At 42.6% G+C, this 128,221-nt stretch overlaps 4 protein-coding genes across 10 annotated transcripts; 1 reads left to right on the top strand and 3 right to left on the bottom strand.

The window, feature by feature from the left end:
• Positions 1 to 15,445: 15,445 nt before the first annotated feature.
• On the bottom strand, positions 15,446 to 28,005 carry LOC119646600 (peroxisomal membrane protein 11C). 2 transcript variants are annotated; one of them, XM_038047094.1, is made up of 5 exons: positions 27,686 to 28,005; positions 16,804 to 16,986; positions 16,554 to 16,735; positions 15,992 to 16,057; positions 15,446 to 15,926 (listed from the first exon to the last, which is right to left on the bottom strand). In XM_038047094.1, the coding sequence occupies exons 1-5, from the start codon at positions 27,965 to 27,967 to the stop codon at positions 15,719 to 15,721; spliced, it is 921 nt and encodes a 306-aa protein (XP_037903022.1). In that variant the 5' UTR covers positions 27,968 to 28,005; the 3' UTR covers positions 15,446 to 15,718. The 2 variants fall into 2 exon arrangements, with proteins under 2 accessions (XP_037903022.1, XP_037903023.1); XM_038047095.1 differs by lacking the exon at positions 15,992 to 16,057.
• A 6,229-nt stretch (positions 28,006 to 34,234) lies between these two features.
• Positions 34,235 to 45,663, bottom strand: LOC119647061 (TAF5-like RNA polymerase II p300/CBP-associated factor-associated factor 65 kDa subunit 5L). Its single transcript, XM_038047818.1, has 8 exons — positions 45,360 to 45,663; positions 45,108 to 45,274; positions 35,800 to 36,558; positions 35,442 to 35,732; positions 35,234 to 35,386; positions 34,997 to 35,144; positions 34,507 to 34,850; positions 34,235 to 34,447 (listed from the first exon to the last, which is right to left on the bottom strand). Exons 1-8 carry the CDS (start codon positions 45,480 to 45,482, stop codon positions 34,318 to 34,320), a joined length of 2,115 nt encoding a protein of 704 aa, XP_037903746.1. The 5' UTR covers positions 45,483 to 45,663; the 3' UTR covers positions 34,235 to 34,317.
• Positions 45,664 to 51,628: 5,965 nt separating this feature from the next.
• Positions 51,629 to 70,365, bottom strand: LOC119647801 (transcription elongation factor B polypeptide 3). Its single transcript, XM_038049017.1, has 7 exons — positions 69,829 to 70,365; positions 59,670 to 61,127; positions 59,390 to 59,607; positions 59,227 to 59,321; positions 52,720 to 52,919; positions 52,145 to 52,436; positions 51,629 to 52,083 (listed from the first exon to the last, which is right to left on the bottom strand). Exons 1-7 carry the CDS (start codon positions 69,898 to 69,900, stop codon positions 52,007 to 52,009), a joined length of 2,412 nt encoding a protein of 803 aa, XP_037904945.1. The 5' UTR covers positions 69,901 to 70,365; the 3' UTR covers positions 51,629 to 52,006.
• Positions 70,366 to 70,523: 158 nt separating this feature from the next.
• Positions 70,524 to 120,344, top strand: LOC119647806 (myb-like protein Q). 6 transcript variants are annotated; one of them, XM_038049034.1, is made up of 6 exons: positions 70,524 to 70,738; positions 70,805 to 70,937; positions 71,008 to 71,037; positions 71,104 to 71,381; positions 71,514 to 71,662; positions 110,519 to 110,678. In XM_038049034.1, exons 2-6 carry the CDS (start codon positions 70,824 to 70,826, stop codon positions 110,668 to 110,670), a joined length of 723 nt encoding a protein of 240 aa, XP_037904962.1. In that variant the 5' UTR covers positions 70,524 to 70,738; positions 70,805 to 70,823; the 3' UTR covers positions 110,671 to 110,678. The 6 variants fall into 6 exon arrangements, with proteins under 6 accessions (XP_037904962.1, XP_037904970.1, XP_037904995.1 ...); XM_038049042.1 differs by lacking the exon at positions 110,519 to 110,678 and adding an exon at positions 120,190 to 120,344 and having other exon boundaries at positions 70,525 to 70,738; XM_038049067.1 differs by lacking the exon at positions 110,519 to 110,678 and adding an exon at positions 103,797 to 104,048 and having other exon boundaries at positions 70,525 to 70,738.
• Positions 120,345 to 128,221: the final 7,877 nt, after the last annotated feature.

Here is a 128,221-nt window from a genome sequence, read left to right as displayed (position 1 = left end):
CACAAATTGCCGTGAATGAGGCATAATTGAAGGCACCTTCGATGTCCATAAATGCGCCTAAGGCGTATTCATTTTCGGACATCGCCTTTTCAATTTTTGCCGTAAGTTAATGTTTCATGTTCTGGTAGGCGTGTTGCCTATGGGAATGTGTGCATCCCTTATGAACCGATATACTAGTCTTTCTCGTCCTTTTAGCAAAAAGGACGTTAGGCTGATCGGTCGAAAGTTTTTTGCGTCTGTGTATGTGGTTTTTCCTGGTTTGAGAATGAACAACACCTTCACATTCCGCCATTTAATTGGAATATAAGCGTGTGCTAGGCTTGCACGATATATATTCCGAATGTGTAGACCCAGGGCATCCATTCCTTCTATTACTAGCGCAGGGATGATGCTATCCGGACCTGCATGGAACGAGTTAAATGCCCATTTGACTTACTCCAGTGATACTACTTTGCATGCCAGATTCCAGTCTCTCGGTTGAGGGCTGTATGCACCTGTTGGCCCGGAGATTAGATTTTGGATGCTGCCTGGGAAGTGTACTTCAAGCAAATGATTGGCCGTTTTTTCATCACTTTCTGTGTACTTCCCATTCTGTAAACGTAAATAACCCAGTTTCTGGCTACGTTCTTTGACCAGAATCCGCTTCAGCTTTGAGGTTGCCTCAAGAGAGTTAATCTCTTCGCAAAAGCGTCTCCAAGATGATCGTTTAGCCAATCTTATGCTCTTCTTTAGAACCTCTTTATAGCGATTCCAGCTAGTGCTTGATTCACCCTTCAGAGCACGATTAAGGAGCATCCTTGACATTCTCCTCTGTTTTGCCAAATCCGAGTTCCACCATGGTGTTTTTACCTTTCTTTGGTATCTTGAGTGGACAGCTTCAATCGATACTTGACGAATTGCTTTTTGCATGATCAAAATTATCATGTTGTTGATCTGTGTGATAAGCTCTGCTGAATTTTATTAATTTTATTTATTTTTAAAATAAAATAAAATAATTTTTATTAATTAAAATTATATTTTAAATAGTGTAACTAACCCGACTTTGTTTTTAAATTTTTAAATATATAAATTGCTTCAGATTCATTTCATTTTGACTATTATTATGTCTGGGAATGTCTCTTTGCATCTTTATTGTTTCTAAAGCATTCAACTTAACTAGACACTTTACGTATAAAACAGCGATTACTAACATTTTTGCTGTACAAAGGAGAAAATCTGCATTTTAAGGACTGTATACGAACTAACAAAGAAGACAATACACACATTTATATTTTTACATGAATATTTTATATTTTACATATATTTTGTGAATTTATTCACACACATATACATTAAACACATTAAATTTGTGCTGAGAACACGAATTTTATGTCCGTTTGAAAATAAAACCAAGTTATGAAGTGATGATTTCAGTTTCAAAGGACGAATTGGAAAAAGAAAAATATTTAGTTCCGTTTGAAAGCACTGCAAGAAAATTATTGAAACATATTCATTTAACGACGCGTTTTTTGTTGTTTACCCTATCAAGTTTTGCTAAATGTAATTTAAACTGTTTTTCAATCAATTGGAAATAGTGTTTTAGGATAATATGCTAAGTAAAATGTGGAGCCGATTAATCCGCGAATCAAAGTTTACTTTTGAAGTCTGTGGCGCCTCTGGACAAAGATGGTGGAAAGGTACCCACACTTCACCATTCCTGGTGCCATTCTAAGTTTTGAATAGAGAATAAGATGCTTCAAGCGCATTAAAGTCTACCTACATTGCAGGTAGCCGCAGGTGCCTAAAGAATCGCACAAACTTACCCAAACAAGCAAATAATAACGATTTAGCCCACCTCCTTTTGCATTGATCCTGATTGGAATCCTAGTTTCATTCATATCTCCATGTACTGAAACCAAGCGAGCTTAATCACAATATACTTTCAGAGCTATATATTTATGTATGTGTAGAATTCCCCCCACGGGGGGAGCAAAGCCTAGCATTTTTAGTGTATTTGTAAAGCGAATAAAAGGACATGAACTCCTTACAATCCCTAGATAGCCTTTGCTGGAAAGTACAAATATTTTTGCATGATAGTAATATGAAAAGCAATTTATAGTTTTCCCAATTCAAGATCCCTTTGCCCTTTTATCTCTGGTAATTTCGTAATTTTAAATTTAATCCTCTACCAAGAATAATCTCAGCATAGTCGGCTAATGAAACAATGCGTGCTAAACTTCTTGCAAGCCAATAAACGTGCAAGTTATCACCTTTTTTCGCAGATCATTTAAGCAGAATATGTAATGCAGTGTTTTGAAACTGTTAGACCAAAAACAAAATGAAATAATGTGACACATAACGAGTAATAAGGAGAAATAGTGTTAAATCATGTAAGGAACAAAAAAAAAATGTAATAATAAAATGTAACCACCACCAAAGATGAAAAATAAGGAAACATGAAAAGAAATTAAGTTTAGTACTGTAGCTAACACGAACAAACATTTTTACTTTATTCGAAAACAAGAAAAAAATGGAATTTTAAATGAACAAAAAAAAAATATTTTAGATATATGTAATACGTAACGTATGCCTTTTTAAGTAATAAAAAAATTGTATGGAAATATATATAGAAATTATAAAATAGCATTTAGAGGTCAAGTGTATAGGAAAATTAGCTAGAAATCTAATTTTTTAATTGAAATTTGAATGGTTCATTGAAAGGTTAATTTTTATTCTAATCAAATTTCCTTCTGCAGTAACTATTTGATAATTCGGTCCGAGGGGGATTTATCTAGAAAGTTTTTGTCATCTTATTTGTGCTTTCTCACGTTTGTCTTTAGTTTGTTTCTAATTATGACACCTTATTTGTTTTCTATCCAAAAATCAATCAAATATTCATTTCTTTCCATTAAACCAATGAATTTCTTTACTTTTATTCATTTCAATAGGAAATATACTGGCTCTGCAAATATTCATTCAATAACATTTCGACACATAGGTTGACATCATGCTGCATGGATTGCCAAAATAAACCTGGATCCTTGCTATCTAAGATATGCTTTTCCACTGCTTTCATATATCCCCGAAAATCGACTACCATTTCGGCCCGGAAAAATTACCAAATACCTGTTGACAACTTTTTATTCACGAAACTATTTTATTGACAACTAGATAACCCTGTGAACTTCGTATGATTTACATGTATTTGTACTACGCCGACTGCGGCACTCGAAGCTATCCTAAATTTACTCCCATTCACTTGGAGGTGAAACGAGAAGCAGCCAATGACTCACATAGGCTCGATACCATTGGGGCGTTGAAAGGCGGCTAATCACACGGTCATGCGTCTATCTGGAAATTCCTTGACAAACATCTGGTAGCCCTGTTGCCGACCGATCATATGGTTTCCAGATTCGGCTTTGAAAAGACATACACTGTCGTAATCACCGAAAGAGAAGAATGGTCGGCAAATGGCCATGAGTCACATTACAGACTTAATAATCTTAACCGACGGGTCAGTCATGGAGGGCGGATCGAGCGCAGGAGTATTCTCGGAGAATCCGATTATAGAACTGACCCAACCCCTCGGAAAAATGACGACCATATTCCAGGCGGAGATATATACCATTTCATTGGCGGTAGAAGAATGTCTGCGACAAAAAAGGAAGAGTCGCACCATTCGAATCTGTTCCGACAGTCGGGCGGCATTATCAGCACTAAATAGCAACGACATATTAAGTCAGTTGGTGTGTAGTTGTCAAAAGGTGCTGCTGAAACTTGGCCGACTGAACGAAACATTCCTGATGTGGGGGCCGGAGCACTCTAACATCGCCGGTAATGAGGGGGCTGATAGACTGGCTCGCCAAGGGTCTGGATCCACAATGGTGGGGCCAGAACCAGCTCTTGGAATCCGACCATCTACTGTCAAGTTGACTCTGAAGGGTGAAATTGCAAGGATTCACGCAGCCGAATGCAGAAATTTGTTGTTGTTGTTGTCCCTTAAGAAGTGGGACATGAAAACCCTAGTAGGGCTTTTAACGGGACACTGCTCCTTAAACTACCATATGGAAGAGATTGGGGTAGTGGTTTCGGCTATGTGCAGGAAATGTGAGGAGGAAGAGGAGACGGCTCTGCACTTTTTATGCAGCTGCCCGGCATCCTCAGATCTCAGACGAAGACACCTTGGCAAGGTTTTCTTCAATGAGGAATCTGTACACTCTCTGCTTCTGGAGAATTTTCTCAGATTCGCTAAAGCCTGCGAACACCGTAGACGGGAAGCCATGGAATAGGCGATTTACGGGGATAGTACAATGGGCCTAACAATGGCTTGAGTGCTCCGAGCATCGAGCACGTATGCGGAATGGTGTAAGGTACTTCTGCATGGTTTGAACCAGACTGTGCGAAAGTCCCAGGACATCAAGGAAAGTCGTGAGCGATTGAAGTACAATAACTGTAGCTGACAGTATTATGGGAACTACAACCGCCCGCTCGAGACGCCAAATTTCTTTGATTTCCCAAGCCAGCGGCTCATAGTTCACTTTCTTCTTCACGTATTTCCGTTCAATGTTGCTATCATGGTGGATAGCAGAGCGACCCGTCTTGTCAACTAACAGTACGTCAGTCTTGTTGTGCGGTATGTGGCGATCAGTTAGAACTTGCAGGTCTCAATGCATACTGTAAGCAGAACTATCAAGTACTGCCTGCGGCTCATATAGGTAAACCGGGCATGTTCCGTGATCAGCCCATGCTTGTATGCAAGGTTTGGATGGGTTCACCCTACATGCACCATAATGCCTGGTGGTGTATTTCACCCGTGCCGTAACACTGCAGTCAAAAATGAAATGATCCAACGTCTCTAACGCCGAACCACACATTCTGCACTGGTCGTTCTCCACCCGTTCTTCCATTATCACCTTTTAGGGAATGGTCAGAGCTCTCGAGGTACATCCTCGATGTTCCTATGGCCGTAGGGCTTCGCTGTCCAACATACGGACTCACGTAATCTGACAGCACTGTACACTACAGCGTGTTTAATGTGAAGGTCAACGAAGTGTAGGAGCACATTGAAGGCATCTACCGGGCAGGACTGTATAGCCTCGGTAGCACCTGCACATACGTTCATTTGGATCCTATTAAGCTTCGTTCCATTTTTCCTCATCGCTGTTACCATACAATATAATCGTACGTTAAGATGAGGTGAATCGCGGCTGTATACATCCGGAGAAATATTCTCGGCCGGAGGCCTCATTTCCTTATAAAGGTTATCTTGCGGGCATAGAAGACTGTACAGGCCTTCTTAACCCCCATTTCTTTGTTCAATTTCCAATCTAAGATACGATCCAGGATTACACCCAAACACTTTATTAGAGGAAAGTTTCAAACTTTGGACATTTAGCCGGGAGAGCCTTACCTTAGTGGTGCATAGTATCAGCTCTATTTTGGTTGGATTTCCGCCAAGTGCGCACCTTACAACTCACAGCTGCGGTAAATCTCGGCATGCCACGGTACAACTCTTTCTTGCTGCTTCTATAGCATGACTGGTATTATGCCATTTGACCCCCAGATATAGCTGTTTGTATCTCAGCAGATTTTATCGTCGGTAATGTGCATACCCTCCAAGCAAGGCTCCGACTCACAGTCCTCCTCGGTGGCGGAGATGTGCGTCTGAACCAGCAGCTCTAGAGTTCTACCAGAAGAGTTCGCTTTCCGGCGTTTTTCGAAAGCATGTTCCTTCGCCAGAATCTTAGTAAGTCTCACAGATTCGCTGGTGCTCTCAATGTTCTGACAACAGTCCAGCTAGGACCAAAAAGCGGTCCTGGCTGGCAACCTTGATGACCGACTTGCATGCTCTTCATGCAATCCTGGTATGGCTGCTGATCAGCTTTCTGGGTGTGGACAGACTTTGATTTCACCACGGTGACAATGTCTTCTTGAGGCATTTAGTTGGACACGAGATTTTCAATGTAGTTTCGAATGTCTTTTAAAGAACTCCGTCCTTTGACTCTATTTCGGCAGGATGCCAATGTTACCGAAGAAGTTGCTCTTGATAATTTACCCAAACTTCCTCCGGGCGATCCTCCTAGGGTCTATGAAAGGATTGTAGACTTCTACAGCAAGATCTAGTCTGAAAAGTATCCAACTGTGATCTGAGAAGGATCTCTGGTAAGACACTTCCCAGTTCTCCATCCTTAAAGTCGTATTGTCAGTTGGTAGAGTGATATCAAAAACTTCCTCCCAATCGTCACAGTTTTCCGTGCTGAGGAAATGGAAGGTTGCTACACAACGTTGATTTTCAAGCTCCCTCAAAGCATATGTCTTGCGATAGTGTGGGGGAGTTCGGGGATTTTGAAGACGCAAAGTCTGGACGAGTTTCTCCTTATCGATGCTGATCTTCAGCAACCATGTGTGAGCAACCAGTCTTCTGAAGATCTCATTGTATGGGATAATCTTGAGGTTTGCGCTCTTCTATTCGTCGCTGGTTTTAGTGACGCACGAACTGAGAAGGTGCCTGTAGAACTGATCCACGCATGCTAAGACATGGGACTGACACACCAGCTGAGAGAAATCAAGGCAGGGATGGATCTCCTCTGTTCCCCTTCGCGTTCAGGAGATGCTCGATAACCATCTCCGATAGCCTGGCCTTAACACGTTTGAAGACGGTGGGCTTTGCTTTCTGCTGGTTTACCAGGTTTTTGCATTCTTTGGCAATCGGTTAGTATTTAGTAAAGTTCTTTTCGTCCTGTTCGTCGGCAGTACCGGCCGCCTTATTCTTCGCAATCTTGCTCAGAATATGTGTGGCCTTCTCGTACTGGCTCCAATGGATCTCCGCTTCTTCGCTGGTTTTCGGTGGTCGAGGTTCTCACTAGCCCTTGTTTCTCGGGAGCCTTCAACATGGTTTAGGAATAGGAGTATTATGGCTGGGGCTCGTTATACCCAGTTCGATGACAGTGGTTTTCAAGTTTGCTGCGTCGCTTCCGGAAGTCTCTGTTGTTGGTTGTAGCACAGCGGTACTACGCACCGATAATACTGCGCTTGACGGCTACTACCTACCAGATGCCAGCAGCTCGCTTTCCTATGGTGCACCTTGCATGCTGTCATTAATAGCGACGACCACTTTTGTTTTGCAATTGAGGGATCCGAAATGCGCATCCATATAATGTCGTGGGCTTTGCGCATGTTGTTGTATAGACGTGCCGGTGTGGAGATAGCGCTTAGATGATGTTGTCTATTCGATTGAAGAAAGACGTACATGTGCGATGATTTTCTTTCATCATACAAATGCAAACAATGCGCCGGGAGACGAACCTCATGTATGTTTAGTTTAAATTAAAAACATTTTATTTTTATTTACATCAATATTTACAACTCTTTCTTCAAATTCCAAAATGTCAATATCATCTTTTTACTTTCAATTATTTTTCTCCTTAAATCACGGCCTACTCCGCCACGGAGAACACCGGTGCTGACAACTGTCAATCGAATTAACAACATTCGAAATAATTTTCGAATGCTGTTAACCCTGCTGCGCCACATATGTGATCTTCTTGCTTTAAATTATCCTTGCGAGAAAGCACAATTATTTTTTGTTGTCTTCCCATAGAAACGTTTATAATCTTAACTTTGTTTCAGAACCGTGCCATGATTATATTTAAAATACAGAATGAAATTGGATTGGTCTATCTCCAAGCTGTTAACGATGATGAATACGTGCATCCACTTTGATATTTATGAAGATTATCAAATGTTACTGCAAAAGGAATGTTTCATTTTTATTATTATTAACATAAACACTATAAACAATATCAAACGATTATCATTTTTCATATAAATAGAAGTTGTTCTTATATTCCTGTTACCTTTACCACAGACGCCTACAACTTGAACTTTCGTTCCACACTTAAAATGAAAAACTAAAACATTCCCGCTAAATAATAAATACTAGAAGCCAAAAGAAAACTCAAACTCAACATCTCGACCAAATACAACACTAAGCGCAACTTTTTAAATAAACAACTAAAACAAACCATATTTTATTTGAGACTATTCCCACAAACATTTTATATTTAACCAAGTGGATTCGATAAGAGAGAACTGTTGTTATGGGGGATGAACTAAAAACGCAATGGGTTTTAAAGGGAAGGAAACTGACGCAACCGTAGTTAAGATAGTCTGTAAATTTTTAATAAGAAACAACAAGAAAATCAAACCAAACACCTAAAGTAAGAAGGGTCACAGAAGAAGGATTTCCAGGGCCGATTTCGCGGTGTGTTTGCTATTACATACGAAGGAGCTGAGTATAGCGCTCAACAGAATTTAAAGCAATCCAAGGGTTTTCAGACGCATGCAATATTCCAGAATAACCGACAAATTTTATTTTCTACATAAAATTTTAATTCACTTTTTTATATGTCTTAGCCTAATGTGAACTGTGTACGTGAGCAAGGATATGAAAATATGCAATATAAATACGAAAAAAAAAATAGAAAAAAATCCCAAAAAAATAAATCTTTTTCCCGAAAAAGTTAGGAAATTATTTTGTGTATATTACGAGTAATAACTATGAATATAAACCGTTTTTTAACTCGTTTCTTTTAAACCACATCTGAATGTGACTACTGTTATGCATTGTATGCCTTTTGTTGTTGAAGAGACAACGCCTCAATAATCAAATACTCGCAACTAATCATTATTAATGTGTATGTGTTATTCCGTTATTGAATTATCAACTAGTAATGTTTATCCAGGATAAAATAGGTTTTTATTTGAAGCAAGCAAATAGCGCAGAAGGAGACGCAAGTCAACATTATACGACATCAGAACGCATAATATTATATAACGCATCAAATATCTTATTAACAATAACAAAATATAGTCAGATATATAGCAAGGAATGAATACGCCTAATATATACATGCATTCAGTTATAGTGTAAAGCAGCCAATATGTGTCAAAACCCTAAGTTTTTAGTAACATCTACGACATTATTACCAATAAAGATAAATACGACACGCGTACGATTTTATTTTCGAATCTAAGTTGAAATGAATGTGTAGCAATGCGAATAAATTCGATATTTTAATATCAATATGAAGAAAAGAACAACAACAACAACCAATAGTTATTCATATACATAATTGCATATAAACTTAAGAATTAAAACAGACACAAAAGTATTAGACAAAAAAATGAAATCTATATATTTACTGGTTATTATTGAATTTATTGGAAAAATCAGATTATAATATATATCTATATACAACACGTACATACATATATCCAAAAAAGTATTCTAAAATATATGACAATATGTGAGCCTGTACTATATACCGAATAAAAATTGCTTAGAATAAAAATATGTAATTTATATCTCTGTGGCTTGAAAGCAAGCTTTTCGGGAGTTCCTGAAGGGAGCCAAAACATTTTCGGAAACGCATAACAATACCGTCTGGTTGACGCTCTCTGCCCCATTTAAGGGACAGTGACAACCCGATATCCCGTCGTTGAATGACATGGAAGTGGTCAACAAGAGCCAAATTACCTTAACAACTTGAACATAGTGCCCACAGCGGAGCACGTTTAAATGAATGGCTCTGAAAAATAATTTCGGTAAAGTACATATTTTGAACAAGCAGTACAACGGTAGTATAAGTCCGAGCCCCAATGGGAGGATTTTTTTGGAAGAACGGTAGGTGAATGCGTTTACGCACAGAGTGTTGGACTCCCGCAACAGTACGCTGTCGGATTACCAACTAAACACCTCCCTGTCATCAGGGAACTACCTTGAAACCGTTTGACACATTACTTCGGGCTAGCCCTCACGCTTTCCCAGATTTGGGAGCCTTCAAGTCAGGAAATCCCTTTCACCAAGGGGAGGGGACGGGAGGAAGGGAGTTGCTAGTGCAGGGAACCCCTTACCTTCTGATCCCTCCGCCGGTCGAATTCAATCTTCTTGGCAATAAGAAAAGCCCGAATATAATGCGCAACCAGATTCTAGCTGCCAGCGATCTTCAGTATCTCTCTGACAATGTTATCTGGAGAGAGCTCCCCTGTGTCTGCATAAAGCCGCTGACGAAAGCCGTCCCACCACTCGCAAGAGAAAAAAGTGTGTCGTCCACCATTTCATTGCAGAACACACAATCAGGAGATCGCGCCTGCTCAATCCTGTCCAGGTAAGAGTGAAAACCTCCATGCCCGCTTAGAAGTTGAGTAAGGCAGTAATCAATCTCACCGTGCATCCGGTTCAACCAAGGGTCTAAATTGGCGATGAGCTACGCAGTCCATCTGCCCCTTAGCTCATTTTGCCAAGAGAGTTGCCACTCGGTAAGGGTGCGTTGACGTTCTTCACGGGCAACCACTTCTCTTAATTTCTCGCCCTTACGGCGATAGATAGATTTGCACTCCTTGACAAGGAGGGCAATAGGGATCACTCCCAGGATCGCCACCACGGCCGGTTCGGAGACGATGCGATAAGTAGACGCCACTCGCCAAGCTCGCCGTCTCTGCACTTGAGCAAGGCGCTTACGATGCACCTCCTTGGCAGAACCGACTGCGTTGCTCCCATAAGGAGACGTCTCCTAGTAGATATAGGGCCACCACCACATTCGCCATTAGCCGACTCAAGGCCGCGACTCCATCTGCAGCCCTGTCCACGGCTGCGTTGGTTTGCTCGAAGAAGCTCATCTCCAAATCGAGCATTAAACCAAGGTATTTAACCGCTGGTTTTGACTCTATATTCAACTCGCCGATCTATATGGGACGCAGAGTCGGGATTCTCCTTCTGGTCAAGATGCCAACTTCGGTTTTTTCCAGCACAAAGCTGAGACCGTGAGCAGTCATTCATCCGCTTACCCATCGTATCAATATGCCAAGTCTGCTTTGCGCCTGTTCAACAGTGCGCCCGCAACAAGTGCCGCAACGTCGTCTGCATAACCGACCAGGCGCGACTCTTCGGGCATATCGAGTCTCAGCAGACTATCGTAGGAAGCGTTCCAGAGGTCCGGCCATAGGATGGAACCCTGTGCTACTCCCGACGTGATTTCCATCCTCCTTTGGCCCTCCAGCGTCTCATAGAGCAGGGAGCGGTCCTTCTGATAATCCCTCAATATCCGCAAGAGATAGCTTGGCACGTGGAATGAGTTTTGTAATGTGCTTAGCATATCTATCCATCTTACGGAATTGAAGGCATTTCTGACATCAAGCGTTATGAGAAGCACTATCCGTCGAGATCAGCGGCTGTGTGCCTCGACTCGATGAACCGCACCTATGACTCCCAGAATAGCATCCACTGTGGATCTCCCTGTTCTGAACCCGAACTTGGGGATAGGTCCCCGGCAGCGCGGATCGCTTCAGCGAGTCTACTCCTGATGAGCTTCTCGAGCACTTTCCCGGTCGTGTCAAGCAAACACAGCGGTCGATATACAGACGGGAGCTCCGGCTCTTCTGTACTCTTGCTGATCAGCGTGGGTTTGGCCACTTTCCAGCGCCCTCCTTCAAGCAAGCGTTAAACGTCACAAGCAGCAATTCTGGCCGTTGGCAGAACACCAGTTTGTAAACTTCCGCCGGGATGCCATCAGGGCCTGGCGCCTTCTTGTTGCTCTTTCATTGTGAAAAGTGGGCAATCCTCGACGCTTTCCATGCTATTGACATCAACCCGTACAGGATGTCTAGGGAACAATGCCCGTACAATGCGGTCCATTTGATTGGTACTTAGTATGCAGGGCTTCCGCAGAGCCTCGATTTTCCGAGTGACAAGCTTATAGCCAAGTCCCCACGGGTCCTCGTTCACCTTGTTGACAAGGTTCTGCCAGCCGCAAACTTTGCTTTTATTTATAGCGCCGCGGAGTCTCCTTTTTGCTGATCTATACTGTGCCTTCATAGCGCATGCCTCCTCGTTGTCGTGCAAAGGTTGTGCCAAACGGCTCCCTCCGTAGGTCGGCAATTTCTGCCGTCCACCAGTACATACAAGGCTTGTCGCGCTTGAAGTAAACGCTAAAAAACGTTTTTCCAGACAAGAACACGAAGTCGAACGTCGTCCCGAACCCAGATGGCAGCGGTGCCCGGTAAGTCGAGATGCTATGAGGCCGGGTCCCTATTTCGGTATTGCTCGCTAATTAGCGCTAGATCAGCATTCACTTCCGCAGCAAACTATGCTAGCAGCTGGTGAGCGGTTGCACTCCGGTACATGTTAATTTGTAAAATGCGGATCATGCCATTCGCACCCTAGCCCTTTCCAATTCTGCCCTGATGATTGGACACCGTCCCGAGCCCGGAGTGTGTGCAACGCTCTCACTAGACGCGTCACGATCCCTGCAGGGAACGCAACTCTCGCTTTCATTGCAAGCCTTCGTTTGATGACCTACTTGGCCGCATCTCCGGCATGCTGTCCTTCTGTTCGGTCCCTTGCAAGCAGACACCTGTAGCACTTTGTGGGAACTATCCGCATTCGTACCCTGCATACTGGCCATCCAATTTTGATTCTCCCGCTGCTAAGGAGTTTCCTCGAGCATTTATAGAGATGATACCTATCCGGGCGTTGGTTACCTCTGGACATCCACGCTTTATCGCCTCCTCCACTTTGACCTTTTCTGTGAGGCAGTCAAGATCTCGGATTTCTAGAGAGCACATAGACTCTAGACTGGAAACAAGAGCCATCTCCCCCAATAACTCCTTGACCGCTTCGCAGAAGTACTCTTGCTAGTCGTCTTTGGGGCCAGTTCGACAAGAACTCTGCCACTTCTCGTTTTCCGTATGGAAGACACCTCTGCTCCGTTGTCTTCGGGTTTCATCCTGATGCGGATTTCACTAAGGACTTCCGCAAATGTCTTGCCTCCCGTCGCCCTAGTCCTTCTTTGTTTCCTTATCTTTTTTGCTCCTGGCTTTTGGTTGGCAGCCTCCTTGTCTTTGGACGACAGACGTATCTCTGGCGGCGTAGTCAGTTGTTTCCGTGTTCCCTGGAAACTACTTCAATGAAGTCTCCTTCAGGCACGTCGTTCTCTTTCCGCCTTTTCCTTAGTTCGCTTTGCAGTGGGCTATCTGCGGTCCGTTTGACGCAAGCAGCGTTCTTAGCGGGGGTGCGGCTGCTTGGAATGGAACTGTCCCGGATGCGGAGGATCGAGAGCATGTAATGGTTCACCACGCAAGGTCGGGGGTGTTTTAAAGTGGCGGAGACGCAGACGCGGCAGCAACCTCGTCATCCGAATGAAAACCAAATAGCTGAGGGGAACTCCCACGTTGTAGTATCGACAAACGCTGTATGCAAGTGGGCTGTCTTAGGCAATCAATCCGAGTCTGCACAGGAACTCATCTGAAGTGGCTTCAGCGACGAAGCCTCACCAGAGGTTATTTGGTATAATGGAAATCGAGATAGCCCTCTGAATTCCTAGGGCATTTGTTTTCGGCCCAATTAAATGCGTTTGGCCCCCTGGTGTTTCATGGGGGTTGTAATTACGTTCACACCGCGGACAAGAAACCTTGGCGAAGAGTCCAAAGGGTGTGTATATTGCCGTCTTTGGAATGTCTTCTGGAGCTACAAGGATTTGTTGGTTAAATCCAAGGTCGATAAGATGCGGCAGCTTGTGAGATGATGCGCAAAGTCGTGGATGAGTGGAATGGGATATCGGTCAGGTACAGTCTGTGCGTTTAGCCTTGTGGCGCGGCAGGATTCGCGACATTCGAAATTTATTTCGAATGTTGCGAATACGAGCGGATTGATGGCGCACTGGCGCTCTTCACGTTTTTCAGAACTCGCCACTGGAGTGGAGAGCTAGCGGTGAGAAAGTGCCGCTGGTTGGAGGCAGAGGGACCGCATGGAGAGGAACCGGTCTCTAATGTTCCAGCCGTCGGCAAGCGCACTCACGATCTCAGCAGTCTAGAATAAGTTAATTCTAAGTTTGGTTTTCGGATTCTTGTTTAAGAATAAAGAATTGTTCTGTGTATAAAAAGTGTTCTGCTGCAAATTCATTATTCACTTTCTGCAAGGTTTGTGCTAGTTCGAAACAAAGGAAATCAAGTGTTCTTAAAGCCTTCTATAATCCCCACAGGGGCGCCATTCGCCATATGGCTTAGGGGCCATATGGAGTGGGGAAGACCAACAGCTGCCCGAAGTCTGCAGATATCCTGTTGCATAAGTTGTTCGAATTCTTTCCATGCAATAGCCAGCTTCTAAGGTGGTAGGAGACGCACCTTTGAGAAGATAGGGGAACCAGTGGTGTTAATGTGGTGCTGCACATTGTGCTTCACTGGTTTAGAGAGACTACATTCGGTAGTAATCTGGCTGAATTTTTGGAGGAGTGCCCAAACACGAGAGTCAGTTATGTCCTCCAAAAGTACGGAAAGATTGTTGTTGGGGTGAGATGAGATTCGGCCTGACGAATTAAGTTTAGTAGTAGGGTCTATAAGGGACCTGTTCTGTCCACTAGCAACACATAGTGACACAAGAAGTCTGCGCCTTAAATGGGGAAGTTGACATCCGCCAGAATGAATCGCCGCGGGAACGTCCTACGCAAGCCTAGAATCACCTCCACTTGCCTGTACCTGTAGGTGTTAATACGCGAGGAATTTGCTGCCGCAAGTTTTAAAGATTGAGGGAATAGTCGGTGGTGCCGAGGTACGGGAAGAGCCGAAACCCCCGCACGAGTATCTACAAGATACCTGCACCTGCTGAGAGGGCCATAAATTGTTAGGCGACGTGGCGCTGCGTTCTGGGTGGCCGTCGCCAGAACCCCCCGCGGACCTCGTATTTTGAGGTAGGCGCGAATTTACACGGGAACGTACATCTGGTCGCTTTTTCGCCGAATCTGCGATGGTACCAACAAATGCTTCGGTCCGTAGGTTGTCCTGACGACCTGCGACCAGATTGCTCATTTCGAACAGTAGACCACGAGCGAGCTCACGACCTACCAATATCTCTATAACAGCACAGAAGAACATTGGCGCGGAACAACCTAAATTTGGTGTTATTCTTCAAGTGTGTGCATTTTTAGATTGTAGACAAAATAGTTAAGGCTAACCTTGTGCTGTTAACGCATCGGGTAATATCAAGTTTGATGTCCTGATCAGTAACAATAACAATGCCAAATCAGACAAATTGAACAACATCTTTAGTGTTCTGCCCATTAATGTAGATAGCAAAAACACGATAACCCATCAGACTGAGGTCTTCAGTTTTGTTGGGTTTTCTTCAGTCTGACTCTAGTTATTTCCTCCTCAAAATCCGGGACCAGTTGGTAGTATAGCTCAGCAGATAGTGTCAAATCAAAAAACACCGCATATTACTTCGTTTAAGCGAATCCCTTCCACTATATCCCAGTATTGCTGACTAAATTATGATGAGCACCGCCGCACAATTCTAGTAAATTTACAGGTCTTTTAGTAAATGTGCTTCGACTATTAATCTGCGTGTTATAAAACGCTTTTTGCATTAGTTGGTATGTTAAAAGTATAAAATTTCATTACGAAAAGTCAATTCCAATAGTCAACAATATATTTTCTTAACTTCATGGTGCTTACATGAATTATTGCAGTTCGTTGCGCTTAAATACCAATTGCAATTACTTTTACCATCAGATTATATTAAAATAGAATATAAATTACTTTGCACTTGACACACTCATACCATTCACATTTTGCTTTCAGTTCAAATGTTAAAATATTAAAAATAGCAAAACTCCTTCTATAAATTTATAAAAAATACAAATATCGTCAATTACAGTAGATCAGGTCATCAGGTACGATTTGAATATTAGTGTTTGGAGCGTTTCTTGATGAATTGATAAATTCCTATCGCTGCCGAGGTGGTTCCAATCAATCCCACATGCCACGTTTCTAGTCGGCCGCCCCAAAGCCACCCTTTTGGTAGCGTACTGACGGCGTGGGTGAAGTCTAAGGTTAACCGAACTATTGTAATTATTTCCATTCGCTGCCTAGCCAGAATTTTTTCGATATTTTCTCTGTTGGTGGAAGAAATTTAGGAGATAAGATCTATGACTTTGAAATTTAAGGAGCAAAGATTTACTTCGAATTGCTTGCAGAATTTAGACATGTTTTATGCTCTTGCATCATGGCAAAGTTTCGCAATGTCCTGGAAGAAGATAAATGCATAAAAATAACAAATTACATACAGAAATAGTAAATGGAATGATAGTTTGATAATTATTAGAATAAATTTTCCGATTTTGATTTAACTTTACATCTAAATATTAAAATGATAATATTTGAGGACCTAAGGGTTTAGTTCCTAGTTTAGACCTCGCTCTTCACGATCAGTTTTGTGCGGTGATCGATTAAAGGAAAGTCCACATTCAAAGCATTCTCAAACTTATCCCATAACCCGTCCTTGTTAGTTGCCTAATGTCTTTATTAATTCCAGAAAATTTAGCTCATTACAAGAGTATATATCACACGAGGACGTTCTTTTAAAAGAATACGGAAGTGGAAATAAACGCGAATCACATTCGAATGTGTACCCAATTGCCATAGCCAAAGTCAACTATTGTTAGTGAGCAAGCTTCCTTGTGATTAAAATCCAATTGCATGACGACACGCACCCGAAAATTAACCCCAACAATAGTACTCACCTCATTAAATTCAAATAAATTGACATCACCCAAAATACTGAATTTATCACGTCCCATTTGTCTGGGTCTTGGACGTTTATGAGATTATGCTCGGCAAGCCAACAAATTTTCTCTACTGGGTAATAAATATGGTCTACGATATTCGCTAGGACTCCAAGAATTGACATAGTTCGATCAGGTTCCTGTTAATAAAGGGAGAAACAAGTACAGTTGGAGGAATATTCTGTTTTATATCGATTTTTATATTTACCGACTTTCCTAAACCATATTCGAGTGAGTACTGCAACATGGGGAAATCATCTACTAGGCGAAGGGTTGCTCGAGCGCCTGATATTTTTGAACTGAATGTTCCGAATTTTTTCGCCAATTCCGGATTTTTTTTGGCTTGTAGACCAGCTACAAGTTTTGCGCTGTAACATAATGCTTTCATTACCTGAAATGAAATAAAAAAAGTGAGGAGAGGATAAATATTTTGCTTAATGGATATTTGAACGTATATAAATTTTTCGAAGCGAAAAAAGTTCCTACAGTCCTTATTCGTATTCCGTGCTTGCTGTAAAACGTTATTAAAAGGAATATAAATCTATGGGCTAGCAACCTGCAGGTTTCGAAACTTTCTTATTATCGAAACATTAGTAGCGCCTCGGATTGGGATTGACCTCACGCCTATGATCTTGAGTTATCCAAAACGGACGCAAATTGGTTTTTGAAATGCTCGTACGGTCGTGGAATGGTTACTTTCTCCAAAATTGAGCAAAAGTTCAAATGCTACAAACTGAACTATCTAGGATTAGATGTTGGGACCATGGAGAGCACTCCTTCCCTCTTGTGGCACTGTGTTATTGTACGTCGGAAAACCTGACGGAATTAAGGGCGAATCCGAAGCCGAACTAACACTTACGGCAACCGCAATAAGCAGCCTTATTTCCTTAGAACCGGTTTCGGGTAGGATACTGATTGGAAGATTCCGGCCCAAAGCAGATTTCCTGTACAGAGCAGAAGAAGACTTTTTAGGAGCAACTGATTACCACGAGATGCTTGCTAAAGGTCACCTTACGGTCGTGATGGATGATCCGATTGCTAAGGTGGACTTTGACAACACTTCGGACATGAGGGCGAGATGAAACAAAATCGCAATCGATGCCGAGTAAGTGTGGTTGACGCATTTTGCCTCACAATAGACCCCAGCACAAATTTTTAATAGGTAAGCATATAGTATATAATCATAAAATTTTAATAATTCAGAATTCCGAGTTTGGCATATTTTTTGTGCCCCAGTGACTCCACTTTTTGTCCAGATTTTCAATCACATTTGGCTTACTAGGTTGATGTGGTGCTAAAAATCATGTTGAACTGGCTCGGAGAGGCTGCGCATAGTAGCTATGTTGCGGTATTTTTGAAGAAGTGCACGAACCCGAGCGTCGGCATCGTTTTCGAAAATTATGAATGAAGTGTCCGATGGGCAGGTGGAGATCATCCCTGATAACGTAAGGTTGGTTGTGGGATCGATGAGGGACCTGTGTTGCAGATCCACAATCAAACAATAGTGGCACAGGAAGTTTGTGCCCAAGATGAGAGTGTTAACATCCACTATGATAAAACGCCACGAATACGTTCTTCAAAGTTCAAAACTCAGGCCTATCTCGAATAAACGCCGCAAATACGTTCGTAGAAATTTCAAACTCAGGTCTACCTGTCGTAGCTATAAGTGAGGATTGGCGATGAATTTGCTGCCCCAATTTCAACGCCTGAGGCGTTAATCGATGGTATTTGGATATCGGGAGAACTGAAACTTCACCGCCTGCATCAATTAAATAGTTGTGTCTGCTCAAGGGGTCGTAAACGGAAAGGCGACGTGGTGTTGTGCCGCGGGTAGCTGTCGCCAGAGCGACCGACAGTTTTTTTTTCGTTCCTAACCTTTGTAACAAAAAAACCTTGGACCTGCAAGGGCTGGTACATTTTGTGTCTTTTTTCGTGAACGTTCGTTGGTACCAGCATAGTCGGGGAACCGACCGGGGAACCGAGGTTGCTGACGATCTACTACCCGAGCGCCTATTACGAGGAGCGGGTCTCGACCTGTTTCGCGAGCTTCGTCCCGAATGGAGAGCACTAATGGTGTCAGCTAGTTTTGCTACGGTGGTTGCCAAGGCGATCACTGACTGCTGTAGTTGCGTAAGTTTATTCGGTGCGTCGGTCGACACCTCTCCAACCATGCCCCGCGAGTGCACCTTGTGGTTTTAAATTTCTTCGTCTAGCGCTGGAGGGTGCACAAATTTTTCCAACTTGCCGGTAGCTTTAGCAATTCGGTATTTAAACCATGAGTCTGGCCCAGCAGGGCAATTCATATGTTGAGGCTTATCATCAGTCGAAATCTTGTGGTAGAAAGTTGCCCAAATATCATTTCTCACATCTTCAATAGAGTTTTCCTAGCAGATGCACTAATCACACTTTCATCACGCTCACTCGTAAATTGATTACCACGAAAACTCTTTTCTTTACGACCTGCTCTCAAATTGTCTTTTTTATCCATTTTCTGAATTTTTTCTTAGCACAAATATAGATAAATAGCCGTTAACATAACTAATTTGAACGAAAGTAATACTTTCAATGCTTCTAAATATCAACAAAAACAAGTTTCAGATGTATAAATATAAAAAGAAGCGGGAATGTGCGTACTAAAAGCAACTATGCCTCTCCGATCGCCAGCTGTCTGAATCCCTCCAAAATCACGCTTACGCGCGCACTCAGGATATACGCTATAGATATATTTTTAAAGTGCGTAGACCTGAATAAACTTTTGTACTCTGTTTCTGAATGTATTTCAGTTTTGACCATCGTTGTGATAACAGTGAATAAAAAGAAAAAAAGGATGGAAAAGGGCCAAGAACGTACAGTTTTTCTGTATGAATTCAAACTCGATCATAAAGCATTGGAGGCGACCAGAAACATTAACAGCTCATTTGGAGCTGATGCGGTAAGCGAACGAACCACACCGCGGTGGTTCGAAAAATTTCGGTAAGGCGACGTAAATGTTCAAAGTGAGCCACGTGAAAATGCAGGACACACGTCAGTCTGTGAGAGAGATTGCAGAGAAACTGGGCGTACACTATTCGACAGTTTCCCGGCACTTGCGACAACTTGGAAAAGTGAAAAAGCTCGACAAATGGGTTCCATATGCCCTTACGGAGCAAAACATGGCGCTTCGAATGGAAATTTGCAGTTCTTTGCAACAGAAGTGATCCCTTTTTGCACAGAATAGTGACATGTGGTGAAAAGTGGATGTTATACGACAATCGTCGCTGATCAGCGCAATGGCTAGATGCTGATCAGCCACCGAAACATATGCCGAAACCGAGCCTCCATCCGAAGAAGGTAATGTTTGGTTTGGTGGTCTACAGCTGAAGTTATCCACTATTATTTTTTGGCACCTGGAGTAACGATAAATGCACAGAAATACTGTTTTCAACTCGAGGAAATGCACCAAAAATTTAATATTCAACGATCGAGATTAGTCAACAGAGATGGTGTGATACTCCTTCACGACAATGCATCAGGTCATCTATCCAGAATAACGGTTCAAAAGCTGAACGAATTGCAGTATGAAACTCTGCCTCATCGACCATATTCGCCGGCCCTTTCGCCAACCGACTAGCACTTTTTTAAGCATTTGGATCATTTTAGAAATGAGGAGACTATCAAAATTGCCTTCGATGAGTTTATGAACATCCGAAAATTGGACGATAATAAAGGGGAAACCCAATAGCAATTAGTCGCTGCCAACAATTGTCGGGTTTACTGATTATGAGCATTTGGGGAAGGCCAATATTCTGGATAATCATCAAACTTAACAGACTCTATTCAAAGCTTCGACTTGTGATCGTGTCTGATAAAAATTTCCATAGATTGCACTAATTTAGTAAACAAAATTTCATCATTTTTCTGATGAGTGTGAAATAGCTGCTTATCGCAGACTGGCAACTTTAATTTTTGTTTAAAACTAGCGGCGGAAGGCAAAATGTTCAACGTTGTTGATTGAACAGAGTCTCGGGTACCTAAGGAGATAAAATTTTTTGTTCATATTTAGTCCACTGCCTGGTGTTAGTCGGCCTTTGTCTGTCTATCTCTTTTATTTGAAAAGATTAATTTAAAGTTCATCTAACGTACAGTGTTGGTAAAAATGATAAGACACCCCATGTTTTCCAAGAAATCTTAAAATAATAAAACACTTCCAGGAAGCTGTGTATGCATCTCAGATAACTGGACGTAATTGCATTCTCCCGAGTAATTACCTGGGGTTTCCCTGTATAACACATCCAGTAATCAAAAAAAGTCGGATTTCAGTTAGGTAAAAAAATAAGACCCCAGTTGTTTTTATATTTTAATATTTTATGGAGCCTATTAAACAACTTCCTTATCTACTTCCTGGAAATTTGGCCCCATGCAGAAATAATAGCGTTTTTTTAATTCGTTTACGTTTTCAAATTGCTTTGATTCAGGATAAACGATTCAGGTCAGCTGCCCCCAACAATTCTTGATTATATTTAAGTCAGGAGTTCTCGCTGCAAAATCGAGGACATCAGTGTGTTGCTACTGAAAATACTGCTTAACGACCTTTGCACTATGAATCGCAGCATTATCTTGCTGAAAAATGAGTTGGATCCTTCACATGCTAGAGTGGAGAAAAATCCACATATCGGTCGGCCAGAAGTCTATTGAAGCAGGATGTCTCAGGGGCTGTCCACAGGGAAGGGTTCTCTCTCCACTGTTATGGCTCTTGGTGATGGATACCCTGCTGTGGCTCCTGGAGGACAAAAAAGTCTTCGCGCAAACATTTGCGGACGACCTGGCCGTAATAATTACCGGCAAGTTTGCGGACACAGTATGTGACCGCTTGAATGCAACTCTGCATGTAATCCACAGCTGGTGCCTCCGCAATGGACTCACGGTGAACGCTAGAAAGACTGGACTAGTTATGTTCACTAAGAACGTCAGGTGGGGCAGCTATACGCTACCCACCTTAGCAGGGGCGGAAATCCAGCTGGCACAAACAGTCAAGTACTTAGGAGTACATTTCGACTCCAAGTTAACGTGGAAGCATCATATCCAGGAACAATATCAGAAATCCTGCAGATTGCTCTGGTGCTGTAGGAATGCGATAGGTAAGACCTGGGGACTTTCACCTAAACGGATATATTGGATGTATACATCCATAATAAAACCCATTTTGATGTATGCATGCATCGTCTGGTGGCCAAGACTGAACTTTGCTAACAGCAGGAAGCTGCTAACGCAGATTAAGAGACTTGGTTGCCTAAGTATTACTGGAGCAATGAGTACTACGCCGACTGCGGCACTTGAAGCCATCCTAAATTTACCCCCCATCTACTTGGAGGTGAAACGGAAAGCAGCCAACGACGCATATAGGCTCGATACCATTGGGGCGTGGAAAGGCGGCCAATCCAACGGGCATGCGTCTATATTGAAATTCCTTGAAAAACATCCGGTAGCCCTGATGTCGACCGATCATATGGTTTCCAGATTCGTCTTTGAAAAGACATACACTGTCGTAATCACCGAAAGAAAAGAATGGTCGACAAGTGGCCATGAGTCTTTTCAGATTACAGACCTAATAATCTTCACCGACGGGTCAGTCACGGAGGATGGATCGGGTGCAGGCGTGTTCTCGGAGAATCCGATTATAGAACTGGCCCGACCCCTCGGAAAAATGACGACCATATTCCAGGCGGAGATATATGCCATTTCATTGGCAGCAGAAGAATGTCTGCGACAAAAATGGAGGGGTCGCACCATTCGAATCTGTTCCGACAGTCGGGCGGCATTATCAGCACTAGATGGCAACAACATATCAAGCCATTTGGTGTGGAGTTGTCATCAGGTGCTGCTGAAACTTGGCCGACTGAACGAAACATTTCTGATGTGGGTGCCGGGGCACTCTAACATCGCCGGTAATGAGGGGGCTGATAGACTGGCTCGCCGAGGGTCTGGATCCACAATGGTGGGCCCAGAACCAGCTCTTGGAATCCGACCATCTACTGTCAAGTCTACTCTGAAAGGTAAAATTGCAAGGATTCACGCAACCGAGTGGAGAAATTTGGACTCTTGCCGGCAAGCGAAAATCCTTGTGAAGGAGCCTAGGGCCACTAGAGCGGCATTTTTGTTGTCCCTTAAGAAGTGGGACATGAAAACCCTAGTAGGGCTTTTGACGGGACACTGCCCCTTAAACTACCATATGGAAAAGATTGGGGTAGTGGTTCCGGCTGTGTGCAGCCAATGTGAGGAGGAGGAGGAAACTGCCCTGCACTTTTTATGCAGCTGCCCGGCATCCTCAGATCTCAGACGAAGACACCTTGGGAAGGTTTTCTTCAATGAAGAATCTGCACACTCTCTGCCTCTTGAGAATGTTCTCAGATTCGCTAAAACCTGCGAACAGCGTAGGCGGGAGGCCGTTGAATAGGCAACTTACGGGGATAGTACAATGGGCCTAATAATGGCCTGAGTGCTCGGAGCTGTGGCTCCCCCCATTTAACTAAACTAAACTAAACTGCTGAAAAATGAACGGCTGATCCGCGATTGCTCCCAAATTATCGCTTAAGGGGGTCATCCCGTGTGTCGGATTCGCGGAATCGAATTTTTTTTGGCATCAATTATATCCAGATATAGTGTAGGGCAAAGTGATTTTTTGGTATTCGGAGCCGTTCGGAAATTATAGGGTTAAACACGTGATAAGTCACACGCCAGATTTATGTCGATCGCTGTAATAAAGCTCGCATTTATCGATCCGAACGACGTTGGAATGACTTCGCTAAAACGAGGTTTTATGACTAAAAAGCGCATTCTACCTTTTAAATGCGTTTTTATCGAAACTGCATCTTGAAAATCGGCTGCCACCATAGCCCAAAATCTATCCAACGAAATTCTTTGAAATTTTCAAGACAAAACATATTTCTACGGTCCGTAAACTAGGATAATTGCGATTCGTACAGTATTTTTTTTTATTCATTGAAGAAGCCGTGAAAAAACACCAAAATTCAGAAAAAAAAGTTTAACAAGGCACCAAAAATTTAGTTTTAAATTTTTTTTAATAATCCTAGTTTGCGAACTGTAGTTAAGTCTGTACGTTAAAATGCCGTTTACTTTTTTCCTTTAAGATGATCACAGCGCCCTCTAGCGTGGTAGCAGAAATACACCTTTTTTTTGGAGATGGGTATATAAATTGTCCTGTATTCCAATAACCAGCTATGCGATCGGGGTGGAAAAATTACTATGCACACTCAAGATATTATTAAATTTATGGCGGGCCTACCAGAGATGGAGCAGTGCAGAGTGCTTATTGGGGGATACGAACCCATGCGCACAAAGGATAGCTTAAACCTCACCAAAAAGAACCTCCGAATCATAGTGGGAATTCTCACTGGTCATTGTCGGCTAAACTATCACTTAGGGAAGCTAGGGATATCTACGGACACTGCCTGCAGGTTTTATGAGGAGTATAATGAAACCTCTATACACGTCCTGGGACAGTGTCCGGCACTTGTGCAAAGTAGGTCGAGGCATCTGGGAGAACACTTAATACCAGATGCAAAGCTGAAAGATCTGGAAGTAGGGAACATACTAAAGTTCCTAACGGTTATAGGGCTGCTTGAGATACTATGATCAATATGTACACCATAACCAGTAAAAGGAGCACAATAGTTCTTCAAGGACGCGGTGCGACTTTCCCTTAACCGAATAATAATAATAATGGTGAAAAATTCGTATTTGTATCTTTATCCAGTTCTTCACAAAAAAATTCTTAAAAGAGCCAAAAAAAGCAGCCTTCACACGGGATGACCTCCTTAATTTCTCACATAGCATTTGCACATACGGAGAGCTGTCTATTTTCCCACTCTAAAAACCGAATATTTGACCGCCCATTGTATCCAATAGCAGTCCAAACGATTACACTTCCGCCACCAAACTGTCGTTTACTTAACACTCTCTCTTCCTTCCTTAAATCATGGCAATAGCTGAAACCGTCAGGTCCGTCAAGGTTAAATTTTTTCTCGTCAGTAAAAATGACATGGCGCCATTTTTTCTTCCAACGGAAGTGATTTTCTGCAAAGGCCATTCTAGCCAATTTGTGCTTTTCTGTGAGACGCGGTTTTCTCTGTAATTTGCGGCGCTTAAGATACTTTGCTCGTGCGATAATGCTTCGGACATTTCTAATGACAGTGTCAACGCCTGCCTTGCCCGCGATTTGCAGTGCGGTTAGCGTAGAATTGGATGCTAATCTAATAATCCTCCGTTCAGAAGGAGAACTTACCGCTCTTGGTCGCCCTGTAGACATTTTCTTCCCATAATTTTCGGGATCCCGAATAACATTTTTTTTTTTGGGGGTAGGGTAGGTGAATACATTTGCGCACACAGTGTTGGACTCCCGATTCGGTACGTCGTCGGACTACCAACTAAACACCTCCCCATCATCAGAGAGCTAGCCTGGAACCGTTTTCACACTACTTCGGGCTAGTCCCCGAACTCCCCCGCTTTGCGGAGCCTTCAAATCAGGGAATTCCTTTCACCAACGGGAGGAGAAAGGAGGAAGGGAACTGTCAGTTCAAGGAACCCCCTGTCATCCGGTTCCTCCACCGGTCGAGTTCTATCTTCTTAGCAACAAGAAGGGTTCGAACGTAATGGGCAACACGGTTCCACCTGTCAGCAGTCCTCAGTATCTCTTCGACAAAGTTGTCCGGAAAGAGATCCCCTGTGTTTCAATAAAGCTGCTGACGAATCCCATCCCACTTTCACGATTCAGCCAGGCACCTAAATTGCCGATGAGCCGCGAAGTCCATCTGCCTCTAGTTTCATTTTGCCAAGAGAGCTGCCACTCGTCTAGAGTGTGTTGCCGTTCTTCGCGAGCTTGCGCTTGTATATGGCCTGACGCTCCCTAGCAAGAAGGGCAACGGGGATCACTCCCGCGATCACCATCACGGCCGGTTCAGAGACAGTGTGGTAGGCAGACCCCAAAACCCTTACGGACGGCACATCTGCTCCTTTACCCATTATCACGTAGTCATCATCATCAACGGCACAACAACCGGTATCCGATCTAGGCCTGCCTTAATAAGGAACTCCAAACATCCCGGTTTTGCGCCGAGATCCACCAATTCGATATCCCTAAAAGCTGTCTGGCGTTCTGGCCTACGCCAACGCTCCATCTTGGGCAGCGTCTGCCTCGTCTTCTTTTTCTACCATAGATATTGCCCTTATAGACTTTCCGGGCTGGATCATCCTCATCCATACGGATTAAGTGACCCACCCACCGTAACCTATTGAGCCGGATTTTATCCACAACCGGACGGTCATGGTATCGGTCATAGATTTCGTCATTGTGTAGGCTACGGAATCGTCCATCCTCATGTAGGGGGCCAAAAATTCTTCGGAGGATTCTTCTCTTGAACGCGGCCAAGAGTTCGCAATTCTTTTTGCTAAGAACCCAAGTCTTCGAGGAATACATGAAGATTGGCAAGATCATTGTCTTGTACAGTAAGAGCTTTGACCCTCTGAGACGTTTCGAGCGGAACAGTTTTTGTAAGCGGAAATAGGCTCTGTTGGGTGCCAACAACCGTGCGCGGATTTCATCATCGTAGCTGTTATCGGATGTGATTTTCGACCCTAGATAGGAGAAGTTGTCAACGGTCTCAAAGTTGTATTCTCCTATCTTTATTCTTCTCGTTTGACCAGTGCGGTCTGATGTTGTTGGTTGGTTAGTTTTTGGTGCTCACGTTGATTGCAGCCCCGTCATTGATGTGCAGCCCAAGATTTCGCGCCAATTACCACCTGCTCGATCTGGATGAAGGCAGTTTGTACGTCTCGAGTGGTTCTTCCCATGATGTCGATATCTCCAGCATAGGCCAGTAGTTAGGTGGACTTAAAGAGGATCGTACCTCTTGCATTTACCTCAGCATCACGGATCCCTTTCTCGTAGATCGTTGTTATCACGTATTCACTAAACAAAATCTACTAAAAATCACCTGCAAATGTTAAAAGCCAATTCTATTAATACCAAGTGTTCACATTCGAATGACCAGAGAATGATATTTCCTTGGTGTCTTATCTTTTTCACCTATCTGAAATTCGAATTTCTTCAATCACCGGATATGTTTTCGGGGAATCCCTCAGTTAATTACTCAGGAGAATGTAATTCGGCACCATTACCTCGGATATATACAAAACTTCTTGAAATTGTTTTATTATTTTAAGATTTTATGGAAAACATGGGGTGTCTTATCATTTTCACCTGCACTGTATCTCCTCTCAATACTTTATATGCAACCAGAGAAGAAGGAAGCCCCCAAGGGTAGGTATGAAATACTTTACTGACCTATGACTCTGTAACGTCCAAAGTGCACCCGGATGCTAAATAGCGCGAATCCCATCGCCGGCGGTGAAAGCTCATTCGATAAGAGTTTTTGTAATGACAAATAATTTTGTTTGTTTGCCGTGAAATTGAACCCAGTCCGCAGCTAATCAAAGAAATAAGTACAGGACTGACTACTAGCATTGCATCACTTAAAAACTAATTTAATTAAATGCCGCTAATTACAGTACAATTCAGGTCCAATTGGAGTTATTTGTTTACGAAGGCATCAATGTCGAGTCATATTGAACTATTATCTTTTTTTAGTTATGAACAATGATATCAGCTCCACACTTTTATCAGCTGCTTGTCGCAGGCGTTATCGCAATGGGGACACTCCGACCGAAGTTCGTCTGCGGTAAACGCGAAAACGTTGAATAGTCGAATGAACTTTACGAATCCGAATTCATGATTTATTTATTGCAAAAACACGCCGACAAGACAACGGCGACAACTAAATGCCGAAGGCCAGTTGGGCTGGAGTTTATTGGAGCTGGACTATGCAAATCACAATGAACTGAAACCTTGTTAAACCGGAATGCGGTTGCGGCACGGAATTGTGGCATTGAAAGAGAATTGGAATTGCATCGGGAAAAGTGAAAGTACGGAAAATTCAAATAGGACAGGTATCAGCGCAGGAACAAGGGTGTTGCGGTAGGAGGGAGCTACGGGTTCATACTATTTCTGAGAAAATACCCGATTTGTGTATTCTTACCTTATCTCTCCCCCCGTAAGTCTCCAGCATATCACACAACGTATTCAAGGGTTTGCTCATCTTAGCAGAGATTAGAACAGAATATTGCACTAAATCACTAATAATTTCAAATGACACTAACTCAACTTCACTCACGCGGATGTAATTTGTAAATTGCGGGGGTAATTGGATGTTTTGTGTATTGTTTACACGCGAATTCACATAGGAAACACCGACTTGCTCACAGTTGACACTCCACCCGCACGTCAATGAATGTTGCGAGCGAATAACGAATGTTGACATGACACGTGCGAGTTGAACATCTGATGAGAATCGGTCGCGTCAACACAAACAGTGATACCATGTGAATACGATTTTAATTTGACAGTTGGGGAATATGATTTGTGGTGAATTTGTTGTTCGGGGAAATCCCATCTGGGCACATTTAACATAAAACGCAACCCATCTGATCATTTAGTCTTGATAAGACTTGATTGTAATTTTCTTCTAGATTTTGGATAGGAATACCACTAGCAACTGGTTTCGATTCTAAGCGTTTTTCGCCGTATCTCCGATGGTACCAACAACTGCTTTGGTCCGTACGTTATCCTGTCGACCTGCTACCCGATCGCTTGGCGACCCAATACCCAGTCAACTGCTTATGGAAATGAAGCAGCTGGTTGAGGACCCGGGGGGAACGGCTCTGTTCCAATTTTTCTGGTGAGCTTACGGAGGGGACTCGTGCCATTTTAGCGTGCGTGGACCCTGGTTCGTTGGACATGTTGGCGGCAACCCCTGAAAAAATTCATAAAGTCCACACGCGGCCCATGATTGGTGACGTGTCGAGCGACGCGTTGGGTGAATTCCCGCAACTACAACATTCGTTGGCCGCATTAGCAACCACCGAAACAAAATTAGCCGACACCGTTGCTGTTCATCTAGGACGAAGTTCGCGAAACAGGTGGAGACACCGTCCAGTGTCTACCAAACGTTCGTGGAAAAAGCCACAAAATGTATCACCCCTTGCGGCTTTGCAACGAAAAATTAAACCTGCAGGTAGCCCTAGCGACAGCAATCCGAGACGACAGTTATCCCTTTACGACCCCCTGAGAGACGTAACTATTTGATTGATGCAGGCGCTGAGGTTTCGGTTCTGCATTTATCCAAGTACCATCGATTAACGCCTCAAGCTTTAAAATTGTCGGCAGCAAAATCATCGTCGATACGCTCTTATGGCTACAGGCAAGTGAACCTGAGTTTGGAACTTCGACGCACATATTGGTGGCGTTTCATTATAGCGGATCTTAGCACTTCCGGACATAGTTTCTCCGAGCCAGTAAAGCATGATGTTCAGCACCACATCAACACCATCCTTTCTCCTGTCTTCTCTAAGGTGCATCCACTACCACTACAGAAGCTTGCTGTTGAGCGGAAAAAGTTCGAAGATCTCTTCAAGCAGGGTATATGCAGATCCTCAGACAGCTGTTGGTCTTCGCCACTCCACATGGTCCCTAAACCAAACGGCGAATGGAGACCTTATGGCGACTATAGACGCCTAAACGCTCAGACTATTCCGGACCGATATCAGATACCGCTCATCCATGACTTTGCGCATTCTCGCGCTTGTAGCCGTGTTTTTCCTACCTTGGATCGAGCCAAGGCTTACCACCAAATCCCTGTAGCTCCTGAAGACAAAACAGACTCTTCGAGTTTTCCAGGATAATTTCAGAGATTCATCCACTCTGTTCTACGAAACCTAGATTTGTGTTTGGTTTACATGGATGATATTGTGGTCGCCTTTTCTTCAAAGTCTGGGCATATAACGCACCTCGACTGCATTTTTCAAATGAACTCAATTGCGAGTTTCGCGCTTCCCGAAATTGTTAGGGATCTGAGAAGGTTCTTGAGCATACTAAACGCCTACCTTTCTTGCTCAAAGCTCCCCACCATTAATCAATCTTTAACAATTGTTTGTTCAGGCCGAAAATTAAAGACTGACTAATTGAGTGGTCTACAGCGGCTGTCCAGGTATTTGAGTCAACCAAGCAACAGCTGATGGACGCCACGCTTCCGGAATTTCTTCAACAAGACACACCCCCAGCCGTTTTCGTCGATGCCAGATATCGGCATAGGTGCTGCCTTTCACCAAAAGGTGAACCAAATCGGGCAGCCGTTGACCTTCTTCTCAAAACAGTTGAATCCCGCCCGACGGAACTACAATACTTACGATCGTGGGTTATTTGCCGCGTATCTTGTCATAGAATACTTTCGCTCTTCCCTAGAGGACAGGCCGTTCACAGTGTTCACGGACTACAAGCCTCTTACATTTGCCTTAAAGGAGAAACCCGATAAAGTGTCTCCTCGTCAACTTAGGCATTTGAGGCAATTCATCTCTAACATCCAACACGTGTCTGGAAAAGACAATGTAGTTGCTGACGCTTTGTGGCGCATTGAGGAGGACAAGATCCCCCACAATCGATTTCCCGGTAATCGCGGAGGCACAGAGGAACGTTCTTCAGAGTCTGAGGAGTAATTGCAAATACAACACACTACATCAAAAAGTGACAAAACTCCGTCATGTTATTAATATAGTATGCTGGTCCGAAGCCCAGATAAAGGAGGACGATTTGAGGCAACGTACTCTGTACTATCCTCAGTAAAATAAAAATAAAATGCTGAGATCAGGGAAAGAGATAAATAGAGTATAGTAGGAGGTATTCCACTATGCTAAATCCTACCTGATCTCTTTTGGTGACAGGTCCCGCGACAGGCCGACCAAGAAAATGCATACAATGTCGTTACAAAGATGATGATCGGATTGAGTCACCCCGCTTGTGAACGGGACAAAGGCTGAAGAAAAAGAAGAAGATATCAAAAAGTGACAAATTGAAGTAAAACTATTGAAACGAAAAGTTTCCAGTTCAACTATAGATTTTATTTAAGCATAGCAGACACGTGTGTCGGACACAACATGTGTCCTTCTTCAGTGCTGGTTTTGAAATTACAAACTTTTCTTTTTAATAGTTTTACTTAAAAAGAACTATAGTAAACAAAGGAACTATTTTTATAAAACTGACAAATTGAAATTTCGAAAAACTCTCCTAGCGTTACCTGGCGAGAACGATCATCTAATGAGGAAATTTCGATCGAGCACTGAGTTATGAAGGAGATCGAAATTCTCCTTTTTTCGAAGACGCTTCCGAATAATTGCTTCCATTACCTTATTTTTTAATATTTCTTCAGGAACATTTTACACAATATTCCTTGGCTGTTATACTTTAATGTACCATTGGTTTTAATAGATCGCGAGCGAGCTCGCGTCCAGCGTCGCCCTCATCTCAGCCATACTGGCGACAACCGTAGCCATCTCGCGCCTCAACTCGCCAACTTTATCAGAAGGCTGGTAAACGGCCGCTATAGTTGGACGCGCGTGCATCTCATGTACCTTATCCACCGCAGCTGCCAGCGTCTCCAAAGAACCGGAGACACACGCGAGGACCGCATGGATGCCCTCCGGAAGACGTCCCCGCCAGAGCGACTTTAACAGATCGTCGATCTTGCTTTCGCGAAGCAATTAGCTGGGAGTTCGACCGCCCAACGTCAAACCTGCCAGCAAGTGATCCAGCTTAGCTGACTCACTTACCGACAGGCGCTTGATCAACTCAGTCTTCAATAATGTGTAGGAGGCCGATTTTACTATGTCGGCCACCAGGAGGATGGACTCCTCATCCAGGCCTACAATCGCGTAATTAAACTTTGTCGCGTCCGCCGTGATCCCGGACATCTCGAATTGCGCCTCCAGATGGACGAACCACAGTTCCGGATTCCGTGGCCAAAATGGAGAGATGCGCACAGCGAGGGCGGTCACCTGAGGGTCCGATGGGCCTGCCGCGTCTTTGTCGTCCATCGACATCATAGCAGCTAAGTTTACGATGCGAGTTTTGTCGAAGACCGAATTCTAAAAGGCCCTTGGCGCTTGATGCCCAGACCAAAATAAAGAACTCACTAAAAGAGCGGAAATCCAAAGAGTATCAATGCCATCCCTTGTGGCGGTTTTATGCTGATTATTAATTGTAACACTTATTAAATTTTATAATTAATATAAATTCTATAATTATTGTTCGCGTCGGGAATGATGGAGCACTCGCACTCAATACCTCCGATGAGAATTGTTGATGCTGTTGCTGTTGTTGGTACTGTTTATCCGCAGCAGTAGTCGCCGTTGTAGCTGAATCCGTCGTAACTTGCGATTGATTCTTAATGGCGGCTCCGGCTCCCTGCCACGACGTCGTCGAAGTCAGCATCCGCTTTTTAGAGGCTGGCGGCTCAACAGTCTGATCAATGACTTCAGCTCTTCCTGAACTCTTCCAGAAACACGAATAAAAATTGGCAGAAATGAACGCCAAAAAGACTTTCGCACGTTGGTGGCGGCTCCGTCTTCAGTTTCTCATGCCGCATCCAATATCGGAGTCACCACTTAAGTCTTGATAAGACTTGATTGTAATTTTCTTCTAGATATTAGATAGGAATATCACTAGCAACTGCTTTCGAATCTAAGCGTTGGCATTTTAAAATAAACGTGGAAACTCATAATATTATTAATATAAAGTTAATGAATAATTAGCGAGACTCTCTCAGACGAAAAACTTCACAACTTTTTATAATTCAATAATAATAATAATAATAATCGTTGGCGCAACAATCCATGTTGGATCAGGGCCTTGAAGTGTGTTAGAGCACTTCATTCAAGACCGTAACGGTACACTAGGAGGCAATGTGGTCAGCATTGCGCTCGCCCGAGATTATTACCCTGATTTGAATCAGGTACTCATTCACAGCTGAGTCGACTGGTGTCCGACGTCAAATCACGATACAAATTCCACTGCCACCAGTGATATTTGAACCGCGACCTTCCGTACGACAGCCTTGCGCTCTAACCACTCAGCTATCCGGACATTTATAATTCATTTATAATTCAATCAATTGTTTAATTCAAATCAACTTTTTAACTTCAATTATTTTTCTCGACAAATCAAGACCTACTCCGCCACGGAGAACACCGGTGGTGGCATTTGTCAATCGAATTAACAACATTCGAAATAATTTTCGAATGTTGTTAACCCTGCTGCGCCACAATCACAAAAGGGAACCTAGCTGGACAGAAATCGTTTCCAAGATCTATGAAAATGTCTGGATTTTCGGCCTCGTCGCGAACAATATGAAGCAATTGTCAAAATTGACAAGCGGAAGTACTGAAGATACTGGAAGTCTTTTGATGGCTGGAGCATAATCCGAGCTCCAAGCGTAACATAGCCATTCTGACAGCCAAAGCTTGTGGGGCAGTGCAGAAACGCACTGGACACTCTGGGCGGCACGCTCAAGGTCGCTCTCCTTTGAGTTCCCAGTCATAGGAACATAGAGAAGAAGAATGAGCGGACTGACGGATTGGCCAAGCGGAGCTCTGCTCTTAGCAGCCGGTCGGTGTCTCGATGGCGACTGTCAAGGACGGAATCTACTCGCACCTTAGCAGCCGCGAGCCCTAGATGGCGAAGGTTTACCACGTGTGCCAGGTCAACGAGGATTTGGCGCGCTTATAACAAAACTCGCGGTAGACGGGAGCAAATGCTTACAAGACTATACCGCCAGGCACGGCATACCGTACAATTCGCATTGCCGAAGTTATCGAGAGGAGAGGAAAACCCCTAGGGACTTCCTTTGCGATTGCCCAGCTCTAGCTATTATAGAATCAGGTTATGGGCACTGGACAAACCATTCTTGGAGGACCTTAGATAAATTTTTAGCTGCAGGGTGGGAGAGCTGCTTTTCTTCGTGAATGCTACGGGCTGGCTCTGAAGATCTGGGCCTTTGTCTTCTTGCTCTCATGACAGCAGTCACGCTCTTAGGAGTTTGTGGCATTAAAACGGAGCACCACAGCACTAATTGGGCTACTCGAAGCGGCTTTTTGAACCTCCGACGGCAAAAACATTCTTCGTCTTTGCCAATTTTTTGTTGAAGCTCACTTCTGAAAATTTCACTTGGTGGTGGTAACAGAAAGCTAGGTTCCTGTACTGAGGGCCTACTTTCTTCCATTCGGGTGAGTCTCTTTCTTCTTCCAACTGACACAGCGCATCTCCGACTGAATGCTTGAAAAAGTGCTTTTACGTCAAAATGCGTTCGTTTTGTTTTTTTTTTTTGATAATTTTGGGGGGCCTAAGTCCGCATCAACTTAATGCTGGACCGGACCAAATGGGGGCTCGCTTAGGGCTTGCACCCAAACTTTACAAAAATGTCAGGCGATGACGGCTTTACGGTTTCTTACCAGGGCTGAGGCAAATCGGCAGACGCTGCCTCACCTATGCCCTGGGAGCAGCTTGCTTATTGCTGGACCGGACCAAATGGCTCCTCTGCCCTGGTAAGAAACCGTAAAGCCGTCATCGCCTGACATTTTTGCGTTCGTTGTTTGACATCTTTCCATTAATCTGGGGAAGAAATCTTAAAGCTTGAGTGTTTCTCACAAGCTAATCTTTGTTATGAAACGTGGTCAGACAGACTCAAATAAAAACTTTAGAATTCAATTAGGTTTTATTATAAATTAACATTAGTTAAAATATAGAATAACTTACAGTCTTTTTACAATAACTTAAAATTATCGTTCACGTCCCACCAATCGTCGTCACATTGTCGGTGGAATGAAACAGCACTTTCACTAAACGTTTACATCCGGACATGTGCCATAAAAGCCTGGTACTAGTCGATAATGAGGACGACTGTGATGGCGCATCACTAAAAAAAAACAAACAATTAGAGGAAGAACGTATTCCTTTCCAAACAAGCAACAATACCTGGTCGTCATCTTCGAAACATCCCAAACCCGTACACTACCATCCACACAGCATGAAGCAAACTTGGTACTTGACGAGTTCCATGCCATACTTGAAACATAGGCCGAATGATCCCTCAATTCTGCCAGTTGTGAACCGCCAGCTAAGTCAAATATTCGGATTTTCGTTTCTTCGCCACCAGCAGCCAAGAGTTTTCCGTTTGGACTAAATGCAATGCAAGTTACTGGAAATCGACAATCAGCAAACACTCGTAAAACTTTTCCGTCGGTTTTCGACCAAAGTCTAACAGACATATCACAAGAACCGGTTGCTAAGTAATTGCCATTTGGATGGAAAGCGATGCACTGTGTTGATAGAAAAAGGGATTGTTTAAATGGCTGAGTTGATTAAAAGTAGATGTGAAAAAAGTAAGCAAACAAATGATGTAGCGTCAAAAGTTCAATAGCATTGTTAAGGGAATCATTTAATTTACATTGTTTCGATCTCTTACCTCAACATCTTGTGTATGCCCAACGTAGGTGATCAGAGGACACTCCCGATCGGCTGACCAAAGCCTCGCTGTAAAATCTCGAGATCCAGTTGCAACGTAATTTGGAATAGGGCTTTCGCTTACACACCAGATGGGATAGTTGTGGCCTCTAAAAGAAAAAAGAAGAAGATTGTTAGGTCAGAATTGCTTCCCTTAGTTATTCGATAACCAGACACTTTTAGAGGAATGTTATCTCACCTGTATATCGCTCCACATGAATAATTATCCGCTTTCCATGCGCGCATCGTTGAATCTTTCGATACGCTAAACAACAACGGATGATGTGAAGAGAAAACTACATCGGTAACTCCTCGGCTGTGTCCGCGAAGAGTCACTCCACCAAAATCATCGCTGAAACAATTCTTCTTAGCAAACAATTTGACAAATTTCACCTTATACAACTTACAAGGAATTGTCATCACACTTTTGATCGTAATATTCTTTCCTTCTGATTGCCTTATACGAATACGGTGCACTCCGTAATGGATTGAGATTTGAGCATTGTTCATTGTCCGAGGAACTATCATCTTCTTCCACTAACTTACTTACATTCCAATCACAAAAATTTTCTTTAGATTTTTTGTACAAACTTCTGCCCGCCGTTGTTTTTTTGTCCAATTGCCAAATTTTTATTGTCGTATTATTGAAGCCAGCTACAACGTGGCATTCTGTGTGATCCATGGAGCCACAAGCGAGGCTGCGCGAAAGAAATTGAAGAGTGTTTCCAATTACCCTGAAGAAAAGGATTGAAAGAGTCGACTCACCTTTGTGTTGGATCGCTAATTTTCATGGTCCGAATCGGCGTCTCGATTTTCTTCAGCCGATGAACTGAATGTTTTAGCTGTCTCAAATGCACGGTTGTGCCCTTTGATGATTTACTTGTCCCTTCTCCGGCGTCTTCTTGTTTTATGCTACGTTGAATGCTTACTTCTTTACTGGTCGAAGGGTCAACTCTATCTTCTACAACCTCTTGCAAATTGAACATCCCCTTTCCTTCTTCTGCCTTTATATCAACTATATCTAAGTAGATCCAAGTTTGAAAAATATTTAGGATCAGGACGTGTCCCTGTCTGCTCAAATACTGCTTAAGTATGTTAACTGCTTCTAAACTAATTTCTAGCTCATATTTCGAACTTCGAAATATTCCGATTGCTTCATTTGATTCGCATAATTCAATACGCAAACACGTTGAGAGGCTTTGAATGAGATCCCGGAAGTGATCTCGATGAGGATTTTCGGTAGATTCACTGCAGAAGAGAATTTGTGTGGTGGCGTTCGGAAATGAAGAGGATTCTTCGTGGGAATTGCTGTTAATTGAGCATCCGTTCACCTTGTTTGGGAGGGGTGCATTCAAATTTTCAACCGATGCCACGTGATGAGCGTTGTTTCGAAGAAAATTCCACGCTGGTTTCCATTCGCGCCCTTTAAGTAATTCGATGTAAAGATGGCAGATGAGAGGACCGAATAGATTGCTGAGTTCTTCCTTTATGGGTTCCTTTTGCTTTTGTACAAACTCTACAAACCTATGAAATAGTTGATATTCAAAATGTTGATAATGTCAAATGTCAAATAGGAGCAATTTTACGGATTGTAATGTTCCGCATAGGTAGCTTCAAAATTATTTCAAAAACAATTTGGACTCCTTTCAACAATGGAATCAATTGTTCCCTGCCGGACTACCAAATTTCGGGTTCATGGGCATTAAAGTCCGGATATGTTGGAGCGCAGATTACCGCGGTTGCGGATACAGACAGTGCCAACTTATTTAGTTAATTTCCATAAACCTTTCAACAATATTTCCTGAAATTTGTATTGTAAAAAATGTAACATTGAACAAGTGACAACGAATGGATTTTTCAATTTTTCGTCCCAGTTGGAAGCCAAAAACCGCTTTCGCTTCACTTGCTCTTCATCGATTTCAAGGTAGCCTTCGACAGCGTGAATAAGCAGTGCATTTGCCGTGCTCTAAGCAGGCATTCCCAAGAAATTAAAAGCTATTATCAGAGCTACATATAATGGTGCAAAATATCACGTACGGCATCGAGGTAAAATCTAACAGGAACTTGAGGTCCAAAGCGGAGTTTGCCGAGGTTGCATCTTGTCACCGATATTGTTTCTTCTTGTTGTCAGTGGCGTTCTTAATGCTGCCATGCCCGGAGGACATGGAGGAGTTCAATGGACGATATTATTTCTTCTTGTCATCAGTAGCGTTTTCAACTCTGCCTTGTCCGGAGGATGTGGAGGAGTTCAATAGACGATTATATTTTTCCTCAAACACCTCGACTACGCTGATGACATCTGCTGGCTCTAAATTTAGAAGGAAAGGACTGAAGATAAACACCAACAAAGCCAAGTTTATAAGTCTGGCGAATCATCGCATTCTTCCTATCTTCATTAATAGGCAGAATATCGAAGGCGTTGATCATGGTGGTTTCCTCCAACGTTGGCAGACGACGTTGCGGCACTTGTTGCCGGACGCACTGTTGAACAGGCGCAAAGCAGACTTGGCATATTGATGCGACGAGTAAGCGGATGGATGACTGCTCACGGTTTCAACCTTGCGCTGGAAAAAACCGAAGTAGTCATTCTGACCAGAAGGAGAGTCCCGATCCTGCGTCCCATATCGATCGGCGAGTTGACTATAGAGTCAAAACCAGCGACAAAATACCTTGGTTTAATGCTCGACTCGAAGATGAGGTTCTTCGAGCAAATCAAAGCAGCAGCGGACAGGGCTGCAGCTGGAGTCAATCAACTAGGAGACGTCTCCTCATGGCAGCAACGCAGTCCGTTCTTCTCTATGGTGCGGAGGTATGGGATGATGCCCTTGACAAGGAGTTGCATCGTAAACGCCCCGCTTAAGTGCAGAGGCGGGAAGCTTTGCGAGTGGCGTTTGCTTATCACACCGTCTCCGAACCGGCTGTGATGGTGATTGCAGGAGTGATCCCCGTTGCCCTCCTTGCCAAGGAGTGCAAAGCTATCTATCGCCGTAAGGGCGAAAACTTAAGGGAAGTGGTTGCCCGTGAAGAACGTCGACGCACCCTGAGCGAGTGGCAACTTTCTTGGCAAAATGAGCCAAAGGGCAAGTGGACTGCGCGGCTCATCGACAAATTAGCCCCATGGTTGAACAGAACGCACGGTGAGATTGATTACTTCCTTACCCAACTTCAGTCTTACCTGCACAGGAGTGGGAAGGCGCGATCTGCTGATTGTGTGTTCTGCAATGGAGTGGCGGATGACGCTGAACACACCTTTTTCTCTTGCGAAAGGTGGGACGGCCTCCGCCAGCAGCTTTATGCAGACGCAGGGGAGCTCTCTCCAGACAACATTGTCAGAAAGATGCTGAAGAGCTCTGGCAGCTGGAATCGTATTGCGCATTATGTTCGGGCTCTTCTTATTACAAAGAAGATTGAACTCGACCGGCGCAGGGATCAGGCGGTAAAGGGTTCCCTGAACTAACAACAACCCCGTTCCTCCTCTTCCCTCCCGTTGGTGAAAGGAATTCCCTGACTTGAAGGCTCCCAAAGCCGGGAGAGTGGGAGGGCTAGCCCGAAGAAATGTACATGTATATCACAGGGAGGTGTTTAGTTGGTAGTCCGGCAGCGTTGTTGCGCTGTTGCGGGAGTCCAACACTCTGCACGTAAACGCATTCACCTACCCTACTCCCAAAAAAAACGGTGGCACCGAACGGGATGTCGTCCGACGCATTACTACTCTCTTCGCTGCTACTACTTTCGCTGCTTTTTCTAAATTCTGGAAATGCATTTATCACAAATGGAATCCTCATTGTCACTCAAAGGGTCCAAACTTTCGTCAACATTCCTGCGACGTATCATCGGAGTACGCTGACCTGATATTATTACAAACGAAAGACTTGATCGTCGCACAGGCCGGTCACTCGTACGCGACTTGATCGGAAGGCGGAAGTGGTAGTGGATAGATGACACATTAAGGTAGCGGGTCAACAATTGCATTGTTGGCTACGCCATACAGTGGAATCCACTCTTCCACATTGGTCAACGAGTGGGTCGCTGCAAAGACCCTCGGGAGGTGGAGAGGTAGCTTAGCTGAAGCGCATTTCAGAGAACCGGCACCGATGGCGCGTAGGTGTGGTTGACGCGCTATACCCCACAACGGGGTAAATGACAACCATGCTATGCTATGCTTCTCCTTCACATGCCCGAGTAAGGTGTTGTCAGAGATCACCTTGGAATTCATATCACACATTACTATTCTAATTTCATGTTTGGGAAGCCTCTCGAGAACTGCGTGTAATTGCTCGTAGAAATCATCCTTCTCTACTTTATCAGGAGTCTTAATTGATGAATAGCGCTGTGCAATTGTGATGCTCCTTAACCTTGATCGTGATCTTGTAGTGGGAATCCTATCAGAAACCAGTTCAAGAGAGCGTGCCATACGGTAGCCGCCAGAAATAATCCGACATCGAATTCGCGTCCACTACTACTTAGCTTTCTAGAGAACAAAAGTGGAGGACGAGTAGAGGACGAGGAGTACTTTCTAGAATTCCACCATCTTCGCTTAGACCTAGAATGTTCACCTTATATCGTTGGAATTCTCGCTGGAGTCGGAAAAAGCGATCATTGTGGGGACCACCGATGCCGTTGCCGAGGACCATGCACATTCCTGGAACCAACAATAGTTCGTTCCCTATTCTGAAGGGCAGAGCACAGGAGAAGCGATCTCAGGTGAACAAAAAGGAATTGGGAGGATAAGATTAACCCAGATAGTTGGAGTATACAAATATTCCTCGACTAGAGGTCAACGCTATTATGCCACCGATATTAATCATTGGTACAATCCACTTGAGTCAGGGCCTTGAAGTGTGTTAGAGCACTTTATTCAAGTCCGCAACGGTACACCACAGTACACTGTAGGGGACAATGTGGTCAGCATTGCGCTCGCCCCAAATTATTACCCTGATTTGACTCACAGCTGAGTCGACTGTTATCCGACATTCAGTCACGATAGCAAGTCCCTCTTTCCCCCGTTGCTACCGATGATGGCGTAAAATAAATAAACTGAACATTTGGTTCTTTTACGAAATATAAGAAACTTGTCACTCGGAATATATAAAATATGCCAAATTTATTAAATAACACTGTTTACTTAACATCCTTCATGACTTTGGTGACAGGCCTCAGACAGGCCGACCAAGAAAACGCATACAAATACGGTGTTGGTATTGCCATCTCAGAGGGTTTCCGTGATGCCATTAAAGAAGTCGAACGATTTGATGATCGGCTGATGAAGCTCACCATTATATCAACTGATAGCACTATTCATTCCTTCACCGCATACGCACCACAGACAGGTCGACCTGATGCCGAGAAAGATGCCTTCTGGTAACTTCTCGATGAAAAGACCTGTCACGTGCCTGCTGACGACTATATTATCATTGCCGGCGACCTTAATGGTCATGTGGGTGGAAATATATATAAAATTATAGTGGGAACAGTAAAAAGCAAATGAACTATACTCTCATAAAAAGCCAACATTTTACCACTGTCACTGATTGCAAAGCCGTTCCCTATGAGACCATCGCACCTCTACATCGGCCATTGTTTGCCGTCTTGGGAATTATGCCACCGATAAAACAGCGCGACGAACGCACTGATCCTTCGCGCATTACATGGTGGCGATTTCGTGAGAAGAATGAAGAAATGCTTTCACTTAGGCGATTACCAACCCTCACGAATGTGGAACAATCGTGGAACCAAATGAAAGACACGATCCACAAAGCGGCCTCTGCAACCCTCGAGGCCACCAAGCCGGGTAAGCGGTACATTAACCGAGATACTTGACTTTTGGAACGACGAGGTTGAAATGAAGGTCCATGAAAAAAAACGCCTCTATCACAAATTTCTCGATGATGAAACACTGGCCAATTGGCAAATTTATGAGAATGCCAAACGAGAAGCAAAGAAAGTGGTCGCTGTCACCCGAGCGGACCATTACAAAAATCTTTACGATAAACTGAACACTCGGGATGGTGAAAGAGATTTGTATCGACTTGCCAAAAGCCGTAATGAACTCACACAGGATATTGAACACTTCTGTTGCGTTAATGACAAGAACGGTACTTTGCTTACCAACCGTCGAGCCGCAATGGATAGATGGCGAGAATACTTCGAGCAGATTTCAACTGAAGAATTTGCTCATCCTCCACTTCTACAATCATTGCCGATATTGGGAGCAGTTCCACCTGTCATCGCAACTCCCGTTGGGAAGTTCTGTCCCCACGTACTCGAGGAGGGTGATCAGACCCGAGTCTGCAAGGGACTCATCTGAAGTGGCTCTGCCACGAAGCCTCACCGGAGGTTATCGGGATGGCCCTCTGAGAGCATATGCTCCAGCAGAATTCCTGGAGGATGTGTTCTCGGCCCGGTTATTTGCGATTGGCCCCTAGTGGGAGTTTCATGGTGGTTGTGGTTATGCCTACATCGCGGGCAGAGCTCCTCGGAGCTCGAGCGTGGAGTTGCGCTGTACAACTCGGGTGCCGTATCCCTTAATTGCGGCAGGTGTTAGATAGGCCTCGCATCCACTGGTATGAATGCTGAGCCTGCACTCAGAATAAACCAGGACCGCTGTGCTTGCATGGCGGGGCTCTGATTATAGTCGCAAAATCAATCCGTGTCCGAAGAGGACCGTGGGATTAAGCCTTCACGGCAGGTACTCACGTTGAACCCCGAGGACTTTCGTGTCATCGCAACTGGATGCTCAGAAGTGGCGGTGAAGAAGACGGGGCGGCAACCCTGTCGGCCAAACCAAAACCAAGTGGCCGAGGAGAACCTCCATAGTGATGGCACCGGGAGACGGCCTATTGCGGTAGGCCCCCTAGTGGGAGTTTCATGGGGGTTGTGGTTATGCTCAAGCGAGAAGAGACCTTCGGGCCTCAACGTGGTTTTGCGTTTCAACACGGGTGCCGTACTCTTTAGTTCGGTAGAGATTTAGGTAGGTCTTGCATCCACCAGAATGAATGCTAAGCCATGCACTTGGTATAGACTGGTACCGTTGTTGCTTCTCACAGCGGGGATCTGATTATGGTCACAAAATCAATCCGTGTCCTAAGAAGACCGTGGGATTAAGTCTTCCAGACAGGTGCTCACGTAAAACCCTCAAGGACTCACTGTCAGTGCAACTGAAGTCGAGGAGACAATAAAACGAATGAAATCGGGGAAAGCCACAGGACCTGACGACATTGCATCTGAGCTCTGGAGAGCGAAGAGTTGAGACCCAACACTGTGGCTCAGTGAATTCTTTAATCGGGTTATTCAGGAAGGAGGAACACCATCTGACTGGCAAGAAAGTACCAGTTCCAATATGGAAAAAGAAAGTTAGTCCAGCAGAATGTTCAAATTACCGTTCGATCCGGTTACTTTCCCATCGTTGAAATAATCGTGAATAAAGCCAGATTTGTCAAAAACTGCGGAACTACTAACGCAATACACGCTGCGCGGTTACTCATGGAGAAACACCGTGAGAAACATCGCCCTCTTTTCATTGCATTTTTGGATCTGGAGAAAGCGTTTGACCGTGTGCCACACCAACTCATCTGGTGTACTCTACGACAATACTTAGTGCCAGAAGAACTCATGCGCTGGGTTCAATTGTTCTACCACGATCCGAAAAGTAAAGTCCGAAGTATGGCGGATTTATCAAAACTGCTTCGTGTCTCTGTTGGGGTTCATCAAGGAAGCGTGCTCTCACCACTCCTCTTTGTTCTTGTTATGCACACCATCACGCGAGATATCCAACGTACTGCGCCCTACATACTGCTTTACGCAGATGCTGTTTTCCTAGCATCTAATAGCAAAAATGATCCCGAGCGACTTGTTCAAAAATGGAATGATCGCCTCATGCAACACGGTCTCACATTGAATCTAAACAAAACTGAATTTTTGACGACCGATCCCCATGAAACAGGCACAATCACTGTCAGCGATAGTGATCTGCCCAGAACGATTTAAATATCTCGGGTCATCGCTATCACCGCAACTGGTCTTTTTGTGATCGACGTATCAGCGAACGTCTCAAATCTAAAATTTACCGCAATATCGTTCGTTCTGTTGCTCTCTATAGTTCTGAGTATTGGAAGATTATAAAAGACAATGAACGGCGTCTTGAGATAATGGAGACGAAGATGTTGCGTTGGGCTAGTGGTGTGACACGTTTTGATCACACCCGAAATGAGGATATCCGCTGTTATGGGGTTCCACCGATCGTAAAAAAGTTACGAGAGAGGCGTCTTCGCTGGTATGGTCACGCAATTCGTACTAAGAAGAATTCACTTGTCAAGATTGGTCTGAACATCGAAATCGATGGTAAACAAGCAAAAGCCGGCCAAAACAACGATGGCTTGATACGCTGGATGGGGATTTAAAAACCTCGAGATTGCACCCAGATGAGGCATTCGATAGAGCCAAATGCCGAAACCGATCACAACGAGCCGACCCCGCTTGTGAACGGAACAAAGGCTGAAGGAAAAGAAGAATAAAAGAAAGAATTTGTCCCGATATCTTTTTTTGCAATCAATTCCCAAAAAATAGGCACAATTTTGGCTCTCAAGTGTAGAATCTCTCCTTAAGGCCGGTCGTCTGAAACTCTGTTTTATTTAGATTCACTCGAAGGCCGTGTTACATGAAATGATCATTTCACTTTTGAAGAAGTTGCTCGAAATCAGCTTTGTTGTGAGACGCCAGGAAACATCGTCTTAGTAAGAATGGTTGATAGAGCTGAATATTTGGTTTCCCGTCTGTGAGTGTTCATGACAGCAACAATGAAGGGTCGCGAGATAGCGTTTTGTTGATGAATGCTGACAGAGACACGAGCGTTTTTGAGACACCTGCCACACTTCGAACTTTACTTTTCCGACCATAGCAGAACAATTTAATTCAGTGCGCGAATTACTCTAACATCAGGTGTTGCCGCAGAACATACCAGATGAGCTTATGTGTCACACTGTGAAACGCCTTTTCTAGATCCAGGAATGCAATGTATAGAGGGATCAATCGCGTAACATGTTTTGCGTCGGTGATTCCGTAGATCTTAACGAATTCAACTTGCTTCAGGATTATTTCAACGACATCGCCAATGCGGCCGTCAAGAATGCGTTTAAAATCTTCATGGCCCGGTATATCAACTGAATCGGGCGATAATTTACTGAAATGCCTTTTTTTATATTGGAACGGTCACGCTTTCTTCACAGTCAGATCGTAATGGTGTTCTACTATGGCCCTACCGAAGCGCTCGTGGAGGCAGAGTGTTTGCTCCCAGCTTTTTATTTTCCAGATAGGAAGCAATGTCGGCAGGTCTTGTCTCTTCCCCAACTTCTTCAATATTTAGGTGGAGTTCTTTAAAATGTCGGCAGTGCTTGTGAAAGTGGAGGATGATCAAATTCTTATGTCTAAGTCTGCTCGAAAAGTTCCCGCCATTTTTCCGTCGCGGATCGTCCGGCGGTAAGCAAGTACCGCCCTTGACATCAAGGCCACGTGAAGTGTTCGAATCATGTTTGCGGCTTTTAAGAAGTCGATACAGATCTCTGTCAACATTGGGAGCATCCTCAGGGAAAATGCTTTACAAGGCCATTCATAAAGATATCCTTACGTTAGTGGTGTTTGTTTATATTTCATAAAAAGGCAGGCAAATACCGGGCAGTGACAATTAATGATTTCGCAGGAATGGAAGGAGGGTCCTTGCATTTGACATAAAAAAATTCAGGTTCAAATGAATCTTTGAGTTGATTGCTTCTATTAGCGATTGTTGGAAGTTGTTATTCCAAAAAGGTGGTCTTTGGTCGCGCTTTACTTGACGCAGCTAGAGCTGTGATAGTTGCTCTAAAGAGGAACCAGTTTCTCAAGAATTGAATGAACTTTTTTCGAACGAGTCTCGTAGAGCCGGTTGTAATGCAATTTGGAAAACATTACCACAATAAGCCTGGAAACGCACAGTCAATATAATAAAACAAATGAAATTCACAGCGCTCAGAAGGCAACGCTACGTTCAGCCTGAGACACCGGGCGGAGATCAATCACTTCCTTAGATTATAAACACTCACTTTGTAAACTGTTGTTCCACCGTCGTGTGATTATTATTCAGGCACAGTCCATTTGAATAGAGAAACGAATTCGAGTGGGAAATATCTTCGTCGATCATCTTGTTGAATACGAATTGCTTGGGCGTCTGCGATAGACAGAAATCTGATTTTCTATACTTTTCGGTGGCCTGCAAGTGGTAAACGATTACAAAGTTTTCAAGGTTATGTGTAACGCTGACAGGTGTACACGGTCCGGCCGATTTCTTCACTTACCACATAATTCTTCTGTTTCAAATAAACGCCTAGAGCCATGCGAATCAATTCACTGCGAGAGCGCCGAACTTTGCCTAAGTTGTTTGTGTAAGATGAGTCCTTTTTCGACGACGATTCCCCCATCTTTCATGTTGTTGATGCCATTCTCATTTGACAAGCAGTTGTCAGTGCGACATTCCAATGCCAATCAATAGTGGGCTGCAAAATTATTGTATGGAAATAGCCCGTAGGGTGATTGCAAAAATTACTGTGGGAAAGCAATTGTTTGATCAAGACCGTTAGAATGGTTTTCAAATAGATATTTCCCATTTTTCAATTTCATGAAAAACCATTATTTCGGAGCCGTGATTTCGGTTTTTAATTCCATGCTCAATGTTCATTTAAAATACAAAATCAAAGTCTTTCAGCAAATTCGGATAAGCAGATTTTCTAGATTTTTCTCCGACTTCTTTGTTTGCCTTTTTCCTGAAGAGTGGATTTTCTGTTGAAATATAATTGGCGTCGAAATTCATCTGGGTTTGTGTAATTTTATTTTCAAAGAAAAAACAAACTAGAAGCCAATAATTTCCCTTGCTGTGGTTTTAGAAAGTAAATAATTTTCTCTATAAAATGCTTGTTTTATTAGTCAAAAGAACTTTATAGCTTATATTATCGTCTCAATCTTTAGTAATCTTATCCAGATCAGACATTTGATAGAGCCAAATGGCGAAATCAATCATGACGAGCCGACCCCACTTGTGAAAGGAAGAAACCCTGCTATTGTGACTTTTTAGCAACTAAGATGTTAAGGATATCATTGAATACGCCACGCCTTCATCTAAGCTGTCCTGTGAGTTGCGAGTTTAGGGAATACACTCAAAGTATGTTTTGTTCCTTACCGCCTTACGCATGTCCCATACCATTTCACGTATGTTCCATACCGTCATACACCATTTCGAGTATCAACTCCCTTCATACAATTTACATCATTCCGATTATCGACGTCCATGCACAAAAGGTACACCCCACGAATAATCTTGGAACACTATTAGCCAAATATAAACAATTGACTGTGGATAGTATATCGTGGATTATGTTAACTCTTAACGTTTCTCAAGGTGAACATTTCGATACTCTTAATGGTTCTCAATCAATCAAGCAATCCTGATGAAAGGAAATCATATTAACACTCGAAATAGAAATTTCCTTTTACTTTCGGATAAAGTAAACTAAGTTGAGAACTTGGAACCAATTAAAGTTCTCAACCCATAACACTAAATAGCCTCCGGTTGTAATTGATATTTGTTTAGATTGAGCAATTTTAAAAGCCCAAAAGTTAAATATACTAGTCGCAGTCCGGTTTCAGTTTTCCGACCGAGCGTCGCCAGTTGTCGAATCAGCTTCAGATCAAATTAAGAAGTTTAAGTGGAGTTTTGCACTCGCGAAAGTGAGTACTTCTCCTTGTTCCATAATAATTATTCCCTGCTGTCGTAAAAAGCGGCTAAAAAGGATAGAAACTGTGAGTTGAATATCTGCAAACAACCTTTACAACTCCTTGGATAAAGGCCCACTTCACGATGAAGGACTTTGCAGAGTACTCTTTCGAGGCGGTGGAAATTCGAAGAATACTGCTCTTTTTTCTGCGGCATTGTACTGGGAAGCTAAGTGGTAGCAGACGTGAATCAGGCATTGGACGGTTAGTTACGCTCCCGCAGAGTGTGCTCTTTTTAGCTGTGAGTCGGTTTCTTGTAGCGTCCTGACTGTAGATTAAATAGCATTGGAAATTTCCGATATAGTCGTGAAGGATGCTTTCTATGAGCAATTATAGGTAGTTCAGGAATAGCTTCCTCTAGTTGGATTCTGATGACACCTTGCCCAGGAATGTGATGGGAAACCATGGTTTTCGACTGACTGGCTATCAGCAGTGGATTTCAGAGTAGTTTTCTGAATGAATGTAACAAAAAGTTGCTGACATTGGCCTCGAAGTAAACCATCGTCTGACGGTTGCTTGCGTGTCAGGAACAGAGTTCTACCCTCCCAACTTCAATACAGGCCGTCTTCGCGATTTGGCTGCTATCCAATTTAGAGAAAACTTTTTTACTGGGGAGAAGATACAAAGTTTAAACAACCCATCGTAGAATTTGATGTGATCAAAAAAGGCTTTATCTCTGGAACGGATGGAGTTGTCGACCACCCCGAAAACGACATTATATGGCCAGGCTGACAAAAAACGAGAAGGTGGATCTATGAATGTAAGGAGCTGAGAGCTCTATTGGTGCCTGCGAGTGGGGATGGCCACGGCGGCCTGGAGCTCCGTTACCATGGAAAATGCAAGGTAGTGTGCGCCCTAACAAAAGGAATTCCACCATTGAAATGGGTAGGGAAGCCAGAAGTTGCACAAATAAAAACGATTTCGCCACCGTATACCGAATTATGATTCGATTCGATTTCGATGGTTCTGTGAGAGGCATGAACAGCTTCTCATCCACGACGAACTAAACAGGTGGAAAGGCCACTTCACCACGATTCTAAATTATATTAAATTGGTGCATCTGCGTAGCATGCGGGTACGAACTGCTTCTCCAAACAGAAATGTAATTATCTATGGTATAAATGCGCTCAAGTGGACTGAAGCCACCGCTTTTGGCAGTCTCTCTACAGGAATTTTCCGCTAATTCCCTGTAGTGTCTGCAGAGTTCAACGGATTAGTGAATTTTCGGAATCTGATATCTTTACCAATGAGCGAAAGAAGACGATAACCGTTAAGGTTCCGAAAAAGGGTGGTAAAAATGGAAGAGGCACTTGCGTGCTTCCTTCTGTCTAAAATCATTCTTGACCGCATCAAGGAACAAATGAAAAGTTTAATTGAAAGAGAATAGGCGGGTTTTCGATCTGAATCGTCCTGTACCAACCACATTAACATCCTTTTAATCATTGCGGAGTAGTTTGTGGAGTTTAGGTTCCAACTCCTTCTGTAACATTCCGAAGAAGCTAATAGCTATTATCAGACCGATATATGACTGCGCAAAATGTCATGTTATGCATCGAGGTAAAATTTCAGCGAAATTTAAAGTCCAAATTAGGGTCCGGCAGGGTTGCAGCTCGTCGCCGATACTTTTTCTGTCCGTTATTTATTACATGCTTCATGCTACATTGGCTCGAGGATGTGGAACAGGGGGCGGTTTAGTTGTCTATGTCATCTTTCCTCAAACACTTCGACTACGGTGGTGACGTCTGGTTGGCTCTCACCGAACCATGGGCTTTGGTCAAATGCAGAATATCGAGGGCAGTGATCTTCTTGTATATCTACAAAGCCTTGTTGCGCTAAGTTCGTCTTCGCTATTGATTTTAAACCCGGAAATGCAAATGCCTCAACACCAACGTCAAGTTGGGTTCGTTCCCAGCAAAGGCCCTCCGTGCTACTATATAAATAGCAAAGTAGTCACCCTTATTACTCGAAAGTTGCAAGTTTTCGTCAATTCATATCTGTGCCGTGTAGTCGGAATATTCTGGCCTGAGACAATAACTATTGAAAAACTTGATCAGCCAGTGCCAGATACGTGCAGACATTTTGATCAGAAGTAAAAAGCGGCGATGGGTGGGTCACTTATTAAGAAATAGCGCTAACTCTATTGCGGATTATAGTATCCAATGTTCTACAATTACATTGCGTAGGGGAGTGGAAGCTTCTTAAGAAAATCGTGGAGACATTTGAGAGATTACCCCTTTAGCCTAGCAACTACAGAGGTCGGGACTGCCCACGTAAATGAACTTTGGTAGAACAAATAATAAACTAATAAGCTGAATTATGTGACATTATAACCCAATCCTGTAAAAAATGCCCTCAGCCATCAGTCAATTCTAGAGTTACTATCTAGTCGAATAAATTTTTTGAGTTTTTTCTATAGGTTTGATGAATGTGCTTACGAACACTCCCTGGACTCCTGCAATATTGTTGTTGACAAATGCTTTCCCACCTTCCCAAAAAAAACAATGGTCTATTCGTGGTCGACCCCATTGCAGAATACACTGTCAAAGGATCGTGCTTTAAGGTCATATACAGGACACCTCCGTGCCCGCTGGGTATGAATTATCAAGCTCACCATGCTTCCGATTCAGCTATCTACCTAAGTTTTGCCAAGAGAATTGTCACTTATTTAGTGTTTCACGAGCAGCCTTGAGTCTTTTCCCTTGTGTTTGTATATGGTCTTACGTTCCTTAGCAAGGAGGGTAAAGGGAATCCACCTTGATCATTATCACAACCGAATCAGAGACAGTCTGATTATTTTCTTGCCGTCGAGCAGCGGGGAATATACATACAATGCGGTCCATCTGTTTGGCATTAAGCGAACAGGGGTTCCACAGAACCACGATATTTTGGGTGACCGGTTTATAACCGAGTTTTCGCGCATCCCGACTCAATTCGTCGACCGTGCAAGCAGAGGGCTTTGCTTTTATTTATCGCGGTGAGGAATCTCCTTTTGGTTGATTTGTACATGCCTTCCCTCGGTCTTTCGAACGTTGTGTCAAACGGCGGAGCCTATGAAACTCCTTTCGTAGCTCGTCTATTTCCGCCGTTCATCAATACATAGAAGGTTTCCCACGCCTTGATGCCCTCCTGGACATGGAAACCTCGCAAGCTGTCGTTATCGAGTTCAAAACTCAATTTGCCACAATATCAGCTCCAGCACCACCAACATCCGAGGTATCCTCGAGCGCGGCTCTACTTGTTCCAAAAACTTCAGCGAATCTCCCAATATTCACCATCGCGATGTTCCACGCACAGGGAGAGCGCTGGGCACATCGACAGTGCCATACTGAAAGATAGCGTCAAACACTTCGAACGCGATGCATTGATGGTCGCTTGCCGAGAAGTGATTTCTGCGTGAAGGTTACGTCGGTAATGTTTTTCTCCCAGCGTGCTTGTTGGTCCACCAATTATTGAGCATACCGCTGAGATCCGTATATTCTGTTATCGCAGATGCCATAATCGTTCCCAAAGCATCTTTGAAAACAACCATCCTCCACTTGTCCTCACTGAAAACATAACTTTTGAACAAATTTCAGAAGAAAATCAATTGATTCGCAAAGATTTATTACCACGGAGTGATTACAACTTTTCAGGTAATTTTCTCATGTTTACGAAAAAAAGGACAAAAAGTTGACAGACGGTTTCGTCCAGGGCAGAGGCAACTCATCAGACGCTGCCTCACCTCTGCCTCTGTAAAAAATGAACAAATGGTAATTTTTGTCCATCTTTATTAATCCGTATCAGTTAATGCTTTCGTAATTTCCGTTGATTTCAATGCATTTCTTGAGTCTGATTCAAAATATTTCTCGAAATTGTCTTTATGAAGTTTCTGAATTTCGACTTTGATTGGTTTCATAATTTCCTTATTAGAAGTAAAGATGATTCCTGTCAGTTTTTTTATTTTTCGAAATAACCAAAAACCACACGTTGCTAGATCGGAGGAGTGTGGAGCTAGACGGATTTTTTCGATACTTGAGAGCGCAGTATAATTATTGGTTTTTTCCGCAGTGTGAGTTGGTGCATCGACACAGTGTAGAAAAAAGCATCAAGTTATTTTTTTGACTTGCCTAGAGCAATTTTTTTTAAAACTTGTGGTAAGAATATTTCCCTGTACCAATAGCAGCTAATATTTCGGCTATGCTGAAATAAATTGAATTATCACTTTTGTTGCCTTGCCTTCACGGGCGGATTGGCTCTTTCTGGGCTCCATACCGTGGACTGCTGTTTGGTTTCCTGATCGTACTCATAGAAACAAGCTTCAACTGTAACGATTTTGTGGAAGATTTTAAACTGATCAGTTTTGGATGGGGGAAGGAAATATTCAACGAGATAAACGCATGCCTCCTTTTGAGGATCATTTGGTCCCAGATGATGATTAAATATTTTTGACACTGCCATGGCACTCAAGCCCAATTCCACATACCTATCAGCAGTCGAAGATTTGGAGCGACCTTTGTGCGGCTTGTTCCCAAGAGATAAGTGTCCTGTTGTGGAATCTTCCAAATGAATTTAACACAGTTTTCAGGTAGGGTGCATTCGCTCTATATGCACTTTGGCTTCCAATAACATTTTGCATGTTTCAGCTAGTGTCAAAAACCGTGACGCATTGATTTCTCGTTGCACTGGCTTCAATTTAGCGAATTTTTTTAGTCCCTCCGTATTTGATTCTAGTTGGAAATGGAGGTATAATCTAGGTAGGTTTTCTGTAGATATCAGCGTTTCCACGAGTTCGTGGGGATATATTGAAACATGAAACCTCTTAATTTCTTTGCTATCACTTTATTTACATATGACTAAAGGTATTTACAATTGTATGGGGATTTCTATTTCACAATTTAATGTACACATATTTTAATGAAATAATAAAATTTTTTCTACGACTAGCATATAAAAATATGTTGGTTTGATCGCCTAATTCTAAACATGCTCGAACCATGCTTCCGCATCATCTTATGAATAATAAGAGTAACAAGAAAATGAACAAATTATGTAGACTAAATAAATTAAAACGAAATTAACCTATGCAAACGTGTGATGCTTCCATATAGTATTCTACATGTGGCATTATGAGGTAACACTATAGAAACGATAAATCGAGACCAGAGCATATTCAATACACAAAACTGATTATTTGAATTTATCTCTTGAAACGACCCCTCATTAATTGTAATGTTTTCTGCATGAGTGGAGCTTTCTTCGGGCGACTGTGACTCGCTGAAATTGTACAATTTACATTAAGGAATATTTCCGATAAATTTTCTCATTTGATACTTACAAGCTTGGGCAGTGTCTCGAGTTTCCGCTGCGATACGTAACCGTATATCACCTGCTTTTGCGACAGTTGGTGCGATTTTTGCAAGTGCTTCGACTCGCGCGGCTGGTGTAGCAGCCATTTTGCCTTTCGTGCCATATTGTTCCTGTTTCCGTTGAATATTGCGAGGAGCCTTGACGTCTATGTCAACGTATGCAAGTTGAGTTCTCCGAACGGGTGCCGAAATTTGTTTTTGTTGGAAGGTTATGTTTTTCGTTAGCAGACTAAGACGTTCTTCCTCCTTCTCTTTGCAACGCTGTGAAAGGAAATCGGTGCATTGATTAGGACTTCATCACACCAATCTTGAAGGATTGGTACTGATGTAGGCCTAAGGATCTTTCAAGTATCTAACATAGGATGAAGTTAAAATAACAGTTTGTTGGTCTAACCGAATTTTATTTTGGAATAATTGATATAAAAGTGAATTCAAAATGAGAAAAAAAAAAACCAAATCACCATTCTAGATAAAAATGAAGATTTCATGAGTATTAAAGACTCCATTCCCTTGCCATCAATTATAATGCTTAAACTAAACATACCACAAACATTTCCCGCCATGATTCCAGCTCTTCTCTCTTCTGGGTTTTGTATCTACGCCCGCAATGAATTCTCCATAGATCGTCCGTATCTTCCAGCAGGTACGGGTTATATTCCTCAAATGACTGGAGTTGTTCAGGTGTTGCTAGTTCCAGGACAGGCTTCAAGACTTCAAATGGAACGCCACCAGTATATTCCAAACCTGTAAAAATAATTTGAAATGTGGTTAAGATTTTATACATATAACGGTATTTTGTCCCCCGGTCCCCCCCAGGGAGGTAAAGAAATATTCAACTCTGTTTGGTTTATCAAACTGAAACACAAAGGACTATGTAGGTGGTAAGAAGCACTTCTAAGACGTAATAAGATTGTTAAAGCCGAGTAATCTAAGGGATCATCATCAACGGCACAACTACCGGTATCCGGTCTAGGCCTGCCTTAGAAAGGAACTCCAGACATCCCGGTTTTGTGCCGAGGTCCACTAATTCGATGTCCCTAAAAGCTATTTAGCGTCCTGACCTACGCCATCGTTCCATCTGAGGTAGGGTCTGCCACGTCTTCTTTTTGTACCATAGATATTGCCCTTATAGGCTTTCTGGGCAGGATTTCATCATTATAGAGGCTGGGGAATCGTCCATTTTCATGTAGGGGTCCAAAAACCAGAGATACAGAACTGAATTCGGGAAAATTTCAAATCTCTTCTGCAAATGTTCGATGATAATCGTTGGGTTGATAGGATTTCAATATCAAGTAATGATTTGACTGGTGCGTGGTTTTCCATGTGAACGCTGACTGGGCTTGGTAGGTGAAATTTTTAGAGACAGACCCACTGCAGAACTATTGACTCTGTATAAATGCAGTGATCTCAGATGAAGAAATGTCAAATTGGAAGTTTTGCCTGTTCCAACCAATTTCTAGCATATAACTGTGTGTCCTATCCTAAGATATTCGAGTGTGTAATATGTTCATCTCCAGTGGAAAGTCGCGACCCTACCATTTGGGGGTGTAGGGTGCCAGACAGCTACAATATTTATGGACTGTTACCTCGGCAGTGTTTCGTTGGGCCTTATATATTTGTTCCGAATGAGAATGATGTGCCAGGTGTTGATCGCGAAAACCCCTACCATGCCTCCCAATAACATCTATGAGTGGTGGAAATCCAAGCAGCACAAAGACTACAGAAAAAGAACTTTAATTTAAGAACAAATTAGAAATGAAAAGAGGGACGAAGACGGCTACGGTTTCGTACCAAGGTAGAGGCAACTCATCAGACGCTACCTCACCTCAGCCCTGGGAGCAGCGTGACCGAAGCGGCTCGTTCTTCTTTTCATTTTTGAACTGTGGGTGTTAACCCAAAAAGAAGAGCCCGTGGACCATAAAGAGTGGGAGCAAGTTGCTCTCCATTTGGTCGGGTCCGATATTAAATGGATGCGGACTTAGGATGCCTCAATCCCTAAAAAGAAAAATAAATCAGAAGTTTTGCAGATTGTGTTGTTGCTGCAAAAAGGGGAATAGACGAAAGGAGTGAGCTTTTCGCCGCACCTGGTCCATTGAATGAATACTTTCATTATAAAATGCATTTTGATGTATACATCAACCATCTACTGGTAGCGGCTAAGCTTAGGTGATTCAATTGACAATTTGACAATTTGTTAGTAGAAACCAAAAATCTCGAGTACTTATGCACTACTGAAGCGATGCAGATTATGTTATCTGTGACATTTGAAGCTACTGTGAATCTACCCCTTCCCATCTTCATTTGCAAGTGAGCCACGTGGACATCCAGGACCGTCGATTGACAACCGCGATCTGCGTTTGCTAGATGAATCCGACATACGTCAGTCTATGAGAGACATTGCAGAGAAACCGGGCGTAAACTATTTGACAGTTTCCCGCCACTTGCAACAACTTTGAAAGGTGAAAATCCTCGAGAAATGGGTTCCGCATGGCCTTACGAAGCAAAACATGGCGTTTCTGTGCAAGCACAGCGGTCCTGGTTTATACTGAGTGCAGGCTCAGCATTCATACCAGTGGATGCGAGGCCTATCTAACACCTCTACCGCAACTAAGGGGTACGGCACCCGAGTTGTACAGCGCAACTCCACGCTTGAGCTCCGGGGAGCTCTGCCCGCGATGTAGCCATAACCACAACCACCATGAAACTCCCACTAGGGGGCCAACCGCAAATAACCGGGCCGAGAACACATCCTCCAGGAATTCTCCTGGAGCAAATGCTCTCAGAGGGCCGTCCCGGTTCCCATGGTACCAGATAACCTCCGGTGAGGCTTCGTGGCCGAAGCCACTTCAGATGAATCCCTTGCAGACTCGGGTCTGATCGCCCTCCTCGAGTACGTGGGAGTGACATGTGATGAAAAGTGGATATTATACGATAATCGTCGCCGATCAGCACAATAGCTAGAAGCTGATGAGCTGCCGAAGCATATGCCGAAACTGAGCCTCCATCCGAAGAAGGTAATGGCGACTGTTTGGTGGTCTACAGCAGGAGTTATCCACTATTCCTTTTTGGCACCTGAAGAAACGATAGATGCACAGAAATACTGTGCCCAACTCGAGGAAATGCACCAAAAATTGAGTATTCATCGGCTGAGATTTGTCAACAGAGATAGTGTCATACTCCTTCACGACAATGCACGACCTCATGTATCCAAAACAACGGTTCAAAAGTTGGACTAATTGCGGTATGAGACTCTGCCTCATCCACCATATTCACCGGACCTTTCGTCAACCGACTACCACTTTTTTAAGCATTTGGATCATTTTTTGGCGGAAAAACAATTTAGGAATGAAGAGGCCATCAAAATTGCCTTCGACGAGTTTATCAAGACCCGAAAAGCTGTACGAAAACCAATTCGCTGGACCGAGACAGTTGACATCCAGGCTAAAAAATACATTTCATACCGATATCTGTTCAAATAAGGAGCTGCAACCCGTTGGTGGCCATGGTTTCTTTCAATATATACCTTCAACTGCCTCAGTCATCTTCCTTTTGAGAAAGGCTAAAGATCGAGATAGAAACAAGAGACACATGTTGAAGGAAACCAAAGCCCAAAACGATTTGGATCTCTTTGGCAGATTTAGAGACCATAACCAGAGCCCCTCCGTCGGTTCCGCATTGATACCCACGAATGCGAGGCCCATCGAATACTTCTACCGCTACTATGGAGTACAGCTCCGAGTAGTACGGCGCAACTGCATTCTTAAGCCCACAAGGAGCTTTGCTTGCGATATGACCGCAACCACAGCCGCTATGCAAAGGGGTCAACCGCAAATAACCGGACCTCAACATATCCTCCAGGAATTCTCCTGAAATATAAGCTCTCAGAAAGCCATTCCGGTTTCCATGTTACCCGATGGCCTCCTTCAGATTAGTCCCATGCTGACTCGAGTCTGATTGCCTTTCCCGAGTACGTTGGGATGACACTCTTTAACGGGTTGACTTAAAAGTGCCAGGTGCGGAAAACCGCAACTAAACCTTTCCACGAGTCAACGAGTCACCGCTTTACATACAGGAGATCAGGCAAGATATCAGAAGACTAAACACAATAAACTGGTGGTATTCGATCATGGCCATTCACCTATCATACTGTAAATGAAACAAAGGCGATGAACATTCTCCGTCGATGAAAGGCAGCACGCGCATATGCATTAGTGCATCGAAGTCTACCACCGCTAGCAAGCCACCGGATAAAATCAAAGAAACTTAAGACCCATGTTTTTTAGGTACGGATGGGTAGACACAAGAGAACCGAATAACCTAGTCAGTGGGAGAATTGAAGGGTGGCCTAAGGCGTAGAGATTCTTTCAAACGACAGAGGCTTGACAGGGCGGTCTCGTTTGGATTATGGGCAAAATTTTTAAAGTATATATGCTGCAAGATTCTAGTCAAAGATCATAGAAACCGCTCTTTAAAAAAAGACTCAACGGTCTACTTAAGGGGGTCATCCTGTGTGTCGGATTTGCGGAATCGAATTTTTTTTTTGGCTTCAATTGCATCTCGATATAGTGTAGAATATATGGTGATAAATTAAAATGCCGTTTACCTTTTTTCTCTAGGATTATCAGAGCGCCCTCTAGTGTGGCAGCAGAAAACACCTTTTTTTTGGAGATGGGTGTATGAATTGCTCTGTATAACGAATTATGTGATCGACGTGGAAAAATTACTATGCACACGCAAGATATTAATTAATCTATGGTGAAAAATTCGTATTTGTATCTTTCTCCAGTTCTTCACAAAAAAATTCTAAAAAAGCCAAAAAAAAGCGGCATTCACACGGGATGACCCCCTTAAGCGTTAAAGGAAATTGTTTGGCAGAATTTTCGTTAGCGCAAGTACACCAAGTAAGTATTAACACCGAAGCATTCGGTTGATCTGGCCTCTTGCCGGCTTCTGAATATTTCGAGTGGCTTAGGTCTGGTTAATAAGTAATTGCGTTTCGCTTGCCGGAGTGGAATTATTCGCCATCCGGTTGCGCGGATGTGTTACGTTTTTTACACCAACTACCGCCCGACATGCCGAAGGAGAATCCAAAAACCAGCGACACAATCTGAATGGTCACTGAGGGTAAGGCAATCACGCTTGAGGAATATCGTGGCCTATACCAGGGGCCGCCAACAGCTGGTGAGGTATGTTCCACTGTCTCCCGTCGGCCGAGAGGTGGTGTGAAGGTCAGGAGGCGTCTGAAACGACAGGCGTTCTACTTGGTTATAGAGTTCGCGAGCAATTAGGAAGCCCGGCAGCAAGCAGAGGAGCAGATCTGGCTGGGGTAGGCTTGAGTGATAGTGTTGCAAATGTTTGAACAACTGGTGTACACGATGATGGCGGTTTGAACGAGGAAACGGCAAAAAGTTCGTGGAATCCTAGATCAACAAGGGTTAAGTTTCTAAAAAGGGACATCTTTCTTTATTGCGATAATTGAGGACGCATTTGGAGTTTTTTTGCTGTTGCGCTCTACATCCTGTTGCATCCACTCCATTAACAGCTTGAGAATGCTGTACTCAGGTGGGGAATTCGGGATAAGCTATTATCATAGTGATATATGACGGCGCAAAATGTCACATGCTGCATTTCAGATGATTTTCAAATCCAAAGCGGAGTCCGCCAGAGTTGTGTTTTTTTGTCATCGATACTTTATGAATACTTCTTCTTCTAGTTATTGGTGATGTTAGCTCGACTACGCTGATGATATCTGCTTCCTTTCTCATCTAATCATGGACCTTGGCCAAAGTGGCCTTCGTAGGATCGATCTAAAGATCAACAACGTTAATACCTACGTTTTCAGTCTGACTGGCCATCACATTTTTACTATTTGCATCAATGGGCAGACCACTAGAGACGCCGAGCAATTTATATTTGGCGGTACCGAACTTGATGTTGATCGATGTATTAAATTCGATTTCATTTCTACCCAAAATCAGGGAACATAACTCTTTCAATACCAACATCTAGTTGTGGTTGTTTCGTTTCTCGCGTTCTTCGCGTTCTCTCTGTACTGCACGATTACTCGGAAGCTCCAAGCTTTCATCAACTCTTATCTGGGTTGTATCATCGCGGAACTCTGGCATAAACCAATAAGTAATGAAGAACTTCCCCTGCATACGGACCAGGTACCCGTAGACGAGTTGATGAGAAAGCAAATTGGCAGTGGATAGACCACTTGTTAAGAAACGATGACAACTTCATTGCGGATTACACCATGCATTGGAACCCAATATTCCAGGATGGCCAGCGAGTTATTCGATCTACAAATATGTGACCCAGCATATTGGAAGAAGAATGCAAGCTCCTCGGAAAATTGTGAGGGAGAAGGGAATTGAAGCACATTATCGGGGACCAAAACCGAAGGCGCGTAGATGTGGTTGACGCGCTATGTTCCATATAAGTTCATTTTGTAATTTTCCAAGAGAAAATACGGCGTGTGTACACATTCTCGCCTATGCTGAATAAATTGGATAGCGGCAACTGCCTGAATTGAATCAAAAAAATCAAGTTTGCCACCCATCAACGGGGAATTCAAATAGCCTAAAAGCTTGATATTTGGCTCAAGCTCAAATATTCCTGCACAGGGTAAGTGGTCAGCGATTAACATTGAGAGCGAACCATAAACTCCCCAGAGTGAAGGAGGGGGTTGAATGGGGTTAAATGAAGTGATTATTATTGATCGCCTTAGACTGCAATTGCTTGATTTGAACTTAGTATGAAAGAAGAGCTGCTTCCATTGAGCCAATAATTATGGTTGGCCTGATTCCAAATGGTATTAACTTGACATCGAACCGTTTTCGCGCTTAAAAAATTACGAATCAACTAAATTCTCTTCAAGGATTGAAAGATTAACTCAGCAATCAACGTAAAGGGTTATCAAAATACATTCACACTTCGGGGTAAATCCAATTAAAAATCATAAAAAGCATTTTGAATCACACTTCCACACATTCACGTATTAAAATTAAAATTCATTTTTCACAAGGTCAATTGTTACGTGAAAACTTACCATCAATGTTCTTCTGTAGGACACGAATACAAAGCTGGAATAACGTAGGAACTTGTAGCAATTGACCGGTTTTCATTCCAGAATAAATTTTTGTCCTGCAAAACATTGCAAACATAGGTCTCATGTGAAAAGAATCTATTCCGAATCCAAAACTGAAGCTTACCGAATTGTTTTAGATTGAATACCACTTTGAAGTGCTTCAGCATCCGACATGACACGCTTTGGCGGTGGCGGCTTAGCAACGTTATTAGAAAATACACAATCCATAACTGCAGGATTGAGCGGCAGTGGTTTATAATTATTTGAAATTGTTGGCAGCTCAAGCGATAGTTTTGGATCGAGTGGTTCTAATTTCGCTTTTGCTGTCAGTAGCGGTGGAGTCTGCGGAGAATGGAAAAATTTAGTTCATTGCAAGTTCTAGTTGCAGAAAATAATTGACTTACTTTAGAGCGATCGATTTTTTTAGAAGAGTGTTGTGTAGACGACTCAGACTTTGTTGGCGTAGCTGTGGACGATGAAGATGCTGATGAGGCGGTTCCGTTCATTTTTGGCGATTTGAGTTTTGATGACGATTTAGATGGTGGTGCCATCAAACCCAGAGCTTCTTCGAAACTAAATTTACCCATTGAGCTATCGATGCCACCATCGATTTGCTTATTAGCAGTTTTAGCTTTTTTCGGGGTGGTTTGCTCTTCTTCCGAATTAGAGTCATCAGCACTCTCGTGTTTTCGCTTAGAGCTCTTGCTGCTGCTGCTGTCACTTTTATCGTGGCTACTCTTGTGTTTTTCTTTGCTACTTTTGTGGCTATCACTTTTGCTGCTACTGCTTTTGCTATTGGATTTGCTGCTACTCTCTTTACTGCTGCTGCTACTACTGTTCTTCTTTTCATCTTCTTTCGGTTTTTCATGATGTTTACTTTTCGAAGACGAAGATGATGATTTATGATCTCCATTGCTTCTATGAGAACTTTTGTCATGATCTTTTTTATCAGATTTGTGACGGTGGCGTTCTTCATGTTTGTGGTTATCGACCTTATCACTGCTATGACTTTTACTAGATGAGGTCCTGGTAGACTCCGTTTTGGATTTCTCTCTTTCCTTATCAGAACGTTCTTTGCTGCTACTCTTACTCTTATGATGGCTAGATGACTTTGATGATGATTTCGATGAGTCCGAACTCGAGTGCTTTGTTGATTGCTCTACCTTCTCTTTGTTATTTTCGGTGTCTATGACCAATTTTTCCTCATCTTCATCGTCATCATCATAAAAGTTGTCGTCATCAGACATATGCGTTGGAGATTCGTAAATCGGTTCCGGTGAACGCGCTTTTTTGCTAGAATGATTGCTACTACTTTTAAACTTTTCTTCGTTTCGTCGATCACGATTGTGTTTATCATTGCGATGATGATCATTGCTGGCATGCTTGTCTTTATGGCTTTTGCTACTGCTGTTGATGTTTTTATCATGGTTATGTCTATCACTTACAATATTATTGATTCTTTTGCTATCACTTGAACTATGTCGCTTGTCTCTTGATCCTTCTCTTCCCTTTTCTCTGTGTCGTTTATCTTTAGAATCAGAATCACTTGATTTGTCGTTCCGGTTCGATGATTGCTTGTGTTTATGATTATTGTGGCTGTTTTCTCCGTTATGGCTTCCGTTGTATTTATCGTTGTCGTCATTGGACTGATCGTCGTCGTCAACTTTATGAGTATCTTCATCCTCAACAATGTCTTCCTCGGCTGCTACCATTGCTTTCCACTTGGCAACCAATGCTTTCGCGGCTACACCAACCTCTTTGTCGTATTTACGGAGCGAATTGACGGTCTTACCAATTCCAGTTTGTTGGAGATGCTCAACGGTAACCGGTAGCCTGTACAATTTGTCGATGCAATGAAGAAGCTGCAAAAATGAGGAAAAACTGTTCATTAAAAAGTATTCAGGTGCCAAGAACCTAAAAAAAACAGAAATACAATTTTTCTTTTAAAATGACAAAATCTGGCGATAGCGGACGAATTAAATCCACCAGCGAATTCCTCTGTGTATTGATTTATAACGTGATATTTGACATGAAAGCAACTGTACATATGGACCTTTTACTTCTTGATCATTTGAATTCGAATCGTTATATGCATGCTTTAAGGCCCGAACAGACAAAACAATTGGCAAGCAAAGAACACACACATTTCTGTTGCCTTAAACATGCGAATGGTAACATTGCTTACTGACCGGAAATTGCGGCAGATAGAAGCCCAGAATATTTCAGCATTGCTCATAATTCCAGTAGTTCCACCTGAGAGTGCCAAAAAAGCAAGAGGCAATTAAATGAATAAAATCGGGGAAAACAACAGGACTTGACAACATTGGTAGAACACGTTCTGAATGGCCAAAAAAGTAAGCCAATCCGGCAGAATGTTCAAATTTCCGTCTGATTCACCAAAAAGATTCGCATTCACGACATCGTTCAAACTACGTGGACCAAGCCGAGTTTGTCAAGAACTGCCTAACTGCTAACGTAATACACGATTTGAGATTATTCATGAAGAGGCAATGTGAGAAGAATACATTGCATTCCTGGATCTAGAGAAAAAGTTTGATCGTGAGCCTTACAAACTCATGTGGTATGCTTTGCCGCAACATCTAGTGTCAGAGAAACATGTTAGTTACTACAAAAATAAAGTTTGAAGTATGTCTAGCTCTCGTCAGTCTGTCTTGCTCTTGTCATGGACTCTGTTATGCGAGATATTCAACGCCCAGCGCCCTAAACACTGCTCTATGCCGGTGATGCTTTTCTACCGTCTTACAACAAAGCCGATGTTGAACAACTTGTCCTAAGGGGGAATGGATGCCAAATATAACACAGTCTTCGACTAAACCTGAACAAAACAAGGTTTTTGACAACTGACCCTAATTTGCCAGCCACAGCCGAAAGTTGGATGATTTAAGTATCTCGAATCAATGCTATCAGATAACGATGAATTACACTGTGAAATCGCTTCACGTATTGGGGCAATTTGGTTGCGTTGTTCCCCAAATGGCGTTCTTTGTGATTAAAGAATGAACGAACGTCTTATATCCTAAATTGACTGCATTGCCAGTTGCCCGCTATGGTCGCGCATCATTTAATGCTCGTGATGCTCGCTACGTTTCCAGGCCTGAGTATTAAAGTCGATGAGAAACGACCAAGTGCCGGATAGCTGAGTGGTTAGAGCGCAAGGCTGTCGTACGGAAGGTCGCGGTTCAAATCTCGCTGGTGGCAGTGGGATTTGTATCGTGATTTGACGTCGGATACCAGTCGTGTGAATGAGCTGTGAATGAGTACCTGAGTCAAATCAGGGTAATAATCTCGGTCGAGCGCAATGCTGACCACATTGCCTCCTACAGTGTACTGTAGTGTGCCGTTACGGTATTGAATGAAGTGCTATAACACACTTCAAGGCCCTGATCCAACATGGATTGTTGCGCCAACGATTATTATTAGAAACGACCAAAAATCCAACCCACAAAACAATTGCTTGAATGGATGATTTGATATCCTTTCGACTGTAACTGTACTAAGTCTTTGACCGAGAAGAGAAAATCATCATCGTCATGCGTCTTCTTTAACCTGGCCCTGGAGAAAGTGACTCGCGATGCAGATATAAATGCGAAAGGCGCCATCCTCTTAAGTCCACTCAACTGCTGACCTACGCTGACGATATTGACATTATGGAAAGAACAACCCTACCTTCATCCAGATCGAGCAGGCGGCGTGAGATCTCGGCCTGCACATTAATGACGGGAAGGCCAAATACATGGTGGCAATGTCAGCACCAAAAACCTAAGAACGAACAACAACAAATCGCACTGGTCAAACGAAAACAATAAAGATAGAAGACTACAACTTTGAGACCGTTGAAAATTTCTCCTATCTAGGGTCGAAAATTACAATTGATAACAGTTAAGCCGATGAAATCCGCGCACTGTTGTTGGCTGCCAACAAAACAACAAACTGTTTCGCTCGAAATGTCTCACCCTAGGGTCAAAGCTCTTACTGTTCAAGACTATCATCTTGCCAGTCCTTAAGTATTCCTCGGACATCTGGATTCTTAACAAAAAACAAAAAAAAAAACCCTTGGCCGCGTTCGAGAGAAGAATCCTGTGAAGAATTTTTGGTCCTCTACATGAGGATGATCAATTCCGTAGCCTTTACAATCATGATCGTCTGGTAATGGATAAAATCCGGCTGCGGTGGGCAGGTTATCTAATCCGTATGAATGAGGATGATCCAGCTCGGGAAGTCTATAAGGGCAATATCTATGGTAGAAAAAGAATATCTATGCAATATCTACGGTAGAATGATGATGAAATTGGTCCAAACGTTTACGCGTATGGTGAGCAGTACGATGAACGACAAATAACCCGTATAGAGCGATCCATGTCCTGGGTATCCAAAAAGGCAAAGGCTTCCCTCAAGTCAGAAAAACTTGAAGAAAATGAATGAAACAAATGATGCGTATTAAACCACCAAAGGGTTATGTATGGCCCAGGCATAGCAGATTAGTTGAAGTACAAATTTCCAACGAAAATTCTGCTCTTGGAACTTTAAACGCCTTTTTCTTGAAACCTAATTTTCTAAAACTGTCATGGTCCTAAAAAAACTATTCAACCGATTGGTTTGTAATTTATATATTTATACATTCTTCTATTCATTACTAGTTATCGTCCGTACCAACATTGCTCTTTTTCGAAAATATTTTCTTATTTTTTTTAAACGATTTTTAACAAAAAAAAACGAGTTTTTTTCTACAGTTCGCTATTTTTTTCCAATGAAATTGATCAGGCCTATTGAAAAATAATCCATTCGATTTTATTACAATATGAAAAGCCACTGATCAGTGAACTGCTTTGTCTAATTTAATTAAAAAAAAAAAAAAAAAAAAAAAAAAAGAAAAACAAAAAAAATTAAAAATATAATAATAAACTTCGCCCTAGCCGGTCCCAAGCCCGGTTGTGAAAGGAGGAGGGATGGATAGCTTCAATCTGAATGGCTGTAGGTCATCGCAGCGTCTCAGGGGGTAGATGAGGAAAGTGCGGGAACTTTGCAGTCCTGCAGAGTAGTCAATGAGGAAGCTATCATCACACTTGCCAGTTAGGTATAAAATGGAAATCCATCTATGAGAAGAAGGAGAAATTTAAGGTTTGGTACGGATAACCGGCGGGGGTCGTCTGACTGTGACTGGGTCGCGCTTCCGTAATGGGCCGCACAGCGTCGAAACCGCTAGTCGTGAAGCGGTCTTAAAAAATATTTCGAAAACAATGCTGCCAGTTATTTGAAGACATAATAAAAAGGCTCGGGTAACTCGGTGTTATTCACTGAATAGTTTAGAAATGAATTTTGCCCAGGAGTCAAAGAATACTGTAGGAAGAAATTGATAATGCTCCTGGACATTCTGCACCTCTCAACCAAAGCGATGAAAATGTGAAAGTGGTCTTCCTACCGCCAGATACCACTTCCCTGCTGCAACCCATGCACCAAAGTGTAATTGCTACCTTTAAAGCATACTATCTGCGTCGAACTTTCAGGCAGTTGGTGGAACGTTTAGACGATTTAATTGCGTTGGATAAAGATAGGGAATTATCAATTCAAGAAATCTGGAAAAATTTTGATATTCTCAAGGCTGTTGAAAATATCGAAGCTTCTTGGAAAGAGGTATCTAGTGATACAATGAACAAAGCCTGGCAGAAAATCTGGCTCAAAGCGGTTGAGTTCCCTTCTGGCATGATATCGACAGCGATTCAGAAACCAACAGAGAAATTCTTGAAATTGCGAAAACTAAAGGCTTTGACAAAAGCGATGAAGAGAATATATTTGACGTAATTAATACTCGTGAAGTGCCACTTTCCAAAGAAGAATTGGTGAATATTGTAACAGATGACACAGAATTGGTACAACAAAATTTAGACGAGGGAGAAAAGGTTTCCAACCAAAAAAATTTCAAATTTTTGGAACCAATTGAGAAGGCGCTGGAGTATTCGCAGGATGATCGAGACAATGAAGGAAGGCAGATGGTGTCCTTTTGATTAAATAAAAGTGTTGAATGTTATCGGGAATTGTATAAATCGAGGAAGCTTAAAGCAAGTCAGACAACTCTAACTAAATTTTTCAAACCGTCTTAACTGCAAGCCTCAGCAGGGATTCATCGTGATTTGTCGTCAAGTGATGAGGAGTGACTCACAAGTATTCATATTTATATACGTGTGTACTTTTATAATATTTAGTCCTCTTTATTTTGATAGTATAAATTAAAAACATTTTCATTTTATCTGAGTGTAATTATGCGGTGTTTCCAGTGATTAATTTTTTGAGATAATAAAAAAAGCTTGTTTTTTCTGTTTCGCTGGTGTAGATATATTTATTTTTGTAAATACCGATATTTCGGGAACCACTTGTTCCCTTCATCAGTACTAACAAGTAATAATAATAATCGTTAGCGCAACAATCCATGTTGGATCAGGGCCTTAAAGTGTGTTAGAGCACTTCATTCAAGACCGTAACGATACATTACAGTATACTGTAGGAGGCAATGTGGTTAGCATTGCGCTCACTCGAGATTATTACCCTGATTTGACTCAGGCACTCATTCACAGTTGAGTCGACTGGTATCCGACGTCAAATCATGATACAAATCTCACTGCCACCAGTGAGATTCTAATTGCGACCTTCCGCATGACAGCCTTGTGCACTAGCCACGTAGTTATCCGGGGCAGAATTCTAACAAGTGTTAGCGGTGTTTGCAACAATAAATATTGGGTTGGGGAAAAATAAATGTCGTATTTTGTCAATGGATGACGACACTTAAACATATCTTGTGTTGTATAAGGCCTACAAATAAGTTCTGTCGGTTTTCACAATAGATGGCGTAGCTTGTTTTCTATTCCATTGATCCACATTTCCAAACATTCATCGGAAAGCTACTGTCAATAGGCACAAACTTCAGTATAAATTATTTAATTGAAGTGTAAACAACAATACTTTTTTCATCAACGAAAATGGTAAATTTTGTACCAAACAATGTGTTTTTGCCGGGAGTTCTCCTTCATTATTTCAATATGAAGAAAAAAGCAACCGAAAGTCATCGCATTTTGGTGGAAGTTTATGGTGACCATGCTCTATCTGAGCGAACGTGTCAGAGGTGGTTTGGACGGTTTAAAAGTGGCAATTTTGACTTGAAAGATGAAGAGCGCGCCGGACGGCCAACAATTTTTGAAGATGAAGAATTAGAGGCAGCAATGCAATGCCGACCAAGATCCATCGCAAACGCAAGAAGAATTTGGAAAAACACTTGGAGTCACTCAGCAAGTCATTTCCCACCGTTTAAAAGCAATGGGAATGATCCGAACGGTCGGAAGTTGGGTTCCGTATGAACTGAAGCCAAGAGATGTCGAACGCCGTTTTTTTTCACGTGCGAACAACTGCTCCAACGACAAGAAAGGAAGGGTTTTCTGCATCGAATAGTTACTGGCGATGAAAAGTGGATCCATGACGATAATCCCAAGCGTCGGGCAACGTGGGGATACCCCGGCCATGCCTCATCATCGACGGCTAAAGCGAATATTCATGGTGAGAAGATCATGCTGTGTATATGGTGGGACCAGCTGGGTGTGGTATACTATGAGCTGCTAAAACCGAACGAAACGGTCACGGGCAAACTCTACCGACGTCAAATGATGCTTTTGAGCCGCGAACTCAAGAAAAAACGGCCGCAATACCAGCAAAGGCATAATAAAGTTATTTTGCAACATGACAATGCTCGTCCACATGTTGCACAGCCCGTTAAAACTCCACCCGACGTACTCTCCAGACATTGCTCTTCTGATTACTATTTGTTCCGGTCGATGTAACATGGCCTGGCTGACCAGCACTTCTCCAATTACGACGAACTCAAACAATGGCTCGATGAATGGATAGCGGCCAAGCCGGCCAATTTTTGGCGCGATGGTATCTATGAATTGCCTGAAAGATACTTTGAACAATGAATGTATAACCAATTTTTCACAATAAAGCTTCAAATTTAAAAAAAAACGACAGAATTTATTTGTAGGCCTTATACTTATCGCGTCGTACTATACGGCGATTTGAAGACGACAATCTGTGCTACAAGTGCCTCTTTGATAGTATTGTGATCGTACGTTTCAGTCTCAAGTTATAGCGCGTCAAAGATGGAGGCGATTGACCAGAAGCGGCCAGGATTGGTCAATAGGCATGGTGTTGTGTTCCACCAAGCAACGCTCGGCCTCACACATCTTTGATGACCCGCCAGAAGCTAAGGGAGTTCGGATGGGATGCCCTATCGCACCCACCGTATAGTTCGGACCTGGCACCAAGTGATTACCATCTCTTTCAGTCCATGCAAAACGCTAAGTTGGCCTCAAAACAGGATTGCGAAAACTGGCTGTCTGAGTTTTTTGCAAATAAGGAGTGGGGGGATAGTGAAGTTGCCTTCTAAATGGCAACAAGTTTGCGAACAATCCGGCGCATATTTGACTTAAATCGGATAATTCTAAGTATGTTAAATAAAGCGTCAAATTTCGATTACAAATACGACATTTCCTTCTCCCCAACCCAATATATCTACACCAAACATTTACGTTTTTGTATGTATTATATTTTGAATTGATTCTTAATAGGTGCTATATGCGAAATATTAGTGTTGGTACTTCATAAGCAACAAGCGACTATTAACGAAGAATTCTTCTTTACCCTATGCCTACTCGTACAAAACAAAAAGACCTTGCCAGTCCTCATGTATTCCTCGGAAACTTGGGTTCTTAGCAAGAAAAATTGCGAACTCTTGGCCGCGTTCGAGAGAAGAACCCTCCGAAGAATTTTTGGCCCACTACATGAGGATGGACGATTCCGTAGCCTACACAATGACGAAATCTATGAGCGATACCATGACCGTTCGGTTGTGGATAAAATCCGGCTGAATAGGTTACGGTGGGCGGGTCACTTAATCCGTATGGATGAGGATGATCCAGCCCGGACAGTCTATAAGGGCAGTATCTATGGTAGAAAAAGAAGACGAGGCAGACCCTGCCTAAGATGGAGCGATGGTTTAGGTCAGGAAGCCAGACAGCTTTTAGGGATATCGAATTGGTGGACCTCGGCGCAAAACCGGGATGTCTGGAGTTCCTTATTAAGGCAGGCCTAGACCGGATACCGGTTGTTGCGCCGTTTATGATCATGATACTCGTACGAGCATGTATTTTTTACGCTTCGACTTATAACGCATTTTGATGGTACCAATTAACGTGATAAGTCGTGCTCGATGTTGCGGGGAATTCTCGACGGATTCTTCCACTAACCTACCATCGGGCACCACCACAAGCGCTCCTTTATTTTTTAAGTAGGTAGGACAGTCCGTGCCTAAATGCTAGTAATAGGTAAAACCTGTGAACTGCCGAGATTCTGACAAATCGAAAAAAAAATTTAAAATGAATGAATTTTATTGTCTCTTAAAAAATTTCGTAAAAAGAGGTAAAATTTATGCGTTCACATGAGAACCCCCCTTAGTCTAGGACAACAAAAATCGCTAACCAGACCTTTTAGGCCAAAAGGGGCAGGTGCATAGAGACCGAGCTGCCAGAGAGATTCTCAGCGACTTCCTTTGCGATTACTCGGTTTTAGCTAGAGCTATGCTGCGGACACAAAGTTTGGAGTCCCTAAAAAAGCTATTGTTTAGGATAGGGAAGCTAGTATCTTTGGAAATATTATGGAGGACCTGAGCCGGGCAGATTCTTCTCTCATTATCCTTCCCAAACCAATCATGGTTTAAGGGTGTGTCGCATTAAAACGGGGCACCACATCGCGCCTTGGAGAGGCCAATTATACTTACCTACACCTAATCCAGTGAGTACTTTCAACACCAATCTCAGAGGAATCCAGATGCCCCAAGGGAGCCAAGTGAAGAAAAGAGTGCTCCCCAAGGATCTTATCCCTTTTATGTTACGGATGCTGAACACATATTGATTCACTTTACGTTTGAATTAGGACCAACTTAATTTCGGGACTTCGTATTAATGGGCTTGCGAAGAAAACGAGCTACTTAATAAAAAAAACCCTTCAAAGGTTATTCGTACAACCAAACTACAAACTTGATATCAAAACGGTCTTTTCTGTTTTTGGAAATTTCACCATTGGGATGTATTGTGAAACCTTCGAATAATGGGATTCGTGCATTATTTTACGTTTATTGTGCAGAAACCTGTTTTCCTAGGTATCGGCATGAAATGGGGTGAGGAATGTCTCGTGGAATAGAATCCTTTCCGACATATGTTTCATTGTAAACCGTGCGTGCGAGACAAAATTAGATCCCATGCTTTTTTAAACGACCCAAACAAGCCTCTCCAATTTCTTATTTGTTAATATTACAAAATCAACTGCTGCTCCGATAAGCGACAACTCAGCAGATTAGCTGCCAGCAGAGATTCAGCGTCTAGTTTGGGAGTTCCTAGGCATTGAATGTTTTTTTTTTCAATTTTATTCAACAAGCATGCATTTTCTGCGGGTTTCAAGGCTAGCTCGTTTGATAAGACCTAATTACAATTTCGATCCACTTACCCTAGTCTCGTCATTAGAAGCTTTCTCAATGCTTCGCTGATAGTGCTGGATCACATCGAGATAGGTAGTCATCTTACCACCACGCGATAATTAACGCTTCACACGCAATCACAGAGCTAATAGCATAGACAACTTTTTCGAACTTTGCGTATCGCGTGGATTGACTTTATTTAGCAATTTTTTCCCTAAAAATTTCTTGCATACGTCATTTTCCTCGGAGAGAATCCATTCAATTTCACTTTTTTACGCGTTACACTTTAGGCACTTTAAAGCTGTAGATCGTGTTGATTTTTCACGAAGGTTATCGCGAAACCGCGTTAGATTGACGCGAACTGATCAAAGCGTGCAATTAATATGGTGGAGCAGTTGAAAAGAATGAACGAAAAAGGATTTAAAGATGTCGACGACAACCACTAACCGAGGAAATCGTCCAACGATTGACACAGGTGACAGTGACAGCCGAAAGCCAGCTGTTCGCGGCAGCGAGTGTGTGGTGAGATGTGAGGCAATTGCCGTCAGATTTCCAGATCAGGTGTGGTGAGTTTGGGCGCGTTAATAGTACAGCGGCTCTAGTGGGAATTTGAAGTGCGGAGTCCTATAATCGCAATTGGTCGCCAATAAATGCTAAATGATTAGTTCAGTTCAATCAATTGAGGTAGAAGCAACATTTTGTAGCAACAAACAAGCAGATAATTATTTCCTCGAAATCCAATCAATTGTTAGCTTTTCCAATTTGCACAAGCACCAACCAAACAGTGGCATACAAAAAACAATTTCTGTTTGTGATTTCTCCTAACGTCAATGCGAATTGTCAACGTGTATTTGGTATCGTGAAAACTGACGTGGAGAATTCCCATACCGGATTGGCAGTAGTAAATAGTAGTCTTCTAAAATTTAGACGTTCTTAGAAGTGAGTATATTCTACTATTCGGAGAAGAAGGACAGTTCGCAACCATTTCTCTTATCGTCTTATTAGATATTCCCTGAATCGTGGCATGAGGACTCATCCGTTCAATATGAACCTGATAACGTATATCGGCGCACTTCTTGTTTTAACTTCTTTCGCCAGCGGACAACGAGTGGCACCTGGAGTACCTCCGCAACAATACGTAAGACCTTAAGCGAACTGGTTTCGTAATGATATTGACCTCTGACTTTTGTGTTTTTCGTCGATTTCAGCAACAAGTGCCGCAGCATGTTCCCCAACAGGTAAATATCATTGTTTTGCTTAGAGATAGTGTTCAGTTTTGGCATTGATGTTTTATTTCTGATCAGCAATACCAACAAGTGCCCGTTCAGCACATTCCCGTTGACCAGTACGGACAGCCCCTGCATCAGCAAGTGCCTCAGCCACAAGTGCAATATCAGCAGCAACCAGTTCAGCAACAACAGCAGCAGGTCTACCAGCAACAGCAGCCACAACAGCACCAACAACAACAGCACCAGCAACAGCCTCAAGTGCCTCAAGCCGGGCATGGAGCGCCTCACGGACACGGGGCCCCTCACGGCCAGCAGCCAGTCTTGAATCCGGCCAATATTCAACATGAACGAGAGTGAGTTGAACCTTTTGTAATTTTATTACCGAATCGAATTTGCATAGAAATTTTGATTATGCAAACGGTGCGGTCCAAGAACTTTCACTTTTCATGACGATCTTGTTTTGTCTTCTCTTTTCCGGCACGCAGGCATATCGCCGAACATATGGACGTTCCGATCGACACGAGCAAGATGTCGGAGCAAGAACTGCAGTTCCATTACTTTAAGATGCATGATTCCGATAATAACAACAAATTGGATGGATGCGAACTGATCAAGTCGCTCATTCATTGGCACGGTTCGTATCTAAATTTACATTGTGTTAGTTTTTTTGCTAATTTAACGCTTGGGACCATATGTTAACAAGACGGTCGAAACCTGACACGCATATTCAATGATTTTTTGCACAAGGGAATGAATTTGTGTTGATAAGAAAGTGTTCGTGTTGAAGCGCAGTTAAATTGCTGATTAATTGATTTATTACAGTTGACTGCCGCGGCAAATCAGATCAGAGTGACTAAAATTAAATTAGTGTATCTAATCAATAATTCATTATTCCACTTAATTCCATCTTCAGTCGCCATCTCATTGGAAATGTGTATCTTGACATGTTGAAACGTATAAATTTCATGGAATAATTTGTTGTCATTTACCGCATAAGATTTAGGAAAGAATGATATAAATTCATCACTTGTCCGAGAAGAAAAAAGCCACTTTAACAACGCACTACCTGCAGAATCGGTACGATATTTCGGTCACAACATACGTCCTGTGTCCTCTCCTGGGCAATCCTGTTTTTTGAAATCATTCGGTGCCCGCTGTTATCGGCAGAAATAGACTCGAGATTTATAATATCATCAACCACACATATTGCAGTTTTTGCTTGAAGGCTTTCAATTCGTCTCAACTAGCCCTAAAAATTGGGTATTTAAAAAGGGACAAACGATATTTCCGAATACGCCTTTGTCTTGTTTAGCCTTTGTCCTCCTATATCGAGCTCGTAAGCGCTTCTGCATATCCCAACGACTTGGATGCCTAGGCCAATGTTAGCTGGAGAGTTATTATCAACGTGGATTATATCCAGCATACTATTGGACGGGATACTCTCGCAAGTTTTCACGATGGGTTCAACGTCGTGCACTATCAAGAAGTGTTGATAGTGAGTTATGTCATTGACCTAGCCCAACTTCTCCATTGTAGGTAATTTTGAATATGAATCGTTCGTTGAGGCGTCGATGGGAACTGATGTTATTTGCGGAGCAGTGGTTCATGCAGGCTGCGTTCACATACGAAGGAGTTTTCCCTTAGATCAGGGTATATCCTTATACCGGACAAAGAGCGAGCTAGTTTCATTGGGTCCATCGCCAGTTTACTTCAGATTTAGTTGATTGTGTTTACTAAATAAAATGGCGATGTTGAAATGAAGGTCTGTGAAAAGAAACGCTTCCACCACAAGTTTCTCAACGATAAAACGCTGGTCAATTGACAAATTTACAAGAATGCCAACCGGGAAGCAAAGAAAGCGATTGCAGTCACCCGGGCGGTACATTACAAAGGTTTTTACGATAAACTGGACACTCGGGACGACTTGCCAAAAGCCGACACGAGCGCAGACAGGACATCGAAAACTTCTGTTGCGTTAATGACAAGAACGGTACTTTGCTTACCGACCGATGAGCAGCGACGGATAGATGGCGAGAATATTTCGAGCAAATTTCAACGAGAAATTTCTGCATCCTCCACTTCCACAAGTATTGCCGACATTTAGAGCCATTCCTCCTGTCTGCGCCATTGGTACTCAGAGGTTACGGGGAGGAAGACGGGGCGGCAACCATCTAGGCCGAACCAAAACCAATTGGCCGCGGAGAACCTCCATAGTAGTGGCACCGGGAGACGGTGTATCATATTGGCTTGCCGGTCGTGATGCAGCAGGCGAATGCTCCAAAGACCTAATTAGGGCGATCAGCTCCGAGTCTGCACGGGGACTCATCTGAAGTGGTAATAGGTCACGAAACCTTCCCAGGGGTATACTGGAACCGGGATAGCCTCTGAATTCACATATTTCAGGTGAACTTCTGTTCTATGTGCGTTCATCTCGGTTGTTTGCGGTTGGCCCCCTAGTGGGAGCTTCATGGGGGTTGTGGTTTCGTTCAAGCGACCTTCCGGTCTCAGCATGGTGTTGCGTTAGTTCGGTAGAGATTTAGGTAGGTCTTGCATCCAACAGTAAGAATGCTGAGCCATGCACTCGGTATAGACTGGTAACGTCATAGCTTGCTGTGGCGGGGCTCTGATTGTGGTCACAAAATCAATCCGTGTCCGAAGAGGACGGTGGGATTAAGTCCACGATACAGGTACCCACGGTGACGTAACTGTCTCCGCCACTGAAATCGAGGGAGCGATAAAGGGAATGAAATTGGGGAAAGTAATAGGACCTGATGGCATCGCAACACAGCTCTGGAAAGCGAAGTGCTAGGACCTAACATTGTGACTCAGTGAATTCTTTAAACGGGTTATTTAGAAAGGTAGAACGGCATCTGACTGTCTGATCCGGTTGCTGTCCCATATCATGAAGATTTTTGAATGCATTCTTGACAACCATGTTCGCGAAATCGTTCAAATAACCGTGAATCAAGCCGGATTTGTCAAGAACTGCGGAACTACTCACATCGCACTCTTTATTTGCATTTCTGGATCTGGAGAAAGCGTTTGACCGTGTACCATACCAGGTTATTCAATAAATTTTGCGGTTCGATAAGAAAAGCCCAATTTTATGGTTTGAAATACATTTCATTGTTCAGTGTAGTCTCCGTGAACATCAATACACCTGTTCCAACGAGATTCCAATTTATGAATTTCATCCTGAAGTGAGAATCTGGAAGGGCTGAAAAATGCTTCATCATTTGATGAAAAACGCTTTCCACGCATGATTTTTTTAGAACTGGAAACAGATGGAAGTCGCTAGGGGTGAATACAGTGGATGCTCTGACAATTGGAACTTGAATTCATGGATTTTAGCCATTGTCGAAATCTTCTTGGGACACGGTGCATTGTCCTGATGGAAAAATTTTTTTCTTTTGCAAAACTGTTTTTTTTGTTTCACGAAAAGTCTAAAAGATTAAATTAATATTCAGAATTTGTTTTACCAGTTTGCAAGTAAGCCATAAAAAAATTCCCTTCGCATCCCAAAAAACCGATGCTAACACCTTCTTGGCCTGGACACAAAGTCGTTTCGGAGCTGAAGAACCATGTTGTCTCCACCCACAAAATCCACTTTATTCCTTCGAAAACGCTTTAAATGTTTGAAATAATAAAAAAACTTGTTTTTCTTATTCGCTAGTGTTGATTTTTTTTTGCAAATACCGATATTTCGGAAGCCCCTTGTTTCCTTCATCAGTGCTAACAAGTCTCCAGGAGAGGAGCGTGGCAGGTGTATCGAAACCGCTTCGTATCTCTGTTGGTGTTCATCAAGGAAGTGCCCTCTCACCACTCCTCTTCGTTCTTGTTGTGGACACCGTCATACGGGATATCTAACCTCTAGCGCCCTATACACTGCTTTATGCAGATGACGGTTACCTAGCGTCTAGTAGCCAAAATGATCTCGAGCAACTTGTCCAAAAGTGAAATGATCGCCTCATGCAAGACGGTCTCAGATTGAATCTGAATAAAACTGAGTTTTTGACGATAGATCTCCATGAAACAGGCAATTACTGTTGTGAAATTGCTTCACGCATTAACGAAACCTGGATGAAGTGGCGTCTCACAACTGGTGTCCTTTGTGATCCACGTATAAACGAAGGTCTCAAATTTAAAATTTACCGCAGTGTCGTCCGCTCTGTCGCCCTCTATGGTCCTGAGTGTTGACCGACTATAAAAGACAATGAACGGCGTCTTGCGGTAATGGAGACGAACATGTTGGGTTGGACTTGTGGCGTGACATGGTTTGATCACATCCGAAGTAAGTATATCCGCGATCGATATGGGGTTGCATCAATCGTGGAAAAATTGCGAGAGAGGCGTTTTCGATGATATGGTCACTTAATTCGCGCTAACGAGAATTCACTCGCCAAGACTGGTCTGAACACCGAAGTCGATGGTAAACGGTCGAAAGAACGGTGACTTGATATGCTGGATGAGGATTTGAAAGCTTCGCGATTGCATCCAGATTAGGCTTTTGATAAAACAAAATGGTGCAACCGATTACGATGCCCTGGAAACAAAGATCGCAATGAATTCATTGTTTGTCGAACAGTCTTCTTGAAAGCAGTTGTCACCTATGTCATTTTCACGAACAATGGGCATCACAAAGTCTGATATCAAGGCTTGGTCGTGGCTCGTCATTGGTGCCTATGGTAGCTCCACCATCGTTTAAAAAAATTCGGTTTGGTGATTATATTTCCCAAAAAACGCACCAAACTGTAAGTTGTTGGTCGTAAGGAGGCTGTCCTTCAACTAATTGAGGGTTTCGGGTGACATAAGATCAATCATTTTACTTATTCACGCCTTCACTTCACCTACGTTAGATGTGGCAATTTTTGCCATTCGTTTCCGGCCATTTTGATGCTCTATTAGTCAGAATTAAAGCGATACGGACAATGATCATTGTTTAGTTTCTGAACCATCTGGATTTCATAAGAAAACATTGGATTGGAACATTGGAAAACGTTTGGATGGCGACGTTAGGTTCCCAAAAACACGACAAACGTTTGTGGAGATTTGGAGTTTACGGTAAGTACCAACGTGTGGAGCTGGCATTATGGTAGAACACTTTCCACTTTGTTTTTTTTTGGAATGTACTATTCCATGGTATAAATTTCCATTGGCTGGCGCTTCCAACGTGATAAAACATTAACCTATCTGATAACATTGTCAAAAGGTGTTATGGTTGCCCGATGCTTCCACTCCAAATGGTCAACGTTATTTATCCAGAATACATACTAAATCCACTACTGATTCTGACGTGGTCAATCTGATCAGATCCTGTTCTTCAAGAATGTGCCACTAACGACGAGGCAGTGGAAGTTGCATAGACCTACAAAACTTTCATCATTATTGATCTGAGTGCACCTTTGCATTCAGATTACTCATCACGATTACAATGCCAACTTTAGGGAGTCTCTCCTGAACTATCTGTTATTGCTCATAGAATTGTCGTAGAAAATTGCTACAAACGATATTTTGTAGCTACCAATCTCATGGGTTCAATGTGTTTACTAAATTCTTTCTCATGTTACTTGAGTAATTTAAGTTAATTGCGATAACTGCTGTTTTTCAATTATAATGTGCGCAAGCGCGTTGGTTGCATTGAATGGAGTTTCAATTTTATTTCATCAAGCTATGCACATAGCATAGTCATAAGTTCTGTCAGTCAAACCAAATCAATCGAAAAGTACACCATTAGAAAAGGGTAATATAGAGCTTTCAAAAGAACAAAAAATATTCAAAATAGTGGCCGCTACAGGCCCGAAGTTTGTGAGACTATGCATTGATCGCTTCACGCACGGTATGAGCGGCATTTCTCGAGCTGCACGCACAATGCTAGCCTTCAAACTCTACAAATCGGTGTAAGTTCGATCGCAGGCAGTCTTTGCTAACTTAGCCCAAAGGCTGTAGTCCAGAGGATTCAAATCTGGGCTGCCTGAGGCTCATTCATTCGCGGTTATGAAGTCGGGAACATGCGCCGTTAACCACTGTTGAATTATCTTGGCTTTGTGAACGCGGGCCGAGTCCTGCTGGAAGCACCACGGCTTTCCAGCGAATAGAGATTCCCTCTATGGCTTGACCACATCCGCTCACATCTTTTCGTACACGTTTGCATTGGTTTTAACGCCCGCTCCGCAGACATGAATATTAGTTACTCCGTGATATGAGACGCCCCAATATTTGTTGGTTAGATTTTTCCTCGATGGTAAACATTTTTTTATCAGAAAATATAATTTTGCGATATTTTTTGCCGGGAAAAGCAGCACACCGAGTTCGCCTTATTTCCTTCAGTTTTGGCCGGTACGTACCGAGACCGAGATGTTCTCGTAAAATATGACTCATATTTCGAGTTGAAACGCCCATTTCTGCCGACATTCGTTTCTGTTTGCGGAGAGGATTGCCATGAACACGTTCACGCACAGCAGGCCCTTCCCGCGGCCTGTCAACCACATCAGCTGTTTCGCGGTTTTGAGCTAATGTCCTAATAACGAATCGTTCGTTTATCAGCGTTTTTTTTTTTTTAACAAACTATGCATTACAAAAATTATAGGACAAACGGTTTCGTCCAGGGCAGAGGCAACTCTTCAGACGCTGCCTCACCTCTGCCCTGGGAGCAGCGTGACCGTGAGTGGCATCAGATGGTTTCGACTGGATATAATTCGCACCCTTGGCGTGTTTTTCTAAATTTATAAAGGAGCGTTTTCCATCTGATGCCACTCACGGTCACGCTGCTCCCAGGGCAGAGGTGAGGCAGCGTCTGAAGAGTTGCCTCTGCCCTGGACGAAACCGTTTGTCCTATAATTTTTGTAATGCTTGGGTGCCATACCCCAAACGAGGGATCCGCGGACCAAAGAGACGTGGGAGTAAGTTGCTCTCCATTTGGTCCGGTCCAACAACAAGTGGTTGTGGACTTAGGATCCCTCACTTATCCTAAACAATTAAACTATGCATCTTTCTCGGCGTATTCCCACATTGGTGAAGCGCAGTAATCGCGATTCTTTTTTAGTAGTTACCGAACTTCATCGTGTTGTCGTTTAAGCGCTACTGACCTTCGGAACCTGAAAGTCTGACGAAAGTGGGGTATGGTCAGGTACTCTCTGTGGGCAGTGTTACCAGTTTCGGCTGCCTAACATTTCCCGCTATACGTATCGACTGACAGAACTTATGTACAAGGTGTCTCTAAAGAAATTTTATATTTAATAGATCGATTAAAAAAAAGTAACCCGTATATAGAAAAACTGTTAATTAATTATTAAAATACACTTTTTGGGGATTTATTTCTTAAAAATAATAATAATGTAGACCCTCGCGTTCTCGGCACTCATTTAATCGAACAGTAAAATTACTTATGACGTCTCGGCAGGTGGACTCAGGGATGGCTGCCATTTCGTGACGGATATTTTCTTTCAAATGCGCCAGTGAAGTTTATTTATTAGCGTAAACTTTAGATTTAAGATAACCTCATAGGAAAAAGTCCATAGGGGTTAAATCTGGACTGTGTGGGGACCAATTTATGTCACCTCTCCGGGAGATCAATTTGCCTGAGAAAATTTCACGAACACGTGGCAGAGACATATTGGACGTGTGTCAAGTTGCTCCGTCCTGTTGGAACCATGTTCTTTGGTTATAACCAGGAAAGTTTTGCAGTACAGGTACCAAGAAGTTGTCTAACATCTCCATATAACGCTCTGAATTCACTGTAACTGCACGCCCCCTTTCGTCTTCAAAAAAGTAAGGGCCGATAATTCCTCGCGCCGATATCGCAGCCCATACGGTCACTTTAGGCGAATGTAGGGGTTTCTGATGTTTGCGTTTCGGATTCGTTACACTCCAGTAACGGCAGTTCAGCTTATTTACGTGGCCATTAAAATGAAAATGGGCTTCATCCGAAAACAAAATGTTGGTAAACGTTGAAAATCGCTCAATCACCTGATTTACGAAATTAAGCCTCTTGACTGGCATCTTGGGGCTTTAATTCTTGCACCAATTGAATTTTGTAGGGGTGCAGCTTTAGGTCTTTGTGCATAATGTAATGATGTAATGATGATTTATGTACATTTAACGCACTTGTGCCCTTCCGAATTGAAAGGTTCGGGTCGTCACGAACAGACTGATTAACATTCTCTACGTTTTCTACCGTTCTTGATGACCTAGGTCGCCCGGATTTTGATTTATCCAGCGTTGTACCAGTCTCTTCAAACTTTTTAACCCAATGTCGAACTAGATGAATGCTTGGCGCATCATTTAAGTGGCGAAAACCTCGAATACAGTTGCCGAATCGCCGTTTTTATAAAAGTCTCGCACACACAACGCGCGGTCTGCTCCCGAGAAACGCTCCACAGCGACTGAATTCCCAAGAGCCAGGCTACCGATTGACATAACCCCCGCGCCCCTCGGATACGTTGCGTTCACGCAGTAAGCTAAATAAATATAAAATTTCTTTTGAGGCACCTTGTATATGCAAACTTAACGAACGGGTCCAAAAACCAACGTGCCAAGATGTTCAAACAAACAAATGTCTTGGATCTTGTTACAATGAAAAAGGTCACCAAGCGTTAGATTAAGCAAAAATAAATTTAAGAACTTGCTTTGTTTTATTAAAATTTATTAATTTGTATTTCATAATTTTGTTACATTTTCATATGACGTCTTAAATATTACATCTGTAACGTATAATCTTCATCCAATGTATTACATTTTCATCGATGCTGGATAATATCAATGGGAATTGTGCTTTAATTTTTGGTGTTTGGTTGATAATTTAATGAATATGATGGTGTTTGGTTACAAAATCATGTGCGCATTACATGAACATAATATTGGCGTGAATAATTGCTTCGTAATGCAAACATACAAATATAGAACAAGGAAGCAAGGACTCGCACGACGGTAAACCTAAAGTCGAAGAGAAAGTCTTCTCCGACGATGAATTAGTGGCTTTAATTGATCCAATTCTACAAATGGACGATACCAGTCGTGACGGTTACATAGATTATCCTGAATTTATCAAAGCACAGAAGAAGGCCTCGCAACAGAATAGGCCAACAAAGTAAACACACATACACAAACACACTCGTTTTGATGTCTTGAGGAAGGTTGTTTTTCATTTTGTGTATTTTAGTCTCATTTAATTCTTATTTATGCATACATATGTAAAGTGTAACACACGAACAAACAAACACACAGAAATAATGAAAAGTTTGATCGAGACTGAAGCAATTATAAAAGATGCGTTAAATTCCAATTGTGTAACATTTGAAGCTGACTTGGATCTGTTGTTAATGTCGTTTTGCTTTCTCGTTTCATTTTAAAATAAAACCGTCCTGAGATGGATCTGACTAAGTGTTGCTGTTAAGCCATTACGATCGAATCATTGTTACAGCACGAAATCACCTTTTTTGAAGATACTTATTTAATTTTTGTAGTTTATTTGTGATCAATGGAAACTATAGTTGTACTCCAAAATTTCATTTACAGTAGCATTCCAAAATTACGCATTTCCCATTTGTTAGTTAGCGCTGCCACTCTAAGTGACGATTAATTAGGAAGGGCTTAGTTGTATATAATTTCTCACGATGTAAAATGCATTTTCCGACTAATAGAGACGAAAAACATCAACATCAACGGGTGTTTTGAATGTTCGTCAAAAGTTGCCAAATAATTGAAGAGTCCATAAATTATTACTTAAATGCAAAGCTTGATCAATTAATATCCACTTTAGTCTTCCAACATAGAATAATGCGTAGCGGTTTATATTATTTCGTCGCCTGTGAGTTGTTAGATAGTTTTGCATTGTTTCGAGTTCACTCGGAACTTTTTAAGTATCCAATGAATTTCATTGACCAGTGGATCGTCTGCTGATCACATTTCAGTGGTTAAAAAAACGCAAAACCTCGTTGCTCAGTTTTGAAATGTTCAGATGCAAAATGAATGTTTCTAGTCACTTTCTGAAAATTTTCGGATTTATTTTAAGGGCGATAGGATTATTTCTGAGTTTATACTGGCAGCTTGGTTGGAAATTATTAAATTCATTCTTTAGCCACGGAATCAATAACAATTTAGATATTCCATACTCATTAGAAAGTTATTAAAGTGTAGGTTTATGGTAGTAAAGTTATGCACATGACTGAAATTGAGATATCAAAAAAACTTCATACTCAAACAATAGCACGGCACCAGATTGATAACTGATCACTACTTAGATATCTTTGTGACTCTTCAATTACATATCTTAGAAATGAAAATGAAATTAAGAAAATTAGGTTCAACCAAATAATATGGCATACATATTAAAACGATTCAGAGAGTATGTGCAAATGCGCAACATGTATGTAAGCTATGTATGTGAGAATATCAAAATCGAATATTTATAGAATGTTTTATATTTGTAAAATAAACAAAAAAGATAAATAAAATAGGATTTTTATAGCAAACATGGGAGATATTCTGTATTTAAGATTTAGGTATAGAATCAATGTTATTTCGATGCCATTTAACATTATTTGGTGGCGCTTATTTAGCGAAGTATTGCGATCTAATGCGGTTAAAGAAACAGTCAATCTCTGATAAAAATTTTAAAGTCTCTCACACGTTTCCACTATTTTTCTATCGCGTACTTACATTCCAGTGGGCTTCGAGGTTACAGGTGCATGGAGTGTACAACAATTTAGGTCTACAAATAATAATTGTATATCATACAAATGCGTATTGTGTTTGATCGTAAGCGTTAACTCATTGTGTCGAAAAATTCGTGTTTTATATATACAATTCTGAGGTTTCTGTCGTAAACTGCAAAAATGATTTGAGCTTACATTCCTTAACTAACCGCTTTTACAATGGCTATAGCTGCCTGTTAGCGCTTCTTGGAAAGCAGGTGCAGCGAAAATATAAATTCCGTACATTACTTCATGGCTATCTGATCAGTACAGAAACAGTCAAAAGGGTACCACCCTTCTTGTTTGTCTTCAATCTACTATATCTTGATACCTTTGCATGTACTATTATTATAGCCACTGTTGTGGCTGCAGGAAACACCTGAATAATCATATTGTTATGTTCTTAGCAATTCGTACTCGTCACTAGTTACGTTACTTGCTTTACGTAGGCTCGCATCACTGGACTGCGTAGCACTAAACAAAAACCCGTTCTACAGGGTACGGCAGCATAACTTCCTTTTTTCAAAACTCAATAAAAACTATTGTATGCATCGGAAAATATTTATTTATTTTTTATAATGTAGGTACATGTCTAAAGTTTTTATTTACATTGTTTTGAAGATCAAATCTGTTAGGTGACGTCCCCCATTCTCCATACATTGCGTAAACCGATTTCTGGCGTTTGTCATGACTCTTGTTAGCATAGCAGGTGTTATGTTGGCAATTTCTTCTTGGATGTTGGTCTTCAAATCTTGTAGGCTTCTTGGACGGTTCACATAAACACGGGATTTCAAAAAACCCTATAGAAAAAAATCACAAGGGGGCAGATCGGGAGAGCGTGCCGGCCATTCCAAATCGCCTCTAATTGAGATAAGGCGCTCTGGAAAGTGTTCCCTCAAAACAGCCATCGATGCTCTTGAAATGTGTGCTGTTGCACCGTGTTGTTGGAACCAAGTGTCCCCCAAATCCAAATTTTCGAGCCGTGGGAAAAAAAAATTCTGTAGCATGTTTACATACCGGTCCGAATTCACTGTCACTGTAACCTCATTTTCCTCAAAAAACCAGGGACCAATAATTCCAGCTGAGGAAATTGCACACCACACTGTGACTTTGGGTGAATGCAAAGGATTTTGATGCAATTCTCGAGGGTTGGTGTCAGCCCAGTAGCGCATGTTTTGTTTGTTAACCGACCCACATAAATGAAAATGGGCTTCATCGCTAAAAAAAACAATAGCACCCTCGGGAACGACATCAAGAAGAAGCCCACACGCGTTCATCCGAGAGTTGAAGTCACGTTCTGAAAGTTCCTGCACTATCGCCATCTTATAGGGATGAAAATGAAGATCATCACGAAGAATTCTTCTCACAGAACGATCGGATAGTCCAAGGGCAGATGCGTGTTTGCGCGCAGAACGCCGTGGCGATCGCAACATTGGCGCTCTCACTGCTTCAATGTTCTCAGGTGATCTAACGGGCCGAGGGACTGCAGTTCTTCCTTTTGTCGCACTTGCAGTTTGTCTGAATGTAGTGACCCATATAACAATTGATTCGCGGTCTGGGACGGGAGCCAACGGGGCTAAATTAAAGCGATTCCGAAATGCACGCTGTGTTGCAATAACCGAACATCCGCTTGAAAAGTAAACCTCAACAGCAAAGGCACGCTCCTCACTATTCCAACGCATGATGGCGACTGAACCATGTCGGGATAAAACTTTACAGTATCCCCTCTTGAACGAGACCACTCCGCTATGACATCAACTAACTGAGTGGCGCGCATTTTAAAAAAGGAAGTTATGCTGCCGCAGCCTGTAGTACAATTCGAGGCGTATCTATAACCGACGAGATCTGTTCTAATTCTAGAACTAGGCTAACTTTGTGGGCGGATTTTCGCGGACCCCGCGGAACATTCCAGAAAGACATGCAAACGAGTTACTAGAAAACTATTTTGCACCTTTGACAAAATCTTCTTACCGGCATTAGAGCCATCTGTTAACAATTTTCGTAACTAAATATTCGCCCTACTGTTATACAATTTTGGCGTCTTGGCTAATTGTCATAACTACGATTTACATTGACGTCAAACATTTTCCAAAGTGATTTTCGTCACACTGCCCACCGCCTAAACTTGTTCGTCCCGAACAAGAATCATCGCTATCTGCCTGGTGTTCCCATTTCTCCAGGTAATCCAATTCCACCTTCGCCGCCCAGCATTTATCCACTTCGCCTAATTTAGTTAGCAGCGTCATTAAATTCTTTAATTTCGCCACGAAGTCGTTCCAATTTCGATTGCGACTTCCGTTTATTTTTCTTCTTAGGCTGTAGACTCTGGAGCAATACCAATTGATTCTTGAAGGAGTTGCGTCCTGATAATGGCTTTACTTCACTTATAAAATCCCGTTCGAATGTAGTTCCAAACTCACATATCAGCATCTCCCTTCGTCTTCGTATCTTCGACTTTTTTTCCAAACTCATGTTGATCACTTAATTTGACGCAATCTGATTCGAAACATGTAGCCCACTAGAACTCTCGCTCGTTCTTCGCTATAGTTCCGGTGATATCCAAATCTTCTTTTTCTTCAGCCTTTGTCCCGTTCACAAGCGGGGTCGGCTCGTCGTGATCGGCTTCGGCATTTGGCTCTATCGAATGCCTGATGTGGGTGCAATCTCGAGGCTTTCAAATCCCCATCTAGCGTATCAACCCACCGTTGTTTAGGTCTGCTTTTTGGCCGTTTACCATCAATTTCGATGTTCAGACCAGAATTTTAGATTTGAGACGTTCGTTGATACGTCGATCACAAAGAACACCAGTTGTGGAACGCCACTTCATCCAGGTTGCGTTAATGTGTGAAGCAATTTCATAACGCAGCTCTCCATTGGCTGATAGCGTTGACCCGAGGTATTTAAATCGCTCAGTTCTGGGCAGATCACTGCCGCTGACAGTGATTGTCCCTGTTTCATGGGGATCGGTCGTCAAAAATTCAGTTTTGTTTACATTCAATCTGAGACCGTGTTGCATGAGGTGATCATTCCATTTTTGGACAAGTTGCTCGAGATCATTTTTGCTATCAGATGCTACGAAAACATCATCTGCATAAAGCAGTGTGTAGGGCGCTGGACGTTGGATATCCCGTGTGACGGTGTCCATAACAAGGACAAAGAGGAGTGGTGAGAGGGCACTTCCTTGATGAACTCCAACAGAGACACGAAGCGGTTTTGATACACCCGCCATACTTCGAACTTTACTTTTCGGATCGTGGTAGAGCAATTGAACCCAGCGCACGAGTTCTTCTGGCACGAAGTGTTGTCGTAAAGCATACCAGATGAGTTCGTGTGGTACACGGTCAAACGCTTTCTCTAGATCCAGAAAGGCAATGTAAAGGAGGCGATGCTTCTCACGGTGTTTCTCCATGAGTAACCACGCAGCGTGTATTGCGTCAGTAGTTCCGCAGTTCTTGACAAATCCGGCTTGATTCACGGTTATTTCAACGATTTCGCGAATACGGTTATCAAGAATGCGTTCAAAAATCTTCATGGTATGGAAAAGTAACCGGATCGGACGGTAATTTGAACATTCTGCTGGACTACTTTTCTGTTTCCATATTGGAATAGTAGTACTTTCTTGCCAGTCAGATGATGTTCCTCCTTCCTGTATAACCCGATTAAAGAATTCACTGAGCCACAGTGTTGGGTACCAGCTCTTCGCTTTCCAGAGCTCAGATGCGATGTCGTCAGGTCCTGTTGCTTTTCCCGATTTCATTTGTTTTATTGCCTCCTCGACTTCAGTTGCGCTGACTGGTGGAACTGCTCCAAATGTCGGCAATGATTGTGGAAGTGGAGGATGAGCAAATTCTTCAGTTGAAATCTGCTCGAAGTATTCTCGCCATCTATCCGTTGCGGCTCGACGGTTGGTAAGCAAAGTACCGTTCTTGTCATTAACGAAACAGAAGTGTTCGATATCCTGTGTGCGCTCATTACGGCTTTTAGCAAGTCGATACAGATCTTTCTCGCCATCCCGAGCGTCCAGTTTACGTAAAGATTTTTGAAATGGTTTGCTCGGGTGACAGCGACCGCTTTCTTTGCTTCTCGGTTGACATTCTTATAAATTTGCCAATTAGCAAGCGTTTTATCATCGAGAAATTTGTGGTAGAGGCGTTTCTTTTCACGGACCTTCATTTCAACATCATCATTCCAAAGCCAAGTATCTCGGTTGATGTACCGCTTACCCGGCTTGGTGACTCCGAGGGTTGCAGAGGCCGCTTTGTGGATCGTGTCTTTCATTTGATTGCATGATTCTTCCACATTCGTAATGGTCGGCAATCGTTTCTTCTTTCTTCTCACCAAATCGCCACCATTTAATACGCGGCGGGCCAGTGCGTTCCTCACGCTGTTTTATCGGTGGCTTAATTGGCAGGACGGCAATCAACGGCCGATGTTGAGGTGCGATGATCTCATAGGGAACGACTTTGCAAATGCTCACTGGTTACTACTTTATGATGCTCCAAACGTTTCATTACTCGTAACACAACCATCAACATTTGTATAACTCCACGACCCTCATTTTCCGAAAGGTTGAACACGTATATTCCCACTTGCAGAAGATATTGCCGTTGTGCCTCATAAATCTTGGCTATGCAAATTTTGAGCGTTAAATCATCCCAGCTTCCTCTTTGGTTCTGCTCCTCCAGATTATTTGTTTCTTTTACTTTTACCACTTTTGCAGAGCCTTGCCATACTTGCTCGAAAGTACGCTCTTTCTCTGCCGTAGCACTCAAATGATAAACACTACTAGATCGCTCTACGATACTCACTCGTGTATCCTCCTTACTTTTCAATTTTCTTCTATCACTTCGCTTCCCCTACTGTAATTATCCCAAAACTCTTGCCTTTTCCGTGTCCATTTATTTATCCCTTCTGATTCCTTCCACTTCTTGCGACGTTTCTTATAATTCCGTGTTACGTACCTTCCTCTACTCCAATTATGGCACTCGCTTCTAAAAATGCGCATAAGTGTTACGTTCATCAATTTTGCAACTCGGCGAACCATTGGCTTCAAGTCACTAAGCGAGTTGTAAACTGTTGCAAGATTCCTTGCCGCATAACATATGCTTGTTGCTACCTTTGTCCTGAACGGTCTCAAGTTCTTCTTGTCAATCGCTTCTCGCCATTTCACACTTTCCGTCTGCCGACGTATCAGTTCTCGAATAGTCATCTCCTCCGGCTTTGCACTGTCCTGCCAGGTATGCTCACTCTGCCTAAAAATTTTTTCCTCCTGTTTCGTATCTTCTCGCTCATGGTCATGGTCTTCTGCCTCTCGGAAATTTCGCTCCTCCTTTTTAGTCACCTCCTGTCTGATCACTTCTTGTGATTTTCGAATATCCGGATTGGACTGCAACTTGTCAACTTCCTTTTGCCGTTTTTCAACTGCTTGCAACATTTCTTCCATCGGTTTTGGAATCTCATTGGCATTCTCATGCTGTATCACTTCCTTCTGTATACTCAGTTCTTGATACATCGGCTTTTCATCTGACCGCTCTACAGTTACCTCTCCACAACATTCTGAAGCGATTCTTCCAGACACTTTGTACTTTCTGTTTGCTGTTCTGTTACTTCTTCAATATTCCTTTATTCAGTAACCTGTTGGCTGCTCATAATTTCCTCTTTTGTTTCTCTATATGGTCTCGTTTTGTTCCATAAATTTCTCCATCTTTTTTTCGCGGAACTTTCCAGAAAGTGTGTGTGTGTGTTTTTTATTTGTCCCACGTTGTCCCGGCAGGCTTACGATGTATGACACCAGAAACCACCTACGATGACTCAGTGCCACGGTTGGCTAGACTTGTCTATGCTGCCAGCATGACTACGAAAAATATGGGCTACTGAACCTTATATTGCTTTGTAGATTTTCATTATGTTAAAGTGATTGAGTAGTGAGTCGCTCTCTATGGTTCTGAGTGTTGGCCGACCATAAAAGACAATGAACGGCGTCTTGCGGTAATGGAGACGAAGATGCTACGTTGGACTAGTGGCGTCACACGTTTAGATCACATCCGAAATGAGGATATCCGCGATCGTTATGGGGTTGCACCGATCGTGGAAAAGTTGCGAGAGAGGCGTCTTCGATGGTATGGTCACGCAATTCGTGCAAACGAGAATTCACTTGCCAAGATTGGTCTGAACATTGAAGTCGATGGTAAATGACCAAAAGGCAGACCTAAGCAACGGTGGCTTGATACGCTGGATGGGGATTTGAAAGCCTCGAGATTGCACCCAGATCAGGCATTCGATAGAGCCAAATGGCGAAGCCGATCACGACGAGCCGACGCCGCTTGTGAACGGGACAAAGGCTGAAGAAAAAGAAGAAGAAGATTGAGTAGTGAGAAGTAAAATTCATTTTGCATATTATCTGACTTATAACCGTAAAGGCTTTTACCTAGGCTTTATTTAAATGCTAAAGTTTTATTTCTGCTTGTTCAAGAAAGGTGATAATTTCTACTAGGTGTTTATTTAGGTCCTCTGCAAGCAGGTGCTCTACAGAGTTGATGGATCTATCCCAGTTAAAATTATTTCTGATTTGGATATACTTAGTACATTTGAAGAGGATGTGATCTAAAGTTTCCTGCACATTGTATGTATTGCAACTGTCATTTCTTATGATTTTCATCTTTTTGAGCCATGGTTTATTATAGGAGTGACCTGATATGATTCTATTGGCAGTTTATATCCCGACACCTTTTGTTTGGATAGGTCTTTCGGAGGTTTTATGGGCACATGGGGGAAAATTTTTGCAAAGAATTACCCTTTGGAGCGAATGTCATTTTGATAGCTTGAGTCCCACTCCTGTTTGGTTGGCCACCAGAAGGTTTAAATCAATGGGTGCTAGATGACAGATCATCAGCGTGGCGCTGTTCTGGCCTTCGGTAGCTGCCAGATGTGCACTTCCATTTAATTTGATGCCACTCCTTGCCCGGCACCACATTATGACTACTTCTTCGCCGTTCATGCATTTGATGTTGTTGTGGATTTCATTGACCATGTAGTGAGTGGTAGACTCTTTGCCCAAGATCCGGCACACGTGTAGGGAGTCCGTAATTATGACCACTTTCTTATGACCTTTATTCAACGTATATTTAGTGGCTAGCCAAACCGCTTGGAGTTCTGCTGATAACGTTGTGATTTGGTTTAGCCTGTGCTGCCCCACCGTTTCAGCATGATCATTGACCACTGCAATGCTTACATCTCCTCTGACAGAGGCATCTGTCGCATATATTTCAAAATTTCTGGATTTGTAGTTGCATATGGAGGCATTGATCTCGTTTGCTAAAGCAGTTTTTGGAATGTTTCTGCCTGTCGCCTGAGTTATAATCACTTGTAAGGTATGTGGAGGGCTTGATTTTATGTCAGCTGTCAGGAGGTCAAAACGGTGAGAGAAACGTTTTTAAGTTGCAGAGAGGCCATTTTTAGCACCTGCACTCTCTTGGACATTCCGAAAGACATGACGTCGTTTTGCATGGAGCCTTAATAGTTCCTTAGCTGCTAAAATCGTTATTCTGTGATGGGGGGGGGGGGGGGGGTTATTTGCCAGAGGAAAGGTGGACAGGTGAGGAGCAGTTTTGGTAAGCCCTAGGCATCTTTTTTAGGATTGTGGCCGCTATTGAGATGATTTTGTTATTTAGGTATTTGGGTACTATTACAGATGTGGCAGCGGCTTAATCTAGGATGGGTCGTATTAGCACTCTGAACAATTTGATGCTATTTTCAGGAGGATGGCCCCAAGAATGCCCAGTAGAAAAATTGATGACTCTAGCAGCTTTTTTAGCCTTAGTGATGGGGTCAATTGTTTGATCTTTTAAGATTAAGGATGAGTTAATTGTCTTGCCAAGGAAGGTTATCTTTTTGACTTGGTGTATGCTGATATTGCCAAGATTCAAGGGGTGTAGTGTACTACTGTTTCTTTTAAGGGTAATGAATTTTGATTTGTCCGGATTTATATGAAGATTTAGGCTTTTGCATTCTTCAATGAGGGCTACTGTTTGGGCTTTAATGGAGGCTTCAGTTTCCGTAATTATTTTGCCAGTGGCCAATATGAAAAAATCGTCAGCATATTGGTAGATTTCTATGTTGGGGTCGACTGGTTTATGAAGTGAGGCCGTGTAAATGTTGAATAGTGTGGGGCGCAAGACACATCCTTGGGGTATACCATTGCAAATTTCCACCTTCGCATCACCTAGGATTAGTTTCCTGTTAGCCAGGAACCTTGAGATTCAGATAATGATTTCGGCTGGTATTTTATGTAAGATCATTTTAGATTCAAGGGTTTTTACATCTACACTTTCATATGCTTTGGATACATCAAGAACTACAGCTTGCGCCTGCAGATTGTTTGCTTTGGATATGGAGATTGAGAGAAGGATGTCGTTTAGACATGTCACAGTGAATAATCCGCTCTGATAGGCATGGCTGTTGGGAGGGAGAATTTTGTGCTCTAGAATGAAATGGTTTAGTCTATTTTTGACAAGTATGTTGAGGATTTTGGCGAAAACATTAATCAGGGATATGGGTCTGAAGCTTTTAAAGTCTGACAGGTCTTTGTTTATTTTGGGTATGGGAACTATCTTAATAACAGACCACTCCTGTGGAGGGTTTAGATTTCGCCAAGTTTCATTAATGGAGGTTAGCAGAGCAGATTTGACCGATGGGCTTAGCTACTGAATGTACGTGTACGTAATTTGGTCGTTACCCGGTGCGGAGTTCTTTTTCCGTTTGTTAAGGACCAGAGCGAATTCCTCAGGAGTAAAATTTTTTTGCAGCGATGGAAGCAGTAAGTGGGATGTAAAATTATTTGGAGTTGGGTTGTTGTAGCTTGAGCTTAGAAAGTCTATGTATTTCTGGTCATTTTCAGAGTCCCAACTCCGATTGTTGGTTTCTTCCTCTTGAAAATTTTGAAAATTTGTTATGCTTTTCCAGAATACCTTGGTGTCTTTTTCAACACTCAGTTCTTCCCAAATCTCGGCCCAAGTTTCCAGAAAGACATGCAAACACTTTACTAGAAAACTACTTTGCGCCTTTGACAAGATCTTGCCGTCATTAGAGTCATCTGTTAACAATTATCGTAACTAAGTATTCGCCCTACTGTTATGAGAATTGTGTCTTCTAACGGTTACATTTATACACTGGTACTCTTGAGATAATATAAGGATAAACAAAAATTGAGGACTTTCGTGGATGTTGTTATGTTATTAATGAAATGATCAAGTATGCAACAATGGGTGACTACGTCGTTGTACCAATATATTTACTATTCATGTTAGCTTATGTCTTCCGGTTTTTCGATTTCTTCTGTTTAAATTTTGTGATTGTGTTGTAAGCTTATTAGTGTCCAGTTGTCGTCAAAATCCTCAGACGCTTTTTGGGTGTATACGTACAACAGGTTGCGGTTATTGAAGTTACTATAGTTAATCTATTATTAACTTTTCAAAACCTAACCCTTTACCCTACACAGATGATAAAGATGCGACAAGTTATAAAGATGAAGAATTGATTGAAACCATCGACTTTGTGTTGGGCAAAATGGATAAAAATGGTGACGGCTACATTAATTATGATGAATATAGACATGCAGACTTTAGCAAGCTAGAAAAATAAATCCCGTTCTATAATAATCCATTCATTTAACAATCAATTCAAAAATTGTTACTAACAAATTTTGTATATTATGTAAATAAAGTGGTAAGTTGAACGAAATAAATATTCTCAACATAAAGTTTACTCGATGCCTTGCAATCTTGTGAAGGTCATCTGCAAATAGATGATTAGTCTGCAAGAAATATAATCTGTTTCATACTTTTGGAGCTTTCACCGTTTTTTATCAGCCTTTCTTCCAAGTGCTTCATGACTGCCTTTTTCTAGTCTTCCTTTTTTGGGAAATCATTATCATCATCAACGGCGCAACAACCGTTATCCAGTCTAGGCTTGCCTTAATAAGGAACTCCAGACATCCCGGTTTTGCGCCGAGGTCCACCATTTCGATATTCTTAAAAGCTGTCTGTTGTCCTGACCTACGCCATCGCTCCATCTCAGGCAGGGTCTGCCTCGTCTTCTTTTTCTACCATAGATATTGCCCTTATAGACTTTCGGGGCTAGATCATCCTCATCCATACGTATTAAGTGACCCCCCACCGTAACCTATTGAGCAGGATTTTATCCACAACCTGACGGTCATGGTATCGCTCATAGATTTCGTCATTGTGTAGGCTACGGAATCATCCATCCTCATTTAGGAGGTTAAGAATTCTTCGGAGGATTTTTCTCTCGAACGCGGCCAAGAGTTCGCAATTTTTCTTACTAACAACCCAAGTCTCCGAGGAATAGATAAGGACTAGCAAGATCATAGTCTTGTACAGTAATCGCTTTGACCCTATGGTGAGACGTTTCGAGCGGAACAGTTTTTTGTAAGCTGAAATAGGTTCTATTGGCTGCCAGGAACCGTGCGCGGATATCATCGTCGTAGCTGTTATCGATTGTGACTTTCAACCCAAGAAAGGAGAAATTATCAACGGTCTCAAAGTTGTAGTCTCCCATCTTTATTTTTTTCGTTTGATCAGTGCGGTTTGATGTTGTTGGTTGGTTGGTTTTTGGTGCTGACGTTGCCACCACATACTTTGTCTTGCCTTCATTGATGTGCAGCCCAAGATATCGCGCCAATCAGGGCCTACTCGATCTGGGTGGAGGCAGTTTGTACGTTTCGGGTGGTTCTTCCCATGATGTTGATATCGTCAGCATAGGCCAGTAGTTGGATGGACTTAAAGAGGATCGTACCTCTTGCATTTGCCTCAGCATCACGGATCACTTTCTCGAGGGCCAGGTTAAAGAGAACGCATGATAGGGCATCCCCATGTCTTAGACCGTTGTTGATGTCGAATGGTTTTAAGAGTGATCCTGCTGCTTTTATCTGACCTCGCACATTGGTCAGGATCAGCCTAGTCAGTCTTATCAATTTCGTCGGGATACCGAATTTTCTCATGGCCGTGATCAGTTTTATCCTGGCTATGTTATCATAGGCGGCTTTAAAGTCGATGAAGAGACGTTGCCACTGATGTCCATATTCCAACAATTTTTCCATCGTTTGCCACAGAGAGAAAATCTGATCTGTTGCTGATTTGCCTGGAGGGAAGCCTCTTTGGTATGGGCCAATGATGTTCTGGGCGTATGGGACTATCCGGCCTAGTAAGATAGCTGAGAATATCTTATAGATGGTACTCAGCAACGTGATATTTCTATAATTGCTGCACTGTGTGATATCTCCCTTTTTACTGAATACTTGTGATAATTTCCAAGGGTGCTGATTTTTTTCATAAGCCACTTTGCAATTTGATAGGTTGGGGAGTTAGTATCCGCTATGATTTCTCGTGTCGCATTACCTTCCTTATGGATTTTTGGTTCGTCCTAATTCTCGGTAAAGTCCTCCTCTTCCTAGTAGTTTCCTATTTTAACTGCTTTAACCGCTTCAAGGACCTGATGCCTGATTGGATTGTCGCGCCAACGATTATTGCTACTATTTGGTTACTGTGTATTTTTCTATGGCTACATCTCCGCTCGAAGTCGTTGACACAGCTCTCGGCTCCTTAAATTTTTCAATTCACCTTCAATTTTCGGCAACCTGCCAGGTTTCGTGACGAATCTTTGAAACCTTGTTTATAAATTCATTTGGCGGCAGGATCGCGGAGATAATCCGTTATACGCTTTGAGACCCACGCTCTGTTTCCCTAAGAGCAGATGAAATAATGACATCAGATAATGGGTCCTTTCATCAGCACCTCTTTAATTAGGCAAATTTAGGAGACACTTCCTAAATGTACTACTGATTGTGATTGAATGTTCGTTCCTGGTTAGTTAAAACCCAATTGATTTGGTGACAGACCTTGCATTCGAACAGGTGGTGGACAAATCTGCAAACATTTCATGGCTGTTACGGACGCCAAGACCATGCTCTTTATCACATATTTGAGCGAGGTGTTGTCAGAATCAACCTCGGTATTCAGATCACCCATCGCGATCATAACGTCACCTTTTGGAAGACTTGTTCGAATTGTGTAAAATTGCTCATAGAAATCTTTTTAAGCTTTTATGGAAAAAAAATTTATTAAAATAGATTCAGTGACTGTCTGTTTGTCTGTCCGTCTGCCTGTCTTTTTTTCTAAGGTGAAAAGCTTCAAAAGCTACCATAGGCTCCTGCCAGACGGTTATATGGGACTCCTACCCATTAAAACCACCTTCTTCTACTCCCACTTTCCCCGTGGCATTCCCGTATGATGTTACGTTGCGGGGCTGGATTAGAATTTGTCCTGCACTTGTGTTCGTGCTCGTTCCTTCTTCCGGATGATTTCCTCTTGTCTAAGCTTCCTGTGGATACCTTTTATCACTTTTTTGACTGCAGTCCATATCACCATCGATTTTAAGAAATGATTCAACATGTTTACCTCTATATCTCCATCGATTTCAACATATGATTCAACATGTTTTCAACTGCGAACCTGGGGCATTGAAATAACACGACATCTGCGATGTCCGCACACATTGGACAATTTGGTCACTCGTCATTCCCAAATCGATAGAGTTATGCTCGATAACGTCCGCGTCCGCTCAAAACTTGCGTTAGGTCCAATCTACTTTGCGTGGGGTCGCTCGATCCATCTCCGAATATCCCATAACATGAAACTGTGTGCTTTTCTCTGACTCGTTCCCCCTCTCTTGTCAGTCGGCGATAGTTCCAGTTCGTGCGGACTGCCGCCGACGGGTAGAAGGTTCTCCGGTGAGATACGTTCGATCATAAAGGGTTGTCTTTCTCTCGCCAGAATGTCAATTGAGGTCATCCCTGGTACCACCCCGCTTCGTTGGACACAATTATTAACAAGAGTGCTCCTAGGAAGGACCCTTGTAGAACGCCGCATATTGATTGGTATGATTTAACTCCTTCATCTGAATTGCAGCACAGAAGCCTATTAATTAAAAAGTCGCCAATAATTCGCAACAGGTACTTCGGCATTCCGAATTTAATTAGGGCCTCCAGCATTTTGCTCCATCTGGCGGAATTGAAGGCAATCTTCACGTCAAGTGTTATCACTGCACAGCATTTGTCCTCTTCGAAGGCGGCTTAAGCTATGTTAGCTATTGGGTTAACTGCATCGGTCATAGATCTTTTCTTTCGAAATCCAAACTTGTTCATAGAGAGACCACTTTCTCTTTCGGCAATTGGAAGTACTCTGTTGTAGATAATTGGTTCAAATAATTTGCCAGTATTATTTAGAAGGCATATTGGTCTGTATAATGAAGGTTCACCTCAGAGGTTTCTCTCGCTTGGGGATGAGATTCAGCCTCTGCCTTTTCGACTCTGTGGGAAATGCTCTTTCATTCAGATATGCGCTAAATCCCGCCGCAAACATATTTGGCGCTATATTCACTACTGCCTTAAGGCTTTGTAGGGGTTACTATCCTAGCCAGGAACCCTATTTTCTGCTATTTTTTGCAGCTCCCAGGACCGTTTCATCGCTAACCATTGAGATTTTGAGGGATCCACTTGGACAATAGGAAGGCTAGGGGTATTCACGTTTTGTGGGAAAAGGTTTGTCACTGTCTCATCTCGCAAATTAGGGTAAGTAATCGATGGAGATCGTTTGCTTTTGATTTTGGTGAGAATGTCTCCTCTCCATATAGCAAGTTACACCGTTTTGTGTTGTATACATGCAAAATAATAATAATAATAATCGTTGGCGCAACCATATTGAATCAGGGCCTTGAAGTATGTTAGAGCACTTCATTCAAGACCGAAACGGTACACTACAGTATACTGTAGGAGGCAATGTGGTCAGCATTGCGCTCGACCAAGATTATTACCCTGAATTGACACAGGTACTCATTCACAGCTGAGTCGACTGGTATCCGACGTCAAATCACGATACAAATTCCACTGCTACCAGTGAGATTTGAACCGCGACCTTCCGTACGACAGCCTTGTGCTCTAACCACTCAGGTACCCGGACACGCGTACGATGCATGCCACCATTTTATTACGATGTTGGTGAAGTCACGTCACATAAACGGAAAACGTCACTTAGTGTAAAAGTTGGAGCCGCTAAATGCTAAACTCTTGAGTTGTCTTGCACGAAATGATATTTCATTATGCGCATCGTAAATGCAGTCTTGTTAAACTACGTTGAAATAAACAGGTAATATTCATGACGACGTTGTATGTGCTTTCAGACCTCCAACTTAACAGACAAGTTATTAAAGCTAATATCTGTCAGGTTTTCAATTTCTTCTGTTCATAGTATTGTGATTGTGTTTGAGCTGTTTAGTGTCAAGTTATCGTCAATATGTTTTGAGTTTGCAGACTTTTTGGGGAGAACTCCCTCGTTGGCTTGAGGTTGCGGTTATTAAAGTCAACATAGTTTTATTTATTCTCAACTTTTTAAATGTTAATAATTTACCCTACACAGATGACAAAGATACAATGATCTATAAAGATGATGATTTGAGTGCAACCGTTGATTTTGTATTGAACAAAATGGATACAAATGGGGATGGCTTCATTAATTATGATGAATATAAAAATGCAGATTTCAGCAAACCATAAAGATAAATTCTGTTTTATCATCATTCACTGCAAACTGTGTATAATATTTTACATTGTAAATACCAATCAATTTAAAAAATGTTACTAACAAATTTTGTATATTATGTAAATAAAATGATCGGGAAGTTTTAAGTAGTAAGCATTCTCATTAACACTAATTTTGCAGGATATCTTTCTATCAAGGGTAAGGTTTTCAAGACTATGTAAATTTTTCTGGTCCACACTTTTTTTGGGGGAAGTAGATGCTTCATTGTAATAGGGATAGGATCACGCAAGGTTTTGTTGGGGTAATTTTGTCTGCCTTATTATCATCAACCTGATTAAAAAAATAAAAAAATGTTTTTTGAACTGGTTATAGGCATTTATCCACTTAAGCCTATTCTGAGTTTGCCACTTGTCGACATTTAATGCAAAATGTTGTTATTTTATACAAGAAGTCTCTTGTTGTATGGTCACCTCGGAGAGAGACTCGAGCCAGATTGCGGATGTTTGAAATTCTCACTTACTGAAAACCGCCTGAGGCCTCTCCTACTCTCCCCTACGGAATCACCACTAAGATATTACTTCGTGAGATGGGTTTTACAATTGCGGAGATAACTGCAAGTCAAGGATATTTGAGCGTTCTCTACCGATTGACTAACTGGTTCTAGCAAGTGAACCTTTCCCATACCATAAGGTAATTGTGAAGTGTTTTTAGGGTAGTTGTGAAAGCATGTCGACTCGAGAAGCTCAAATAAGGGTCTGCATGCCAGTCGAGCTCTGTTTAGGATATATTGCATAGCAGGCAGGCGAAAATTTGCAGAAGCCAAGTGAGCAGGTCACACCAAAACTGTTGTCTACTCCCCGATCTATAGTAAAACCCATTATCTATGAAAAAATGTGTTTTTACATATATGGTGCAATATTCGTGGTTGAAATATTATTCAATACACATGTATACAAATCAAGTCGGGAAACCGGAAGCTGGACGCTTCAGGTATGAAGGGTTTTGCGTATTTCTTTTATAAAGGCATTTGAGTGTGAATTTGTCCCCTTAGTACGTAACACGTAACATGCGCATATATTTGACCTATTATAACTTTGTTAGTAATAGTGCGATTTCCACAAAACTTGGTAGGATCAAGCTCTGTATCATAGCCTACATTGTTGCAACTGGGGTTCTGCAGTCAATTACTCAAAATTATAGTAATATACTATTATTAACTTTATTTGAAGAGATATCGATATGGAATTTCTTGCCACCAGCTTCTTGATTTTTTTGAGATTTTTCGGTTGGGCAGTTTTTGAGAATGGCCCCGTTAAATAAATGATCACTTCCGACCCCCCGAACTCCCCGCCTTTTCAACAAATGTCAAAACTAAGCTTCGGAAAGCACTAACCGAGACCTTTCATTTGATACCCTACATGACTATATTTGGTGAAAAAAAACTTACACTTCCCTTTTGAATGTATGGGGACCTCTCCTTAAATTGGACGTAACAGGATGTAACTCACTGTATGCGTGAGCGTTCACAGTTCCCACCTTTCCACTAAATTTGGTGTCAATCGCTGCTACAGTCTCTGCGAAAAATGCGTGTGACGGACAGACGGATGGACAGGCAGACACACAGACAGACAGTAAACCGATTTGAATAAGATTTTGTTTTACATAAAACCTTAAAAATAGAGAAAAGTGAATCAGATTAGCGCAGCCATAGGAAAATGAAAGAAAATCCAACTTCAGAGTCAAAAAAAGTATGTTAACACAACAAATAATAAGGTCAATCGCCCTCAAAAAACAGGATCAAAACAGTTTTTAATACTTCGTGTAGTGTATCTACCGTTGGCTTTAATTACGACTAACAACCGATGAGGCATCGATTCCATTAGGGTTCGAAGGTAATCTGTGGGAAGATTATTCCATTCTTCGAGGAGTCGCGTTCATATTTCTACTTTATTTGTGACGGGTGGAAGAGATCCGTTGATTGGGGAGGCGTGGCTAATACTTTAGGATAGTTGTAAAGGAGCCATGTCCGTGTAGCATACGCTTTATGTTTCGTATCGTTATCCTGGTAAAGTTGGAACGAGTCTAAGATGCCTAGTTTCTCAGTACTCTGGCGCAGATTTTCTTTTAAAATTTTGATGTAGTTTTTAGCAGTCATCATTCCTTCAATAAACGATCCGTCCTGGACCCAAGTCTTGCCTCTCGTCCTACTCGGCCTACGTACAACACGCCGAGAGGAATTTGCTGCCAGCCCCGCGGAGCTGGTATACGGGGAGAACCCGAGACTCCCAAGTGATCCGGTCTTCGACATGAGGTCGGGTCTCACAGAGTCGGGGTTGGTGCGTCTGCTGAGAGACAATCTCTGACGCATCAATGCCATTCCTCCCACCCAACACTCGTCCGCACCTGTCTGTGCGCCCAAGGAACTGGACACGTGTACGCACGTCCTGGTCAGGACGAATGCCGTGCGGAAGCCGCTGCAGCCTCCTTATGAAGGCCCGTACCGCGTTCTCGAGCGGAGAGAACATTTCTTCCAGCTCGAGATCGGTGGACAGAAAAAGGCGGTCTCCCTGTCCAGGCTGAAGCCCGTGTACACCCCTAAACAACGGCGCGTTTGCTTCAAGGACTAATGGGGAGCACAGTTCCGGATTCGGTCGCTGAAACCCCTCGGTTTCATCTGGGGGCGGAGTGATGTGGCACGGCAGGATTCGCGGCATTCGAAATTTATTTCGAATGTTGCGAATACCAGCGACAGATGACGTCACCGGCGCTCTCCACTTAGTTTAGACCTCGCTACAGGAGTAAAGAGCAGAGTGCCATGTAGGTGACGACAGATGTGATATTTTAAGGAGAAAGAAGTGAAGACTGACAAAATGTCTAGTTGTGACTGGGAATCCTAAGGAATAATTAATTAAAAAGCTGTATTCGTTCTTAATTACAATTATATTGCAAATAAATATAGTGTTCTTAACAACAATACACCTACCCTGACGCCGTGAAACAACCCCAAACCATGACATTTTCGCTACCATGTTTAATGTTCACATTCACATTTTTCTCATTAAATCCAGTGTTTGATTTTCGGCGGACTTTTACCTTCCCACCGCTACCGAACAAGTTGAATTTGGAATCGTCACAAAAGATAACCGTTCTCCAAAAAGTTTCGTCCTTCGAGATATACTTTTCCGCAAAACTCGAGGCGTTTTTTTTTATTTCCTGAGGAGATGTACGGTTTATTGCGAGCAGTTCAGGTACTTTTCAACAGGTTTCTAATTGTTTGATCGGAAATCTGTTCACAATACGTTTCGGTGATCTCTCGACTAACCTGTTCAACACTTACTTTAGGGTTACACTGGACTTTTCAAAGGATATTTCGCTTGTCTTGCAACCACAGTTTTTCAGGTCGACCAGAGCGCAGTTTCCTGTCAATCCTATCCTCGTTTTTATAAGCCCAGAATATTTTATCAACAGTGCATGGTCTCATATGCAATAATTCTGCAATTTTGTAACCCGATAAACCCGATTTCCTTTTCAAATGAAGTATCACGGGATTCACGCGACATTTTTATCCCCTTTTGTTATTTTATGCGGCCACTTGGGTAACAATTTCACATAAACTGCATCAGTTATCTCACGCAACGGTACTTTGTTGTGTTTTACCGTTATCGGTATTACTTATCGATTGGAAAACCTCATTAACAACGTAGCGTACTAACAATTCTCTTATGTTGACATACTTTTTTGATTGTGAATTTAGACTTTGTTTTTATTTTCCTATTACTGTCTGTCCGTCTGTCTGTCTGTCTGTCTGTCTGTCTGTCTGTCCGTCACACGCATTTTTCTCGGAGACGGTTATAGCGATTGATACCAAATTTGGTAGAAAGGTGGGAACTGTGAACGCTCGCACATACAGTGAGTTACATCCTTTTACGTTGAATTGAAGGGGGGGTCCCCATGCATGCAAAAGGGGGGTGTAAAATTTTTTTTCATCAAATTTAGTCATGTGGGGTATCAAATTAAAGGTCTCGATTAGTACTTTTTGAAGCCGCTCTTAGTTTTGACATTTCTTGGAAACGTGGGGGGTGCGGGGGGTTGAAAGTGATCATTTCTTTAAGGGGGCCATTCTCAGAAACTACCAAACCGAAAAATCTGAAAAAAATCAGAAGGCTGCCACTATATGGTGTCTTGGCTCCGAAATACCTTTCATACCGATATCTGTTCAAAGAAAGTTAATAATAGTATATTACTATAATTTTTTGTAATTGAGTGGAAACCCCCCTTAAGTTCATCCTAGTGGCACGGAATTCTGCATTGATGTAGGCTATAATGTAGAGCATGATCATACCAAGTTTGATGGAAATCGCACTATTACTAACAAATTTATAATACGTCGAAGTTGTTGCTTCTTTGAAAATTGAAGACTATGAATGTCAATATGACCCGAAAGTGAATACTCTCCCATAATATATGGATATATGACGTGCTACGTACTAAGAAATACACAAAACCTTTCGTACCTGAAGCGTCCAGCTTCCGGTTTCCCGACTTGTTATTTTCCTATTACTGTGTCATCTTGCTTTCATTTTTAAGGTTTTGTGTAAACAGAAAACCTTATTAAAATCGGTTTACTGTCTGTCTGTCTGTCTGTCTGTCTGTCTATCCGTCTGTCTGTCTGTCTGTCCGTCTGTCTGTCTGTCTGTCTGTCTGTCCGTCACACGCATTTTTCTCGGAGACGGTTATAGAGATTGACACAAAATTTGGTAGAAAGGTGGGAACTGTGAACGCTCATGCATATAGTAAGTTACATCCTTTTACGACGAACTTAAGGCGGGGTCCCCATACATGCAAAAGGGGGATGTAAATTTTTTTTTCATCAAATATAGTCATGTGGGGTATCAAATTAAAGGTCTCAGTTAGTACTTTTCGAAGCCGGTATTAGTTTTGACTTCTGCTGAAAAGGTGGGGAGTGCGGGGGGTTGAAAGTGGTCATTTTTTTAACGAACCCATTCTCAGGAACTACCAAACCGAAAAATCTGGAAAAAATCAGGGGGCTGCCACTATATGGTGCCTAGGCTCCGAAATACCTTCCATATCGATACCTATTCAAATAAAGTTAATAATAGTATATTACTATAATTTTTAGTAATTGACAGGAAAACCCCCCTTAAGTTCACCCTAGAATCACAAAATTCTAATACCTTTGCAGCAATGTAGGCTACAGCATAGATCATAATCGTGCCAAATTTGGTGAAAATCGCACTATTACTAACAAAGTTATACTAGGTCAAAACTGTCGCTCCTCTGCAAATTCAAGACTATTAATGTCAATATCACTTGAAAGTAGCTATTTTCACGTAATATATGCATATTTTCCGTGATACATGCTAATGGGACAAATGCACACTTAAATCTCTTTATAAAAGAAATACACAAAACCTTTCATATCTGAAGCGTCTAGCTTCCGGTTTCCCAACTTGTTAAGGTTTTTAAACACAAAACCTTATTAAAATCGGTTTCCTGTCTGTCTGTCTGTCACACGCATTTTTCTCGGAGACGGTTATAGCGATTGACACCAAATTTGGTAAAAAGGTGGGAACTGTGAACGCTCACGCATCCAGTAAATTACATCCTTTTACGTTGAACTTAAGGGGGGGTCCCCATACATGCAAAAGGGGGGTGTAAATTTTGTTTTCATCAAATATAGTCATGTGGGGTATCAAATTAAAGGTCTCGATTAGTACTTTCCCAAGTCGATCTTAGTTTTGACATTCGTTGGAAGGGTGGGGAGCGCGGGGGGTTGAAAGTGATCACTTCTTTAAGGGGGCCATTCTCAGAAACTACCAAACCGAAAAATCTGAAAAAAATGAGGAGGCTGCCACTATATGGTGCCTGGGCTCCGAAATACCTTCCATGCCGATATCTGTTTAAATAAAGTTAATAATAGAATATTACTACAATTTTTTGTAATTGGTTATAAATCCCCCTTAAGTTCATCCTAGTACCATGAAATTGCAGTGATGTAGGCATGATCTCACCAAGTTTGGTGGAAATTGCGCTATTACTAACAAAGTTATAATACCTCAAATTTGTTGCTTCTTTGAAAATTGAAGACTATGAATGTCAATATCACCCGAAAGCGGATACTCTCACATAATATATGGATATATTACGTGCTACGTACTAAGAAATACACAAAACCTTTCGTACCTGAAGTGTCCAGCTTCCGGTTTCCCGACTTGTTTCTTTTTTCCTGTGCCCGCGTATTCAGCTGTTTCTTTAGTATGATATCAAAAATTTGGGCATACTCAACCTATTTTTCTCATACTTTTACCCCCGTTTTCATTTTTTTGCCGTTGTTGACAAACTTTTTTGACCCCTGTATGTATTTTAGGAGAGAAGTGGTAGGTAGTGAGTTCTCGTCCACATGAATTATATGACCATTCCTTCGAAGATGGTTCTCTCGCAATATCAGTGTATACGGATTGCATGGCTCAGCATTTATACTGATAGGTGCATTTCTACCGAACTTTGAAGTACGGCACCCGTGTTGGTACGCAACATCACGGTTGAGGCCCATAGGTCCCTTGTCCACTTGGAAGAAATCACAACCCCCATGAAACTCCCACTAGGGAGCTAACCGAGCTGAAAGTACATGAACCAGGAATTCTCCTCAGACATGTAAATTCAGAGGGCTATTCCAATTCCCATGGTACCAGTATACCCTTGTTAAGGTTTCGTGACCAAAGCCACTTCAGATGAGCCTCCGTGCAGGCTTGGGTCTGATCGCATATATAGGCCTTGTAGCATTCGCCTACTATACTATGACCAGCTAGTCGTAGCGATTACAGCGTTTTCCGATGCCACCACGTGAAGGTTCTCCTCGGCCACTTGGTTTTCGTCTGGCTGACAAGGTTGCTGCCTAGTCTTCCGCGCCGCCATCTCAGAGAACCGAGAGTGGGGGTAACAATATTAAGTTTGCAAACACGGATTTCTGTGAACTAACTTCCCTATATCCTGACAGGACCGGGTAGCCCTTTTATCTCCGCCTACTTGTTGACTATTTTGTTGTAACGATATTGAATGCGTTTTTTTGGTCGGTCTGCTGTAGAAGCTGCCGTCAGGAGCTGATTTTAGGTAGGATTTAGCATAGTAGAGTCACTCCAACTATGCATTATTCATCTTTTTTTCTGATCTCACCTACTACTGTCTCAAACCCTCCTCCTTTATCTGGGCTTGGCACCAGCATGTTATGTTGCTGACAACGATTAATCAGTCCAATTTCAAATGTAGGTATATAAAATTACATATGTATATAACGTCTAATATTTAACACTCTTTAACCCCTAACCAAATTTTCAAACTTCTAATTCTGATACTGTACAGGCTGGAAGGTGTGGTTGTAGTAAGTAGTGTAACCTTTGTTTGTTGTAAATAATCCATTGCAAAATAAATATTTTTACACACACAGACAAGGACCAAGCTGAAATTTACAGTGATGATCACTTGAGTCGAACCATTGACATGGTGATGGATAAAATGGATGTGAACAACGATGGTTTCGTGAGTTATAATGAATACAGAAATGCAGACTTCAGCACACCGTAGATGTGATTAATATACAATAATTTTTTGTCCTGTAGATAAAATTGAAAATTTAAATGTTGCTTTACATGTTTGCTTTATGTTTAGTTATAGCTTTTAATTGTGTATATAACAATTGAGTTTGAAGCAAACTTTTTTATATATTATGTGAATAAACAAAGAATTAGAAGGTTAAATATAATGTTTATGTGTTTGTCTTTCTACACCGTACCGATAAGAAAGGAAGTAGTTCAAAAATGGAGGGCAACATCGAAAGGGTTCGCCTTTTCTTTTCTATTTCATCTATAATATTTTTAAACGTTACTTGTCTGAAACAGGTCTTTTATGCTGACTCCGACAATCGATTATGATTAGAAATAGATTTTAATCCCTGAAAAGAGGGACGAAGACGGCTATGGTTTCGTCCCAGGACAGAGGAAATTCATCAGGCGCTGCCTCACCTCTGCCCTGGAAGCTTCTTCTAATCCATGTTTTCCTCTCTTCTCATGTATTCATCAATTATACCATTTGAAACACCAACGTTCAGTTTCACTTGAACTCATAGTCCAGTCTTAGGAGAAGTCCATCTGGTTTATAGTTTTAGGGTAAATTTGAGGGAGGTTTGCAGTGAATTTAGATAATATAATATTATTAATTTTATTTGCCGGGGTGGAGAGAATTTTTAGGTCTAGATGTTTATAAGGAGCATGCTTTTTTGAGATTATTCGGCTGGATAGTTCTGAGCTTGGCCCTTAAATTAAGTTTGCACTTTTCGAATCTCCCATCCTCACTCTTTCCTTTACATACAACCAATGTCAAAACTGAGACCTGCTTAGAAAAGCACTTATCCGGACCTTTCATTTGATACCCCATTTGGCTATGCTTTATTTATTGAAAAAAAATTATACCCTCTGGTTGAAAAACAAAGACCACAAGCTCAAATCGGATGAGTTTATGAAAGAATAATTAATTTGGGCCACATGGCTGAAGGTCCAAAGGGTCATCAGTCTGACACTAGCGGCGAGGTATATTATATCCCGTATTTAAGCGTGGTTCGCCAAGAGGCCACTTCGACGAAATTGCGGAATGTCTTCAATGCTTCCAATCCAACATCAAATGGTGTGAGCCTTTACGAGATGATCCATCCCGGTCCAAAGTTGCAAAACCATATTTTCGACATTCTCACTAGAATACACAGGTTTGCGTATGTATACTCTAGTGACATTACTAAGATGTATCGGCAGATACTTTCGAGACCGGAGGATCAGATCAGGCTTAGGATTCTCTGGCGGGCAAAGCCTGAAGAACCGATAAGAGAGTTTTACTTGAAAATGGTGACCTACGGGTTAGACTGTGCACCCTGGCAAACATCGTGCGGTTGATCGCAGCCCGAGGGTGCATCACGCCTTTAAAGACACGATCGAGTATAAGTTCCAAAGCATGCACGATCCCTAAACTCCAGTTGGAAAGTGTAGTACTATTAACGGAATTGTTCAACGACGTCCGTAAGAGCCTAGGGACTAGCCCAGTAAAGTTCACGGCGTATACCGATTCCGAGGTGGCTCTCTGTTGGATTCGGAGTCGGAAGGATATCGAAAACAAATTGGTTAAGCGACGAGTAGCCGCGATCCATAAGTATTTGTCACCCACAGATATCCACCACGTTAGGCAAGCCATAATCCTGCAGATTGTGCATCTAGGGGCATGTGTCCCCGGAAATTTGTAGCTCACAAGTTGTGGTTCCAGGGACCGCAATTCTTGCAAGGGGAACTCTCTCGCACGGAGGTCGTCAGTTCTGCTGCTGAAACAGTGACTCATCTGGCAGAAGTTGCTTCCGAGCCTGTGCCTGAACCAGATTTCATTCAGCGATTCTCAAGTTTACCTCGATTGATAAACACAATCGCGAGATGCCGTCGATGGAGATCGGGAACTTCCGGTACGTTCTCAGCTCAGGAGTTGAAGCAAGCGGAGTGGGCAGTCGTCAGGTATCAACAAAAACTACTCTTCGGGAGGCAAATTTTCAGAATTCAGAAGGGATTGAATATCGAGAAAAACCATTGGCTGTCCACGTTAAACCCTTTTGTCGATCAGGTATCTGGGGTTCTCCGAGTGGGAGGAAGATTAGAGCAGGCGCTCATCCCGTTTGAGCAGAAACACCCTATAATTCTCAGGAAGTATCACCTAGCTGACCTCATAATTCAACATGTTCATAAGTTTCACCAACATTGTGGGACATGACTCACAATGGCTATTATCCGAGAAAGATATTACATTCCAGCGTTGCAACAGAGGGTGAAGAAGTGGATTAGGGGATGCGTTAGGTGCGTTCCAATGCGAGGAGCCACTATAATCCCGAAAATGGCAGACCTCCTTCCCGAGCGAATCAGGTCATCTGCTGTTTTTGAAAATGTGGGAACCGATCTGTGCGGACCATTTCAAACAAAGGCATCAAATTTACGGACCACAAAATCTATGAAGGTCTACATAGTGGTCTTCGTATGTATGTCTATTAAAGCGATACATTTAGAGCTCTGTGCGGATCTTACCACAAATGCATTTTTGGCTGCGTTTCAAAGGTTCGTAAGCTGGCGAGGCCAGCCGAAAATGGTTCGCTCCGACAACGAGCACATTGTAGCCACATTAAAGAGAGAACTCGATGGAGTAATTAATGACGATAATGTGTTCAAACAATACATTAACCACGGTCATCTAATTTAAAATCCAGGAGCTGTTGCGCGTGCTTGGCCAACGGCCAAGCAGGGTAGCCCATTGAAAGAGGCCGTCTAGGATATCGCCGAAACACCCTCCTTACTTATAGGGGCCGCGTCCTTGAACTCAACGAGGTTATTGATATGCATGGGAGTTCTTAGCACCATTCCTTTCGATAAACTTGATGTATAATCGCTTCTCAGAAAAGTGGGTATGCCAGACAGACAGACAGGACAGAAGTAGTTTTTCAAACGAGGCAAAACCTTACTAGGCAAACCTATAACGAAAACGGTGGACAATGGGCGATAAAGGCGGCTTCGAAACCCATTGCATCTGTTCAAGAGGGATGGCCGTAGAACTACTCTATGATCAGAAAATGGACCCATTCAAAAGAAGCTTGTGTATTCGAAGATCACCTGCAACACCAGAGCGAAAAAATATAAAGTTCAGGGAAATTCGATAAATGCTTAAAGTGAACGAGTGTGTGAAAGGATTAATCCGATTAAGATTCATAAGGAATCGAGCCATGATTCGGAGGAACTAACTTTCTTGCAGCTTGGAGCAAAAGTAGTTGAGCTGCTCGAGCGTATTAAGGATAAGCACAACGGAGTTATTCATATTAGGTCGCAGGAGGAAGAAAAAGATCCCTGAGAAAAACCAAAACTTGCTGTCCCAAGAGTATTGCAGACGATCCAAATGATCACAATCGACTTATAAAAAATAGTATGGAAAGAGAAAGGGACCTTCCGCGACATTAGCACGCGCAGTTTTTAAGGGGAAAAGCATGTGTCCCAACTGGAAGCGTCGGCAAACGAATTCAAGGGGAACATAAGCAACAAAAAGTCGAAGAAGAGACCAAAAAAATGTAAATTTGCCTAGGGGCAATTGTTACCTCTAGCAAGGGCAATCTCTCATACGCGGAGATATTGAAAAAGGTCAAAGCTGGCCAACACCTAAAAGATCTAGGTGAAATGTTCACAAGATCAGAAGGGCCTTCAAAGCCGATCTTATGTTTGATCGAAGCAATCCAAGCTGGGCAAAACTGATAGCTTCCGCAACCAAGTTAAGAACTCTGGAGTGAAGAAGGGACGGGATAACCGGCATATTGCCGGAAGTAGTAAATGCTCGCAATTTAGGCGTTGGCTGCTATAAAAAATGATATTTATTTAAATAACTAATAAATCTCAATCATTGCAGGGTCGTTGCGGGTTTACTTGAGCAGATCACTTATGAATATGAGATGGAAATTGTCATCATAAGTGAACACTATAGAAACCGTGACGGTGGCGTATTAGTCACATGCGACCGTCAAGCTATGCAATATATCGTGAGTCAATCGGCCAGTTGAAAATTACGCGATGACGGCCGTGGACCAAAAAAAGAGGGAGTAAGTTGCTCCCCATTTGGTCTGGTCCAGCATTAAGTTGATGCGGACTTAGGACCCCACAATTCTCAAAAAAATACAATCGGCCAGTTGTTTTGTGTGATCGGAAATAAGCGGTGTGTACGTGTACAGATGGTATATCTCATTCAGTCTCAGTAGAGCTTACCTTTGCCACATTAGCGAGGAATATACCCATAGCGATCGCTAGCCAATTAACTTCGAACAATGAAGGGAGGCACTGGGCAGGGGAGGAGCATACCCAAATACGTGAAGGACATCGGGCTGGTCTAGAAAAGCACTGAACTGACTAACCCATGAAAGGCCCTTTCCATGAGACACAATGCATCGTCAAACCATGAGACGCGATCATACATAGTACGTATACATTCCTTCGTAGAAGGCTCAACTAGCCAGCCTTTGATCAGTTCGCCACAGAGCCAGATGAATAGCTCAGAGGACGGTAGGTAGGATCGATTAGGTACAAAAAGAGCACGCAGACGTGCGGAGCAACAGGGAGAGTTTTAAGGAGCTCTGTTTGGAGGCGGATAGAAACCCGTGGGAGAGCGCCTATAATATTATGATGGAACGACTCGGAGGCCGTTCATCTCAATAGATCACGTACCCTACTATCTTGTTGAAAATCCTTCAGGACTTATACCCCCAGCAACCTTTCACTGTGATGACAGTTCCGACTGTAAACACAGACGATCTATTGGATATCTGCAGGTAAATCCTCAAGGGAGCCATCCTCCCATACACAAAAGCGGGTAATACATAATAGTTTGTTCCCGGTTTTTGACAACCAAGTAGGACTTTATGATCCATAGTATGTGTTCCGTAAAGCCAGATTAACTACTGATGGCATCAAGTTGGTTCAATTCACAGAAAGGGTAATAATAGCACATATTGCGTAGTGATGACCCTGGATGTTCAGAATGCATTCAACTGGTCCAATTGGAGTCGTACACAGAAGTCCTTGACGACGATTGATGTTCCTTGCAAAAACGGAGGCCTTGGTACTTCACCGATAATGGAACCAAGGTATACGATGTCTCTGCGGGTGTCCCACAGGGCTCTGTACTGGGCCCCTGTTGTGGAACAACATGTGCATACAATGATGTATTTAATCTTCCGGTTCCGAAGGAGGCCACAGTAGTAGTTTACGCCGATGACATATGGTAGCACTGTTGTGATCGCGAAAAATCTTAAAGAAACTAAGTTTTACTCATGTGAAGCAATCAGTGCTGTTAAGGTCTGGTTAGAGAGTACTGGGCTGGTATTTGCGGAGGAAAAGACGGAAGCAGTGCTCATTATTAAGCACCAAAAGAGGAAGTACGCTGGCATTGCAAGGGGTGGTCATATCCTCATTTGCAAGATGCACATCAAATACTTGGGAGTGATGAAAGATGCGAAGCTCAATTTTAAGCAGCACATAGAGTATACTTGGAGAAAAGCGTCCCCGAGTATGGCCATAGCAAGAATGATGCCAAATGTATAATAGGAGGGCCATGGTATACTTCTAGAATGATTATAGGCAGGATGGTGAGTTCCATCTTGCTGTATGTAATCCAAGCTTGGGGATCACAGTTGCATATCTTATCTAGCGCATATAAATTGAGTGCGGTCTACAGAAGAATAGCCCTAAGGTTGTGTTCTGCTTTCAGAACCGTCACAGATGGTGCGGAGTTTGTCATCTCAGGAACGTTGTGGATTGATATCTTTGCAGACGGGATGGCGAATGTACATTGCCTTAAGTCAATCCCTCCCATATAGTAGGTGAAAAAAACTAGAAGAGAGAGATCTATAAGTACAACAGAATGCAGAAGCTATGGAATCAATAAAAAAAGGGACGTTCGATATATGGAGAGAGAGAGCAGAGAGATAAATTATAATTTTACCCAGTTTTTCACTGGCCATGGAGGACACGGTCAGTACCTTTACAGGTGGGGTCTCGGACGAACCGGAATACGTATTCTTCCAATGTCCGAGGTTCCGAGGCACTTCCAATACCGGTGGTGGTTCCACGGGGCGGGAGGGAAATTGGGATGTGGTTTGAGTGGATGTCGGACCACAAACAGTGGAAGAATTTTCTTACAAATTGGTCAGGTCCATGATCAAGTGGATAGCGGGACTCCCTCAAATCTTAAACAAAACGTAGATTTGTCCATTCCATGGTCCATGTTTGTAGGAGGCACTTTTTGGATGCTATAGCAGCCAATAATTCTGACTTTATATATTATTATAGATTGCTAGAATATTTCCTGGATTTTCTTCATCGTTATAATCATTTTTTCGATGGGACTTCCATGTATATATATATGTGCGTATAATGAAGGGTATCATATATATTCAATGTACTAAGTGTTATTGGTTGATCTAACTTTTTGTGCATAGTTTATATCCGGTTTGTTTCAAATGGCGATTATATTATAGTAAGCACTTCATAAAGTTATTCTAAATACATATATATAAAAATATATGTTAACATTGTAAAATATAAATTCTTCTTCGCTTAGATGAAAATACTACCAAAATCTATACCGACGAATATTTGAGTGATCGAATAGATGAAGCCATGAAACGGTTCGATGTCGATAAAGATGGTGGTATCACATTCGCCGAGTTACTTGCAAATATTGACCACACAAACAAACATGACGAAAAATGAGTCGCATTTTACCAAATAAATATGAAGTTTATTCAACCTTAATTGTGTGGGAAACAATATTTTTTTTTTGAAATATTTTAAATGATTTTAAAAATAAAATATTGATTTTTGATGAATTTTTGCTGCAATCGGTGAGAATTATGCATAATTAGCCATGCAATAATGCCATTGTTACATACTTTATTTAAGATGCAAAATATGAATCTGAACTTAAAGATAGTAACAAAAATCTTTGGAAATTTATTAGTCCTGCAATGGGTGTGATGAAATTATGAATTTTTAATAAATATGACGGACACAATTAGTGCGGTGGATGGAAAAACCAGTGAAATTCCATAATTCTGCAATTTAGCTAAGGTAAATTTCACATAATCCAATACGAAGATTTTATAAGATTTTATATATGTGTGTATTACATATTATTGAATTAAAATTTTCGAGATTTTTGTTTATTTTTTTGACATTTTCATTTAGATGCTTTGTACAAATGGGACCAATAAACTTTAAAATAAATTCCTAAATGGAATTATCTCTTTTCTGTTTTTGAGCAACTGTAGCACCTCCGCCTCTAAGAGACCCATTGTACTATCCTTTTTAGACAGTCATAGATATCAATGATCACAGCAAGAATCTGAAATCGAAACAAGAAATCCAGAAGCTGCTCCTTCAACCATTTTGAATAACACATCGTTCTGGGACCTATTTTACTTTACCTTGTGGCTCAGAAGCTAGAAGCTCAGCTTTATCTGGGCAAATAGGCGGTAGACTATACTTCCAGTTATGGAATACATGGCGAAGGTCTTCGCGATAGAGTAGCTGTACAGTTTGACCAGGTTCCAGATTCTCGCAATGAATGAGTATTTTCCAATTCTATCAGGTTTCGATCGGTGTACCCGTTAAGTCTGGCCATTTCCTGAAAAAGTTCGGTCTACTTCACTAAGCCTTCCGAGCATGTAAGGAGACTTGACATCTAATGGATCATGTGGTTGAAGAAGGCGATCTTGTGCTAAATGGCGTGGTTGTTGGAAATAAGCCTCTTGGTAGTATCCGTCAGCTTTGTTACGATGAGAGTCCAGCGTTGTATCACCTTGTCACCAACACGGTCACCAAGGCTGTCAACCAATCAAACTCACCTAACAGGTTTGCCAGTTGTGAACACTGACTGCGCGAGATAATATATAGAACTGGACGGTACCTGCTGGAACTAACCCGAATGCTAGCAGTTCGGTGACATGTGGGCCGGGGTTCTTGGTTCTCACATATTATCTTCCTGTCAGAGATAACACAGAGGTTTTATCACGTGCCTTGACTCAGGAGTCAACAAGCCAAAATCCACCCGGGGTAAACTACTCTAACAGAGACGTGAAGTCTCGAGGTGGAGTGATAGCACTGAAGATTCCCATTCAAAAGGAGTTAAAATGTCAAATGGCCTAATAAGAGAAAGGACTAACTCACAAAAAACCTAACGCGCGAGGAATGGACGGGGAAGGATCAGCTCTGAGCTGATTCGGATATCTACGCTACGAGCGGGCCCCGTTTTCCTTTGGTATGGTGCCCTTGTGGTGACCCAGACCAATCGTTTGCCCCCCGCCGTTTCCAATATAATAACATAATAAATTCGAATTACGAATACGAATAGAAAAAAAACCTGCTATACTTAAAATTCAAATATTCTGATCTAGTCAATAGATATCAACGCGAGCAGCAAAGGAAAAGCAAAGGAATAAGGAACATAGTCCTATTCTCTTACGGAAATTAATCCTAAGTTCTAAAATATCATCATCATCATCAACGGCGCAACAACTGGTATCTGGTCTAGGCCGGTCTTAATAAGGAACTCCAGACAGCCCGGTTTTGCGCCGAGGTCCACCAATTCGATATCCCTAAACGCTGTCTGGCGTCCTGACCTACGTCATCGCTCCATCTCAGGCAGGGTCTGCCTCCTCTTCTACTTCTACAATAGATATTGCCCTCATAGACTTTCCGGGCTGGATCATCCTTATCCATACGGATTAAGTGACTCCCCCACCGCAGCCTGTTGAGCCCGATTTTATCTATATCCAGACGGTCGTGGTATCGCTCATAGATTTCGTCGTTATGTACGCAACGGAATCATCCATCCTTATGTAGGGGGCCAAAAATTTTTCGGAGGATTCTTCTCTCGAACGCGGCCAAGAGTTTTCAATTTTTTTTGCTAAGAACCCAAACCTCCGAGGAATACATGAGGACTGGTAAGATTATTGTCTTGTACAGTAAGAGCTTTGACCCTATGGTGAGACGTTTCAAGCGGAACAGTTTTTGTATGCTGAAATAGGCTGTGTTGGCTGAAAACAACCGTGCGCGGATTTCATCATCGTAACTGTTATCGGTTGTGATTTTTGACCCTAGATAGGAGAAATTATCAACGGTCTCAAAGTTGTATTCTCCTATCTTTATTCTTCCCGTGGTTTGATGTTGTTGGTTGGTTGGTTGGTTGGTTGGTTTTTGGTGGTGACGTTGCCACCATATACTTTGCCTTGTCTTCATTGATGTGCAGCCCAAGATTTCGCGCCGCTTACTGGATCTGGATGAAGGCAGTTTGTACGTCTCGGGTCGTTAAAGAGGCTTAAAGAGGATCGAACCTCTTGCATTTACCTCAGCATCACGGATCACTTTCTCGAGGGCCAGGTTAAAGAGGACGCATGATAGGGCATCCCCTTGTCGTAGACCATTGTTAATGTCGAATGATCTTGAGAGTGATCCTGCTGCTTTTATCTGGCCTCGCACATTGGTCAGGGTCAGCCTAGTCAGTCTTATTAATTTCGTCGGGATACCGAATTCTTCCATGGCTGTGTATCGTTTTACTCTGGCTATGCTATCATAGGCGGCTTTAAAGTCGATGAAAAGATGGTGTAACTGATGTCCATATTTCAACAATTTTTCCATCGCTTGCCGCAGAAAGAAAATCTGATTGCAGATTTGCCTGGAGTAAAGCCTCTTTGGTATGGGCTAATGATATTCTGGGTGTATGGGGGTATCCAGCCTAGCAAGATAGCGGAGAAAATCTTATAGATACGTGATACCTCTATAATTGCTGCACTATGTGATATCTCCCTTTTTATGTATGAGACAGATAATGCCTCGTTGCCAATCGTCAGGCATTGATTCGCTGTCCCATACTTTGAGCACAAGTTGATGAACCACTTGGTGTAACTGGTCGCCTCCATATTTAACCAATTCGGCTGTAATTCCATCGGCTCCTGGCGACTTATGATTTTTTAGCCGATGAATTGCACGGACTGTTTCTCCTAAACTTGGTGGTGGCAGTATTTGTCCGTCGCCTTCAATTGCGGGACCTCCAACTCGCCGATGTTCTGGTTGTTCAGTAGCTCATCAAAGTACTCAACCCATCGCTCTAATATGCCCATTCTGTCGGAGATCAGATTTCCCTCTTTGTCTCGGCAGGATGAGCATCGAGGTGTATAAGGCTTCATCTATGGTTCAATTATAGGGTATATGATGAATGTCTTCGCGGTAGGATAGCTACAGTTTCACCAGGTTCCAGATACTTGTAGTGAACAAGTCCGTTCCAATCCTACTAGATTCGCAGTAACACTTTCGATCTGACTACCGGTTAAGTCTGACTATTTCCAGAGAATGTTCTCACCAAGCCTTCTGAACGGTTGGTTAGCATCTAATGGATCATGTGTTTGAAGGAGGCGATTTCGTGCTAATAGGCGCGGTAGTTGGGAATCACCCGTTTGGTATCGGTCAGCTTCCTGAAAATCTTCAGTTTTATTGCTATCAGTTCAATGCGTACTTTCTGTCCTGATGCTCGTTCTTGCTAGTGAGAATGTCTGTGAGTCAAAATCTCGCTTGAAAGTTGTGCTGTAGTAGTCATTTTAGAATATCGAATCGGTAATCGTTATTACCATGATACAACAATCGATCTATGCCTGCCCTAGTAAGGAACTCCAGATATCCCGGTTTTGCGACGAAGTGGACCAATTTTATATCTCTAAAAGCTGACTGACGTGCTGGTTTATGCTATTGCCTCATTTTAGGCAGGATATACCATGTTTTCTTTTTCTATCATAGATACTGCTCTCATAAATTTCCCGGGATGGATCATCCTCACTCATATCGATAATTACTGAGCTACAAACATCTTCTCTGGATATAAATCTCCCAGACGGTATAGTGCCGGTCATGCTCCAGAAACATCGAGAAAGGATTGTTCCGTGGCATGTAAACGTTTATTGGAACTGTATTTCGTTCAGGCTTATACCGCACTCCTGGAAACGGTCTCTCCAGTGATTTTCATATCGAAAGCGGGTAGACGTAGCCATGAGTCTTAGGAGGACGTTCGGTCAATCAGCCTTACTTCTTGTTTGCCGAAGATCTTAGAGCCTGTCTTGGACATCCATTTAAGGACCCGAGAAGCTGCCCTTTTCTAAACCTAAGCAAGCCTATCTCAAAGGCAAATTCAGAGAGACTAGCGTTCACGAGAGCGAGAGCGGTCGCGATACAACAGGCAACATATCTTAGCTGCCTTCCTGGATACGGATGAAGCTTTCAAGAACATGAGTGCTTCTCGAAACAGAATAGGTAGCCACTTGGCAATAATTGTTAGTAAAAAGACGCTTCAGGGTGATGCCAAACTTCGGTGCTCTGGTTGTGGTGTGTATAATTACAACCAGCTATAGTATAAATAAAACTAGTTGAACCAGATGATGCTATTTACTACCATTTCAAGCATACCCGGATTCCACTACCCGTGGCTAAATTGGCAGAGATCGTTGCTCCTCTAATGTAAAGTATTTGGGTGTGATCCTGTATCCTAAGGATTAAGGCTTAAGGACATTTTTGAGAAAATGGGGTCTCCGGTCCAGGATGGTTCTTTTGTTGTAAGCAGTCCTGGCCCGTCCGTTCCAGCGTATGCTCCTATTAAGTAAAGTTAAACGAACAAAATTCTAATTTTCATTTAATTTATTAGTACAAGTCGCGCGGTCTTCAAAGATATACCACTGTACTCCAAGCGTAGGTATTAGCTTGTCACGATCTGAACTCCGAAACAATGAAATGTTTAGGAACAATACTGTCACATTGAAAACATCAGGGTTTAGTCCTTTTGTATCTGGTCGGCTTCGTTTACTATTTTTTTAACGGACGTTCTTCTTTCTCTTTAAGGTTTTGTGTAAACGCAAAACCTTATTAAAATCGGTTTACCGTCTGTCTGTCTGTCTGTCTGTCTTTTTTTTTCCCGATGGAAGGTGGAAAGCTTCAAAAGCTACCGCAGGCTCCTGCCACACGGTTATGTGGGACTCTTACCCACTAAAACCGCCTCCTTCTCCTTCCACTCTCCCCGCGGGACTCTCATTTGGTATTACGTCGCGGGGCTGGATCAGAATTTATTCTGCGCTCATGTCCAAATTCGTGTTCCTCTCGCGTTCATTCTTTCGGATGATTTCCTCCTGCCTAAGCTTCTTTCCGATGGCTGTAATCACTTTTCCAACTTCGGTCCATATCCCCTTGGCGTTCACCATAAGCTCCATGATATTTTCGGGTGTAAAGTGCTCCCCGGTTGCAGCTTCTAATGTAGCCCTTTGGGTTTCGAATCTCGGGTAGTGAAAAAAGACGTGTTCTGCGTCCTCTGGAATGTTTGCACACTGTGGGCAATATGGCGAATCATCACGCCCAAATCGATACAGATATGCTCGATAGCCTTCGTGTCCGCTCAAGAATTGAGTTAAGTCGAAACCTACTTCGCCGTGAGGTCGCTCGATCCATTTCCGGATATCCCATATGATTTTGTGAGTCCAACGGCCTTTTTCTGACTCGTCCCACTTCTCTTGCCATTCCGCGACAGTTTCAGCTCGTGCGAACTGTCGCCGACGGACAGGAGATTCTCCGGTGAGGTACGTTTGATCGTAAAGTCGTTGTATTTCTTTCGCCAGAATCTCAATCGGGATCATTCCTACTATCACGCAAGCTGCTTCAATAGAAATTGTTCTGTAAGCGCAACATGTTCGGAGTACATTTATGCGATACGCAGCTCCAATCTTTTTCTTATTTATTATATTTTCCAGTGCATCCGCCCATACTGGGGTTGCATACAGTAGGATCGAACTGACCACCCTTGAAATGAGGAGTCGACGGCTCGGCCTTGGGCCACCTATATTTGGTAGCATTCTCGCAACCAGTGCTCCGATGTTATATGCCTTGGTTGCTGCACCCTCCACATGCAATCTGAAATTCAACCTCTGGTCAATCATTACACCTAAGTACTTAAGTGCAGGCTTGGAATAAATTGTTTGCGTTCCAACTTTGATCTTCATGGAAGTGCACTTTCTCCGCTTGGTAATAAGTACTACTTCCGTCTTATGCTCTGCGAGCTGTAGACCAGCATTCTTTAACCAGGATTTAATCTCATAGACTGCTTCATTTGCATAGAGCTCGACTTCCTCGAGAAGGCGTGCAACAACCGTCACACCAATATCGTCCGCGAAACCAATGGAGGTCACACCAGTAGGAAGGTCTAGGGTCAGTACCCCGTTATACATAATAATCCACAAGAGTGGCCCTAGGACAGACCCTTGTGGAACTCCGCATGTCGTTTGGTAGGATTTCATTCCTTCATCTGATTCGCAGCACAGAGTCCTATCGATTAGGAAGTCGGCAACAATACGCACCAGGTACTTCGCCACGCCCAAGTTAATTAGGGACTCAAGTATCTTGCTCCATCTAGTGGGATTGAAGGTATTCTTCAATTCTTCTGTCTGTCCGTCTGTCCGTCACACGCATTTTTCTCGGAAACGGTTACTGCGATTGACACCAAATTTGGTGGAAAGGTGGGAACTGTGAACGCTCACGCATACAGTGAGTTACATCATCTTACGTCGAAATTAAGGGGGGTCCCCATACATGCAAAAGGGGGGTGTCATTTTTTTTTTCATCAAATAAGTCATGTGGGGTATCAAATTAAAGGTTTCGGTTAGTACTTTTCGAAAACGGTCTTAGTTTTGACATTTGTTGGAAAGGTGGGGAGTGCGGGGGGTTGAAAGTGACCATTCCTTTACGGGGGCCATTCTCAGAAACTACCCAACCGAAAAATCTGAAAAAATCAAGAGGCTGCCACTATATGGTGCCTGGGCTCCGAAATACCTTCCACACTGATATCTGTACAAATAAAGTTAATAATAGTATATTACTATAATTTTTAGTAATTCGTTGCAAAACCCCCCTTAAGTTCATGCTAGGACGACGAAATTTCGCAACAATATAGGGTGTAACATAGAGCATGATGATGATGATACCAAGTTTGGTGGAAATCGCACTATTGCTAACAAAGTTATAATACGTCAAAGTTGTCGCTTCTTTGCAAATGCAAGGCTATAAATGTCAATATCATCCGAAAGTGGATATTCTCACATAATATTGTATATGCATATATTACGTGCTACCTACTAAGAAATGCACAAAACCTTTCGTAACTGAAGCGTCCAGCTTCCGGTTTCCCGACTTGTTTTTATTACGATACATTCTTTCGACATCTAGTTTGATGGTCATCCTCATATTGTGGGATTTGGTGAACTTTGCGTCTGTATAAATATTGATATATAGAAGTTTCTTTAGAAGCTTTCTGAACCATAATAGCCTGCCTGCCAATCCTGCTCAATATACTCTGACATCTTACTTTGCCCTCAACTTTGGCTAAGTCAGTTACAAATTAATGATTGATCTGCGGAAACCAAACTGATAAGTCTCTTCTACCTTTAACTACGAGGAGCAATCTGTTGTAGCCTACTCGTTCCAGCACGTTGTCCATAGTGTCCCGGTTCGAAAAAGTACGCTTTAAGACTCTCCAAGTATTCCCGAAAACCTTACACCCCTCCTCTACTGTTCTGTGCTATATGATCATCAGTCGTTTTAGGAAAGTGGGTTCCATTGTATGGCGTCATCATAAATGCTTTTGTCGCCCTTTCTTACAGTGTGATCTATCCACTGTCACTTCCGCTCTTTAACAAATACATCTATCGGTAACCGGTCCGTCCGCTGACTTAGGCCACTATTCAGGATTTTCTCAGGTCAAAGTGCATCGATCACAGAGAGTTGTTAATGAAGACTTGGAGATTTTGAGTAACAGTGGTGGCCACTTTACACGTGCTCTTCTCATATAACAACACGGAAAGCACATTGGCGCGGAACCAGGTCAGCTTGAGGTTGGTGTTAAGGTTTTCGCATTTTCAAAATTTGAGACTAAAAACAAAAGCAGATCTAGCGCTGTTAATGTGCCGGGTGTTATCAAAATCGGTGTCACCGTCAGAGATAGACAAATTGATCCACAGTCTCGATGTTATCCCGTTGATACAGATAGGAAGGGTGCGATACCAGTCAGACTCAGAACCTTGCTTTTGTTGGCATTTATCTTCAATTGTCTCTCTTTCCAAATACAGAGCACATGATCAAAGTCAACTCGGTGAGAGAGTAGGCAGCTGTCAGCATAGTATCGCCGGTTGAATGCAACCTTGCCGGGCTCCACTTTGAACTCCAGACTCCTCAGAAATTTAACCTCGATTCAGTGTGTGACATTTTACACCATCATATATTGTTCTGATAATAGCTTTTACTTTCTTTGAAATATCCCTCCTGCGTAAAACATTCCAGATACACCTCTTGTTCACGCTGTCAAAAGCCTTCTCGAAGTCGATGAAGAGCGGATGAAGCGGATCTCTGAACTCTGCACACTGCCCCAAAATTATCCAAAGAGTGTTGATGTGCTCATTGCAGGAGGATTCAAAGCGGAAGCTAGTTTGGTTTTATGAAAATTTTCCCGATTTTCCCTGAAGATTTGCTATTCTTATGCAAGTGAATTTCGTATTTTCGTCCACTGTTAAGAAGTTCGCTATTCCTCGGAGACTTGGGTTCTTAGCAAGAAAAATTGTGAACTTTTGGCCGCGTTCGAGAGAAGAATCTTCCGAAGAATTTTTGCCCTCCTAAAGGAGGATGGACGGTTCCATAGCCTACATAACGACGAAATCTACAAGCGGTACCATGACCGTCAGGTTATAGATAAAATCCGGCTCAATAGGTTACGGTGGGCGAGTCACTTAATCCGTATAGATGAGGATGATCCAGCCCGAAAAGTCCATAAGGGCAATATCTATAGTAGAAAAAGAAGACGAGGCAAACCCTGTCTGAGATGGCGCGATGGCGTAGGCCAGGACGCCAGATAGCTTTTAGTGACATCGAAATAGTGGACCTCGGCGTAAAACCAGGATGTCTGGAGTTCCCTATTAAGGCAGGCCTAGACCGGATACCGGTTGTTGCGCCGTTGATGATGATGATCGCAGCTAATCTCTCGAATTGTTAACTATAATATTTCAGATAGTAACATTAGAAGATACGAATGGCATTCTACGATCTGTAAATAAACTTTTTTGGTGATGGCTCTATATTTGGTAATGCTTTTCTCGAATAATTTTGTATATTTATAATAAAAAAATTCAATATTGCTGCTGTTGGATATCACCTTTCTAGATCCGAAAGATGGATCTGAATTCAAGGATGTACACCACCAAAGCGATAGAGATTTTGAAAAATTGGTCGATCCTATAATGAACGAGCTGGACTACAATCATGACGGTTTCATTTCATATGAAGAATGGAAAACGGGCGAATTCGCATGATTCTACGACTTTGTACGTAAAAGTAAATAAATTTTAAACTAAAAAGAAGAATATTGTTTAATTCAGATAACTTCAACTCGTATTAAGTATTATTCCAAAGACTATCCATAATAAACCTTCTTTTAGAAGATGATTCACTCAAAGTGTATGGGAAGGGGAAGTCATCTCCGAAAATGTCACGGTCTTATTCATTTATTTATTTATTTAATTAACGGACAACAAACAGAGAGAATTCCAATTAATTATTGTCCTCAGGAGGAGGAGAAAGCAAAAAGCTTATCCTACGTTTAAAACTACTTAAAGTAGGGAAGTTAAAAGGACCAAGTTGTTCTGCATTATAATTTCGGCAAAGCCTAGGAATCGGTGAATGAAAGTAGATTTCGAGCTCTGCGAAGGGCACGTTGAAAATATCTGCGCTACGTGTGTTATAAAACGCAGGACGGCAAGTGATCTCGTCAGCGGCGGAGCAGTCCATCAGGCCCGAGGAAAGTTTAAAGAATGTGTATAGATCCAGATAGGATCTACGCTGTTGTAGGAAGGGAAGGCTTAGGAAGCGGAGGCGAGAGGGGTAGTCCGCACGAGGGAAGCTTTTCTTAAAGAAGAGAGAACGGGTGAATTTACGTTGCACATTTCCAAGGGCAAGACAATCACATTTACGAGTGGGTGACCAGATCACGGAGCAATACTCGAGGGTATTCCTCACAAGGGTATTGAAGAGAGCTAAGGAGGGTTGGATGGAGTCAAAATCAGAGGAGGAGCGAAGAGTAAAGCCTGACAATTTTGCTGCTCGATTGATGACATCGAGGCAATGGGTGTCAAAGCGGAGCTTATTGTCGAAAGTGACTCCGAGGTCTTGAGTGGAATTTAAGCAGGATAAGGAATGTCCGTTAAGCGAGTAGGAGATAGAAGTGGGTGAGGATTTTAGGGAGTAGCACATAGAGTGACACTTTCTGACGTTTAGCGCTAAACCATTAGTCGGGCACCAACGAACCAGAGTGTCCAGGTTATTCTGAAGGGAAACACAGTCCATAGGCGACGATGTAGCGGAAAACAGCTTAAGGTCGTCTGCATAGAGCAAACAGGGACAAGTAAGGAGGGGAGGAAGGTCGTTAATAAAAAATAAAAATAGCAAAGGACCCAGAATAGACCCCTGTGGGACGCTAGAAGAGGGGGAGAAGGACCGGGAAGTACAGCCGTCACAAGAGACGCGGCGGGATCGGTTGGAAAGGTAAGAGGCAAGCCATAAAACAAGTGGTATGGGAACGTTTAGGGACGTGAGTTTGGATAGAACTATCTTGTGATTTACAGTGTCGAAGGCTTTCGCGAAGTCAGTGTAAATGGTATGCACTTCTTGCCGTGAATTTAGACATTTGGCGACAAAGTTAGTAAAGTCAAGCAAGTTGGAGGCAGTGGCCTACGTTTAACGAAGCCGTGTTTTTCTTTCACTATGTGTTGGCCAAAGTGGGCGGACAACCAGTCGCTGACATATCTTTCCAGGATTTTGGAATAGGAGGAGAGGAGGGAAATGGGACGGTAATTCTCGGCAAGCGAACGATCGCCACTTTTGTGAATGGGGATAATGAGAGCCTCTTTCCACAAGCTGGGAAATTGATTCTCTTCAAGGCTTTTGTTGAAAATAAGAGATAGGTGAAGGGAGATAGACTTACCAGTTTTGATCAAAAAGAGGTTTGGAAGACCATCGTAGCCAGGTCCGACCTTGGCATCAAGTTCGCCAATGAGGTATTCGACAAGGATAGGAGTAAGAAGGGGAATGGTAGGCGATGCGGGGCAGGCTACATCTACTATCGGGAGGGATTCGGAGGAAGGAGGAGGAACATAGACTGACGAAAAGTAGCGGCAGAGTAAATCACAAGATCGTTGGGGGGAGTTAGCTGAGAAGCCAGAGACTTTAATGGACGGAGGGGATAACTGGGCGGGGCAGCGGGAGTTGCGAATGTGGGACCAGAAAGGTTTCAGATTTCCGCGCTTTAGTGAGTCTTCCACGCTGGACAAATATTCGTGTCTGGACTTACGTATTAAAGATTTGACCGAGGAACGAAGGGATTTGAAAAAAACGAAGTCAGCAACGTTTCTAGAAGACAGGAACTTCTTCCTCGCAGTCTGTTTTTGACGTAGTTTTTTGTGAATTTCAGTGGTGAGCCAGACGGGGTTAGAGCGTAAGCACTTAAGAGAGGAGGGAACGTAACAAGGAAGAAGATCAGATAAAATGGTATTGAAAGTGTTGAGTGCTTGGTTACATGTAAATGGAGAGAGCAGGGGGTCCCAGTTGATTGACGCCAGGGCTGAGTTCAGACCTTCGAAGTTCGCCTTACGAAAGTTGAACTTGGTAGACTTGCGAGCGACAGGAGAGTGGAGTCGTGATATCTGAACATCGAACTCGAGAGCAGGATGATGGGCGTCAGGGGCAACGTAAGACGGAGCATGAAGGGATTGGATAAGGTAACGTACAGGAAGGTTAGAGAGGACAAGGTCAAGAGTGCGATCTAAATGGTTTCTAGAAAGGTTAAATTGGAGGGCCCCACAGGTGTACATGAAAGTGGATAGAGGAAGGGAAGGGTGGGTCGAGTTATTAGGGAGGGAGGGAAGGCCAGGTGTAACGGGCCAGGAGAGCATAGGAAGATTAAAGTCACCACAGAGGATGAAAGGAAGTGAGGGAAACAAAACGGTTAGGGCCTCTGATAATCTGTCGAAGAAATCCTCATACAGAGAAGGCGGGCTTAGGCAGGGAAAATATACACACGATATGATAAAGGGACATACGTTTGGCGGAAGGACACGTATGGTAACAGAATCGTAGGAGGAGGAGGAAAAGATGATTTCGGCACGGAGAGGGGACTTAACAGCTATTAGGGCACCTTCGCCAGTTGTCTTGCCAAGCGCAACACAGTCTCTGTCACAACGAAAGACAGAGTAACCTTCGAGGAGCTCAGAATCTAAAATCCTGTCATCCAGCCAGGTTTCAGAAATGCAGATGACATGATGTTGGAATGCTAAGGCAGACAGTTTGAAATCCGAAAGCTTGGTCCTTAGACCCCTTACATTTTGATAAAATAGCCTATAGTTATTGGAATCATTCAAGTTCGGCGAGGCAGGCGGGCGGGCCGGAAATTTTCACGAATCTTAGACCTCTGATAAGGCTTAACGAAGACCCCCGGTGGCCAAAAGGAGGATTGGACGATAGCATCGAAGTCATGGGGATATGTCACTTTGAAGGAAGCTATCACTCGGTCAGGAGAGCCATCCTTCGTCAGCTTCACACAGGAAAGAGGTGACAAAGTTGAGTTGCTTTTGCTTCTGATATAGGCCAGAATTTCGTCGGGCGTAGTGGAGTACGCTAGCCTTGACACGAACAGCTGTTTCGGTGGCGAGGCGACGTTCAATTGGGGGCCGCTCGGACGACATGAAGTTGGAAGGGCCTGCGGTTCAGAGGTGGTCTTCTTCGATGTATGGGCCCTCTTCTCTAGTGTTCCAGTAAAAGGGGCTTTATTCGATACACCCCACCGGACACAACCTTGCCCTGTTCAGAACACATGAAGCTCGCAGCAACGGATTGTAATTCACCAAGTGGAAAGGAGTCATCGAATCCACCCGCAAATTTATGAAAAGCCTGCACGCAGTGGTTACGGCGTGGTCAGCCAGAAAGAAGAGTAGAGCAACTCTTTCAATGAGAGGAACTGAATACTTGACTACGGCTGTCCAGTCGGTGATATTATTGCCTAATTCTTTTAGAACACGGAAGAGGAAAAATATTTCAGGCGCAGGTGAGGTTAGAACCTTCTCTCCCACCTCTACTAGGAAAAGCGGAACAAAGGGAAGCTAGCAATATGAACAGAACGGTATCTGGAAATTGGTCTATGCAACCCAGACTTGGTGAACATGGGAAGGCTTCCAATCGACGACAGCGAAAGTACTGCGAAAGAAGACGAATCTTCTTGGGAATAAGAATACGAGTGAAGCGTTACTGTACCAACAAGTTGATACACACAACAGCCATGCTTCAGGTAATAAGTTCCAAGGACAATAGGCTTGGAAGCTTTGATTCCCAGAGAGCTGATGGAACAGATGATTGTCCGTGACCACGATCATTCTTTAAGTGCAGAAGGTGGGAAAGGGAAGGGCTGGTTAATTCTTGTGTAGACTACAATGGTTTCCCAGATCAAAGACTACATCTGTATGTGAATCCTGACCTCAAACTTTTGAATCAGCATGGCATCCAATGTATTTACACCGCCTTGTACTCCCTGCAGACAAATACCTCGAAGAGGGTGAATCGCTCACTACTTGTTTCAGAAGTTCAGTGGCCTATGTTATAAGTCCAAGAAGCACAGGAGCCGGGATAGAACTTACAATCCTGAGTTCGTGAATTTCTGGTAGGAAATATCCTGTATAAGCGGTTCTTCAATTTGATGAGAAATTGGACCCAAAAAAGCAGAACTTTTGGTGGAACGAAGGTGAAATCCACATTGGATGCAGGACCCAGGACCTAGTTGCATTCATCATAAAATACCAGGTTAATGGCAAGAGAAAAAGGGTCATAGATGCCATGCCCATCAATTCTTTTGTATGCAGAATTAAGAGGCCTTAAATGTTCAGCATGTTCGTTGGGGCAGTAGTAAATCCAATCCAATGAGCGTCACATTCAAGAGAAAGCACTAAGGTTGCACCCACTGAATAAAAACCAACACGCTTACCAGTGTGGAAAGCCCCGTAAGTCTGTTCTCTACTCCTTGGTTTCAAAGATAGAGTACGCAGCTCTGAAAGGCGAGTACGTGATGGGAGGTGTTCGTCGACATTGGAGGGACCTTTGATTGTACTCATTTCCAAAAATTCTGTTATGCCGTTATATAGCATGGTGTCGATGAAACTTACGTGGATCTATGCCGTGCTGATACAGAGATTGCTATGTTCCGAAGCAGGTGTCGATCGCTATCTGACAACAGAAGCAACGAAAGGCTGCCCAAAGAGGTGTGCTATCTCCACTTCTGTGGAGTATGTTAATCGACAACTATGCGAACTGCAAGATCTGCCAATACCTGTCCAAGTTTATGCGGATGACGTGGCTGTGTTAGTTGTTGGTCGAGGTCTCGGAACATTATGTAGAAATCTCCTACGCACCTTTAATTTGATTGACAGTTGGTACGTCAGGCATGGTGTTTCAGTAAAATCCAATTCCTTAAAAAACGTGTAAACTGAATGGTTTTTGCCTTCCAGAGTGATTCTAGATAGAAAGCTTGCATGACGAAAACCTGAAAGTCTTTTCCATGGATAAACTTGCTACCCTCAGGGTCGAAGTTCAGAGCCGTACCTTTGAGACTTGGGATCCCCAGCTAGTGAATTTCTGGTAGGTATTTATTCATTCATTTATTTAATGAAGAATACATAGAAACGTAAAATTCTAATTTTATATTGCCTTCATAGGGAGGAGTAAGTAAGTGGCTTAACTAAGGAAAGAGGCAGAGACAAACGGCCCTAGGATTAGGACGTTTTACGACCGGCATAATCTCGGGATTAGAAAGGTGCAAGGGACTTCAAACATATAATCACTACGTGTGCTATGGCAGGTAATATCATATCCGAGGTGGCAGAGCAGTCCATCAGGCAATTACACAGTTTGAAAGGGTGCACATATCAAGAAAGATTAAGTATTACTGGAGAGAAGGGAGGTTGGGTGTGCGAAGTCGCGAAGGATGCTCCCAACGGGGAATGCTGTTTTTGAAAAGGAATGATCGGGTGAATTTGCACTGTACAGCTTCAAGAGCGCGACAATCACAGTTGGGGAAGTAAGACTAAACTACGGAGCAATTTTGAAGGATGTTTCTAACAAAGGAGTTGAAAAGTGTTAAGAACGGTTGGATTAAGGTGAGGTGGGAGGAGGAATGTAGGATAAAACCAGACATTTTGGAAGCGCGATGGATGATGTCAATCGAAGTTTGTCAACGAAGGTTATACCTAGGTCTTGAAAGAAGGTCAGTAGTGATAGGAGTTGTTTACTAAGAGAGGAAAATGATGTCGGAAGACTTAAGCCAGTAGCACAATTCCGAACTCAACCAAGGAAAGAATTAGAAGAGGAATGGCGAGAGATTCATAGCAGTCTGCACCTAGAAGAAGCAATGACGGGGCAGTGGTCGAGGATATAAACGCGGAAAAGGAATAAAAACAGAGTAGGTTGCAGGATTGTTGTTGGGAATTGGCAATGTGGGAAGTGTTGATTGATAGTTGATTTACGAGCAGTTTTAGAGTTAGAGCGAAAGGGTTCCAAGCCGGGGATGGCAAGCGTCAATTTTGACATAGAAGGATGTGCAAGGATATATGGTATGACCAGAAAATTTATTAATAAAAGAAGAGAGAAATGAGAGTGAGAGTGGGAGTGGTTGTTATAAGGACTTGGAAAACTAGGATGATTAGGCCAGTTGAGTACGGAGAGTCTAAAAGGGAACCTAACAGTAAGGAGTTTGGAAAAACTGTTAAAAAATTTCCCATTCAAATGAGAGGGTCAAGTACATACAAAAAACAATAAACGGAATGGAGTCGGGCAGGGAGACATGTAAGGTAATACAATGGTAAGAAGAGCCAGAAGAAGAACCACGGAGAAAAACGGAGTAGCCTTTAGGGAGGTCAAAGTTCAATATTTATTGGGTATAAGTAATTTTAAAAGAAGCCATCACTCGGTTGAGGTTGCCATCTTTTGTAAGTTTACCACACCGTTGATACAGTGCGTTCGCTGAATTAGCGCATGCTAGCTTGGAGAGATATAAATAGCTATATTTTGGTGGGAGACCATCTTTAACCCGGGGCTACAGGCGCGAGTAGATGAAGAACCTAGATTTAGTGCAGCGGTGGGAAGTGGAGTTTCGTTTGCGCGGGATTGATGTCAAAGGGTTAGGATGCTGTGTTGCGATTCGTGATCCGCTGAGGAGGCTGCGAATATTGTCCCGTTGAAGGTGGAAAGATGCTAATTTTGCAGGGTCGTTATGTAGTGGAGATGGATTATGTTTGGGAGGCACGGGAGCGACTTGAGGATCGGAGACTTTTCCTTCAGTGGCCAACTGTGTACAAGGCTGTGTTATAGGCTGGGTTGTAGTTTGGATACCAGGCGGTGCTGTCGGCTGTACACCAGATTGAGCACCTAAATCGAAATCCGGCTGGTCGTAGATGCCCCCGGTTGTCATATAGTAGAAGAAGAATTACAGGACGAGGTTTGCATGGAGTTTCATCCGTAGGCGGTTCCAGTTTCTGTCGGATGGAGGCTACTATGTCCGAGTGTTGATGGAGTAGGCGAATCGCATCTGTAAGCGAGATTTTCAATCTAAGTAACGTGCCAAGCTGGATCAGAAGTTTGTTAAAGTAAAAGACCGAACGGTTCAATATGATTTGGAGGACATGGTTGGTCGCAATTTGAGGGTCTCTTATGAGAAAGGCTTCAAAACTTAAAGTATCATCAGGGTGATCAGTTGTCTTATCTAAAGCGGGTCTCGGAAACCTTACCTCCTTGTAGTGTTCGCGCCTCCGTTTCGTGTCAATCATCTGTTTCCTTATTGGCACGTTTTCAGCCACCGGAGCAATTCATCGAATTGCATTCAACATTTCGTGTCTTCACCTATAGCGTAGTTTTTTCATTTCATTATCCTATGTCAAATTTCTTGTATACCATGAGAGTTATTTATGGTAAGAAGAAACTAGGAAAATGTTTCTAGCGTTTTCATCCAAAAATGTGTCCATTTTCCATTTTTTTCGCTATAGTAATGCTATAAAGGAAATTCACTTTTCATTGGCTTAGAAATTCCTCAGGGGAGTGGATAACAGTCCAAACGTTTTCCTACTATATATATGCCCCTATTGTATCTTTTGAGTAAAAGAAAATT

Source organism: Hermetia illucens, chromosome 1 (assembly GCF_905115235.1).
Source record: "Hermetia illucens chromosome 1, iHerIll2.2.curated.20191125, whole genome shotgun sequence".
Classification (NCBI taxonomy): Eukaryota; Metazoa; Arthropoda; class Insecta; order Diptera; family Stratiomyidae; genus Hermetia; species Hermetia illucens.
The sequence above is the reverse complement of the archived record's forward strand: the minus strand, read 5'-3'. Positions and strand labels throughout refer to the sequence as shown.

Excerpts from the sequence above, each read along its gene's own strand:
- LOC119647801 (XM_038049017.1), bottom strand. The coding sequence starts at position 69,900 with ATGACTACCTATCTCGATGTGATCCAGCACTATCAGCGAAGCATTGAG. Across the intron at positions 52,920-59,226 it reads CCTACAGAAGAACATTGATG|GTTTGGAATATACTGGTGGC; the intron begins GTAAGTTTTCAC and ends TTATTTTTACAG. Across the intron at positions 52,437-52,719 it reads CATGGCGGGAAATGTTTGTG|CGTTGCAAAGAGAAGGAGGA; the intron begins GTATGTTTAGTT and ends TTCCTTTCACAG.
- LOC119647806 (XM_038049025.1), top strand. The coding sequence starts at position 70,824 with ATGAGGACTCATCCGTTCAATATGAACCTGATAACGTATATCGGCGCA. Across the intron at positions 70,938-71,007 it reads GAGTACCTCCGCAACAATAC|CAACAAGTGCCGCAGCATGT; the intron begins GTAAGACCTTAA and ends CGTCGATTTCAG. Across the intron at positions 71,663-79,926 it reads GTCGCTCATTCATTGGCACG|AACAAGGAAGCAAGGACTCG; the intron begins GTTCGTATCTAA and ends ATACAAATATAG.
- LOC119646600 (XM_038047094.1), bottom strand. The coding sequence starts at position 27,967 with ATGTCAACATTCGTTATTCGCTCGCAACATTCATTGACGTGCGGGTGG. Across the intron at positions 16,987-27,685 it reads CTTACGGGGGGAGAGATAAG|GTAATGAAAGCATTATGTTA; the intron begins GTAAGAATACAC and ends ATTTCATTTCAG. Across the intron at positions 16,058-16,553 it reads ATTTATTTGAATTTAATGAG|GACATTGCGAAACTTTGCCA; the intron begins GTGAGTACTATT and ends ATCTTCTTCCAG.
- LOC119647061 (XM_038047818.1), bottom strand. The coding sequence starts at position 45,482 with ATGGGGGAATCGTCGTCGAAAAAGGACTCATCTTACACAAACAACTTA. Across the intron at positions 36,559-45,107 it reads GTGGAACAACAGTTTACAAA|GTTTGTAGAGTTTGTACAAA; the intron begins GTGAGTGTTTAT and ends ACTATTTCATAG. Across the intron at positions 34,851-34,996 it reads GGCATACACAAGATGTTGAG|TGCATCGCTTTCCATCCAAA; the intron begins GTAAGAGATCGA and ends CTATCAACACAG.